At 35.7% G+C, this 144179-nt stretch overlaps 1 pseudogene; it reads left to right on the forward strand.

Annotated features, from left to right (window-relative positions):
* The first annotated feature begins 8921 nt into the window (after nucleotides 1-8921).
* LOC134387440 (calmodulin-like) lies at nucleotides 8922-96166 on the forward strand (annotated as a pseudogene).
* Nucleotides 96167-144179: the final 48013 nt, after the last annotated feature.

Below are 144179 nucleotides of genomic sequence, written 5' to 3' on the forward strand. Positions count from 1 at the left end.
TGTGAGAATGTCATCACTGAAGCCAATGATAAATCTTTTTAAACTCTATTAGCATGATTAGGATTCAAAATGAGATATAATTAAATTAATAATTGCATCTTTTGCCTAATTTTAAGAATAAACCTTTAATAAAATCAGGATGCATCCTAATTGTTTATTTACACAATATTAATATTCAGACAGAAGGATCACTAAAGCATAGTTAATTAAATATAAATTAATGTGGTGGAATATTTAATTATCTTTTCTACACCTCACGACTAATGATTATGTAAATGCCTTGCATTTAATCTTGTTGCCAGGAAATTAACTTAATGGCCTTCAGCAAATGAACATTTTGTAGGCATTACAGGACACTTTATCTAAATTTTAACAGCATGGTATTAGTTTCAGATAATAACATGATTACACAATTTAAAATGTAAATGTATACAATACTTTTGCCCCTCCCCCATCTTTTTCATAAAAAGATTAAAATAGTTTGGATATCATTCAGTATCTCAGGTTCTGAAGTGTGAAAGGATTCCTTGCCTATCTATTGAGAGAACCAAGTCCTTCTAAATAAAACACTTTAACAGAGAAAAGGCAAGTCCCTTTGCAGTGGACAGTTAAATCGATGATTTCAGACAATGCCACCTTTAAAAGTAAATCTCTTTGGATGTCAGAGCATGACAGGGACATCAGCACTCTAAGTAATTTCTCCAGGCTTTGAGACCTCAGTACTCTAAGTAATTTCTCCAAGCTTTGGGGATTTTTCTGAAGTGCTAGCACTTATGGGTGTGTTAAGTGAGCCTGATGACTTGTCGTTCTCTCCAGAAGTCCAAGCCAAGGATTAATTACAAGTATCATTAGATATCATTAAAAATATGGGAGGCAGAGATTTAATTTTCCAGGGTAGGATCCTTGCCTTGAACAGTTTCAATGAGTATCCATTCCAGTATGTAAATGAAGTTACGTGATGTGTCCTACACTGGATGGACGATCTCAATGTGGTGATGCTAGGCAGATGAATAATCAACTATTTCTCATTTTGTTGACTATAGCGGATGTCTGTGCCCCCTGCTCTTATCACTTCAGAATTCACCCCCACAACTGCCAACTGACAGCACCATCATTTCATTTCTCAAGGGTGTTTGCTTTTATCCATTTATTTTTTGCCTCTAGAGCCCACTTTGCTGCTTAACTGGCAGGTCAAGTTACAAGTGCCTGGGATTTAACATCCCCCATCAGGGCAACCCTCAATCAATGACTGGAACTGGTATAGTAATGACAGCTACCTCACCTCTGGGGTGAGATCATTCAGAGGCACATGTTTTACATTGACTCCCAGAGTTTTCGATTAGAATTAAGCTCTAGTTATCCATGGAAAGTGTCTTGATAATCCATTCTCTTTTGCATTCTTCCCTTCTCTACCTGACTTCCCAATTCCCATACCAGTGTTTATTTAACCTCTCAAATAAACTGCTTGCATTTACATCTTTACTCAACCTCTGATTCTGGGGCAATCCAACCAAGACATTAAGTCTGCTTGCTAATGGGGAGTCAAAGCAGTTAGACACAGGATTGAGATCAGGACATTATAAAGTTGCATTAATATTAGTGCCAGATCTAGGAATTTCTAGGTTTACCAACACAAGTATCCTTCTCTTAGTAAAATCTTAAATGTAATGTATAGAAACAGAGTATTTATTAAGATAGCTAATATTTGAGGGCTTATTACATATCAGACACTTTTAAGTGCTTTACATACATAATTTCACTCAAGTCTCAGAAAACTCCACAATGTAGAAACTATTATAATTGCTCCAAATATAGTGAGTTATAGCAACAGCTATTTTATTAAATCTCCTGATTTTTGTGAAGCAGGAATTCAGGCAAGTCTGGATTGAGTGATTCTGTTCCTTATGACATTGATGCAAGTCGCTTGGTTGTGTTTAGCTGAAGGATGGGCTGGTCTAGAGGGTCCAAAGTGGCTTCACTCACTCATCTGTACACTGGTAAGAATGGTTGGAAGCCTGGGCTCATTGGGGATTGCCAACTGGAGCACCTATACATGGCTTCTCCAGCATGGTGGTCTCATAATAGTTTGATTTCTTACGTGGTAGCTCAGAGCTCCCAGAAACAGTGTTCCAAGAGAAAGAAGTGTAAGCTGCCAGTCTTTACAGTATGGACATAAACTCTGTCACTACTGCAAGGAACATGGGAGTGCAGGTAAATGTTTTTGCCACTAAATTGATAACTATGTGAGGTGATGGGAATGTTAATTAGCTTGACTTAATCATTCCACATGACACATATATATCAAAACATTACATTGTGCCCCATAAAGACACACAATTATTATTTGTCAATCAAAAATAAAATTTAAAAAAGAATGGAAGTGACACTGTGTCACTTCTGCTGTGTTCTACTGGTCAATCTTCCACAGTAGGTTAAGTACCTTGCCTGAGTAACTGGGAGAACCAGGATTTCAACCCAGAGAGGTTAACTCCGATGTCTACACTCTTAACTACCACACTTTGCTTCCTCCTTTTCAATAAAGAATAAAAAATTAAAAATCAAATTAATACTTGTATTTATATCTGGAGTTTTATATTCATACTCCAACTAAGAGAATTCTTATAATTAGAACCATTGGTAGCATCATGTTCCTTATACTAGGTAATAATAATAACTAACATTCAGAGGAATGCCTGACACATAGTACATGATAAATTGCAGTATCACTGTTTTTTAAAAGTATTCACTCTAAAAATAAAATGAAATAAGTGTGAAATGCAATATATAACTCTAATTTTTGGATAACATTCATCCTTACTGTCACGCCAAAACTTTGTTTCAGATACAAGAAATGTCTGCCCTTCACCATGCAACTATAGATTTCAAATTTAGAATACCCTGATGGACATTCACTTGCCTTTTCCATGTCTTTTACACAATGACTAATCAATATGATATTCTTATTTAAGTATATTCAGTAGGTAGTTATTAAGGTTGTGCATGATTTTTAGTGGATCTTGTGTACTCCATTTGTTGTTGTACATTAACATCTAGAAAACATTTTATTACCAGCTGAGGTATCCTTTAGGAGCAGCCATGTTTCCCTACAGCCTGCGTGCTTCATCATTAGATGTCTTCAGTAGCCAGAAATAGACTTCTCACCTCTGCCTACTCTAAGGTCCTTGCTATATTACGGTCATACTCCTTAGATTTCCATTTCCACTTGGAGGGATGTTTCCCTTGATTGTTAAAAAAGAGATAAATGCCAGATACTGAGATCAACAAATCTTTTCTTGAAGTTCTTTGGGTTCTTTGTGATTACTTATTATTTAGAAAGTTTCAGGAGTGTGGACTTCCAGATAGTTTTACAATTTTAAACTTGCAGCATAAATGGCCAACAGTTTTCACTACTGGGAAGAAGTTATTTATTCATTATTTAAATATGCTGGTTTCAACTTTATATTTTGTTATTGTTGCTATTTAATTGTTTTTCATATTAGAATTAATACATATATACTTGTGTATGTACTATAATTAATATATTAAAATAGCAGAAATATTCTGCTATTTTTCTGTAATTTACATGAGTTTTAGTCTGTATAAAGTCTGTATAAAGTCTAACTCAAGGCATCAAAAAGACACAATGTTCTCTAATTTATATTTTATGGATTCATTTTCATAATATTCTAAAACTTTTAGAATCACCTGTTATTTCCTGATGCATGCAACAAGAATTTATATCTTACAAGTAGTAATGGTTCTAAATGCATAACTACTTTGGGTATCACTCAAGAAAGAAGTTGCAGCTCCCTCTAGTTACATTTTCCCTATTATACAAGTATCATTTTGTCCTTGAATCTTTGTGCTAAAGGAATCTGAAGCTTTCAGCTCTATGTAAAAATCATCCATTTAACTATCATCTGCATGAAATTAAGCTCATGCATAAGAAAGTTCTACATGTTCCCTTTCTGAGCAAAGCTGGAAATATTGAGAAGGTAAGCTTCTCCTCTACAGTTGCTCCAGGAAGAAAAAGATAGGCAAGAAATTAGATTTTATCATTTCTAAGAATTCCAGTTTCTAACTACAAAGATATGGTTTTCTTCATGATAATCTCCCACCAGATTTGAGGTTTCTTCTATTTCCTTCTATGACTCACTATTGGCTGCTTACGTGTCATTTGATGACTAGGAATAAGTAATGTTCTAGTATGAAAATAGCCTCAGTTAAGTTCAGGAGGAAACAGAAGAATAAGAAGGAAAAGAAGAGGCAGACAATATCAACACAGAGACATACAAATATTTACACACACACACACACACACACACAACTATAGTACAACCTCAAGTCGGAATATTATGTAGCTATTAAAATGACATGCACACTGAATATATTTTTAACAACATAGGTAATGCTGATGCTGTCTACTCAGAAAAATGCAGGAAAATCCATGAATATATTATATTCTCCACTTCATAAAAATATTTTTATATATGCTTATATAATTGTACTGAGAAGTATATTTTGTGGGTGATGTAATTATTATTGGTTTATCTTTTCTATGACTTCCCACATTAGAAAAATCCTCCAAATGTATAGAAGTTGAAAACGTGATTTGTGCTTTTAAAAATAAACTCTGCTAACCAAAAGAAATGAAGAAAAGATATGCAGACACATTCAACAGTGATTGCATGATATTTCCATTTGATCCCTAATATCTTCTCTTTACCCTTTTCCATCCTATGGGCTACATTGACTATTTCCCTAGCTCTCTGGCTTCCAGTTGGGTCAGCCAATGGGAAAACTGGCAAGAGATTGGGGGAGTAAAAAGAAAGTAGGGTCTGAACATTTACCTGGCTAGGGATGGGCAGTGGCTGTGTTACTCTACTGAAGACCATAGCTCCTGTCAAGGCCCCTCTCCTATTCTTCTCTTAGGGATCTATGAATGGTTCCTTCCCTTGCCTCTTCAGGCTTCATTTGCAGTAATGGCTCCCCACATGGGATGCTTTGCCATGTATTATTATTTTCCTTTTACCTAGCTATTGCCTTTACAAATAGTCCCTACATTAACTTTCTTCATGAGTTGTTTGGCAATGACAATCCCTTTCCTGTTCTGACCCTGACAAATAGAGTGAGCTTTATATTTGTACTTATTTATTTCTTATGGGACTAAACATGCCCACACAGGAACTTTGAGCCTAACAAACGTACACAGCAATGCCCTCCACTGGCACGTTGTCTGAATGGGTCAATGCCCAAATCCCAACACATAAAGTTAGATACAAAATGGAGAAAAGTGAACTTGTTTTTGGTTTTTGTTAATGAGCCTTAGAACTTACCCATGCATTTATTTTAATATTAATCTTCATATTTCTTTAGAAGAAACAATTTAATTTAGAGCTCTTTGCTGCAACTTCAAAATAAAGTTCTTCTTTGGTGGCAGCCTGAATGCTGTACTAGTGAAAAATAAATACCTCTTTCCAGATGTATAAACGACTGCTCAACGTTTCTTTCAACTTATATTTGATTAATCTCTCCTATGTGCTAGACACCATTTTAGGCACAGATAACATTGTGAATAAAATAGATAACATTGCAAATAAAAACAGTCATGGGCCACTTTCACGAAATTTATCGTGTAGAAGGAGAAGGAAACATTGCCAACACAGTGAAGCACAAAACCAAACCAAACAAACAAAACCCAGAATATGTGTTTTAAGACAAGGAACATGCATATATGAGATCTTATAGCAATGAGACTTTAGGGCAGTGGCCAGGAAAGACATTGTTTTTAAAAAAAAGATAAGTTACACTTAATGCTTGCTCGCTATGTAAAGGTGGGTAGGGGCCAAAGGAGGGTTTTGAAGAGCTTTCTAAATACACAGCCTAGAAAAAAGTATGTACAGTTGCCTTTGGTGGAGGGAAGCATGGTAAGTTTGAGAAAATAAAAGAAGGATAGAAAGGCACAGAGACTTAAAGGAACACAAATAGTAATAGAAGTGATAGAGGCTAGGGAGAAAGGGGGTGCCGAGCAACAAAGAATCATGTTAGTGTTTCATCATTTCCTAAGGGCAAGGGCAGCCTTTGAAATCTTTCAGAAGACATTAAACAACAAAGATCAATCTGATTTAAATGCCCATCCTGAAAATGCTGGATGGGTTTGCTAAGCACCCATTTACAGGATTTTTAAAAAGCCTTTAAAAAGGGATCTCTCTCAGACTATAAATAAATGAGGTGAAATTCCGACATTTTATTGAAGAGAACAAGTACTAAGAAGAAAAGAAAAATTTCAAAGGGCTGAAGGTAACAAATACTTGAATTTTCTCTTTGGAATGGGTGCTATCCAATCATCAGTTCTGTTAAAAGCAGTCTGGTTTGTATATGTGTGTGTGTGCATGTGGGCATGTATTGTATAAACAACTCAATAAATGTTTTATAGAACAAAAGTTTATATTTATTTTATCTCTATTTAACTCCACAAAGCTTATTACCCAACAATCACAATAAGACATTGAACTTTCTAAGGGGGAAAAGAGAACTGTGGTTACTAGCGGTGGGAAGAGGGGGTGGGGATAGCGAGAAATTTGTAAAAGGTCACAAAGAATTATTATGTTTTGTAATGATGAACACATTAATTATCCTGATTTGATCATCACATATTATACACAGGAACTGATATTCAACTCTGTACCCCACAAATATGCATAATCAATTATGTTTCAATAAAAATAACAAGTTTGTTACCCAGAGAAGCTAATTTTAGGGCAAAGAAAAGCAAGTCATACTTCATCGATAAGTTTACAGTTCTCATTAGCATAAGAATTTGGTATTGGCAAGGAATTGTAACAACAAAAAGATACTTTCCTGTATTTGTGAATAAGAGGGCTAATAAAAGTCATCTAAAATAGCTGTAAATGACTTCTCATCTGGGGTCCAAATCAGTAAGATAAACAATGCACTCTCCTGGTCCAGACAGTAGTTATCCACACACGTGTTTGAATGCATGTGCGAAAACACACATTCACATTCTCATTATGTCAGGGCAGGTGTCAATGATTAAGAAAAAATATATATTTAATGATTAGTGATTAAATAAAATCATTCCATTGATCAATTACATAAAGATTGCCAAATCACTCAGAGAACTGAACAGACAAAAAATAATTAACATAAGGTGCATATACTAAAAAGTAGTAGCTGTTAGTATCCTGAGATATATTGGAAATATATATTTTCTCCTCATGTTATGTAATTATATTAAACTTTACATATAAAGCAGAATCTTTCTTAAACACTGAAAGAGTATTGGGGAGACAAAATGAACTTTAGCATTATAGGTAATTATTTTTTGAAGATGATACATATATGTACATATATGTATATGTACACACACATATTTATGGAGAGAGAGAGAGACTGAGAGATGTAGACACAATAAAGAATGCAATTTACCTGTGTACAATTCAAAGATTTTTTTCTGTATTTCCTACCAGGAGATTATAAAAACTCCATTTTAAGAAACCTTATGAAAACACATGCCCTGACACTTAATGCACATACACTTTTTAAAAATTTTACCATTACACAATGTAAACATTTTTCGTGGCCCTTTACCAATTTTTCCCTAACGCCCCCTCCCTATCCCCTTTGCCTCATCTGGTGTCCTCAGTTCCGTTCTCTCTTTTTGAAAGTTCAAGAAATTATTTTGATTCTTTCTTTCTTTCTTTTTTCAGCATGTCAGAGTGGGGACATGCAGTATTTCTCTTTCTGTACCTGGCTCATTTCACTTAACATAATTTTCTCTAAGTTCATCCATGTTTCTGCAAGTGACAGAATTTCATTCTTTTTATGACAGAGTAGTATTCCATTGTATATATACGCCACAGTTTCCTTATCCCGTCATCCATCACTGGGCATTTAGGCTGGTTCCAACTTTTAGCTCTTGTAAAGAAAGCTGCTATAAATATTGGAGTGCTGGCATGTGTCTTCGACATGATGATTTCCATTCCTTTGGGTGTACATCCAGCAACAGGAATGCTGGATCTTATGGCAGTTCTATCTGTAGTTGTTTGAAGAACCTTCATACTGTTTTCCATAACAGCTGCACTAATTTATAGTCCCTCCAATAGCCTAGGAGGCTTCCCCTTTCTCCACATCCTCATCAGCATTTTTTTATTTTCTGTCTTTTTGAGACTGGCCAGTCTGATGTGAGACGATATCTCAATTCGGTTTTGATTTGCATTTCCCTGATGCTTAGTGATGTTGAGCAGTTTTTCATGTGTCTGTTGGCCATTTGTATATCTTCCTTTGAGAAGTACCTATTCAGCTCCTTTGCCCATTTTTTAACTGGGTTACTTGATTTTTACTGTTAAGTTGTTTGAATTCCTTGTACATTCAGGATATTAATTAACCCCCTGTTGGATGCATAGCTTGCAAATATTTTTCCCCATTCTGTATGTTGTCTTTTCACTCTTAACTGTTTCTTTTGCTGTGCAGAAGCTATATGACAGACCCACTGCCAATATCATCCTGAATGGGGAAAAGCTGAAAGCTTTTGCCTTAAGAATGGCAACAAGACAACGATGCCCACTCTCACCACTCCTGTTCAACATAGTGTTGGAAGTACTAGCCAGAGCAATCAGGTAAGAGAAGGAAATAAAGGACATCCGGAAAAGACGAAGTCAAACTGTCCCTGTCTTCAGGTGACATGATCCTATATATAGAAAAATCTAAAGACTTTATTTACCAAGGGCAGTGGTGCCGGGAGCCTCCTGGACGCGGCGCTGTGACTCGCAGTCGGGCCGCGCCTTAGCAGCAGCCGCAGGGCAGCGGTGGCAGGGGACACACCCCCAGCCCCCAACTGTCACAGCCCCCACGCTGGGGCAGCCATTCTCGCTCTCTCAGCTCTTCCTCCCTTCGCTCGCACCATGGCTGATCAGCTGACTGAAGAACAGACCGTTGAATTAAAGGAAACTTTCTCCCTATTTGATAAGAATGGTGACACGGCACCCATCACAACAAAGGGACTTGGAACTGTCATGAGGTCACTGGGTCAGAACCCCACAGAGCTGAATTGCAGGATATGATCAGCGAAGTGCACGCTGATGGTAATGGCACCACTGACTTCCCAGGATTTTTGACTACGATGACTAGAAAAATGAAAGATACGGGTAGTGAAGAAGAAATTCGAGAGGCGTTCCGAGTCATTGACGAGGATGGCAATGGTTACAGCAGTGCGGCAGATCTACGTCACCTCATGGCACATTTAGGAGAAAAACTAACAGATGAAGAAGAAGATGAAATGATCAGAGAAGCAGATATTGATGGAGACAGACAAGTCAACTATGAAGAATTTCGTGCAGATGATGACTGTAAAAGGAAGACCTGCTTTCAACTCCTCCCCCCCCCCCCCCCCCGCCCCCAGAAGAATCAAATTGAATCTTTTACTTACCTCTTGCAAAAAGAAAAAAGGCAGGAGGCAGGCAGGCAGGCAGTCAGGAAAGGAAGGAAGGAAGGAAGGAGGGAAGGCAGGAGGGAGGGAGGGAGGGAGGGAAGGAAGGAAGGGAGAGAGAGAGAGAGAGAAAAAGAAAGAAAAAAGTTAATTTACTCATTCTGTTTCTATATAGCAAAACTGAATGTTGACAGTACCTTCTGTCCACACACACACAAAATCTGCATGAATTGGTTGGTGGTCCTGTTCCCTAAAGATCAAGCCACACATCAGTTTTACAATATAAATACTTGTACCACCCTATTGATAAAGAAGCAGTTAGTGGGCTCCTTAAACGATTTTCTAACGATTCATACACTGGGCTGGCCAGTTTTTCATGCATGCAGCTTGACCATTGAGCACAGTCAGGCATTCGTATTAAAAGTGAAAAATGAAAAAACAAATTCAGAACTTATTCAAATGGGTTCTATCTAGTTCAATTTGTTAGTATAAATTGTCATAGCTGGTTTACTGAAAACACATTGAAAATTAGTTTCCCTCAGGATGATGTGCAGAAAAATGGGTAAAGGATAAACTTTTGATATCTAGCCCCATTAGTAGGTTGGTTCTCTTGTACTCCGGTGTGCTCCGACCCACGGCAATGATGACACCCTGGTGGCGTGTCCGCATATGTTCAGCATCTGCATTGTACTAGAGTGAAACAGGTGTCAGGCTGTCACCATTCATACAAATTTTTAATATGAAACTTTTACCAAGGGATCATCTTTGGACTCTCTATTTTTAAAACCTTCTGAACCATGACTTGGAGGCCCCAGAGTAGACTGTGGCTGTGGACTTCCACACAACCAACAACATTGCTGTTCAAGAAATTATCATTTATGTCCATTCCAAGTTGTAAATGCTAGGGGTTTTTTTCCAATATAATGACCGTTGACTTAAAATAAATAAATAAATAAAGACTACCAAAAAACTGTTAGAGCCAATAAATGATTTCAGTAAAGTTACAAAGTCAACATGCAAATATCAGTAGTTTTTTTATACTCCAACTAACTAGCAGAAAAAGAGATCAAAAATCAAGAGTTTCCATTTACAAGAGTCACCAAAAAATAGTAACAATTATAAAACACCTAGGAATCAATTTAAACAAGAAGGTGAAAGATCTGTACAATGAGAACTACAAATCACTGCTGAAAGAAGTTAGAGTACAGAAAAAGATGGAAAGACATTCTATGCTCTTGGATTGGAAGAATTAATGTTGTGAAAATGTCCATGCTATCCAAAGCAAATCTACAGATTCAATGTAATGGCATTGTTCACAGAAATAGAAAAAACAATCCTAACATCCATATATAACAACAAAAGACACTGAATAACCAAAGTAATTGTGAGCAAAAATAAATAAAGCTGGAGGCATTATACTACATGACTTCAAATTATACTACAAAGCTATAGTAACCAAAACAGCATGGCACTGGCATAAAAACAGACACTCAGACAAATGGAACAGAATAGAGAGCCCAGAAATCAACCCCCATACTTACAGCCAACTAATATTTGACAAGGGCAACAGGAACATACACTGGGGAAAGGACCTCCTCTTCAATAAATGGTGCTGGGAAAACTGGACATCCATATATAGAAGAATGAAACCAGACCTGTACTTCTCACCATATACCAAAATCAACTCAAAATGGATTAGAGACTTATGTAAAAGACCCAAAACTATAAAACTACTAAAAGAAAATATAGGGAAACACTCCAGGAAATAAGACTGGGCAAAGACTTTATGAATAATACCCCAAAAGCACAGGCAACAAAAGAAAAAATAAACAAGTAGGATTATATCAAACATATACACTTGAATATGTAGAAAGTAGCAAGATTTTAAGAAAGGTGATCATTTTAATTGCTGGTAATATATCGTTATGTTTTCTCTCTGGAAATAAAGCTATGTTTACAGTTTTAAAACATTGTATGAACATAAATTTAACTCATAAAAATTTATTTAGTTTTGCTTTTTAAAATTTTTAATTTTCCATATTTGTGGGGTACAGTGTGTTGTTTTGATACATTCATATATTGTACAATGATTCACTTAGGGTAGATAGCATATCCATCACCTGAACATTTACTTTTTCTTTCTGATCATTATGATCAAGATTGTCTTTTCTAGTTATTTAGAAATATACAATGTAATATTATTAGCTCTACTCAGCCTATAGAATGCCAGAACTTATTTTTCTTATCTATCTGTAACTTTGTACTCATTAACCCACCTCTTCCCCTCCCTGCTTCCCTTCTCAGCCTCTAGTAACCATTACTCTACTCTCTACTTCTATAAGATTTACTCTTTTTAAAAATAGATTCCAGGCTTTTCAAGATGGCGGCGGCTGCGGCGGCTGGCGCGGAGTAGCTGAGGTGGAAAAGGCGGCCACTGGGACTCAGGCAGCCGGAAAACTTGTGGTCCTTCCTCTCGCCATCTCTTAAGGGAGGACTGCTGCTGCTGACCGGTCGTGGGGGGTGACCGCCACTTTGCCCCCGGCAGGAGAGGCTGCCTCATTTACAGACAACAGCTTTAAAGTGTGGAGCAGGAAAAGAACTGTTTCTTAGCTGCAAAAGTGAGTCTCGAAAAAGGGAACACGGCGCCAGGGCTGCTGTGGATGCAGCCAGGATCCCGGAGGCTGGGGCCGCACTGAAGGCGGCCAGCTGCCCTATTCAGGATTCGAGGTTTCAGGCCGGCATTAAAGAAGATTCCTGGGAGCGCCCGAGCCGCGCCGCGACTGAACAGCCCAAGGCGGCAGCGGCCGAGAACTGGGAAAGGCGGCAAACCAGAGACAGAGAGCGAGCACCCGACCTGGCACAGCACTGTGAGTGATCCCTGGCACAGCTCTGTTCGGGGGGTGGATGCCCACGCGGCTCCCCTGCACCACCAGCCCACTCACCGCCGGTGCTGCCTCCATTTTCCCAGGTGCGGGCAGCTCCGCCCTGCTCGGCCATCACTGAGCCCTCCCACTTGCTGGCCTGGCGCCAGGCTTTCCGGAGCCTGCGGACCGGCCTTGGCTCCCACTCCCTCTGCGGTTCTCTGGCGGGGCTGGTGGCGGAGGGCGTCCCAGGCCAGTTTCGGGAGGGCAAGGAAGTACGGGCGGGCCGACTGTCACTCCATCATACCCTGGACTCAGGCCCCAGGTAAACTCCCTGTTACTGGGAGGCAGATACCATCTGTGCGGCCACCAGTTTGGAAAAAAGCCTAACGAATTTCTGGTTGGGAATAGTGTGGTAGGAGAGTTCCCAGGTCCGCTTGAACCTGCCGGAGACCAGGCTGCAGGTGGGCGCTAGACTCGGTTTATACTGGGGGGATACAAAGGTGAACAAGACCCGAGAAAGATCTACATAGTGCCACAAAGGCACCCAGAGAGACCGGTCGTCTGTGCCCAGCAGAAACCTGGTAGACTTCCTGGGTGAGGCGGTACCGAGCAGGGTCTTGAAGGCCCAGCTGATAGACGAGGGGTGCAGAAGACACGCCCCAGCCCAGCACAGTGCGCACAGAGTGGGGAGACATGCGGCCAGGGAGGCGGAGACTCGACAAAAACCACACACCCGGTGGGGTCGCTACTGCACGATCTAACAGCCTGGGCCAGAGCACACGGAACGGGGAGAAGTCCTGTACAGAAAGTGAAAGCTCAACAGAGATCACACACCCTGTGGTACGTGATCCACCAGCCCAGCAGAGTACAAGCTGACCAGAAAGGTGGCTCCCCGGAGAAGCCCAAGACCCGAGGCAACCACACACACAAGGCACTAGAGGCCAACTGAGCAGTCACGGAGGGAGCCATACGAAATTGGCAACCACAGCAACATCCTAGTTAGTCATTAGTCTCAAACCGGTGAACTGTGAAACCCCCAGCCACAATGAATAAACACCAAAAAAAAGATACCAGAAATACAAAAAATCAAGAAAGTACACCACCAAAAGTTAATAAATCTCAAACTCTAGATCCTATAGAACAAGAAGCCCTTGAAATGACTGACAAGGAATTTCGAGTGATAATTCTAAAGAAACTGAATGAGATACAAGAAAACTCAGCTAGACATCATGATGAAATGAGGAAAAGTATACAGGATCTGAAAGAGGAAATGTACAAGGAAATCAATGTCCTGAAAAAAAATGTAGCAGAACTTGCTGAACTGAAGAAGTTATTCAACGAAATAAAAAACACAACGGAGAGTTTAACCAGCAGGCCTGTCGAAGTTGAAGAGAGAACCTCTGAACTTGAAGATGGGCTGTTTGAAATAACACAAGCAGACAAAAAGAAAGAAAAAAGAATCAAGGACATGGAAGAAAATCTGAGAGAGATATCAGACAACCATAAGCGATCAAATATCCGAGTCATGGGTATTCCAGAAGGGGAGGAAAATGGAGATTCCATTGAAAACATATTCAACAAAATAGTGGCAGAAAACTTCCCAGGTATAGGAAAAATCACAGATCTTCAGATCCAGGAAGCTCAACGATCTCCAAACGTATTCAACCCAAAAAGGCCTTCTCCAAGACATGTCATAGTCAAATTGGCAAAACTCAGAGACAAAGAGAGAATCTTAAAAGCTGCAAGAGAGAAGCGTCAAATCACCTATAAGGGAGCCCCAATCAGGTTAACATCAGACTTTTCATCACAAACCCTAAAAGCTAGAAAGGAATGGGATGATATTTTCAAAATACTAAAAGACAAAGATTGCCAGCCAAGAATACTCTACCCTGCAAGGCTATCCTTCCGAAATGAGGGGCAAATAGTATATTTCTCAGACAAACAAAAACTGCGGGAGTTCACTACCACAAGACCACCCTTACAAGAAATCCTCAAGGGAGTACTGGGTTTGGTTCCTGAAAAATAACTACCACTGCCATAAAAACCCAAGAAAAATCTAAACCCGCTAGTATAATAAAAATGGCATTCATGAAGAGAAAACAAGCTAACAAAAACACTATCTACAACCTAAGGAACCAACAAACACAGAAAACAAACAGTAAATCAGAAAGCAAGGAACAAAAGACACTTAAGACAACCAAACAACCAATAAAATGCTAGGAATAAATCAACACCTTTCAATAACAACTCTTAATGTAAAAGGCTTAAATTCCCCAATTAAAAGACACAGACTGGCTGACTGGATCAAAAAGCAGGACCCAACTATATGCTGTCTACAAGAGACCCACCTCACGCATAAAGATTCACACAGACTAAGAGTGAAAGGATGGAAAAAGATTTACCATGCAAACAGAAAAGAAAAACGAGCTGGAGTAGCTATTCTTATATCTGACAAAATAGACTTTAAACTAAAAACCATAAAAAGAGACAATGAGGGACACTACTTAATGATAAAAGGACTGATCCATCAAGAAGCCATAACAATCATAAATATGTATGCACCCAATGTTGGAGCAGCCAGATTTATAAAACAAACTCTATTAGACCTAAAGAAGGAAATAGACACTAATACCATAATAGCAGGGGACCTGAACACCCCACTGTCAATATTAGACAGATCATCTAGGCAAAGAATCAGTAGAGAAACACAAGATCTAAACAAGACTCTAGACCAATTGGAATTGGCAGATATCTACAGAACATTCCACCCAACAACCTCAGAATATTCCTTCTTCTCATCAGCACATGGATCATTCTCCAGGATAGATCACATATTAGGTCACAAATCAAGTCTCAATAAATTCAAAAAAATTGGAATTATCCCATGTATCTTCTCAGACCACAATGGATTAAAACTAGAAATTAATAACAAACGAACCTCTGGAAACTATACAAACACATGGAAGTTAAACAGCATTCTACTTAATGACATATGGGTCCAAGAAGAAATCAAGCAGGAAATCAAAAAATTTATTGAAACTAATGAAAACAATGATACATCATACCAAAACCTGTGGGATACTGCAAAAGCAGTATTGAGGGGAAAATTTATCGCATTAAACGCTCACTTCAGAAGAATAGAAAGATGGCAAGTGAACAACCTAACACTTCACCTTAAAGAACTAGAAAAACAAGAACAATCCAAACCTAAAGTTAGCAGACGGAAAGAAATCATTAAGATCAGAGCAGAACTGAATGAAATTGAAAACCAAAAAACAATTCAAAAGATCAACGAATCAAAAAGTTGGTTTTTTGAAAAGATAAATAAAATTGACAAACCATTAGCATGGCTAACAAAAAAAAGAAGAGAGAAGACTCAAATAACAAAAATTAGAAATGAAAAAGGCGATATTACAACTGATTCATCTGAAATACAAGGAATCATTCGAGACTACTATAAACAACTATACGCCAACAAATTTGAAAATCTGGAGGAAATGGATAAATTTCTGGACACACACAAGCTCCCAAAACTGAACCGTGAAGACGTAGAAAATTTGAACAGACCAATAAGAATAAAGGAGATTGAAGCTGTAATCAGAAGGCTCCCAACAAAGAAAAGCCCAGGACCAGATGGATTCACAGCAGAATTTTACCAAACATTCAAAGAGGAATTGACACCGATTCTTTACAAACTATTCCAAAAGATTGAAACGGACGCAAATCTCCCAAACTCATTCTATGAAGCAAACATCATCCTGATACCAAAACCAGGTAAAGATATAACCAAAAAAGAAAACTACAGGCCAATATCCCTGATGAATATAGATGCAAAAATCCTCACTAAATTACTAGCAAACAGAATACAGCAACACATACGAAAAATTATTCATCACGATCAAGTGGGATTCATCCCAGGGATGCAAGGTTGGTTCAACATACGCAAATCAATAAATGTGATACACCATATTAATAAACTCAAACACAAGGACCATATGATCATCTCTTTAGATGCTGAAAAAGCATTTGATAAAGTTCAGCACTCATTCATGACAAAGACCCTCTATAAGTTAGGTATAGAGGGAAAGTATCTCAACATAATTAAAGCCATATATGCCAAACCCACAGCCAATATCATCCTGAATGGGGAAAAGCTGAAAGCTTTTCCTTTAAGAACAGGAACTAGACAAGGATGCCCACTCTCACCACTCCTATTCAACATAGTGTTGGAAGTACTAGCCAGAGCAATCAGAGAAGAGAAGGAAATAAAGGGCATCCAGATTGGAAAAGATGAAGTCAAACTGTCCCTGTTTGCAGATGACATGATCCTATATATCGAACAGCCTAAAACCTCTACAAAAAAACTCTTGGAATTGATAAATGATTTCAGCACAGTAGCAGGATACAAAATCAACACACAAAAATCAATAGCATTTCTTTTCTCCAATAGTGAACATGCAGAAAGAGAAATCAAGAAAGCCTGCCCATTTACAATAGCCACCAAAAAAATAAAATACTTAGGAATTGAGTTAACCAAGGAGGTGAAAAATCTCTATAATGAGAACTACAAAACACTGCTGAGAGAAATTAGAGAGGATACAAGAAGATGGAAAGATATCCCATGCTCTTGGATTGGAAGAATCAACATAGTGAAAATGTCCATACTACCCAAAGTTATATACAAATTCAATGCAATCCCCATCAAAATTCCAAAGACATTTTTCTCAGAAATGGAAAAAACTATCCAGACATTTATATGGAACAATAAAAGACCACGCATAGCCAAAGCAATGCTGAGCAAAAAAAATAAAGCTGGAGGCATAACACTACCTGACTTTAAGCTATACTACAAAGCTATAATAACCAAAACAGTATGGTACTGGCATAAAAACAGACACACTGACCAATGGAATAGAATAGAGAATCCAGAAATCAACCCACACACTTACTGTCAGCTGATCTTTGACAAAGGCATCAAGCCTATTCAGTGGCGAAGGGACTGCCTCTTCAGCAAATGGTGCTGGGACAACTGGATATCCATATGCAGGAGAATGAAACTTGATCCATACCTCTCGCCGTATACTAAAATCAACTCAAAATGGATTAAGGATTTAAATATACACCCTGAAACAATAAAACTTCTTAAAGAAAACATAGGAGAAACACTTCAGGAAATAGGACTGGGTACAGACTTCATGAATACGACCCCAAAAGCATGGGCAACCAAAGGAAAAATAAACAAATGGGATTATATCAAATTAAAAAGCTTCTGCACAGCAAAAGAAACAATTAAAAGAGTTAAAAGACAACCAACAGAGTGGGAGAAAATATTTGCAAAATATACATCTGACAAAGGATTAATATCCAGAATATATAAGGAACTCAAACAACTGTACAAGAAGAAAACAAGCAACCCAATTAAAAAATGGGCAAAAGAGCGAAGTAGGCATTTCTCTAAGGAAGATATACAAATGGCCAACAGACATATGAAAAAATGCTCAACATCACTCAGCATCCGGGAAATGCAAATCAAAACCACATTGAGATACCATCTAACCCCAGTTAGGATGGCTAAAATCCAAAAGACTATGAACGATAAATGCTGGCGAGGCTGCGGAGAAAAAGGAACTCTCATACATTGTTGGTGGGACTGCAAAATGGTGCAGCCTCTATGGAAAATGGTATGGAGGTTCCTCAAACAATTGCAGACAGATCTACCATACGACCCAGCTATCCCACTGTTGGGAATATACCCAGAAGAATGGAAATCATCAAGTCGAAGGTATACCTGTTTCCCAATGTTCATCGCAGCCCTCTTTACAATAGCCAAGAGTTGGAACCAGTCCAAATGCCCATCATCGGATGAGTGGATACGGAAAATGTGGTACATCTACACAATGGAATACTACTCAGCTATAAAAACGAATGAAATACTGCCATTTGCAACAACATGGATGGACCTTGAGAGAATTATATTAAGTGAAACAAGTCAGGCACAGAAAGAGAAATACCACATGTTCTCACTTATTGGTGGGAGCTAAAAATTAATATATAAATTCACACACACACACACACACACACACACGCACACAAACCGGGGTGGGGGGGGAAGAAGATATAACAACCACAATTATTTGAAGTTGATATGACAAGCAAACAGAAAGGACATTGTTGGGGGGGAGGGGGGGAGGGAGAAGGGAGGGAGGTTTTGGTGACGGGGAGCAATAATCAGCCACAATGTATATCGACAAAATAAAATTTAAAAAAAGAAAAATAAAAAAATAAATAAATAAATAAATAAATAAAAAATAAATAAAAATAGATTCCACATGTGAGTGAGATCATGCAGCATTTGTCCTTCTGTGGGTGACTTACTTCACTTAACATATTAGTCTCCAGATCCATCCATGTTGCTGCACATCACAGGATTTCATTTTTGTAATAGTTTCAGAATATTCCATTGTTTATATGTACCACATTTTTTTTTTGGTTTTGTTTTTTAATCCATTTATCTGTTGATGGGCATTTAAGTTGATTCCATCTCTTCACAATTGTGTATAATGCTGCTATGAACATGGGAGTGCAGGCATCTCATTGATATGTTGATTTCATTTCCTTTGGATGTGTACCAAGTAGTGGAATTGCTGGGTCAGAATTTCCATACAGTATTACAATGTAGTAGAGCTCTCTTTTCTCTGCATTCTCACCAGCATTTGTTATTTTCTGTCTTTTTGATAATAGCCATTTTAATTTAAGTAAGATGGTATCTCACTCTGGTTTCATTTGTATTTCTCTGATGATAAGAGATGTTGAGCATTTTTCAATGTGCCTCTTGGCCATTTAAATGTGTTCTTCTGAGAAATGTCTGTTTAGATTCTTTGCCTATTTTTTAATTGGGTTATTTGTCTTTTACTGTTGAGTTGTTTGAGTTCCTCATATATTCTGAAATTAGTTAATTGTTAGATGCATAGTTTGCAAACACACTCTCCCATTCTGTATGCTGTCTCTTTACTGATTGTGTCCCTTACTGTGCAGAAGGTTTTTAGTTTGATGTCATCCTGTTTTTTTCATTCTATGCTAGTTTTTTTAATTGGTTATGAATATTCATGAGATACAAAGCTGATTGTCACCCCTCGTGCCTAAGATGTGAAGGCCAGATCCATACTAGCAGCATGCCCATTACCACAAATTGCATTTGTACCCTGTGTCCCCCACCCAATTATCCCCAACTTCCCTCCTCTTCTTTCCCATCCCTGCTCCACTTTGTATCCCAAGGTATGTTCTCTCCCTCTGCAAGTCCAATGCATCACTGTGGTCTTTCTTTCCTTCTTTCTTTCTCTCTTAGCTCCCACTTGTGAGTGAGTACATGTGGTATTTATCCCTCTGTGCTTTGCTTATTTCACTCCACGTAAGTTGCTCCAGGCTCATCCATGTTGTTGCAAATGGGAGAATTTCATTCTTTTTATGGCAGAGTAGTATTCCATCCTGTATATATAACACAGTTTCCTTATCTGTTTTTATTTTAGTTGCCTGTGCCTTAGTAGTGCCGTTAAAACAAACAAACAAAAAACATTGCTCAGTCAAATATCATGTAGCATTTCCCCTATGTTTTCTTCTACTAGTTTCATAGTTTCAGGTCTTAAATTTAGGTCTTTAATCCATTTTTGGTTGATTTTGGTGTACAGTGAGAGACAGAGGTCTTGCTTCAATCTTCTACTTGTGGATATCTAGTTTTCCCTGCACCATTTATTGAAAAGGCTGTCCTTTCCGCACTATATATTCTTGGCATCTTTGCCAAAAATCAGATATCTTTAAATAGGTGCATTTATTTCTGGGCTCTCTATTCTTTTCCATTGGTCTATTTGTATGTTTTTATGACAGTACCATTGTGTTTTAATTACTATAGCTTTATAGTATATTTTGAAATAAGATAGTGTGATGCTTTCAGCTTTATTTTTTTTTTTTTTGTTCAAGATAGCTTTGGCTATATGAGATCTTCTGTGTTTTCATACAAATTTTAAGATTTTATTTATTTTTGTGAAGAATGTCATTGGTATTTTGACAGGGATTGTGTTGAATCTGTAGATAGATCTATTTTTATTTTAGTGGCCTGTGCCTCAGTAGTGCCATTAAAAAAAAAGTAATATGGGACTTATTTTATTATTATTAATTTTGATAGTATCAACTCCTACAATCCATGAACATGTGACATCTTTCTTTCTATTTGTGTCTTCTTCAAATTCTATCACCAATGTTTTATAGTTTTCATTGTAGAAATCTTCCACTTTCTTGATTAAATTTACTGCTAAGTATTTAATTTGGGGGAGCTATTGTACATGGGACTACTTTCTCATTTTCTGTTTCACATATTTTCATTATTGGCATACAGAAATGCTATAGAGTTTTGTATGGTGAATTTGTATCCTATATCCTGCCATTTTGCTAAATTAATTTATTAGACCTAGCAAATTCTTGTGAAATTTTTAGGGTTTTCTATGTCTGTGATCATGTCATCTGCAAGTAAGGATAGTTTGACTTCCTCCTTTCCAATTTGGATGCCCTTTTTTGCTTTTGCTTGCCATATTGCTCTTCCAGTACTATGTTGAATAAGAGTGGGGAGAGTGGCATCCTTGTCTGGTTCCATGTCTTAGAGAAAAAGCCTCCAATTTTTGTCCATTCAGTATGACATTAGTTGTGAGTTTGTCATAAATGGCCTTTATTGTATTGGGGTACATTCCTTCTATACCTAATTTCTTGAATGTTTTTATTACGAAGGAGTTTTATAAAATGTTTTTTCTGCATCTATTGAAACAATCATATGAGATTTTTCATTTATTGTGTTGATACAATGTATTGTACTTATTGATTTGTGTTGTTGAATTCTGTTTGCTAGTATTTTGTTGAGGATTTTCATATATATGTTCATTAGGGATATTGGTCTGTAGTTTTCTTTTTGTCTTGTGTCTCTTTTTGATTTTGAAATGAGGTTAATGCTGGCCTTGAAGAATGAGTTTGGTAATATTCTCTCTTCTTCAATTTTTTGGAAGAGCTTTAGAAGAACTTGTATTAGTTCATCTTTAAATGTTTGATGGAATTTGGCAGTCAGGGCATCTGGTACTGGGATTTTCTTTGTTGGGAGACTTTTTATTACTTTTTCAATCTTATTACTAATTATTGGTTTATTTAGGTTGTCTAATTCTTCATGATTCAACCTTGGTAAGTTGTATGTGTCCAGGAATTTATTTATTTCTTCTAGGTTATTCAGTTTATTAGCATAGAGTTGTTCTAATAGTCTTTTAAGATCCTTTATATTTCTTTATATTATATTATATTATATTATAATATAATATTTTATATTATATCACTTATAATGTCTCCTTTTCCATTTTTGATTTTATTTATTTAAGTCTTCTCTCTTTTTTCTTTGTCTATATACAGGTTTATTAATTTTGTTTATCTTTTCTGAAGACCAACTCTTTGTTTCATTGATCTTTTATATGTTTCATTGATATTTTATATTGGTTTTATACTCTCTAATTCACTTATTTTTGTTCTGATCTTTGTCATTTCTCTCCTTATGCTGATTTTGAGTTTGGTCTGTTCTTGCTTTTCTAGTTCCTTGAGGTGTAACATTAGGTTGTTTATTTGAGGTCTTTTCATTTCTACCTTTTTGATGTAGGCATTTATTGCTGTAAGTTTCCCTTTTTGAACTGCTTCCACCGTTTCCCAATAGGTTCTGGTATGTTTTGTTTTCATTTTCATTTGTCTCCAGGAATTTTTTTATCTCCTTTTTGATTTATTCTTTGATCAATCCATTGTTGAAGTACATGTTATTTAATTTCCAAGTATTGGAACAGTTTCTGATGTCCCTTCTGTTACTGATTTCTAATTTTATTCCATTGCAATCAGAAAAGATAGTTGATATGATTTCAATTATTTTTAAATTTGTTAAGACATGTTTTGTGACTTTACATATGATCTATTCCAGAGAATGTTGTATGTGTTACTGAGAAGAATGTGTATTCTGCAGTTGTTGGATGAAATGTTTTATAAATATCTGCTAGGTCTAATCAGTCTAGAGCAGAGATTAACTTTGATATTTCTTGGTTAATTTTCTGCCTGGACCATCTGTCCATTGCTGAAAGTGGGGTGTTAATGTCTCCAACTTTTATTGTGTTAAAGTCCATCTCTTCCATTTGGTCCACAGACACAATTCAGCTGTACGGATATTCCAGCCTGGGACCAAGTCTTTCCCACAAACTGTGCCCCCTTCAGTTCTATTGCCCTGACCAGCCTCCACTGTGTGGTGCCTGTGCCAATCAGAAGTCAGATCAACTCCAGTGCTGTGCAACAGTGCTCCTCTGGTGGGTCAGCCACCTCCTGGCATGCCAAATGTTTCCCTTTGAGCAGGCTATGCATGAGTCCCCCACTACAGCTCACTGACCTCTGGGTGGTTCCTTCCTCCAGTCAGCTACTCCCTTCACTTCTGTGTGGGTCCAGGGGAAGCTTGCTAGTAGCTTTGCTGGCCTGGGAGATTGAATGGTGCATCCAAAGCACCCTCTCTTCTGAAGACTCTAAGGAGGTCACTGGTACAGCTTTGCCATCTTCTGGGAGCTGCTCAGTGTGTTGGAAGCTGCTCCTTGCCTTGTATCATGCCAGCCCCAGAAGAAGCTGGGGCTTGGAATGGTTGGAGTGGTTCATCCTCCTTCTTGCCACAGCCTTTCAAGCCTTCCTGAACACCTCTGGTATCTTGTCCTCTTCTCCCAAGTTTCAACAATGTCAGGATGGCAGGTTTGCATTTTAATAGCAGTAAGTTGATCAGTTGTAGGGGGAAGTGACAGCAGGGAACATATATTCCACCATCTTGGTGATGTCACTCTCAGGATGGAACAATGATCTTCTTCCCAGCAGTAAAGGCCCTTTTCTCCACTGTTGGCTCCAAGTAGCTTCATGCAAAAAGCACTGTGGTGATTTTGCAGTCTCCGATGAGCTATTCTGTGCACTGTGCCATCCAGGAAGCTGCAGAGGCTGGGACTGATCAGATTGATCTTTCTTCCTACTTACTGTGGCTTTTCATGCCTTCATGGACTCAGTGGGTTTCTCCTCTTCCTCTGAGTTCTACGGTTTCAGAATGGCAGTTTTTTACTTCAATTGTTGCAGATTGATTTCTTGTGGAGGGAGTGATGCTAGGTATTTAGTCTTCCATCTTTGTGACATCACTCCTCAAAACTGACACACCTGCGTAATAACCACATAAATTGAGTTATAGAACATTATCATAAACATAGAAGCCTCTTTCTTGGACCCATCCAGTCAGTAACTCCCATAAGGGTAATAACTATTTTGACTTCTGTCACTATAAATTGGTTTTGACCATGCTTCTACTTTATATGAATAAAATCATATATATGTACCAGTCTGTGTCTAGCTTCTTTTATCTAACATTATGTCCTTGAGATTTATCCATGTTGTCTTCTCTATGTAATCTCAGAGTGTTCCATTTTGAGAATATAATACAATATTTTTATCTGTTTCTCTGTAAGGGCATTTACATTGTTTTCAGTTTTGTGTTATTTTGTTTAATGTTTCTAAAATTATTGTGTTACGTTTTAATGTGGTATAAATGGGGACAGATTCACTCCTTTCCAAAAGATGGTCACATCATAATTTCCAGAAATTTGAATATGTTACATTACATGTCAAGGGCAACTAAAATTGTGTACAGAATTGATTGTTAATTAGCTGACCTTAAAATGAGGAGATTATTCTGGGTTAACTGAGTGAGCCCAATGTAACCACAATGGTTCTTCAAAGTGAAAGAAGGAAGCAGAAGAGAGCCAGAAATATTGCAGCACAAGAAGAATTCAACCAGATGTTGCTGACTTTCAAGCTGTAGAAATCAGTTCATGAGCCAAGGAATGCAGGTAACCTCTAGAAGCTGGAAAAGGCAAGGAAACAGATTCTCCCCTACAACCACCAGAAGGAATGAAGGCCTGCCAACACCTTCATTTTAGACAAGATTCATTTCAGGCTTTGGTCATCCAAACTGTAAGATAATAAATTTATGTTTCTTTAAGCCACTAATTTTGTGGTAATTTGGAAACTAACAGTGAGGGGTTATAATGTATTTTATTATATGGCTATCTAATTAATCAATAACCATTGACAGATAATCTTACAATCCTGCACTGCAGTGGCACCTTTATTGTAAATAAAATGACCACATGTGGGTCTGTTTCCAGATCTTTTATTATACTTCACTGGTCTATTCACTTATTTTTGCACCAGTATTGCACTGTCTTAATAGCTATGGCTTCATAGTAAGTGTTGATATGTGGTAGAGTAAGTTTTTAAGTTTCTTCAATGATATTATTTTAGTTAATTTAGTCTTTCGACAATCTGATTCAAAAATTTGTATAAAAATACACTTTCAACACACACAAAAGGTGGCCGACTACCAGATAAAAATCTCTGCTATCTACCTTAAGTGAATCATTGTGTGGTATATGCACATATTGAAGCAATACACTGTACCCCACAAACAGATACAAGCAAATGTTAAAATTTTTAATTTTTTAATTTATATAAAAATGCAGTTTCAACACACAAAAAATCTTACTGGAACTTTGACTGAGATTGCACTAATTTTATAGATCAACTTAGAGAAAATTGATGTCTTAAAATATTGAGTCTTCAGATCCATGCATATTGTATAGCCTTCCATTTATTTAGGTTCTCTTTATTTTTGCATTGTACTGTTTTTTTGTTTTTTGTTTTTGTGTTTTTCTTTTCTCTTTCTGTGTGGATATACTGCCATCTGGACCTATAGGTTTCTTGTTGGAAAGAAATGCCTAAAGCAAAGCATTATTGATTTTCTAATAGATATTTAAGACTTTCCCCATTTCCTTATCCACATCACATGCTTATTTTGCCAACATTTCAGCAAAAAACACAAATTGCTCAATTGCCCTTTAAAAAAGGAAAAAGGGGGTAGAAGCAGAACCAAAAGATATTGTTCACTTCATATCCTATAATTCTTATCATTCGAGTCTTGCATTAATATACAATTTTGTAAAATAGTCTTACAATGTATTTGTCACACTTATATAATTAGGAGTTCAATTAATCATTTTACCTTACTAATAATAAATATAATGTTATGCTAAGTGAATGATATCATCAAAGTATTTTAGAGAAACTTCCTAAACTCATTAGTACATTGTCAATAGGAAATCATTTATTTTACTAATTGGATTGGTGAGATTTACACATGTTACACCATGAATCTCAACCTATAGATAGTTAACAATCACTACAATTAAGGGATAAAAATTTTAGTACTTATAGTTACAAACTCAATCTTGTTGCTTTCATCTGTGAAAACAAATGACTTTTCAACATGTCTCAAGAAAATCAACATATATTGTGTATGATCTAAGAACTTAAATTGAGATTTGTAGAAAATTGGGTAATAATATAATTTTCTGTAGGAAGATATAACTAAGATATAGCTATTTTTTTTTCTTATATCCAGCTGAAATTCTGGTGGAAAAATTGGGAAGAATATTGGATATCCTTGGCATATTCTAATGCTTCACTCTCTATCATTGATGAGAATGCAGTATAAATATAAGAACTGTAGAATCTGCTCTCTCAGTAGTCTGTGTGGTGATTGACTTTGGGACCTGGGCAGAGGGGATACAGGAGAAAGGGGGTGCTTTTGGTTTCCCATCTCCCTTTCAGGTAGTAAAGAAGTAGTTTTATATGTTCACATTTTTAAAAGTTCTTTATATATTCATACTTTCTAAGTTCATGTAAAAGTATTACGGAAAAAACGATTCCACTTTTAATATGGTTCAAAACCTGGTCAAATTAGCATCTAGAGTTGAACAGGGTGCAGGGCAGAAGGAAAGGAAAGAGCTGACAAAAGTTAATCCTTGTGAATCACTAGTCATTTTTTATAAGATTCATGGCCAACACTGAATATTCATTTCTGCCATCATATTCAAGATATGATCACAGGTTATGACAGAGGGGAAAAGAGACAAATGAATATAAACACCTATTTCATTACAACCTAGTAATAAAGTGAAATAACATAGGATTCTTGGTTTCAAGTGATAACTACCACAGTATTACCAACTTGACTATGGAGAGAAAAAAAGTGTTTCCTTCACATTTGAGTCTCAGCACATACAATAGGGTGCTGCAAATAGAAAATGTTTATGTAAGGCTATTGAGGAAACGAATCCAGACCCAACTCTATAGGTAATAATTTTTTCATATTAAAAGGTTGAAACAGAAACTTCTCATAAACTCTAATTTCATTCAGTCATTAATTCCCCATAGACATGCTAAGACTCATTATTTTATTACAGACCAAAAGAAACATTAAACTCCTCAGATATTGTTACATGAACTGGAGATCCTGAGCTCCTCTGGTCTGAGTTGGAAAGTGAATGTAAAACTCCTATATTTTGCATTCCTGAAGCTGGGCAAACCAGTGGGGGTTTCAATTAAAAACCACAGGAATGGAAAGAAATACGTCAATAAAACCACAGACTTGTAAGTACTGCAGACTAGTTTGCAAACAAACACAGCAAGCCTTCTCGGAGTACGAGTCTATTACTGTATATTTAAACTGAATGTGTGATGGTGGAGGTGACTGTCTCAGTGTGGTTTTCCCTCATTTTATGTACAGGGGAATACAAACCTGCATCCCTGGTTCCTTGTAGCAAATGCAGTGAGGAAATTGCCTAACTGAAGAATGCATCACTGGATTGGGAAAAGCTGAAACGATAATAAATTTGTCTTTTAAGTAGGAAGATCACCAAACTAAGAGTTATAAGGCTGAACTGATATGCAATTAGCAATGCTGGAAAATTTGTTTTTTCAAGTACAGACATCAGGTTAATATCCATTTAAATTACACACTTTTCATTATATGACTTCTGCAGTGTCTGACATTAGAATATATTTGTTTGGTAATCAATTGGTTATAGAAAATATAATCAGTACTAAAATATTATGTATTTTGCCAGGCTAAAATCAGAATAAAGGACATCAAATTGAACAGAGCATAAGCAAAGTATTTAATTTATAATTCACTATATATAGCTGTGTATTTTTTAAAGATGCAATGTGTTGCAGGCATATAAGACAAGACAGCTATGTGGGAAAAATTGAATAGTTTTCCTGATTAATTAGGCTAAATGTGGTTTAATTTTATTACCAGTTAATAACTGGTTATAAATATATTGGCTTTTCATTACATTTGAACTCTTCATGAAACTAACCTTATAGATTATCTAGCGTATTAAGAGATTGTTTTGAAGCTCAAAAAAATTAATGATATTTTTAGTTAAGGACTATCTCATACTTTGAGTTGACTTTGAGAAAAAATGCTTTCTTTTTCTTCCATAGAAAACATGTTTACTTTATCCATATTGAAGGATGATAGAAGTAAAATTCAGCTTTCTTTGGTTCTCAACATTTTGATGCTTACCATATTTCAGAGTCTAATGAAACACAGTGGCAGACACAGCACTTAATGTGGGGTTTATTTTATCAAGGGCTTTATTCCTGAGTGAAAACTAAAAGGCTGGGAATGAAAGGGACGAAAGTGAATGTTTAACTTTCTGAGGTTCCTATTTGTGGTAAAAGACATACAAGGTGGTATTTCAGATAATTTAAAGGTTGTGAGATGTCTTGCATTTCCTAAACAGTAAATGTTCCGTTTCAAAGGAGTTTGTTAGAAGGTTAATCCTAAATATCTTGGTTACCTCATCAACAGTTGTGGGCTCTTTTCATTCCTACAATGATTGAGTCTGACATTTATGGACTATGTTATTTTGAGGTCAAAAGATAAGCATAATTTATTTTTTAAATGGAGTATACCATCCTTGTATTTGAAAGTAGAATCTTAGTGATTAAACACAGAACATGGGACAGGTTCTAATCATAATCTATGCACTGCTATGTCCCGTGTTTATTCAGCCCACACCCTGACAGAGTAGGTGCTTTACAAGCAGTTAGGTGGACAAAGAAAATAATTAATTAATAAGAATGTGATATTAGATGTAAGCAAATCTGAAAGCTAGTTTTTCTAAAATGCGCCCCTCTCTGCTTCTTCCTTATTAAATTAGAACTTGTTCCATCATGAAAATAATGTGAAATGTCTTCCTCCCTTAGGCACACCAATTTTGAGATAGAATTGCTACAACATGAATAAGATTTAGCAAAGCATATTATTTTAGAAATGGACACCAGGAAAGCAAAGTCAAAATTCATATTTTTATTAGACAGATTGTAATAAATAAAAACTCATAAATTAGTATTTTATCAGGATAGTCAAATATTTTTGTGAGGACTTGTGGTTGTTGCAAATTATAAGAAAAAAAATTATGATTAGCCTTTATTCTTAACCTACTAAAATATACTATTAATAAAATATCTACACTTTAATACTGAAGTCTCTAAATGATGCTTAATTATATGCCAGTACATATTAACTTATTAGAAAGCAGTTAGCACAAAGCATATTGGAGTAGCGTAAGTAGTTATTTACCTGATGTAATGTGCATGCAAATTAAAAGGTTAAAGTTAATAATAAGCTGAGAAAGCTAAACAAATTAAAGAAATGGTGCATTTATCATTTGCTAAATGGTTTGGCATTTCTTTAAAATGAGGAATATTGCTAAATCACCTCTCAACATAAAACAGTCAGTTTTATGTATTAAAATGTACACTAATTAAAATTTAAAATGTTTTGAAACTCCTAATATAAACACTGATTGACACATTGGTGGATACAAAAATTAAATGCTAGTATATTAATATTATAATAATAATATGGCCAAAGCTGAACTGCTGCTATATTCCAGTAGTCTTGAAACCATTTTTGATACCTACTTGCTTCATCCACTAACCGCAAAATTCTTTTTTAGTCTCAATACAGAGTAATATCCTGAGCCCAAGGTTATGTGCTTATGAGCAAGATCTACTTGAGCACAAAGCTTATACTTTTTCTCCCATATGAAATTGAGTACAATATATGTACAATGCAGTGTATAGTCATGTGTGCTGGGAGCGGTATGAAGAGACTGAGTCAGCATGAAAAATTATGTTTTGCTTGTGAGAGATTAGAGAAGACTTGATGGAGAAGATAACTTTTGAAATAAGCTTTGATGCATCAGTAGGATTTCACTAGTCCAGTATGTAGAAGACCTGGGAGGTGAAGATAAAAAACTGATACGTAGAAAAAAAGGCAAAGTAAATTTCCCAAAAGCACGGGCAACCAAAGGAAAAATAAACAAATGGGATTATATCAAACTAAAAATCTTCTGCACAGCAAAAGAAACAATTAACAGAGTTAAAAGACAACCAACAGAGTGGGAGAAAATATTTGCAAAATATACATCTGACAAAGGATTAATATCCAGAATATATAAGGAACTCAAAACAACTTTACAAGAAAAAACAAGCAACCCAATTAAAAAATGGGCAAAAGAGCTAAGTAGGCATTTCTCTAAGGAAGATATACAAATGGCCAACAGACATATGAAAAAATGCTCAACATCACTCAGCATCCGGGAAATAAAATTATCTAGACTTTTCAAGTTGCTGTTGGCATACTCCTCTCTCTTTAATAACATCCCAAAACATTACGGTTAGGACCTTTATGAAAAGGGACGTTTCTTTGAAACATTTGCTATATAGGCACGTAAAATAATAAGCACAAATCAAAGCACGTTTTTGGTTTAATATCCTAAGAAGCTAACTTTGCATGCCCTCTAAATTAAAGAAAACAGATAACCTAAAATATTCCATTTGAAACTATTAAAAACATGAACAGCATCAACTGGGACATGTAGTATTTTACATGTTTATTTCCTCAGTTTGTGCTATATTATTTTATATATGTATATAAATATGCACAAATTTATAATATATAAAGAATATTTTATACTATATTTTGACCTTCAAAGATCTCAAACTCATAGTCAAAGAACAAGTTTAAATTTTGTATCTTCTATAAATGGTATGTAAATGTGTCTGTGCTAATTTGGGAGTTTATACAGAGCTCAGGAATACAGGGAATATATAAAAACGATGAGCTACTAACAGGCAATATTATTGATCTAGAGATATTTTTTCTAGAGATATAGAAATATCTTACTCTGTCTCCTGGCCAGTTAGCTAAGACATTTTTATAAATAATAGAAAGAGATATGAAGAAATCTCTTTACTGTCAACACATAATATAGATTTTCTCAAACCCATAGTATTAGATAAATTAGTGGTTACTACTGTGGACATAAGATGGACATTATGATGGAGCGTGAGCCTCCCTTAACATGACAAACTCTTCACCAAGTGACAGGATTTAGAAATAAGGTCAACTTGATTGAAGGTAAGCTTTGGGTTTAGTGGGTATACATATATACACACATATATGTATACACATACACTGTATATGTTACATATACAATTTATACAGAATTTATTTAAAATAAATTGATGACAACGTAATGAATGATCACTTCAGAAAACTCATAAAATAAAGAAAATTTATAAAAATAATTACTATTTATCAACCTCAAACTCAGGTAATAATATTTTACAGCACTTTCTTCCAATATTGTTCTATACATATATATTTATGATATTGAATATAGCTAGATAAAAATGAGGCATCCAAAATTAAAATGATACAAATATTTTTAATTCATTAAATAGTCTTAAATAAATATGGCTTAAAGATTGCCTAATATTTCAAGCACAGGTCTGTCAAAATGTTGTACCACTTCACAATTATTACACATTAAAATTATTGTTAACCACATTTATAAATAAAGCTGTGACATATATTTGACTGTTTTTTCTCAGCATTTCCCAGGATCAAGTTCCTCAAAGTTGGATTCCTTCATCAAAGTTTTTTGACATTTTTAAAGCTCTTAATGAAGTAGGAATATAATTTTTATAGTAGATAATACAGATTTAAATTATTTGAAAAATGAATGTTTATTGACAGAAAATATGTTGCTTAAAATCTATTGTAACTTTGAGTCAAAAATTAATTTTGATTGATTAAAAGTTTTACTAAGACATAGTATGTCCAACAAGGCACTCAAAAAGCACATTGCACATTTAAGTAGCACTTTTCATTATTATGTTGTTACTTAGGTTGGCTTGGAGCTGTGATTAATGTTTGGCAAAAAAAAAAAAAAAAAAAGACAGAAAATAATTTTAATAAATAAAATTCAGTTTGAAAATGTGAAATAGTTTGTTATCCCAAAAATAAATGAGTTGAGTTTTATAGTTTATATAAATATATCTACCGTGTTCACATTGTTATCAAAACTAAATCATCATGTTTGAGCAAACTGCGTGCCCACCACATGAAGCATTCATCCGAGGCTCCTGAGGCATGGTGTTCTCCGCCAGCAACCCACTCACAGCCCAGTGATCACACTCCTGCCAGCTGGCTGGGCACAATGGATGAGGAAGGGAGAGGTTTTCCATGACAGTCATGGGAGCAGTGAGTTGGCAGAGGGCCATGTGATCTTCAATAGCCAACTGGCACCTGGGAGCTCCTTAACTCTCAAAGGGTTAGCCATGCACACTGTGCCCAAGCCATGCAGCAGTCACTGCCAGGGAGCCTGTGTTTGGAAAGGCATTCTCCCAAAGAAGCAGGCAGAACCCTCCCTTCATGAATAACTGCTGCATTCACAGGTTCAAGTGTGTCAGTAAATGCAGAAACAGGAAAAACTGGCATTGCTTCTGAGGTTTATTTGCTCATTATATCTACTCAATTATTTGTTGACTTTCAGAAAATGCATTTTAAAGAATAGAATTCCTACCAAGTGGTAGACCATTCATCTCAGTTTGTCTGGAACAGCACTGTTTCCTGGTCGTGATCCTGACCCATTAAGAACACCTCCACTCATTTTCAGCAGAGTCCTGGAGTAAGTGATACAGGATAGGGCCACTCCACTACTCAGAAAATATCTAAAGTGAATTTCTGGCAAAAAACGAAACCCTAAAATAGCCAAAACTACTGATTCTCAAGCCTAGCAGCAAAAAGCAAGTGAAATGCGAACTCTGTACATTTTTTAATTCTTTATCTATTGTCATTGTACATTTTTATGGGGTACAATTTGTTGTTTCAACACATGTGTGTATTATATAATGATCCAATCAGAATAGTTACAACTATTGTGGGTTAATTTTAAAAACTAAATTAAAAAGAAAAAGAAAAGAAATAAAGAGTAGAATAGTGGTTTCCAGAGACAGGGGAGGGGAGGGGGGTGTGAGGATGGGGGGGAAGTTGGTAAACGGGTATAAAGTTACAATGTCACAGTTAGATAAGTTCTGATGCCCCAGGGTGACTCTAGCTAATAATATTGTATTGTATATTTCAAGATAGCCAGAAAAGAGGATCTTGAATGTTATAACCACAGAGAAATGATAAATGTTCAAGTGACAGATATGCTAACTACTCTGTACATTTTTTTAAACTTAGTTTTTTATTATAAAAACAATTCAGACTTATAAAAGTATAAATAGTATATTATGTACCTCCACATGTCCATCACCCAACTTCAACTACCAATATATACTTTTTTTCATTCTAATATTTATTTTTAAGTAAACAAAACACGTGAGGAAAGGAGTTAGTGGGGTCAGGCCCTCTGGCCTCATATCCAGCTGGGTATGACACAGCACATCCCTTGTAAACAAGTCACGGAAGGAGTAGAGTCAGTGCACACGCGAGCCCGTGTACCCTTTGGCTCGTTGACAATGTTGTGTACTTTAGGTGTGGAAGGCGGCGGCTCTGAGCTGCTGGTTGGGGGAGCTCACGTCTAAGAATGAAGCACGTCCTCTTTGCTGTGGCTACTCCATACTTCTTTTGCTTACCTGACTCAGGACCTGCACAGGACCGGGTAGAGGGGTCTGTGATCCAGCCTGACAACAAGACTCCCTGGAATATTATTATTACTCTTTCACAATCTTAAGAGAGTATTTACCGAAGTTTTTTTTTTTTTTGTCTTTTTCGTGACCGGCACTCAGCCAGTGAGTGCACCGGCCAGTCCTATATAGGATCCGAACCCGCAGCGGGAGCGTCGCCGCACTCCCAGCGCCACACTCCCCCGAGTGCGCCACGGGCTCGGCCCCCAAAGTTTTTTTTTTTATGCAAAATGAGTCCTGGGAATTATTTCATGATGTCAGGGAGAAAGAGGACAACTGTGTATTACTCCCCTACTTTGAGATTCACAGAGAACATTAGTGCTGCTACAGGAATCTTTAATATACTAAAGACACTTTGTGTGTGTGTTGTTTTGAAAATAATGGAATAGATGATAGGTCAATTGATCGATTGATAGGTAGATAATTTTCAGAAATCAATTCACACACATGAAAAGTCTGCAGAATTAGTGTTAACTCAAAAATATCTTAAACTTGTCAACATAACCAGACTTTAAAAAAAAAAATGGTGGATGGAATAATATAGTTTTATAAAATTAAGTTTTATCCAGCTACGTAGGCCCGTAGGCAATCATATCAATGCATGATTGATCTGGGAGCAGGGAAAATAGCATCTTGGGAGAAGTATCCATGTGATGTTCTTTATGGAGGCAAACTTATTAATCTTGTAGAATCTTCCTCATTGTAGCTGCAATGTTTCCAAGTATGCTCCAAGTAGATACTGTAACATCTTCACACTCAGGATAGTTTACTTCTTTCTTAGTAGTTATTTAGATAATTGATGTCATTATCCAAAGGCATGTTAACAAGAATGTTTTGCCCACACCTTTATCAACATAACGGGGACAACAATAATAGTCATCATTCACTGACAGACTCTTATATATACCAAATGTTTTTTTATATGGCATTTTTTTTTATCTTTGTAACAACTCTGTAAGGTTGGGTGTTTTTGCCTTTTTCCTCTTTTTCCTTTGACAGTCACTGCAGAAGCTGCTGCATGTGGCCATCCCAATCACAACCACCTTTCTCCCAAAGCTACTGCTTGGATTGAATGTCTCCCCCAAACTCATTGAAAACTTGGCCCCTGTTGTAACAGTGTTAAGAGGGTGGGAAATCCAATTATGATATTTGAAGGTGGGGTCTTTAAGAGGTGATTGGATTGTGAGGACTGTGCCCTGGTGAATGAATTGATCCATTCATAGAGTAATGGGTGTGGTTCTGATACCTTTATGAGGAGGGCAGGAGAGGAGGTTAACTCAGTCTTGCTCAGCCCATTCTCACCATGTGATACCCTGAGTTGCTGCAGAGCATCACCCCACAGGGAAAAAGACCCTCACCACATGTGTTCCCCAGACTTTTTACTTCCCAGCCTCCAAAAATGTAAGAAATAAATTTCACTTCTTTGTAAATTACCTATTTCAGATATTCTGGTATAAGCAACAAAAATGGACTAATAGAGTTTCCTATTTCAACTTTTACGGTAATCACTTACTTACGTTTTGTTATAGTTTTATCACCCAAGTATGCATCTATAGTAATGATGGCTTAGTCTTGCCCATTTAAAAACATTTGTTGTCTTTTAAGTGTCTTATTGTCTAAAGGCCCCTCCACAATCCCTTTCTTTTTCTTACAGTATATTTGTTGAAAAACCTAAGGTATTTGACAGATAGAATGTGTCACAGTCTGTGTTTCATAGATTGCATACTCATGGTACAGATTAGCATGTTTCTCAGTCTTTTGTATTTCTTGACAATTGACAGACCCGGAACCTTGATCAGACACATGTTCAGTACCCTTGGCAACACTATAGGCTGTGTTGGGTTCTTTCATCAGGAGACATATAATATTTGGATGTCTAGGTTTTTGTGATGTTAGTGGCTATTGAAACTCAATGCCAGATTCATTATTTCATTGCGAAATAGTGGTAATCATTTTTCTTTCACTTATTACTTGGAATACTTTTATAAGATGCTTTCCCTCATCTCATATGTAATTATCCAATTGTGCATTTCACAGAGGAAAGGAAGGATAAATGCCTGCTTTTGCATTGATCAAATTTGGCTCTCCATTAGTCTATGAAGATAACCAACTAATTTTAAGTATTACTATAAATTCATGCATTTAAAAATAGTTGATGGCTTTCAATTATTTGCAATTATTTTTTGTCGTTTTTCTTTTGTGCTAATTGTCCCATTTTTAGCCATAGAAGCCTGAGCAAGTTGATTCCTGAGTCATTTTGACATGAACTTAGCAGTCTTTGATAGCTGCTTTGTTGTCTGGTATATTAAGATTTTTCAGGCACATTTTGCACACTACTTGCTCTGGTTTCTTGTAGTGGAAATGGCATTTCAAGACCACTATATGACTGAGAAAGATACTCATTATGACAGAGTTGGTGATTATTTTCAGGCCACATTACTGAACCGAGCTAAGTCTATAATACACACACACGCGCGCGCGCGCGCGCATTAAAATGCCTTATGCATTCCTACTGACTCCAATTCAAATTCAGGATAAAGAGGATTTTGTTTGTTAGTTTGTTTTAACTTAATCTCTGTGTATTATATTTGTGTTTCCTTTCTCCCACACTGAAAAACCTCATTCTCAATGACCCAGGGAAAAATAAAATATCTCAAAATTACTCTTACTTTATCTCAGGTTACTCATAAAACCATTTTGGAATAACGGTATTATTACTACTACCAGTAATATAATTACTAAGAACAATTTTTTGTGTGATTTTTCTTGTATTCCTTATAGTTTATTCATCATTTTTTAAGTAACTTTTCTTTTTCTAATTCTTTTCTGATTTGTATCAACTCACTTCTGAGTTTTTCTTATTCTGATTTATGTTGTTCTTTCATTTTAAATGTAATCTAACCATTTTGATATGTTTTGTAATCTTGTATTTCTGGCATGATTTTATTGTCTTCAGGGCTGATACTATGCTGTTTATTCTGTTATTTCTTATAATAATTTTGCATGATATTTGACCTTGGGTTTTTGTTTGTTTGTTTGTTGTTGTTTTTAATGAAGCTCATTTTTAAGTGGAGTTGGTTCTTCAGGACTGTCTCTTCTAAAGCCATGGAGCTCCCCCCTCTTTTTTTAATGTAGTGTTCACATATGGCAGCTTGGTTCCTGAGGTTTATTAGCACTGTTTCTTTTATCTTGACCATTTATTCCCTTCATCTCTATTATCCTTTTTCTACTCAGCTTTGCTTCAACTTCCACAAGTTTTCCCTCAGAGGAGAATCCTCTCTGGGAGGGAAATTTGGTTGGTCAATTTTAAGAGTTCGTAAAAGATTGCTCCAACATCTTCAGCTTTTACCATGAAGCTGTTATCGGACTGGACAGAAACCATCCCACTTTCAGCTTCTGTCCTCAAATTAGACTACAGACTATTCCAGTGAACACTAATTAGCTATTTGAGGGGTTCTCTCTTCTGTAAAGAGTCCTAGTAGCCCCTTACTTTTCTCTACTTTCTTCTATACCGATGTTGCTACCTCACAGTTCTTGTGGCTTAGTGGTTTATCCTCTTCTACTTAGTATAATGTCTTCAGTGTTCATCTGTGTTGCAGCATATATAGGATTTCCTTTTTAAAAATAACTGAGTAATATTCCATTGTGTATATATACCACTTTTGTTGGCCCACTTATTTGTTTACATACATTTAACATATTTTTACCTCTTGGCTATTGTGAATAATGCTGCAGTGAACATGGGAATGCAGGTATCTACTCAAGATCTTGGTTTCAGTTCTTTTGGATAAATACCCAGAAGTGAGATTCCTAGATCACGTGAAGTTTTATTTTTAATTTTTTGAGGAACCTCCACACTGTTGTCCATAGTGGCTGCACAATTTTACGCTCCCACCAACAGTGTACAGGAGTTCCAATTTCTACACATACTTACCAACATTTTCTCATTTGGGTTTTTTTCTTTCTTTTTTTTTTTTAATATATCAATATACAATATAGTTGATTTTCATGTCCCTTTACCAGTTTTTTCAATGATAGCCATCTAGTCAGGGACTGCTTCTTCAAAATAAGCGTGTATTGGGAATATGGGTCAGCAGGGGATTTCTCAGAACTCTCTTGGATTCTTTATCTTTCTTCCTCCCCTAGTAATGCTCCCTTTTAAGACTTTAGAGTCAGCCTATTTCAGTGGCCCACACTCACCTTATAGTCTTTAGCCATGATGATACCACAGAAATAGACTATATTCTGGCCTGTGCCATTTAATGGCCATTTTGTTTGGTTGCTGTTTACTTCTACCCATGGTCATGAGCACCCTAACCCTCGTTTTGCCTGGCCTACTTGCATGTCTCACACATTTCAAAAGTACTCACAACTCAAAGCTCTTTATCTTGTAGTTTCTTTTGTCTGGAACTCTCTTCCACCGAATGTTCACATGGTTTGTTCTCTCATGCCGTACATACAGGTAGCTGTTAAAATGTCACTTTGTCAGTGAACGTTTTCTGACAACACAGGATAGATCAGCAACCACTATTAACCTCATCACCCTTCCCTGACTTTAGCTTTTGCCTTTTAATTCTTAGCACAATATAATACGTTTGTTTGTTTGTTTGTTTTTTCAAAATACTGTCTTTCTACACTAGGATCTATACTACATAAGGAAAAGGGACTTTATCTGTTTTGTTCACTGCAGAATCTTTAGTACATAAGACAATTCCTGGCACTAAGTAGATGCTCACTGAACAAACAGACACATGAATGAGTGAAGCTATTCTGACCCTAGGCTGTTTCATGCTTTTTCTTAAAGAATCACAACATCAAAGAGTCAGTATTAGGGAGAACATTGGCAATGACCTGATATAGAGTAAAGAGTTCATAGTGTTTTAAAATAACATGGATTTATTGTTGCATCCTTTTCTTTTGAGCTGTGATCTATTGAGTACCCAACATGGAATGGGAAAACCTTGCTTTTGACTGTCAGCTCTGGTAAGTATTAGTTATGTCATCTGGAACATTTAGACATGTTGAGTCTCAGTTTCCATATCTGTGCAATAAGGTAGTCTTAAAAACTACTATAAAATTAGAAAAGCTGTAACAAACTTTGTGGTTGTTAAATCGATGTCCTGATGAATCTATTGCTGTATGTAGAGTAGACTAACACACCTTCAAGTTGTACTGTCAAAGTATTAGATCTGCAGAATGCTCCTATCAATGTAGAGTATAGCTCTTCTCCTTACGTTAATTTGAAGAAGTGACAATTATATCTTCTATGCATTTCAGATTTGACAAGACAGTTTCATTGCAATATCACTTGCAAAACTGTGTGGAGTGAGGTGTTAAACATCACGAATTTTTAATTTAAAATCCATTAGCACTCCATATAATTAATTAGAATTTTATACTCTGATGGCTTTTGGTTCCCTACAGAAAATTGAGCACACAATATAATTTGATTTAATTTTTGGTCTAGGTTTAATCTACCTTAAACATTTTTTTTTAATATCTCAGGAGAAATTTTAACTACTTAAAATTTTTTCTTTTTTCCTCAGTAAACCCAGCATTCTATTCTGAAATTCCTTGAAAGGAGAAAAAAGCTTAGAAAAGTACATGTAAGGCAAAATATTTAATCACGGTTTTTAGAATCAAATATAGAGCCAATATTCTTGTGGTAACATACTTGGGGCAAACGCAGAGAAGTTGCAAAATTTTGCCTGTCGATTTTATACCCCTTATCTTCTTATTAGAGTTATAGAACTCTACTTCCACATAGGTCTTTTTAAGTTTTAGCCTGTGCCATTAAAACACCCTCTTACAAAAAGTATCATGGGGATTTGACATCCTTATAGCAATTTATTGTGGCTCAGGAGGCTGAGCACTGGATCATAATTCCATTCCATTACAACTTCAAAAAGCCACTGCTATGGGTGAGTTTCCTGTTGGATTATTTGTAATCATGCAATTAAATCACAAGGTTTGGAGGACATTGGCCTAAATTCAAATTGCTTTGCAATGATTATTATACATATTAGATCTTTGGAATTCCTTGACTATTAGGTTTAGAGGAGTCATCTGTCAATCTGTCAATACAGGACTGTAGTAATAATAAACTATTAAGTAAAACATGCACACACAACACACAAGTGCACATACACATATATCCATGCATAAACCATGTGGGCTTAAATAAGCCTGTTAAATAACAGTCTTCGAAAATTTTAATATACTACTGTTGCCCCAAGGATCTGTTCTTTCTTCTGTCATAAAGCCAGTAGTTTGAACACTATATTTCATTAAAAAATATTTTAAATGCAGTTCTCAGCAGGAGGTACAGTGATCTTTTAGGTTTCCAAATCTTGAGGACATGTAGGATTTAATTTAGTTTTCAGATGCAAATTTATTTTTTTAAATTTTTTTAACTTTGTTTTTAGTTTAACTTCTCGATATACATTGTAGTGGATTTTCATGTCCCTCTACCTGTTCCTCTTTCTGCCCTCCCTCTCTCCCCTTCCCCTGCCAACTATATCATATCAGTTCACTTGTCTCAACAAGTTCAAGGAATTGTTGTGATTGTTGTCTTCTTCCCTCCCTTCCTTCTTATTTGTTTGTATATTTACTTATTTATTTATTTCTACCTCCCCCAAATAAGTGAGAACATGTGGTATTTCTCTTTCTGTGCCTGACCTATTTCACTTAATATAATTTTCCCTAAGTCCATCCATGTTATTGTGAATGGTAGTATTTCATTATTTTTTATAGCAGAGTAGTATTCCATTGTGTAGATACACCACAGTTTCCTTATCCATTCATCTGATGATGGACATTTGGGTTGGTTCCAACTCTTGGCTATTGTAAATAGAGATGCAATAAACATGGGAGTACAGGTATCCCTTCAACATGATTATTTCCATTCTTCTGGGTCTATTCCCAGCAGTAGACTAGCTGGGTCATTTGGTAGATCTATCTGTAATAGTTTGAGGAAACTCCATACAATTTTCCATAAAGGCTGCACCATTTTGCAGTCCCACCAACAGTGTAAGAGAGTTCATTTTCATCTGCAACCTCACCAGCATTTATCATTCTCAGTCTTTCTTATATTAGCCATCCTTATGAGGGTGACATGGTATCTCAAAGTGGTTTTGATTTGCATTTCCCAAATGCTGAGTGATGTTGAGCATTTTTTCATGCATCTGTTGGCCATTCAAATATCTTCCTTTAATTTTTTAATTGAGTTATTTGTTTTTTTGCTGTAAAGTTGTTTGAGTTCCTTGTATATTCTGGATATTAATCCTTTGTCAGATGTATATTTTGCATACATTTGTTCTCACTCTGTTGGTTGTCTTTTCACTCTGTTGATTGTTTCTTTTGCTGTGCAGAAGCTTTTTAGTTTGATATAATCCCATTTATTTATTTTTCCTTTGGTTGCCTATGCTTTTTAGGTCATATTCATGAAGTCTGTACCCACTCCTACTTCCTGGAGTGTTTCTCCTCTGTTTTCTTCAAGGAGTTTTAATGTTTTAGGATGTATATTTAATTCTTTAATCCATTTAGAATTCATTTTGGTACATGGTGAGAGGTATGGGTCTAGTTTCATTCTCCTACATATGAATATCCAATTTTCCCAGCACCATTTGTTGAAGAGACAGTCTCTTCTCCACTGTGTAGACTAGGTGCCTTTGTCAAAGATCAGATGGCTGTAGGTGTATGGGTTGATTTCTGCATTCTCTATTCTATTCCACTGATCCATGCATCTGTTTTTATGCCAGTACCATGCTGTTTTGGTTATTATAGACTTGTGGTATAGTCTAAAGTCAGTAGTGTTATGCCTCCAGTTTTATTTTATTTTATTTATTTATTTATTTATTTATTTTTGGTCAGAAGGCTTCAGCTATTCATGGTCTTTTGTTATTCCATATAAACGTATGCATAGTTTTTTCCAATTCTGCGAAAAATGTGATTGGAATTTTGATGGGGATTGCATTGACTCTCTAGATCACTTTGGGTAATACGGACATGTTCACAATGTTAATTCTTCTGATCCAAGAGCATCAGATAACTTTACATCTACTTGTGTCCTCATTGATTTCTCTCAACAGTGGTTTGTAGTTCTCATCATAGAGATTTGTCACATCCTTGGTTAACTTTATTACTAAGTATTTTATTTTATTTTTGGGAGGTGGCTATTGTAAATGGGCTAGCTTTCTTAATTTCTTTTTCTACATGTTCAGTGTTGGAGTATAGAAATGCTACGGAGTTTTATGTGTTGATTTTGTATCCTGCAACTTTTCTGAAATCATGTATCAAACTCTTTTTTGTGTAGAGGCTTTAGGCTATTCAATATATAGGATCATATCATCTGCAAACAGGGATAGTTTGACTTCATCTTTTCCAATCTGGATGCCCTTTATTTCATTCTCTTCTCTGATTGCTCTGGCTAGTACTTTCAACACGATGTTCAATAGGAGTGGTGAGAGTGGGCATCCTTGTCTAGTTCCAGTTTTAAGGGAAAAGCTTTCAGCTTTTCTCCATTCAAGATGATATTGGCAGTGGGCTTATCATATATTGCTTTAATTGTGTGGAGATACTTTCCATCTATACCTAACTTATAGAGAGTCATTATCATGAATGAATGTTGAATTTTGTCAAATGCTTTTTCAGCATCTATAGAGATGATCATATGGTTTTTGTGTTTGCATTTATTGATGTGTGTATCACATTTATTGATTTGCATATGTTGAACCAACCTCGCATTCCTGGGGTGAATCCCACTTGATCATGGTGGATAATTTTACATATGTGTTGCTGTTTTCTGTTAGCTAGTATATTATTGAAGATTTTCACATCTATATTAATCAAGGATATTGGACTGTAGTTTTCCTTTTTAGTTGTATCTTTGTCTGGTTTTAGTATCAGGGTGATGTTTGCCTCATAGAATGAGTTTGGGAGAATGGCCTCTGTTTCACTCTTTTGGAATAGAGAATTGGTATCACTTCCTCTTTGAAGGTTTGGTAAAACTCTGCAGTGAACTCATACAGTCCTGGGATTTTCTTTGTTGGGAGCCGTCTGATAACAGCTTCAATCTCTTTTATTGTTATAGGTCTGTTCAGATTTTCTACATTATCTTGGCTCAGTTTTGGTACTTTGTGTGTGTCCAGAAATTTATCCATTTCCTCCAGATTTTCAAATTTTTGGCATATAGTTGTTTATAGTAGTCTCTAATTATTCCTTGTATTTCTGAGGTATCGGTTGTAATATCACCTTTTTCATTTCTAATTTTTGTTATTTGGGACTTCTCTCTTCTTTTCTTTGTTAGCCTTGCTAAAGCTTTGTCAATTTTGTTATCTTTTCCAAAGACCAACTTTTTGTTCCATTTTTTGTTTGTCATTTTTCACATTTCTATTTCATTTAGTTCTGCTCTGATCTTAATTATTTCTTTACATCTACTAACTGTGGGTTTGGATTGTTCTTGTTTCTCTAGTTCTTTAAGGTATAGTGTTATGTTGTTTACTTGCCATCCATCCATTCTTCTGAAGTAAGCATTTAATGTGATAAATTTCCCTCTTAGTACTGCTTTTGCAGTATCCCACAGGTCTTGGTATAATGTGTCATTATTTTCATTAGTTTCAAGAAATTTTTTGATTTCCCATTTAATTTCTTCTTGTAACCATATGTTGTTAAGTAGACTATTGCTTAATTTCCATGGGTTTGTATAGTTTCCCGAGTTTCATTTGTTATTGATTTCTAATTTTAGTCCAGTGTGATCTGAAAAGATACATGGAATAATTCCAATTTCTTTGAATTTGTTTAGACTTGCTTTGTGACCTAACATGTGGTCTATCTGGGAGAATGTTCCATGTGCTGATGAGAAGAATGAATATTCTGAGGTTGTTGGATGGAATGTTCTGTAGACATCTGCCAAGTCTAATTGGTCTAGAGTGTTGTTTAGGTCTTGTGTTTCTCTATTGATTTTTTGCCTAGATGATCTGTCCAATGTTGAGAGTGTAGTGTTCAGGTCCCCCGCTTTTACAATATTAGTGTCTATCTCATTCTTTAGGTGAAATAGTGTTTGCTTTATAAATCTGGCTGCTATGATGTTGGGTGCACATATATTTATGATTGTTATGTCTTCTTGATGTATAGATCGTTTTATCATTATGTAGTAGCCTTCTTTATCTCTTTTTATGGTTTTTCTTTAAAGTCTATTTTATCTGATACAAAAATAGCTACTCCAGCTTGTTTTTCATTTCTATTTGGATGGTATATCTTTTTCCATCCTTTCACACTTAGTCTATTTGTGTCTTTACAGATGAGGTAAGTCTCTTGAAGGCAGCATACTGTTGGGCCCATCTTCTTAATCTAGCTAGTCAGTCTGTGTCTTTTGAGTGGGGAATTTAATCCTTTTACATTTAGAGTTATTATTGAAAGGTGTTGATTTACTCCTAGCATTTTACTGATTTTTGTTTAGATGTCTTAAGTATGTTCTGTTCCCTTCTTTCTGATTTTCTATTTGTCTTCTGGGTTTCTTGGTTTATTGGGGTGTTAGATAAACTATTTTTTCTCTTTATTGTTAGCATGTTTGTTTTAATGGTGGGTTTTGTTCTTTCTTGAGTATTCATGGCAGTGATGGTTGTTTTTTGGGTATCAAACCTAGAGCTCCCTTGAGAATTTCTTGTAAGGCTGGCCGTGTGGTAGTGAACTGCTGTAGTTTTTGTTTGTCTAAGGAATATACTATTTGTCCTTCGTTTTGGAAGGGTGGCCTTTCTGGGTAAAGTGTTCTTGGATGGCAATTTTTGTCTTTTAGTATTTTGAATATATCACCCCCTTTTTTTCTGGCTTTTAGGGTTTCTGATGAAAAGTCTGATGTTAGTCTGATTGGGGCTCTCTTATAGGTGGTTTGCCACTTCTCTCTTTCAGCTTTTAAGATTCTCTCTTTGCCTTTGAGTTTTGCCAGTTTGACTATAACATGTCTTAGAGAAGACCTTTTTGGGTTGAATATGTTTGGGGATCTTTGGGCCTCCTGAATCTGAAGATCTGTGTCTTTCCCTATACCTGGGAAGTTTTCTGCTATTATTTTGTTGAATATGTTTTCAATGCCATTTCCTTTTTCCTCTCCTTCTGGAATACCTGTGATTCAGATATTTGAGTGCTCAAGGTTGTCTGTTATCTCTCTTAGATTTTCTTCAATTTTTTAAATTCTTTTTTCTTTTTTCTGGTCTGCCTGTGTTAATTCAAACAGCCTGTCTTCAAGGTCAGAAATTCTCTCTTCTGCTTGTTGTAGCCTGCTGGCTAGACTCTCTGTGGGTTTTGTTGTTGTTGTTGTTGTTGTTGTTGTTGTTGAATGAATCCTTCAGCTCCACAATCTCTGCTACATTCTTTTTTGGGGAATTAATTTCTTCTTTCAGATCCTGTATATTTTTTCTCATTTCATTGTGTTGTTTAACTGAGTTTTCTTGTATCTCATTTAGTTTCCTTAGAATTGTTGCTTGAATTTCTTTGTCAGTCATTTCAAGGACTTCCTGTTCTATAGGATCTAGAGCTTGAGAGTTATTATTTTCCTTTGGTGGTGTTGTACTTTCTTGATTTTTCACATTTCTGGTATCTTTCCTTTGGTGCTTAGTCATTGTAGCAGGGGGTATCACAGTCCAATTGTTCCACCCTGATTTCTGGCCTGGATCCCTAATGGACTGCAAATTCCAGGCAGCAGGGACTGGCCTGGGCTCAAGATCCCATGGCACCTGCCTGTTCTGGCATGCGTGGCTTGGGGCATGTGGACCCAGAGGCTCTTAGGCCTCTCTGGGCAGCAGAGACTGGCCTGTGCTGGATGTCCTGCAGTGCCTGACTGTTCCAGCACAGCTGACTTTGGGCGTGTGGGCCCGGTGGCTCTCAGGCCTTTCTGGGTAGTATGGACTGGCCTTTGCTGGGGATCCCATGGTGACTGCCTTTTCTGGCATGGCTGACTCGGGGCATGTTGGCCCAGTGGCTCTGGGGCCTCTATGGGCAGTGAGGACTGACCTGGGCTGGGGGTCCCAAGGCTTGTGGTTCCTGCCTCTCTGACCTTGTTTTCTATCACTCTCCTCCTTCTTCTTTGTGATCTAGCCCCAGATGCAAATTTAAATTAAAAAAAACTCACCAGATATGGCCATTTTACAAAATTTAAGTTAATTTTGTCTGAAAGTAGAATTCAGAATTTTAAACCATTTATACATTTATCATTTTAATATAAATGGTGGCTTCAGGTTTATTTTGACCATAGAGATGTTTAATTAAGATGCAGTATAATTCTCTGGTTCATTCTCAATCAAAAACTTTTTAAATTAAAATTTGGATTTAAAACAAAGTATCATGGAACAGAAGCAGAGTAAGGGAGACATAGAGAAAATCAAGTTACTGTGTTAAAAAATGTTATTCATTGGTTTTATGTCATAATGTGAATATGCTAATAACTGTGAGGATAATTGACATTGTAGGAACAAATATAAACACATTTAATGAAGTTATTGATTTTTCCTCATAAATGTTCTTATGTACTTTATTTTGTAAGCATATCACTAATGATGTATATCTTTTCATTAAGAGTCGGCATAATAAAGATGCCAATTAATTTTTAATGCATCTGTTAGTGAAATTTAATATTGAAAAATTAATAAAGTAAGCTTAATTTCATTGCTGAGTCTATTATTAGCATTACGTGTACTAGCAAGCAAATTTACCAATACAAATATTTATATCAGGCAACTTGGTTATGAAAGCTATACTAATCCTAGGTCTCTATTGGCCTGGTCAGTAAAAAATAAAATACAATTCCTAAGAAAATAAACCAAAGCCCATAGCTTGAGAGTGTAGTAATCCTATAAGACCTGTTTCTTCTTTGATACACAGCATTCATAACAGTCATACAAAGGTCAGCTTCTTAGGTAAAAGTTTTCTGATTGGCTTTCGATGAATTAGGCTGCTCCAGGGAAGCCTTTGGATCAACTGAGAAGTCTTCACCAGGCTCTTCTGATAATGATTTATAGAAAGGGAAATTGGGGTTTTTGTTTGTTTGTTTGTTTTGTTTTTGTCTACTTGTACCAGCTACTTTAATGTACTGTCTTATTTAAACCCTCTCCTTTCTGGAAGATATGTATTATCCCCATTCTGTAGATGAGAAGACTGAGAACCAGGCAGGTAAAGAAACATCAGTTGATGTAGCCCCAATTCCAAAACAACTGGGGATCATTCCAGCATGTTTGCTCTTTCTAGCTTGAGAAACCTAGGGCCTTTTTTTCCTGTAAATTGCATTTGAGCAAAATGACAAATGTGTTAAGATTCTGAATGGGGTGAATCGGTCATTTTATGAAAGAAAATGTTAAGCTCAGAACACTTTCCTCATGTGATTAAATCAAGCACGAATTTTATTTCATACCAATTCATTCAAAGACATTTTTTAAAGTGGCTGTCAGGTAGGCTATGCATCTTTTTTCTTTCACTACACAATACATGATACGAGTATCCCTTTGGTCTATCATTTGTAACTATTATATCTCTAGAAAAGCATTCATTTTAGATGGATGATTTGTTGCTAATTTACAACTTTCAACAGATACAGGAAGAGGATCTGAGAGAAGGCAAGTGGATGGAATAAAACAACAGCCCAGTTCTCTCCATCCAGGGTGGAATAAAGACCTTCAAAACCCAGCAAAGCCACCGGAGGCACAATAATATTGAACATATTTTTGACATAAAATGTTTTTGAAGAGAAGAAAGTGGGAAAAATACAAAACAGCAAATGAAATTTTGCATCAAAAATATCACAGATTTTCTTATCTTATAATGTTAAGCCAATTACCTAAAAATTCTCCAGCTTTATCAATCATTTATTCAAGCCATTTATGTATTCATTTAGTTTGTTCATTCATTTAATCTCATACATACAAGATGAGGGTTGGAGATTAGAAAAGACTTACAGGATTGTTAAAATACATATTAAACCTGACTGTCTTTAGAGCCTGTACTGCCTCAAAACAAACAAAAAAATTCACAGAATAAATGTTATGTGATTCAAATTATTGCTCTATTACTCATTAACTATTGATGCTGGGAAGGTACTTTATATCACAACTTCACGTGAAGAAGTCATAGATGTTATTTAAACAAATAGAAGGCTAAATATATTTTTTAAATAATCATAAAGGTAATCTAATAGACAAAAAGGTCAAAGAAATCCTAAAGAAAGTAGAGAAAATAATACATACAAAAAAAAACAAAAAAAACCAACAAATTTTAAAACAACAAAAAAAGGACATAAATAAAACCACATATATCCATCATGACACTTATAAATAGGCTGAGAATATGAAAATTTCAGTTTGCACACATGGAAAATCAAAATTAAAAACATTTAAGGGGGGAAAAAACAGAAATAAAGTAGGACTCTTGACAAGGTAGAATTTGGGCCAAAAGACAAGTGAATAAACTAGACCAAGAAAGATAATTTAAAATTCATATGGAAACACAAAAGACCTCAAATAGCCAAAGCAATCTTGAGTGAAAAGAACAAAGCTAGAGACAACTTACTACCTGATTTTAAGATCTACTACAAAGCTATAGTAATCAAAACAGCCTGGTACTGGCATAAAAACAGACACATAGACCAATGGAGCAGAATAGAGAGCCTAGTAATAAATCCATGCATTTACAGTCAACTGATTTTTGTCAAAGATACCAAGAGCACACAGCAGGGAAAGGATAGTCTCCTCAATAAATTGTTCTGAGAAAACTAAATATCTGCATGCAGAAAAATTAAATTAAACTCTTATCCCACACGTTACACAAAAGTCAGCTCAAAATGGTTTAAAGATTTAAATGTAAAACCCAAAACTGTAAAACTACTAGAAGAAAACATGGGGGAAAGCTCCATAACAGTCTTGGAAATGATTTCTCGGAAATGACCCCAAAAGCACAGCCAACAAAAGCAAAAATAGACAAATAGGATTACATCAAACTAAAAATCTAATGCACAGCAAACAATCAACAGACTGAATAGACAACAGAATGGGAGAACATATTTACAAACTATACATATGATTTAGGGGCTAATATACAAAATATATAAAGAACTCAAACAACTCAATACCAAAAAAATAAATAACCAGATTTCAAAATGGGCGAAGAACCTGAATAGACATTTCTTAAAAGAAGACATACAAATGGCCAAAAGATACATGAAAAAATACTCAGCATCAGTAATCATCAGGGGAATGCAAACTAAAACCACAATTAGATTCCACTTCACACTTGTTAGAGTGGCAATTATCGAAAAGATGAAAGATAGTGTTGGTGATGATGTGGAGAAAAGGGAACCCTTGTATGCCATTGGTAGTAACATAGATTAGTACAGCCATTATGCAGTACAGCATGGAGGCTCCCCCAAATTAAAAAAACTCCCATATGATCCAGCAATCCCACTACTGGGTACATACCCAACGGAGTTAAAAATCAGTATGTTGAAGAGATATCTGCACTCTCATGTTTATTGCAGCATTATTTACAATTTCCAAGATATAAAATCAATCTAACTGTCCATCAATGGATGAATAGATAAAGAAAATGAGATACAGATGCACAGTGGAATATTATTCAGCCTTTAAAAAGGAGGAAATCCTATAATCTATGAGAACACAGATGAACCTGCAAGACATTATGTTAAGTGAGATAAGCTAGGTGCATAAAGACAAATATCACCTGAAATCTCTTATATGGGGAGTATAAAAAAGTTGAACGCATAGAATCAGAGAGTAAAATGATGCTTACAAAGAGCTGGGTGGGAGTTGGGGAGATGTTGTTCAAAGGACACAAAATTTCAGTTAGACATGAAGAATAAGTTCGAAAGATCTATTGTACCTTATGGTGACTATAGTTAGTTTTTACCTGTCAATTTAAAAAAAAAACTGTAAAAAGGAAAGACAATAATGCTAAAGATGAAATGTTAATAAGTATATAGCAGTTATGAATATGAATGAGCCAAATAATGGTGCACTCCTGGTGATAAAACAGAAACTATAAAAGATAACAGAGAGAAATAGAAAGATCCAACAAGCAGGAAGCTTTGATTTACAAATCACAGCCCATGGGATATCAAGTGCATAATTCTAATTTAATAAAAGAGCACTTAAATAACATTAAAAAAATAAAACTAATATGTACTAAATGGTTTTCTTTGAAAGTAAGCAATACACTTTCTTTTTATATGCTCATGGAATAGTCACAAAATTTATCATATATATTATGCAACAAAGAAGTCATTAAAAAATTCAGAAATATAAAAATAAAACAGCATTCTTTAATTAGATGCATTAAAACTAAAATAATAAAAAAAATTCAGAAAATAAATTATTCTTACCATTTAAAATAAGAAAGTTTATTAAGAAACTCTGAAGTTAGTAAGAATACAAACCAAAAGCAGTATAACAATATATGAGTGTATTTTTATATACATACATATACATGTTTGTATGTGTATATATCACAGACTTAGTAACTTTACATAAGTTTATTCTTACAGTTCTGGAGGTCAGAAGTCCTGAATGTGTCTCACTGGGCTAAAATCAGTGTGTCCACAGGGACATGCTCCTTCTGGAGGCTCTAGGGAGAATCCGTTTCCTGGCAGCTTCTAAAATCTTCAGAACTAACAGTATAGAATCTTCAGATCTCTCTCTGACTCTAATATGTTTTGCCTCCATTTTCCATTTGAAAGGATACCATGATTATATTGAGCCTACCTAAATAAACCAGGATTAAGCTTCTTGTTTTAATTGACTAGCAACCTTAATTCTATCTGCAACCCTAATTCTCCCTTGCCACCACACAACCTAATAGATTCACAGGTTCTAGGCCATAGCACATGGACATTGTTGGGGGGCCACTGTTCTGCCTACCAAAATTTCCAAACTCTTTTGCAAGAGAATTTCACCAAAATTTTAAAGAGCCAATAATTGCAATGCTTTTGAACTGCTTCACAGCACGAAATGAAGTAAAATTTAATTATTTCTTTTAATCAAGCATAATAACATTGATACTGAACTTTGCACTGTTAGTCCCCAAAAGATAATTACCAACAAATCTTATTTCTGATCATCAAAGCCAACACTGTAAATAAAATATTAGCAATTAGAACTCAGCAGCACATCAAAAGAATAATACATGCTGAGAAAGTGTTGTTTATCTTAAAAACTACCTTAAAAAGGTGTTTTCTACAGTTAACCATACAATTTTTACTTTTAAAAACCTGTCAAAATTTAATATTATTGAGTTAAAAAATATATATTAACCCCAAAAGATACCATTATAGTTAATGGAGAAAAAGAATAAGACATATGAAGTATAAAATTGGAAAGGAGAAAGTAAAGTTCTCACATGAAACTCAAAAGAATCAACTAAAAATGACTATAAAAAACAGAACTCAATAACTTAACAGGATAAAACCTTAATATTTCAAATAATAGCTTTTCTACAAGTAAACACAAGCTAAAAGATTTAATTGAAACAATATCTGAATTTACAAAATAATTATAAAACCTACGCAAATAAATTTTAAAAGGTATGTCTGTAAGAACTATATGGAAAGAAAGTTAGCACACTTGATAATTATATTTTTTATTTAAAATATCTAACAATGTCAACTATCTCTAATTGCATGACTGCAATAAAATATAAATAATCATTTTTATTTTGAAGCTGGCAAAATGAATTAAAATTCTTATGGACCAAAACCACAATGAGATACCACTTCACACCCTCTAAGCCTGTTAGAATTAAAAAGCCAGATAATAATAAGTGTTGGCTGGAATATGGAGAAATAAAAACCCTCATACAATGCTTTTAGGAAAATGAAATGTGCAGCCACCTTGGAAAATTGTATGGCAGTTTCTCAAATGATTAAGCATAGAATTATCATATGACCCAGCAATTCTGCTTCTAGCTAAATCCTTAAGAGAAATGAAAATATACATCCACACAAAAACATATATTTAACCAAAAAAATTGTAAATGGGTTTGTTTTCTCAATTTCTTTTTCTGCTAGTTCATAATTGGAGTATAAAAACACTACCAGTTTTTGTGTGTTGATTTTGTATCCTGTAACTTTACTGAAATTGTTTATTAGCTCTAAGAGTCTTTTTTTTGGTAGTGTCTTTAGGTTTTTCTGTATATAGGACCATATCATCTGCAAACAAACCTGGCTGCCCTTTCTTTCTTTCTCTTCCCTGATTGTACTGGCTAGTACTTCTAACACTATGTTAAATAGGAGTCATGAGAGTAGGCATGCTTGCCTTGTTGCTGTTCTTAAGGGTTCAGCTTTCCCGCATTCAGGATGATATTGGTGGTGGGTTTGTCATTTATAGCTTTTATTGTGTTGAGATACTTTCCTTTTATACCTAATTTGCTGAGAGTCTTTACCATGAAGAGATGTCGAATATTGTCACATTCTTTTTCTGCCTCTTCTGAAATAATCATATAGTTTTTGTTCTTGAATTTGTTGGTGTGGTGTATCACATTTACTCACTTGAGTATGTTTACCCATCCGTGCATTTGTGGGATAAATCCCACTTGATCATGGTGTATAATTTTTTTGATGTGTTGCTATATTGTATTTGCTAATATTTTGCTGAGAATTTTTGCATCTATGTTCATCAGAGATATTGGACTGCAGTTTTTTATTGTATCTTGTCTGGTTTTGATATCAGGGTGATGCTGGCCTCATCGAATGAGTTTGGGAGAATGCCTTCTGTTTCAATCTTTTGGAGTAGTTTGAAGAGAATTGGTATTAATTCCTCTTTAAAGATAAGGTAGAATTCAGCAGTAAAGCCATCCAGTCCTGGACTTTTCTTTGTTGGGAGACTGCTGATTACTGCTTCAATGTTGTTGCTTGTTATTGGTCTGTCCAGGTTTTTATTTCTTCTTGGTTCAGTCTTGGTATTTGTATGTGTACAGAAACTTATCCATTTCCTCCAGGTTTTCAAATTCATTGACACATAATCATTGATGATAGTCTGTAATGATTCTTTGTATTTCTGTGGTATCAGTTGTAATGTCTTTTATTTCATTTATGACTTTTGTTATTTAGATATTCTCTCTTCTTTTTTTATTTATCCTAGCTAATGATGTGTCTATTTTGTTTATCTTCTCAAAAAACCAAGTTATTGTTTCATTGATCTTTTGTATCATTTTGTGGGGCTCTATTTCATTTAGTTCTGCTCTGATCTTAATTACTTCCTTACATCTATGAACTTTTAGATTAGACTATTCTTGTTCTTCTAGTTCTTTGAGATGTGGCATGAAGTCGTTTATTTGAAATCTTTCTATTCTTTTGATGTAAGTTTTTATTTCAATAAACTTCCCTCTTAGTACTGCTTTTGCAGTATCCTACAGGTTTTGGTACGTTGTGCCTTTATTTTCATTCATTTCAAGAACATTTTTGATTTCCTGTTTAATTTCTTCTTGGACCCATAGCATTCAGGAGTATGTTGTTTAATTTTCATGTATTTGTATAGTTCCCAAAGTTTCACTTGTTATTGACTTCCAGTTTTAATCTGATGTGTTCTGAAAAGATAATTGAAATGACTTCAATTTTCTTAAATATGTTGAGACTTCATTTGTGACCTAACAAGTGGTCTGTCCTGGAGAATGTCCATGTGCTGTTGAGAAGAATGTGCATTCTGCAGTTGTTGGATGAAATGTTCTGTAGATATCTGCCAGGTCCAATTGGTCTAAAGTGTAGTTTAAATTCTATGTTTCTCTGTTGATTTCTTGCCTAGATGATCTGTCCAATTCTGAGAAAGGTGTTCAGGTCCCCCACTATTATCATATTGGAGTCTATCTCTTTTTTTAGGTCTAGTAGTGTTTGCTTCATATATCTGAGTGCTCCAGTGTTGGGTGCATATATATTTGTGATTGTTATGTCTTCTTGCTGGATAGATCCATTTATCATTATATAGTGGCCTTGTCTGTTTTTATGGTTTTAAGTTTAAAGTCTATTCTATCTGATATAAATATAGCTACTCCTGCTTGTTCTTAGTTTCCATTTGTGTGGTATATCTTTTCTACCCCTTCACTATAAGTTTTGTGTCCTTACAAGTGAGATTGGTCTCTTGAAGACAGCATACATTTGGGCCTAGCTTTTTAATCCCATCAGTAAGTCTGTCTTTTGAGGGGGAATTTAGTCTATTTACATTTAGGGTTGTTACTGAAAGTTGTTGTCTTACTGCTGGCATTCTATGGGTTTTTGTTGGGATGTTTTAAATATCTTTTTTTTCTTTTCTTCCTTTTCATTGTTTGTCTTCAGTGTTTGTTGTCTATTTGAGGTGTTAAGATATAGTTTCTTTCTCTTCCTTGTTTGTATTTTTGTTCTTCTAGTGGATTTTGTTCTTTCTTGCATATTCATGATGGTGATTATTGTTTTTCAGATTCCAGATATAGGACTCCCTTGAGGATTTCTTGTAGGGCTGGTTGTATGTTGCTGAACTGGTAAACTCCTGCACTTTTTGTTTTTTGGGGAAATATACTATGTCTCCCTCATTTCTGAACATTTATCCTTCCTATAATTCTCATTTTAAAGTATACACAAATAATATCATAAACCTTATGTAAAAATATCAAAGCTATGAGGATACTTCAAAAAATTCCTGGATGAATAAAATTAAAAGATAATGTGAATTTTTCATGAACTTTTTGAAGTACCCTCATATGTAAATATAGTCATATATTCTTTAAATTAATAATAAGTTTAGTTTATAGAACAAATTGTGAGCCCCTTTTCTAGAGAGAGCTCTTTTGGTGGTTTTTGTTTGTTTGTTTTGTATTTTTATTTTTATGCAATAGAGCAACAGAACTTAAGACTTGAAATCATTGTTTGCTATTTCTAAGGGACACATATTAAAATAGCATTTGCTTTGAAACAATATTACAAATGCTTGCCGAAGGGAGACTCAGCCTTTGCATAAAGTTCCTCCATCTATTAGCCAATGCTATTTAAAAGTTTCTTCACCTGAAAAGTACCATGAAATGCTAGACAAAATGAAGGAGAGGAAGGCCACTTGTAAGTTAATAAGACACTTCTTAATAGGGATTGTTTTCCATCACGTAATTACCCTGCTGGGGTTTTGCGGATTCAGTTTTAAATGGCTTAGAGCTGTCAGGGCTGGCCATCAATCCCAGGAGGTGTTCCCATGGCATGCATCCTTCTGTTGCGTAGTTTCCCTTGAAACTCTGCATTAGTCCTTAATGAGGCAATAGTGTTCAGTGCCATTTGTTATTCCTTTTCTGTGTATACATTTTGCATGTCTATTCAGGAGACATTAATGAAAACAAAATATCCTCATCCACATCCCATAAATAACTCAAATTTGCCATGTGCCTTCTCTACATAAGGCATGAAGCGTGGGTCTCTTTTCTTTTTTTTTCCATACATTCTCACTTATTCACACACACACACACACACACACACACACACACACACACACACACAGGAAAGGCCCATCAGTTGTTGTTGACATATGTATCTGATCCTGTACCTCATGTTTAAAAGTGCCTCTCCCTGTATGTAACTTCCTTTCATGAAGCAAGATTTGGTAGAAATAATGTTACAAGAAAGTTACATATTCAAATATTCATAAGCACCAATGTTTTATCTACAGTGTGATTATTTGTTTAAATATAAATTGAAGACCTTTTTAGAAATAAGCTAGCACTAAAACTAATGAACATTTATAGAATTAATATGTTTTTGGAGAATCTTCCACAGTATAGCTTCAGTGACTTGAGAGTATTGTGGTAAGAAGTTAGATCGTGGTATAATATAAGTAGTAAAAAATATAGGTAAGCTACTATTTATAGTAGAAAAATACTTTAGAACTGACCTCTTTGAAAACTTAATTTGGTCTCAAATTTCTACTAGTTAAATTCCAAACTCCTTAACCGAACAAACAAGACATTTACTGATTTGTCTACAGTGTTCTTTATGATCATTTTCTGTTATATTATGTTTCACTCATAAATTGTTCCCAGTCCTGACCCCATCTTTAGAGGGGATGTTCTGACTGCATGAAATTCCTACCCTTTAACTCCTGGAAAACTCTTCTTTGTCCCTTTGGGACTAGTTTTAATGTCCTTTCTAGTGCAAGTCCTAATCTTTGTGAACACTGTCAGGCAGAAAGAATTGCCTCCTCTCTGCTGTCTCAGGGCTGGGCTTAAACTTTCATGAAACTCACGATGTTGTGTTATAATTATATATTTACAGTATGTATTTATTTGTCATCATGCTGTGCTCCTGAAGTCCAGTAGGATGTCTTTGTGCTAGACCTGAAGCAAATAAAGACTGTCTGTGACACAGGGCATATGAAAGCAAATGTTGTGAAGTGGTTGAGAGGTCATTGTTATTCCATCTTACAGATAAAGAAACTGGGGCTTCAGACAGAGTAACTAGTTGCATGAAAAGTCACACAGCTAGTAAAAAGCCAGCCAGGATTGAGAGCCAAGATTATATGTGTTTTTTGTGGTTGATGTGACCATTTAGAAAGAATGTGTTTTACATGCATTGGGGTCACTTTCTCATATTTCTCCTCTTCCCCTTCTTCTTCATTATCATATTAGGCAAAAGATAGTGAGGGTAACTTGTTAAGACAAGTGAACACATATGATGTTGATTGGAGGGAGGGGGAAGATGAGGGGGAAAGAGGAATTGGTAAAAGGACACAAAAATCAACTACATTGTATACTGATAAATTAAAATTAAAAAATAAAAAATAAATAAATAAATAGTGCGGGAAAGAAGGCATCAGTAAATAAAAAGTAAATGATTGAGAGGCTTGCCCAAACTGACATAACCTCTCTGAACCCATTTTCTCACCCATCAAGTGGAGCCAACTACCCCTTCATTGTCAAGCTCCTGGGACTAAGTTCACATTGAGTTAGATAATAATATCTGATGTGCACATATGTGTAATATATATTAATATGCTGCTTACTAAAATCAATCTTATATGTTATTTGATAGAAAAAATATAATACCTCGCAAATTTAGTTTTAATGGCTAAATTCATGTTAGTATATCTTTGAATATTGATTCACATTCAAACCGTTTTGACATCTTTATTTATTTCTTTGATAAGTGTTTTGCTTTAATAAGTCTTTAATCTTTTAATTTAAAATAAACCTGAGGCTATAAAAGCCTGAATTCTCAGATATCCTTCAACTCCATTTGAAAAAATTCTTTGGAACATGGTGCTATTCCCTTACATTCATCATTTTTTATTTTAAGATTGAGAAAAGGGAATAGAGTAAGTTCCGATGTGCTCTTAGTCATAAAAAATAGTTGGTAGTAAGGTTAAAAAATGTATTCAACAGTATTTCTTGTCACATGTTAGAAATATGACTAGAATAAGAGTTTCATAGCATCAAATCTTGGCCCAATTTTTAGCAATGAGTCCTTAAAAACTGCGTTCATTTCAATCTCTACTTTATGAATTAGGAACCAGGGGTTGAAAATTACTCATTTTTCACAGGATTATTTTGGGAATTATATGATAAAGTATATAATTAAAAAATAATAAGGGCAGAATTGCCTGACATATATAGACAATCAACAAATGTTTGTTTTTATGATTTTCCCATGGTGAGAAATAAATGAGCTACAGAATTGTGGACTCAATGATAGAATACCTACACACAGGATCTGATGTCTTGATGTGTTCCCTATATATTCCTGATCAAAGGAGGAGAATCAGCCCTGGCTGGCTGGATTAGCCATTGGGAATTAAATCCACTGCTTGTTTATTAGCTCTGGAAAATATGAGTCCAACAACCAAACCAACAAAACAAAATAATAGAAAGAATAAAAGCAGCTTCAACAAAACCCTTAAGAATCACACACTCCCCTCCACCACTTTCTCTCCTTGCTTTGACAATTTTGCATACTCAGAAAACGCTGAAAGTTTTTTTCCTTTTCACAAAAATAAAAATAATTTTGGCTGGGTTTCTATGTTCCATATTTTCCTATAGATAACTGGTACATGGGTAAGAATGAATGGATGGGATATCAATATGGGAAGGAATGAGTGGGTAGGATATTTATGTAATAATATAGAGGTTATTCGATTTTTTTGATTGTTAACATTAGCTATCAAACCTACCAATTTCAGATGTCATAAAAGGGTTTTTTCCTTTTTCCTATTTGTATCATGTCCTTCAAAACTGTGCATCCTCAGATTCCATCTGATCACCAGCCAATAGTTCCTTTGCAGCCCATTACACAAGTGTTTGTGCTTGTTGATTTATATCACACTTACAATAAACTAAAGCCTTCCTTGTAAATGTCCTATTGTGTTATCACCTTCATCCTGCATTTTGCAGGTAATGTTTGAATACAATCTAAATGTTTTACATCACTCTTTGCTGCTTATCTGAGAGTTCATAACAGCGTTTTTGTACCTTGGCTTCACCATTTAATATACCAATCACTCTTCTATTCCTCTACACACGTAGAGAAGAGGAAGAGATTTTTATTAAGCCTGCTGACCTTAATCAACGGATAATGGCTCCTAGGACTGTGAAGTAAAATTATTCTGAGGCCAGTGAAATTAATGTTATAATCAGCTAGGGATGCTGCCTGCAGGCCATTTCTACCTAAAGGTCTGAGATATCAAATACATAATGTGGGACGGTTTCTCTGTATGCCATCTATACGTGGTCAGTTTATATCTTTTTTTTTTTTTTTTTTTTTTTTTTTTTTTTAATTTTATTTTGTCGATATACATTGTAGCTGATTAATGCTCCCCATCACCAAAACCTCCCTCCCTTCTCCCTCCCCCCCTCCCCCCCAACAATGTCCTTTCTGTTTGCTTGTTGTATCAACTTCAAATAATTGTGGTTGTTATATCTTCTTCCCTCCCCCCCCCGATTTGTGTGTGTGTGTGTGTATGTGTGTGTGTGAATTTATATATTAATGTTTAGCTCCCTCCAATAAGTGAGAACATGTGGTATTTCTCTTTCTGTGCCTGACTTGTTTCACTTAATATAATTCTCTCAAGGTCCATCCATGTTGTTGCAAATGGCAGTATTTCATTCGTTTTTATAGCTGAGTAGTATTCCATTGTGTAGATGTAACACATTTTCCGTATCCACTCATCTGATGATGGGCATTTGGGCTGGTTCCAACTCTTGGCTATTGTAAAGAGTGCTGCGATGAACATTGGGGAACAGGTATACCTTCGACTTGATGATTTCCATTCCTCTGGGTATATTCCCAACAGTGGGATGGCTGGGTCGTATGGTAGATCTATTTGCAATTGTTTAAGGAACCTCCATACCATTTTCCATAGAGGCTGCACCATTTTGCAGTCCCACCAACAATGTATGAGAGTTCCTTTTTCTCCGCAGCCTCGCCAGCATTTATCGTTCATAGTCTTTTGGATTTTAGCCATCCTAACTGGGGTTAGATGGTATCTCAATGTGGTTTTGATTTGCATTTCCCGGATGCTGAGTGATGTTGAGCATTTTTTCATATGTCTGTTGGCCATTTGGATAAACAATTAAAAGAGTTAAAAGACAACCAACAGAGTGGGAGAAAATATTTGCAAAATATACATCTGACAAAGGATTAATATCCAGAATATATAAGGAACTCAAACAACTTTACAAGAAGAAAACAAGCAACCCAATTAAAAAATGGGCAAAAGAGCTAAGTAGGCATTTCTCTAAGGAAGATATCAGTTTATATCTTTTGTGGGCTGCTTTCTGCTATCATCTATTCTATCTACTACTTTTTGAAAAATCAGACACAACCAGAAACTCCTCTCACCACATGTGTCCAAGTTTAAAGTATTTCAGAAATCCCTCCAAAGCCAAATGCAATCAATGTTATTGTTTGACTAATTGATCATATAAATTGAGGAAAGAAAATTGAATAATGGCATATAGAAAAGTGAAAATCAGACTATTTATTGTGAAGAATCTTCATAGATATTAATTATCAGATTCAAGAATTATCAAAGGGAAAATCTCGTGAACAGACAGACAGATCCTCTGTTCTTTCCATGCAGCGAGAAAATTCATATAATCAGAAGCTCATATAAAAATAGATATATATTATTTAAGGGACTTAATTATATTTAAAGTTGAAAACAAAATAAGATGCACTTTAAGAGTTCTTTCTTTAAAAAAAGCTAAGAAGTTAAACAATAGGAAGCTTTTAAGAAATGACAGTAGTAAAAAATAAAAATAACACCTTTCAAAAAACAAACAAACAAAAAAGAAATGACAGTAAAAACAATGATGATGATGATGATGATGATGATGATGACGATGATGATTGTCCCGGGCACTGTACAAAGTGCTTGTCATGATTATCCAATTTAATCAATACAATACCAATATCCCCATTGTACAGAAAAGTATTTATCAGAGAGGCTGAACTCACTGAGGGTCACACGGCCGCAACACAGCAGAGAAGAAAAACTGTAGCTGACTTCATGCTCCTGACTCCTAACAACTACATGCTACTGTCCCAGTAACAGTGTTGTAGTCACCCCCAATAATTCTTGCCATCATCCAAACTCAAGTCAATTCCCTGTACCACATATAAAAGGGACCATGATGCTAAACATAGCAGCAATGTAGCAGTATAAATCTTGAAAAAGACACATTTGTAAAGACCCAGGCACAGGGCCTTTTATATTTTCAGTGCCCTATACCTCTGCTTTACTCTCTCAGTAGTTTTATGATCTGTCACTGTGTTAGCAGACAGCACATCAGCAAGTTTGCAAGGTAATCTCTTTGGACTGATCTCATTTATGCTTGTCCATTTCTTGCCAGTAACAAATCTTGTAAAAACACTTAGCGTTCCAGGGCTTTTCACATATAACTCATCTATTTGAAGGTTTAAAAAAGTAATTCACAACATGGCTCTCCATCAAAAGAGGTAATCATTTCCATTTCTGTCTTCATGTAAGATATAATAATTCTGTAATTTATGGGGCCACAGAAGCTCTCTGACTTATATCACTTTGAGCATAATGTGATCTTCTCTGATTAATAGTTGCCATTTATTCAGAGACTGTGTAGGACACTTTATATTTATTGAACATTCTCACTTAGTCTCACAACAATTGTAAGGGAAGCTATCATTATCTTCACTCTATAGTTGCAATGTCAATTGTAGATCATGAAGGGAGGATCAAACCTGGGGAACATTGATTATTCTGTCAATGAATAAAAAGTGTAGGAAAGTTAATTGAAGTTGGATACCATCTGTCTCGTGTTAAAATTTGATACTTTATGATTTATTCAACCAACATTCATAAAGCTTTATTTAGGTATAAAGCACTATAAGATTATTGAATTATACATATAACGGTGGAATATTAAAAAGGCATCGCCACCCACTTAAATGGCAGTACCGGTGATTCTCAAACCTCCATCCTCTGCCTATTCCATCACATTATCCTAGACCAAGGTTTCTCAGCAGTGGCACTAGTGACTTTTCAGAGAAGATAAAGTCTGTTGTGATGGCTGTCTTATGCACTATGAGATGTTTAGCAGCATCCTTGGATTCTACTCATTAGATTCCACTAGTATCCCCTTCCCTAGTCATGACCATCAAAAATGTCTTCACACACACACTGTCGAATGTCCACTGGGGGGCAAAACTGGCCACAGCTGGGAAACCCTGTTCTAGACTGAAATCTCACTTAATATGTATTCATACTATTTATCATGGTTTTACATTTAACAAGTAATTACATTTTCTTTGGTTAAATAAAAGCTCCTTTAGTGTATGGCTATAACTGTAATGACTACACAGCAGATGGGACCCTTAAGGAAAACTTGGTTGGGTCAACATGTGGATTAAACTCAACTAATGTATTTAAAACACTACTTTAAAAAAAAAATGCTTTAATGACTTTCTACGCAGCCAACAGGATGTTGGTTTTATTTTTTTGTTTGTTTGTTTTTATTTTTGTTTTCTTTTGTTTTGTCAGACCTGACTTTACCAGAAGGGAAATGTAAAACTAATAAAAGTCAGAGAGACTTGCTAAGTTTTGCATTCATCTAAAAATATTGCATAGCAAATGACTTTGATGTTTCTGACAGTCATGTATCTGAAATTGATTCTCTGCAATGGAAACATGAATAGCTTAAGGTCGTCTTGTAGGTCTCTTGCAGTGAATCAGAAAGCATTTTTCTCAACATAAGAAGCATAAAATTTTAACATTAAATTTTATATTAAACAAATTATTCATTCTTCAATCATTCCCCACACTATAATTGAGTCAAGGTCATAAAGAATCTCTAGTTTTATTTCTTGATCATATTAGGCAATAAATGGTATCAACTGAAAGAATGCATAAATGAATGAAGAATAAAAAAGATATATGTTAATTCAAAAGAAAACATCCTTCTCATTACAACTATAGATCTTAAGGAAGTCATTGCTGTAAACATGCTTTGCAAATTTAAACTACAACAAGATCTTTTTTTCCAGAAAATTTGTGATTCGTCATTGATAAGCCTATGAGTATCAGAATTATTAGGTACCTAAAGCACAAAATTGACCTGAAATTCCAAAATTTAAGGCTTTGATAAGATACAAAATATTTGTCATACCTTGGCTATAGAAAATATCTATCTTTGAAAGGTTAGAAGTATTTATCAATTTAGAGTAAAGTGATCTCTATAATTTTTCCTAGTTATTCAAAATTCATATGGTTTTTTTATTAGGAAATTATATAGTTCCATTTTTCTCCAGGAATATAAAATTCTTTTGTCATAGCCTTTGAACAAGAATCAATGTATTCAGTATTAGGTAAAAAAAAAAAAAAAAAGTACTTTTTAAATAGATTACTAAAATATTGCCTGATTCTATTTTTAAACTGGAAATGAATGCTATCTTTGGCGGTTTACAATATAGAATTAAACACAGTAATATTTTCTATTCTAATGGTATATTTCAAAAAATAAATGTTATTTTTGTTTTCTAGGAAAATATTTTCCACGTGACATTTGCTCACACCAACTATAAAAAGTTGAGGACACCTGATTTTAGAATTTCTTCAAGGTTTTGGTAATTTGGTCAGCCTCTTAGAATTATATTTAATATATAAGTAATAACCTTAGCTGTTTCTAGATGTTACTTTAAGAGACAGCAAAAAAAGGCCTAGAAACCTAACCAAAACTTAACTAGAAAAAAAAAATGAGATTGGAAAGTGTTCATCCATACTTTACATTTTTATTCAAATTAGCACTAATGAAAATTATTGGAGGCACAGAGATAGTGTCTTCTCCATGCTATTGTCTCAACACTAAGCTTTCTTTTAATTAGCAATTTAAAACATGCAATATACTTGTGTATATTGTATATTTCAGAAAAAGAAGATTTCTTACACAGTGTTTCTCTCAGATCATTCATTATCACTGACAGAAACTGATATGCCTCTGAACACAATCTCAGAAGTGAGGGTCTAACCTCACTGGTGACATGCATATATATGTTGAAAGAATGTAACAGTTTGCAATATCATCCACACCCAGGTGGATGGAGCTAAAAGTCCTTTGCTGTAGCCTTTGCCATTGTTGCTCACTGCTGCATAACTGTGAGGTTGGGACTGTCCTTGGCTCTTTATCAGAAGCCGCAGTTGGACCTTTTTCTTCTGTTGCTGGGCTTGATGTGCAGATATCTTCCTCAAGGGCCACAGATTCAAGAGGCTGTTCTTAAGCTCAGCTCTTACCATCTCTTACCACTGGGGAAGCTGGACACAGCTCTCCTTCCAGTCACAGGCTTATCCTCATTCCCAACCCACATTCTTTTTCTAAACAATTGGGCAAGACCCTCTCTCCTAAGCTTTGTTATGTTAACGTCTTACTTCCTTTTCTTTCTTTTAAAACTCTGGTCACTAAACTGCATTTTACTTTTCTTCTGGCATATAGATTACATTTCACAGGCTTCCTTGCCTAAGTGGTAGCAGGGTTTGGGTTCTGGACAATAAAATGGCAGCATAATGATGGATTTTGGATGTGACCTGTGCCAATGTGCACACAATAAGCACAAAATAGCCACAGGCCTTGTCTTCCACTGCAGCACCATTCCCTTACCCCCTTCCCTTTAGGAGAAGCCTCCTGACTTAAACAGAAAACCTTTTGCTTCCACAAGGGTGCAAATCTCCACACTGGTTGCATAGCTTCTGCATTAGCATAATGCCCCTCCTTGATGGTATCGGCCAGCCCTTAGTATCCTATAAAGCTCTCTCACCCCCACATCTGGGGCTGTCCTCCATTTTGAGCTCAGCACAGCAGACTTTCTTCCTTTTATAAAGCTTGATCAGTACCCTGCATTTCGGCTCACTTCCTTTCACATAATGATGTACACCACTTCTAGAGCTGTCCCTTCAAATCTGGACATCATTCCACTCATTGTCTATCTCTTCTTTAGCTGCCAGCCAGAAGCAGAGGATTCAGAGGGGGATACGAAGGCCCTAGAAGATGACAGAGCCAGTAAATATGTAGAAGGATGGTAAATGGGTCCTTGAATGGTTGTGTGGAGCAGAGTTCCCCACCCCAAACTGCACTGGACTGCGAGGGGGCAAAAAAATTTCTTAGCTTAATAAGACACAGAGCTATAAGGGATATTTGTGTTTTCAGGCTATGGTAACTGTTAAAAGGGACTCCATTCTCAAACAGACCATCATGTGACAAATGTTTATGAAATACAACAGGCACATGCATATACGTATATATATATCACTTTAGAATATTTTTTAAAAGATAGATTTTCTCATGAATTCTATGTATCACAATCTCCAAAGGTGGAATATCAAAGCTTTTATCATTATTTTCTCTTTTTTTGTTTGTTTTGGTTTTGCTTTGAACTGTTGAAGATAAGAAAGAAGGATGGAGATGATTTTAAAATATAATTACATATAAATATTTCTAATTTCTGATCATACAGAATCTCTACTTTCCCCAGATTGGAAACCATAACTAAAAGTGTTTTTTCTATTTAAAGGCTAATACATGTTCTCTAAGAAGAATTTGGAAAATTAAGAGAATAAATTAGGAAAAAAAAAAAAAAAACACCTGATTCCATCAAGTAAGGCACAATTTATAAAAGTAATCCATGAGAATATACACAAATATGTGGATATATTCTGAATACATATATACACTTATACATGGATATTGTTATAATAAATTTATATAAATGTATTAATAAATACATACATACATGCTTGTGCACATGTGAATTATGTTGCCAATACTAACACGTAACTTGTCATTTTTTAACCTAGTATCTTGTCGTCATTTTCCAATCACTGGCCATTCACCTACAACATTGTTTTTAGTAGTTTTGAATACTGGATTATAGATGAACTATCATTCATTTAACTAATTCCTTCTGATTAGGTATTTAGATGTTTACGTGCTATCATTTATCTCTTACTAATAATAACAATAAAACATCTTATCATTTTCTCTTCATAAGCAGAATTGCTGGGTCAAAGAACACAGAGTAAAATAAAATCTTCCTTTGCCTAAATTCATTTGTTTTTAAAAGTTGGATTATACATAGTCTTTTGCTCTAACGTAACAACTGAAAAATTGCTCTTATTGACAATGTGAATATATGTAATAGAAATTTAGACCTGTTTAAATAAAAAATGCTGACCAATAGGTGCATTTTATTTACCTATTCAGAGTCTTTTATGCCTGTGACACTAGTAAAGTACTTTCACTCGTATTCAGCTCTTCTGGCCCAGTTCCTAAGTAGGAATTGACAGCCATCCTGATATTATTGAAACATGCTATTGGCTCAAACATAGCTACAGGATTTTGAAATTATGTAAAATTTGGGGGTATTTTAATGCAGATAGAAACTGTTCAGAAGCCAAGCTAGAAGGAGAATTATCTCATGTACGAAAACTGGAAATCCTGGGAGAAGGATTTGATGGAAGTTCAGAAACGTCTTACTGCTTTTTTTGTATCACACAGCTTAATTGACTATTACTTATGCATTGTTTAAATGATGGGATTATGCATTTACGAAAGAGCCATAACATTCAGAAAGACAGTTAATATAGAATTAAGCGTCAGAACAAAGAAATGGTATGAAACTGAGTGAGGAAAAACACAGACATAATTAACAATAACAAAATTAAACACTTGAAAAATTTTTTTTGTTTTTTGCCAATTAAAATCACAGAAGAAAATGGAGAAGAAAAAAAGGAAAGAAAGAAGGGACCATTTTTGTGGAAAAAGTTTTTATCATTTAATTGACTATATAGGAAAGAAGATGTTTTAATTCATTATGTCATTGGCACTTTATCACACTCAAAAATGTGTCCCTTATTTTCTCCAAGTCTTGCTTGAACATTATAACGAGAGTGTAGCTTGAGAAGGAATGTTTCCCGTTCTCCTTGAAGGCAATGGAATATACTCAAATCATCTTTATTTTATTTAATGAAGACCTGAAAACTGAATGTCACCTTCTTACACATTGTATGCTCTCACTGATAATGGCTTCATTTGGCATGAATCAAATGATGGCCCAAAAGGTCCTTACTTTTCAGTAACAGGGTAGAGAATTTAAAAATTATCATATAACATGTTGAATTATTCAATAAATAACCATGAATAATTAATGCAAAGAAGTACAACAAAAGCCATCGCAGCTTGCTTTACTGAGAGTTTCCCTCAGAAGATAGGTGTTATTGATTTTCAAAAGAGAGCTTTGGAATTGGGAGCCCAAAAGCAGTAAGTGAAGCAATTTATATAAGAAGTCTACACATGAATAAATAATAGCAGAACAAATGAGTCACCTCGCAAAGAAATACTTCATAGCAGGGATAGAAATAATAGTATATTGAATATACTTCCTCAAATGTGTCCAGTGATCATAGAACCAAAATGAAGCTCCAATTAGAAAAACATCGTCTAGGAGTTTTTGTGCCAGGAACAAGGTGAATGCTGACTTAGCATCCATCAGCTAATCTGATTTAGGTTCTTATAAAGGTGATAATTGGGTCTGCCTCAGGAATGTAATTCTAACTCCTCCTTGTTCACAGTAATTACATATTTTCATAAATAATACATTTCTCATGGTGGGGTAGGGGTGGGGGAGGAGAAACATAATGGATAAACCCATGAGCTTTAGTTGGTATTTTACAACTCTGGTCTATGATGTGATAATCACAACAGTTACATCAGTTACCAAACATTTTTGCCTACAAAGCTTTAAAGGACCACTTGCTTAGACAAGATCAATTTATTCTTAATAAAATTCTAAGATATGACAAGCAGACAGACATCTGAATCAGATACTCATATATACTTATACTTCACAACCACATGAATTCATTACCTTAACCTTCTACAATGAAGATGTCTTTGGGCAAAAGTTCAGGCCAAATTATTATTCTAACTTAGAAAATGATTTAATAATCATAATGACTAACAACTTGTAGTATTTACTGTATTTCCCCCAATATTACAGGCCAGAGTTGAGCAAATTTTTTTCTGTACAGAGCTACGTAATAAATATTTCATTCTGTGCAGGCTGTATAGTCTCTATCACAACCACTCAAATTTGCCTCTGTAGAGTGAAAGCAACCATAAGCAATGCATAAGTAAATGAGCATGGTTGTTTAATTTATGGACACTGAATTTCATGTAAGTTTTTCATGTATCTCAAGATATTATACTGTTTAATTTTTTTCAATCTCTGAAAGATATAAAAGCTATCTTTAGTTTCTGAGCCATACAAAAACAGGTAGCAGGGTAAATTTGGCCCACAGACTAGTTTGCAACCTCTTTTGTAATTGTGTGCACATACACACATGACATTTAATCCTCACAACTCTATAAAATGGGTAGTATTATTATCCCCATTCAGAATATGAGAAAATTATATAAAAAGAGAATAAGTAACTTGTTCAGTCATATAGGAAATAAGTGAAAAAGACAGTATTTGAACTGGCTTCAGAGTTACATTCTTAAACACTCCTCCTCCTAGTCTACAGTTCCTCCTCCTCACAATTTGCAGACAGCACTTACAGAGTCAGCAGGTTCCACATCCAAGATTCAACCAACCATGGATCAAAAATATACAGAAAGCAGATTGAAAATATTTATTAAAAAATGATGCAAAATAGGGCCGAGCCTGTGGCGCACTCGAGAGAGTGCGGCGCTGGGAGCGCAGCGACGCTCCTGCCACGGGTTCGGATCCTATATAGGAATGGCCGGTGCACTCACTGGCTGAGTGCCGGTCACGAAAAAAACAACAACAACAAAAAAATGATGCCAAATAACAAAACAACAATAAATATAAAGCAAATAAAAATAAGCATAACAACTATTTATAAGCATTTATATTGTGTTAGGTATTATAAGTGATCTAGAGATAATTTTAAGTATTTCTTTCACCTGTAAAATGTGTTGAAAATATTTTACACTCACATGATGATTTCTGGAGCTTGGCATTTGTGAGTAACCAGAGGTAAGACTTAACTTCCCTTTCAAATTTTTCCTGTACTTTCCCTTCAATACCGGTCAACACTACCACCACCTGAAATAGCCTGAAATGTAACACACACACAAAAATGTTTATTAAATTAAAAAGTTATAGTGCATGAGAAACTATGTTGGGTAGAGTTGGAGTCAATAAGAAAGAAGTTTATGCCAGGCCCTAGTTAATTAGCTTTACCCAAAACCAAACAAAAGAAATAGCATAGCCTTTCATGAGTGAAAAGCAAACCTACCCAATGTTCTTTCATTTTAATATCTGTGAGAATGCCAGAGAAAATTAAGTTCTTCCTTATGTAATAAATTATGGATTTGGATATCTGATTCGACTAATTGTCCATTTCAGAGTTGATCATCATTTTGGAAGATTACATCTCTTTCTTAGTGATATTATCAAACATGAGAAATACAAATGCATTAAGAAAATTAAATCCTGCACAGTTATATAATCTAAACGATATTCGAGCAAGTCCCATACTTTGTAACAAACTGCAAATTGCCTTGCTTCTAGAGCCAATTATCTCTCATCTCACTGGCTAGCAGAAAAGCATATAGAAGTATACAAGTCATGCCATTCACAATGACAGCCATGGGCCTGGAAAATTTGCTCTTGGTAAATCGACTTTTGGCATTTCTAGTGAGATTAGGACTACTGGGAATCAGAAAGGACATAGTCAGGGTGTTGGGCATGAAGAGAAGTAAACAAGAATAGGTGGAAAAACTGATTCTTTATGAGATCTCAAAAACTTTTCCCAATATCTTTCAGCCTTTCTGAGACTCATCTAATTTTTGTGCTTTTCATATAATCCTTTTTCCTCCTGTTCTATACTCAGTGCACACAGGGAACAGCTGGTCACCCCCCTCATTACAATTTCCCTCAAATATATGATGGCAGTAATTAAGTTACATTTCAACTATGTTCTCCAGACTCGGTAATTCAGAATGCTAAATTGTAACATAAAATTCTTATGAAATTACCTCATTTCTAATTTTAGCAAACTAAATCACTAGGTACATTAAAACCTGGATTTCCCCTCACAAAATGGGATATCTGTTTAGCAGAAACTTTCTCTCATATGTATAGTGGCCCCAGATGTGATTTTGGAATCAAATATTCATTCATTCTTTCAGAAAATCTGTTGACATGAGAAGTGTCTTTTGTGCGGCAGACACTATGCTACATGCTGGGGACGCAACAGAGAAAACACAGAAGGAGAACCTGCTGCCATGAAGCTTGCTTGTTGGTAGAAGAAAAAGAAAGAAAAAGTAGATAATCACATATTGTGACAGATGCTATTAAGCGAATACTCAAGAGACCAAGATAAGGTAAGAAGAATGATCCAGGTGGAAAGAGGTTTCCAAATTTCAGTTCTGCTATTCACTTGCTTGGGGAAGTCACCTAATTTTCTTAAGGTTTTGTTTCCTCATCTGTAAAATTGATAGAATAGTATCATCTACTGCATAGGATTGGTTTGTTGAATAATTTGAAAAAATAATCTTAAAAGCACTTGGAGCAGTGTCAAGGACTTTGTAAGAACTCATTAATAATAATAATGATTACATTAGGGACCGTCTATTATCAGTATTTTCAACAGGGAGACAAAAGTCACGGTGATGTTTTTGCTCATCAAGAATATAATCTGGATGCATGTACTGCAAAGGAAATGTAAAACTTTCATACATAATTAAAGCACGTGTACATAAGTCAACTCATTGATTGCTGTTATGCACCAGTTAAGTTGGTCACTTAATGAATAAGTATGTATGAGGTGGGTCAAAATGTTATGAAGGTCGTTTCCAGTCACTCACTATTACAGAAAGACATCATTAAGACTCTGCTCTGTGCCCTGCCAAGATAGGCACAATGTTTATCCTTAAGCAATTTACCTTCTGTTGTGGATAAAATGACCAATAAAAAAATGAAGAAATAAAAATGAAGAAAACAAGCCTGCTTTTGGAATAAATTATTTGTCTTCTCTAAACTATAACTTAACTATTGGTAAGATGTACAACTTAATCTACATGGACACTAAGAGGACCTTCTAAATTTAGTATTTTTAATTCTGTGATTCTAAGGTAGTAATCTATAAAATGAAATTAATAATAGAAAAACAAACCTTTTCTGGATATTTGCTTAAGGTTACATTCGTTGCCAATATTAAAAACTCAAGTAGATCCCTAGTTTCTAGATGACAAGTCCGTATTGTGCTTGTACTTTTTCTCTTAAACCATCATCTCAAAGCCCGTACTCATTGTATGTGAGAAAGATCGGAATTGCAACATAAGTTCCAACATTCACTGAATGTATGGCTTTGGGAAGAGATATCTAAGACTCAGTTTCCTCGTGTTTAAAGAATAGTAATAAAATATCTACATCAAAGCACTGTTATATTAAAGGAGATAGGTGATAATAAAGGATATGGCTTTTCACTGATAATTTCTCAGTAAATACTACCAGTTATTATTCAAAGTTGTGTACTTCTATTTTTCAAACATAAAATGTGAATAGTGGCTCCCATGGCATAGATTTTTCACAACTGAAAGGTGATATTCCTGGTGAGAAGACACACGGAACATCATTAATAACAAGAATAGACATGCAATATCCACAGTAATAATTACAGTCTCCCAAGTTATTTTCCATAAAATACTAGCCTTCAATTCTTTGTTGGAGGAAAATCCAAATTTATCTCCATCTTTTGGATTCACTATATACGACAGCACATTAAACTCACTGACCAATGGAATCTCAGTACCAAACAAAACTTGCAGAGACAGAAATATTTGAACAAATTGTAGTAGTGGAGCCCCAGCTAGAACATATTCATAGCTCTGTAGGGAATGTTGCAGTGATAGTGTAAGCATTCCTATGCAGAATTATTTAAGGCTCTACATTTTAACAGTGAGACCATAAAGGCATTAAAGTTCATTAAATATGTATCTTCACATGTTTAGATCCATTACAGTTTATCATAGCAAAATAAAATCTGAAAATTGCCTACTCCCTAAGAATAAATTAATAAGATGGGTGAAAGTTTTCCAGAATATCAGCAGTATATATACACTGACTCAATTTGAAAGCTGTTATAGATGTTTTTTTCTCTATAGTAGCTCTGAAAACTAATGCAAAAACAAACCAACAGGCCTAATCAATACAGAAAAATACACTGTCAGCCTCTCCGATATCTTCAAGTTAGAAGTTTATTATGTGGCAATTATTAAGGCTATAGTGGAGGATGTTGCATAAGAGAGGACTGGTGGGAATGTAAGTAGGATTATTAATTTAGGGATAAAAGCAACACGTTATCAAATTTTGTTTGAGTGGTAAGGGTAGCCTGAGGGCAAAATCCTGGGTCACTTTCCTTCTCAGGAGAGAAATTTCTAAAAGAGGGATGATCTATATACAAGAGTAAGAAAAGAAAATATCAAAGCTAGTATTGTAAAATAAGAAAACAGAAAATAGAGGATCCATGTGGGCAATCATGGAAACAAAACATAATACAAATTTGCACTATTAGCTCGAATTTCTTTAGGATGATACAGACTGGACTTCAACAGAGAAGTGGTCAGCACTCAGAGGGTCGGAGAGTCAAGTATTTTATTGCACGGATGGGCCCAGATGAGCTAGCACTTCAAAATCTGAGCCTTGAATTTAGGTCTTATGGGGCTTATATAGATGAACTCTTTCTTCCAGGATCTTTTAAGTTTTGTTTTCTCAGCATTCATGTAGCCAGCACAGCAGTCACTGCGATAAGCAAGCACGTTTACAAAAGTGGGAGTAGAGCAGTTGATTATCAGTAAAGCTGATACAATAAGCAGGTTCTAAAGACAAAACAAGCTACTGAAAGAATTAATTTTGTATATTTCCAACAATGACACATTTCTGGTTGCACACCTTGGTTATGCTATCAGTTATCTTAAAAGAACTTCATAGCACTAAGCAGGAAAGATACTGGGACAAAGAGCACAGGAAGCGTCATACATGGTTTAAGGTCTTCAGTGCATAGGAAAACTTTCTGAATTACATGCATTCACCCTCCTCACCACTGTCTTACCCCCTGGGAGATTTAGAGTTGATGAGTATTTATTCATCAGTGTTCATTTATAAATTCAGATCAGGAGAGAAGTTATAAATAAAAGACACAAGTAGAAAAGGAAGCGAATATTCAACAAAAGTAAGAAAGTGGTTCTTTTTGACCTCTCAGCCACTTCAGTAATTGACAAAAGATAATAATTAAGCTAGTCCATTTTGCAAACAACTTAGATGTAGAAAATAACCTTAAAAACTAATTTGGGACTTTCATTTCAGACACTATAGCATATTAGGCATGCTGAGAAACTACACAACTACACTATAGGTAAAGGTACTGAATAATATATTTCTAAAACTCTTTTGGCTGAAATAAAGGAAAGTCCCCAGAGTCCAAAAATAAAACAGGAGCAGAAATCCAGAGGGGTAAACAAAGGTTTTGATAATCACATCAAGGGCACAAGAGGCATTTTCCAAAACTACATAACACAGAGATTAAATCATAAATCTCCCATATAGTGCTGAGTCCTCCATGGTACCAAACATTCTACACAGCTGTAAACTAGGAAATATACACATATATTGTTCCACAAGGGAACCTGGGGGAAAAAATCCTCTTACCTCTACCTGTAAGTACAGGAGAAAAACAAAGTCTCCCATGAGAACGCATAATCATTCACTGCCTATCATTTTCCTTCAGACCCAAATTCAAGCCAAGAATTTAGTTCAAAGGATTTAGGCTGATGATGCTCCAGGATATTCAGAAGAGAGAAACTCAAACAATCTCTGGAAGCACACCCGAATAATCTAGAACTCAAGAAGCCTCTACAAATAAAGTATCAAGGAACAGAATTAAAATAATAAAATGAGGTACATGCAATGGTCCAAGAGCTACAGGACAGAAATAACTTTTTTTAAATTTTAACTTCTCAATATACATTGTAGTTGATTTTCATGACCCTTTACCTGTTCCTCTTTCCCCCCTCCCCCCCCCATATCATATCTGTTCACTTGTCTTAAAAAGTTCAAGGAATTGTTGATTGTTGTGTCTTCTTCCCCCCACTTCTTTATTTGTTTGTGTTTATTTATTTATTTATTTTTAGCTCCCACGAATAAGTGAGAACATGTGGCATTTCTCTTCCTGTGCCTGACTTGTTTCACTTAATATAATTTTCTCTAAGTCCATCCATGTTGTTGCAGATCATAGTATTTCATTCTTTTTTATAGCAGAGTAGTATTCCACTGTGTAGATGTATAACAGTTTCCTTACCCACTCATCTGATGACGGACATTTGGGCTGATTCCAACTCTTGGCTATTGTAAATAGTGCTGTAATAAACACTGGAGTACAGATATCCCTGTGGCAATTTTGGGCAGAAAATATATATATATATTTTTTTTCTGGTGAGTTAACAACTATTTATTCCTTAAATGATGCAGAAGGCAAGCTTGGATTCCTGCTGGGGGAGTGCATCTTATAATATGACAATGATTTTTTTTTTTTTTTTTAAATTTTTTTTTGTCAATATACATTGTGGCTGATTATTACTCCCCATCACCAAAACCTCCCTCCCTTCTCCCTACCCCTCTTCCCCCCAACAATGTCCTTTCTGTTTGCATGTCGTATCAACTTCAAGTAATTATGGTTGTTATATCTTCATCCCCTCCCCCCCCGGTTGTGTGTGTGTGTGTGTGTGTGTGTGTGAATTTATATATTAATTTTTAGCTCCCACCAATAAGTGAGAACATGTGGTATTTCTCTTTCTGTGCCTGACTTGTTTCACTTAATATAATTCTCTCGAGGTCCATCCATGTTGTTGCAAATGGCAGTATTTCATTCGTTTTTATAGCTGAGTAGTATTCCATTGTGTAGATGTACCACATTTTCCATATCCACTAATCCGATGATGGGCATTTGGGCTGGTTCCAACTCTTGGCTATTGTAAAGAGTGCTGCGATAAACATTGGGAAACAGGTATACCTTCGACTTGATGATTTCCATTCCTCTGGGTATATTCCCAACAGTGGGATAGCTGGGTCGGATGGTAGATCTATCTGCAATTGTTTGAGGAACCTCCATACCATTTTCCATAGAGGCTGCACCATTTTGCAGTCCCACCAACAATGTATGAGAGTTCCTTTTTCTCCGCAGCCTCGCCAGCATTTATCGTTCAGAGACTTTTGGATTTTAGCCATCCTAACTGGGGTTAGATGGTATCTCAATAAGGTTTTGATTTGCATTTCCCGGATGCTGAGTGATGTTGAGCATTTTTTCATATGTCTGTTAGCCATTTGTATATCTTCCTTGGAGAAATGCCTACTTAGCTCTTTTGCCCATTTTTTAATTGGGTTGCTTGTTTTCTTCTTGTAAAGTTGTTTGAGTTCCTTATATATTCTGGATATTAATCCTTTGTCAGATATATATTTTGCAAATATTTTCTCCCACTCTGTTGGTTGTCTTTTAACTCTTTTAATTGTTTCTTTTGTTGTGCAGAAGCTTTTTAGTTTGATATAATCCCATTTGTTTATTTTTCCTTTGGTTGCCCGTGCTTTTGGGGTCGTATTCATGAAGTCTGTGCCCAGTCTTATTTCCTGAAGTGTTTCTCCTATGTTTTCTTTAAGAAGTTTTATTGTTTCAGGGTGTATATTTAAATCCTTAATCCATTTTGAGTTGATTTTAGTATACGGCGAGAGGTATGGATCTAGTTTCATTCTCCTGCATATGGATATCCAGTTATCCCAGCACCATTTGCTGAAGAGGCAGTCCCTTCGCCACTGAATAGGCTTGGTGCCTTTGTCAAAGATCAGTTGACAGTAAGTGTGTGGGTTGATTTCTGGATTCTCTATTCTATTCCATTGGTCAGTGTGTCTGTTTTTATGCCAGTACCATACTGTTTTGGTTATTATAGCTTTGTAGTATAGCTTAAAGTCAGGTAGTGTTATGCCTCCCGCTTTATTTTTTTTGCTCAGCATTGCTTTGGCTATGCGTGGTCTTTTATTGTTCCATATAAATGTCTGGATAGTTTTTTCCATTTCTGAGAAAAATGTCTTTGGAATTTTGATGGGGATTGCATTGAATTTGTATATCACTTTGGGTAGTATGGACATTTTCACTATGTTGATTCTTCCAATCCAGGAGCATGGGATATCTTTCCATCTTCTTGTATCCTCTCTAATTTCTCTCAGCAGTGGTTTGTAGTTCTCATGATAGAGATTTTTCACCTCCTTGGTTAACTCAATTCCTAAGTATTTTATTTTTTTGGTGGCTATTGTAAATGGGCAGGCTTTCTTGATTCCTTTTCTGCATGTTCACTATTGGAGAAAAGAAATGCTACTGATTTTTGTGTGTTGATTTTGTATCCTGCTACTGTGCTGAAATCATTTATCAATTCCAGCACTTTTTTTGTAGAGGTTTTAGGCTGTTCGATATATAGGATCATGTCATCTGCAAACAGGGACAGTTTGACTTCATCTTTTCCAATCTGAATGCCCTTTATTTCCTTCTCTTCTCTGATTGCTCTGGCTAGTACTTCCAACACTATGTTGAATAGGAGTGGTGAGAGTGGGCATCCTTGTCTAGTGCCTGTTCTTAAAGGAAAAGCTTTCAGCTTTTCCCCATTCAGGATGATATTGGCTGTGGGTTTGGCATATGTGGCTTTAATTATGTTGAGATACTTTCCCTCTATACCTAACTTATAGAGGGTCTTTGTCATGAATGAGTGCTGAACTTTATCAAATGCTTTTTCAGCATCTATAGAGATGATCATATGGTCCTTGTGTTTGAGTTTATTAATATGGTGTATCACATTTATTGATTTGCGTATGTTGAACCAACCTTGCATCCCTGGGATGAATCCCACTTGATCGTGATGAATAATTTTTCGTATGTGTTGCTGTATTCTGTTTGCTAGTAATTTAGTGAGGATTTTTGCATCTATATTCATCAAGGATATCGGCCTGTAGTTTTCTTTTTTGGTTATATCTTTACCTGGTTTTGGTATCAGGATGATGTTTGCTTCATAGAATGAGTTTGGGAGATTAGCGTCTGTTTCAATCTTTTGGAATAGTTTGTAAAGAATCGGTGTCAATTCCTCTTTGAATGTTTGGTAAAATTCTGCTGTGAATCCATCTGGTCCTGGGCTTTTCTTTGTTGGGAGCCTTCTGATAACAGCTTCAATCTCCTTTATTGTTATTGGTCTGTTCAAATTTTCTACGTCTTCACGGTTCAGTTTTGGGAGCTTGTGTGTGTCCAGAAATTTATCCATTTCCTCCAGATTTTCAAATTTGTTGGCGTATAGTTGTTTATAGGAGTCTCGAATGATTCCTTGTATTTCAGATGAATCAGTTGTAATATCGCCTTTTTCATTTCTAATTTTTGTTATTTGAGTCTTCTCTCTTCTTTTTTTTGTTAGCCATGCTAATGATTTGTCAATTTTATTTATCTTTTCAAAAAACCAACTTTTTGATTCGTTGATCATTTGAATTGTTTTTTGGTTTTCAATTTCATTCAGTTCTGCTCTGATCTTAATGATTTCTTTCCGTCTGCTAACTTTAGGTTTGGATTGTTCTTGTTTTTCTAGTTCTTTAAGGTGAAGTGTTAGGTTGTTCACTTGCCATCTTTCTATTCTTCTGAAGTGAGCGTTTAATGCAATAAATTTTCCCCTCAATACTGCTTTTGCAGTATCCCACAGGTTTTGGTATGATGTATCATTGTTTTCATTAGTTTCAATAAATTTTTTGATTTCCTGCTTGATTTCTTCTTGGACCCATATGTCATTAAGTAGAATGCTGTTTAATTTCCATGTGTTTGTATAGTTTCCAGAGTTTCGTTTGTTATTAATTTCTAGTTTTAATCCATTGTGGTCTGAGAAGATACATGGGATAATTGCAATTTTTTTGAATTTATTGAGACTTGCTTTGTGACCTAATATGTGATCTATCCTGGAGAACGATCCATGTGCTGCTGAGAAGAATGAATATTCTGAGGTTGTTGGATGGAATGTTCTGTAGATATCTGCCAATTCCAATTGGTCTAGAGTATTGTTTAGATCTTGTGTTTCTCTACTGATTCTTTGCCTAGATGATCTGTCTAATATTGACAGTGGGGTGTTCAGGTCCCCTGCTATTATGGTATTAGTGTCTATTTCCTCCTTTAGGTCTAATAGAGTTTCTTTTATAAATCTGGCTGCTCCAACATTGGGTGCATACATATTTATGATTGTTATGTCTTCTTGATGGATCAGTCCTTTTATCATTAAGTAGTGTCCCTCATTGTCTCTTTTTATGGTTTTTAGTTTAAAGTCTATTTTGTCAGATATAAGAATAGCTACTCCAGCTCGTTTTTCTTTTCTGTTTGCTTGGTAAATCTTTTTCCATCCTTTCACTCTTAGTCTATGTGAATCTTTATGGGTGAGTTGGGTCTCTTGTAGGCAGCATATAGTTGGGTCCTGCTTTTTGATCCAGTCAGCCAGTCTGTGTCTTTTAATTGGGGAATTTAAGCCTTTAACGTTAAGAGTTGTTATTGAAAGGTGTTGATTTATTCCTGGCATTTTATTGGTTGTTTGGTTGTCTTAGGTGTCTTTTGTTCCTTGCTTTCTGATTTACTGTTTATTTTCTGTGTTTGTTGGTTCCTTAGGTTGTAGATAGTGTTTTTGTTAGCTTGTTTTCTCTTCATGACTGCCATTTTTATTATACTAGCAGGTTTAGATTTTTCTTGGGTTTTTATGGCAGTGGTAGTTATTTTTCAGGAACCAAACCCAGTACTCCCTTGAGGATTTCTTGTAAGGGTGGTCATGTCGTAGTGAACTCCCGCAGTTTTTGTTTGTCTGAGAAATATACTATTTGCCCTTCATTTCGGAAGGATAGCCTTGCAGGGTAGAGTATTCTTGGCTGGCAATCTTTGTCTTTTAGTATTTTGAAAATATCATCCCATTCCTTTCTAGCTTTTAGGGTTTGTGATGAAATGTCTGATGTTAACCTGATTGGGGCTCCCTTATAGGTGATTTGACGCTTCTCTCTTGCAGCTTTTAAGATTCTCTCTTTATCTCTGAGTTTTGCCAATTTGACTATGACATGTCTTGGAGAAGGCCTTTTTGGGTTGAATACGTTTGGAGATTGTTGAGCTTCCTGGATCTGAAGATCTGTGATTTTTCCTATACCTGGGAAGTTTTCTGCCACTATTTTGTTGAATATGTTTTCAATGGAATCTCCATTTTCCTCCCCTTCTGGAATACCCATGACTCGGATATTTGATCGCTTATGGTTGTCTGATATCTCTCTCAGATTTTCTTCAATGTCCTTGATTCTTTTTTCTTTCTTTTTGTCTGCTTGTGTTATTTCAAACAGCCCATCTTCAAGTTCAGAGGTTCTCTCTTCAACTTCGACAAGCCTGCTGGTTAAACTCTCCGTTGTGTTTTTTATTTCGTTGAATAACTTCTTCAGTTCAGCAAGTTCTGCTACATCTTTTTTCAGGACATTGATTTCCTTGTACATTTCCTCTTTCAGATCCTGTATACTTTTCCTCATTTCATCATGATGTCTAGCTGAGTTTTCTTGTATCTCATTCAGTTTCCTTAGAATTATCACTCGAAATTCCTTGTCAGTTATTTCAAGGGCTTCTTGTTCTATAGGATCTAGAGTTTGAGATTTATTAACTTTTGGTGGTGTACTTTCTTGATTTTTTGTATTTCTGGTATCTTTTTTTTGGTGTTTATTCATTGTGGCCGGGGGTTTCACAGTTCACCGGTTTGAGACTAATGACTAACTAGGATGTTGCTGTGGTTGCCAATTTCGTATGGCTCCCTCCGTGACTGCTCAGTTGGCCTCTAGTGCCTTGTGTGTGTGGTTGTCTCGGGTCTTGGGCTTCTCCGGGGAGCCACCTTTCTGGTCAGCTTGGACTCTGCTGGGCTGGTGGATCACGTACCACAGGGTGTGTGATCTCTGTTGAGCTTTCACTTCCTGTGCAGGACTTCTCCCCGTTCCGTGTGCTCTGGCCCAGGCTGTTAGATCGTGCAGTGGCGACCCCACCATGTGTGTGGTCTCTGTCGGGTCTCCCCCTCCCTGGCCGCACGTCTCCCCACTCTGTGCGCACTGTGCTGGGCTGGGGCGTGTCTTCTGCACCCCTGTCTATCAGCTGGGCCTTCAAGAGCCTGCTCGGCACCGCCTCGCCCAGGAAGTCTACCAGGTTTCTGCTGGGCACAGACGACTGGTCTCTCTGGGTGCCTTTGTAGCACTATGTAGATCTTTCTCGGGTCTTGTTCACCTTTTTATCCCCCTAGTATAAACCGAGTCTAGCGCCCACCTGCAGCCTGGTCTCCGGCAGGTTCAAGCGGACCTGGGAACTCTCCTACCACACTATTCCCAACCAGACATTCGTTAGGCTTTTTTCCAAACTGGTGGCCGCAGAGATGGTATCTGCCTCCCAGTAACAGGGAGTTTACCTGGGGCCGGAGTCCAGGGTATGGTGGAGTGACAGTCGGCCCGCCCGTACTTCCTTGCCGTCCCGACACTGGCCCGGGACACCCCCTCCACCAGCCCCGCCAGAGAACAGCGGAGGGGGTGGGAGCGGAGGCCCCCGCGCCAGGCCAAGCAAGTGGGAGGGCTCAGTGATGGCCGAGCAGGGCGGAGCTGCCCGCACCTGGGAAAATGGAGGCAGCACCAGGCGGTGAGTGGCCTGGTGGTGCAGGCGGGAGCCGCGTGGTCGTCCACCCGCCGAACAGAGCTGTGCCAGGGATCACTCACAGTGCTGTGCCAGGTCAGGTGCTCGCTCTCTGTCTCTGGTTTGCCGCCTTTCCCAGTTCTCGGCCGCTGCCGCCTCGGGCTGTTCAGTCGCGGCGCCGCTCGGGCGCTCCCAGGAATCTTCTTTAATGCCGGCCTGAAACCTCGAATCCTGAATAGGGCAGCTGGCCGCCTTCAGCGCGGCCCCGGCCTCCGGGATCCTGGCTGCATCCACAGCAGCCCTGGCGCCGTGTTCCCTGTTTCGAGACTCGCTTTTGCAGCTAAGAAACAGTTCTTTTCCTGCTCCACACTTCAAAGCTGTTGTCTGTAAATGAGGCAGCCTTTCCTGCCGGGGGCAAAGTGGCGGTCACCCCCCACGACTGGTCAGCAGCAGCAGTCCTCCCTTAAGAGATGGCGAGAGGAAGGTCCGTCCACAAGTTTCCCGGCTGCCTGAGGCCCAGTGGCCACCTTTTCCACCTCAGCTACTCCGCGCCAGCCGCCGCAGCCGCCGCCATCTCAACTGATTTGCCTTTGTCAGACTTCTTCCCTTTCCGTTCCACACTACACCATCCCAGAAAATATTTAAGGAACTAAAAATGTAAATTAAAAATATGAGGTAGGAAAAAGCCAATTGAAAATGATCATTCAAATTTTTAAAGGATAAAAAGTATTTTATCTGTGATATATATACATATACATACATATATAAGATATATAGTAGAAAGAGAGGCACACTGAATGGAAATTCCAAATGGCAGAAAAGACACATACTATAGGAAAAACCCATTAATTGGAAGACAGAATTATAGAAAATATCCAGAATAAAGCACAGAGAGACATAGAGATGAAATATATGAAAGAGAATATGAGACAGGTAAAACATAATGAAATGTTCTAAAATAAATCCCATTTTAAGTACTGGAAATTGAAAATAAAGATAATGTGAGAAGCAATAGTCAAAAAGACCATGGTTGAAGATTTCCTCAAACTGATAAAAGACAAAGAGCCTCAAATTTTAAAAGAATATTTAATCTTAGGTAAGATAAATAAAAGAAAATCCACGGGAGAAGAAAAAGACAGCTGATTAAAAAAAAAGACATTTAACTAAAAGTTGCGTAAGCAGTATCACACAGAAAGCTAGAAACCATCATTCAAGAATCAGAGTGGTCTAGATATGTACAAACACACACACACACAACACATACAGAGAGAGACAGAGAGAGAGAGAAACTCAGAGAGTTTACCTCCAACAGATCCTTACCAAGAAATATTTTTTCTACATGTACTCCAGGATAAAGAAACATTATCCCAAAAGGAAAACCTGAGATTCAGGAAAAAATGAGCAAATAAACTGGCAAATACAAGAGTAATTTTTTTTTAATGGAGAATAAACTTTTTTTAAATTTTAGCTTCTCAATATACACTGCAGTTGATTTTTGTGACCCTTTACCCATTCTGCTTTCCCACCTCCCTTACTCTCCTCCCCTCCCCCACTACATCATATCTGTTCACTTGTCTTAACAAGTTCAAGGACTTGTGATTGTTGTGTCTTCTTCCCTACCCACCCTTTCTTTGTTTGTGTGTTTATTTAGCTCCCACCAATAAGTGAGAGCATGTGGTATTTCTCTTTGTGTGCCTGACTTGTTTCACTTAATATAATTTTCTCTAAGTCCATCCATGTTGTTGTGGATGGTAGTATTTCATTCTTTTTTATAGCAGAGTAGAATTCCATTGTGTAGATGTACCACAGTTTCCTTATCCACTCATCTGATGATGGACATTTGGGCTGGTTCCAACTCTTTGCTATTTTAAATAGTGCTGCAATAGACATTGGAGTCTAGGTATTCCTTCAGCATATGGGACTGCAAAATGGTGCAACCTTTATGGAAAATGGTATGGACGTTCCTCAAACAATTACAGATAGATCTACCATATGACCCAGCTATTCCACTGCTGGGAATATACCCAGAGGAATGGAAATCACAACAGTAAATTTAAATAAGCAATGACAGTATAAAATTATAAATACAAACTTGTTTATGGTGCTAAAAAGATAAAGCAAAAATAATGGATAACAACATTAAGTCATCAGATAAATGATGAGAGTTTAAAAATCTAAGTTCTTTGATTTAGGAAAGAATAAAGAAATTAATTAAACTTGAATCAATGGCTAATAATACGTGTATTAAATTTTCTTAAAATGTGAGAGAAATAGAATGTGTGACTTCCAAACCATTGTAAGGGCTTAGAGAAGGCAGAAAAATAAAACATGGCAAAAGGAAATCAAACAATTAATCCAAAAGAAGACTATGTAAAAGAAGAAATTTTTAAAACTTATAAATAGCTGGATAGATAGAAATCAAAAAATAAAATTGAACTTATGTATACGCATACGCACATACATATCAGATATCACAATAAATATAATTGACAAAAATCTCTGATATTAAAACAAAGACTGACAGACAACATATAAATAAAACAAAACAAAGCTTGTATTTTTTAATGGTAATTTTTCCCAAATCATAGGAAAATATAAAGAGAAAAATTAAAAAAAAAAGGGCAGGGGAGAGGAAAACACTTAAATAACAGCAAAATAACAATACAGGAATATATTAATTAAGAATACTTGGCTTGCTATATCAACAAAATAAAGTAAAAACAAAGATCATTGCTAGAAATAAAGAACAGTAGGGCTGGCCAATTAGCTCAATTGGTTAGAGATTGGTGGTGTAACACCAAGGTCAAGGGTTCACATCCCCAGACTGGCCAGCTACCAAAAAGAGAAATAAAGAACAATATATGATAATTTATATTTTTATTTATTGTGCACACCTAATTAAATAGTTCTGTGAAATATTTTTAAATAAGAAAAACAGGAAAATTTTCTAAACAAAACATTATGATGAAAACAATATCTACATTTCTTTTTTTTTTTTTTTTTTTTGTGACTGGCCACACTGCACTCAGCCAGTGAGCGCACCAGCCATCCCTATGTAGGATCCAAATCCGTGGCGGGAGCGCTGCTGCACTCCCAGTGCCGCACTCTCCCGAGTGCGCCACGGGGTCGGCCCAATATCTACATTTCTTAATAACTGATAGCTTACCTAGACAAGAAAATCCATAACCTTCCTAAAGATGTAAATGATAAAAAGCTAATGAAGTGGATCTAGTGTATGTATTTGGAATACTATAGGCAATAATTTCAGAATATATACTTAATTAAAGCAGACATATAATATTTGATTTAAAATATTTACTGTCAAACAAGAACAATCCAAACCTAAAGTTAGCAGATGGAAAGAAATCATTAAGATCAGAGCAGAACTGAATGAAATTGAAAACCAAAAAACAATTCAAAAGATCAACGAATCAAAAAGTTGGTTTTTTGAAAAGATAAATAAAATTGACAAACCATTAGCATGGCTAACAAAAAAAAGAAGAGAGAAGACTCAAATAACAAAAATTAGAAATGAAAAAGGCGATATTACAACTGATTCATCTGAAATACAAGGAATCATTCGAGACTACTATAAACAACTATACGCCAACAAATTTGAAAATCTGGAGGAAATGGATAAATTTCTGGACACACACAAGCTCCCAAAACTGAACCGTGAAGACGTAGAAAATTTGAACAGACCAATAACAATAAAGGAGATTGAAGCTGTTATCAGAAGGCTCCCAACAAAGAAAAGCCCAGGACCAGATGGATTCACAGCAGAATTTTACCAAACATTCAAAGAGGAATTGACACCGATTCTTTACAAACTATTCCAAAAGATTGAAACGGACGCAAATCTCCCAAACTCATTCTATGAAGCAAACATCATCCTGATACCAAAACCAGGTAAAGATATAACCAAAAAAGAAAACTACAGGCCGATATCCTTGATGAATATAGATGCAAAAATCCTCACTAAATTACTAGCAAACAGAATACAGCAACACATACGAAAAATTATTCATCACGATCAAGTGGGATTCATCCCAAGGATGCAAGGTTGGTTCAACATACGCAAATCAATAAATGTGATACACCATATTAATAAACTCAAACACAAGGACCATATGATCATCTCTATAGATGCTGAAAAAGCATTTGATAAAGTTCAGCACTCATTCATGACAAAGACCCTCTATAAGTTAGGTATAGAGGGAAAGTATCTCAACATAATTAAAGCTATATATGCCAAACCCACTGCCAATATCATCCTGAATGGGGAAAAGCTGAAAGCTTTTCCTTTAAGAACAGGCACTAGACAAGGATGCCCACTCTCACCACTCCTATTCAACATAGTGTTGGAAGTACTAGCCAGAGCAATCAGAGAAGAGAAGGAAATAAAGGGCATCCAGATTGGAAAAGATGAAGTCAAACTGTCCCTGTTTGCAGATGACATGATCCTATATATCGAACAGCCTAAAACCTCTACAAAAAAACTGCTGGAATTGATAAATGATTTCAGCACAGTAGCAGGATACAAAATCAACACACAAAAATCAGTAGCATTTCTTTTCTCCAATAGTGAACATGCAGAAAAGGAATCAAGAAAGCCTGCCCATTTACAATAGCCACCAAAAAAATAAAATACTTAGGAATTGAGTTAACCAAGGAGGTGAAAAATCTCTATCATGAGAACTACAAACCACTGCTGAGAGAAATTAGAGAGGATACAAGAAGATGGAAAGATATCCCATGCTCTTGGATTGGAAGAATCAACATAGTGAAAATGTCCATACTACCCAAAGTGATTTACAAATTCAATGCAATCCCCATCAAAATTCCAAAGACATTTTTCTCAGAAATGGAAAAAACTATCCAGACATTTATATGGAACAATAAAAGACCACGCATAGCCAAAGCAATGCTGAGCAAAAAAAATAAAGCGGGAGGCATAACACTACCTGACTTTAAGCTATACTACAAAGCTATAATAACCAAAACAGTATGGTACTGGCATAAAAACAGACACACTGACCAATGGAATAGAATAGAGAATCCAGAAATCAACCCACACACTTACTGCCAGCTGATCTTTGACAAAGGCACCAAGCCTATTCAGTGGCGAAGGGACTGCCTCTTCAGCAAATGGTGCTGGGATAACTGGATATCCATATGCAGGAGAATGAAACTAGATCCATACCTCTCGCCGTATACTAAAATCAACTCAAAATGGATTAAGGATTTAAATATACACCCTGAAACAATAAAACTTCTTAAAGAAAACATAGGAGAAACACTTCAGGAAATAGGACTGGGCACAGACTTCATGAATACGACCCCAAAAGCAAGGGCAACCAAAGGAAAAATAAACAAATGGGATTATATCAAACTAAAAAGCTCCTGCACAGCAAAAGAAACAATTAAAAGAGTTAAAAGACAACCAACAGAGTGGGAGAAAATATTTGCAAAATATATATCTGACAAAGGATTAATATCCAGAATATATAAGGAACTCAAACAACTTTACAAGAAGAAAACAAGCAACCCAATTAAAAAATGGGCTAAAGAGCTAAGTAGGCATTTCTCTAAGGAAGATATACAAATGGCCAACAGACATATGAAAAAATGCTCAACATCACTCAGCATCCGGGAAATGCAAATCAAAACCACATTGAGATATCATCTAACCCCAGTTAGGATGGCTAAAATCCAAAAGACTATGAACAATAAATGCTGGCGAGGCTGCGGAGAAAAAGGAACTCTCATACATTGTTGGTGGAACTGCAAAATGGTGCAGCCTCTATGGAAAATGGTATGGAGATTCCTCAAACAATTGCAGATAGATCTACCATACGACCCAGCTATCCCACTGTTGGGAATATACCCAGAGGAATGGAAATCATCAAGTCGAAGGTATACCTGTTCCCCAATGTTTATCGCAGCACTCTTTACAATAGCCAAGAGTCGGAACCAGCCCAAATGCCCATCATCGGATGAGTGGATACGGAAAATGTGGTACATCTACACAATGGAATACTACTCAGCTATAAAAACGAATGAAATACTGCCATTTGCAACAACATGGATGGACCTTGAGAGAATTATATTAAGTGAAACAAGTCAGGCACAGAAAGAGAAATACCACATGTTCTCACTTATTGGTGGGAGCTAAAAATTAATATATAAATTCACACACACACACACACACACACACAAACCGGGGGGGGGGGGGAAGAAGATATAACAACCACAATTATTTGAAGTTGATACGACAAGCAAACAGAAAGGACATTGTTGGGGGGGAGGGGGGGAGGGAGAAGGGAGGGAGGTTTTGGTGATGGGGAGCAATAATCAGCCACAATGTATATTGACAAAATAAAATTTAAAAAAAAATAAAAAAAATAAAATAAATAAAATAAAATAAAATAAAATATTTACTGTCAAATTAAGTGCCTCGACAATTTTCAAGAGAGCAGTATCACATAGACCTTCTCTTTAGACAACAAAAGAATTCAATTAGAAGCCAATATCAAGAAGATAATACTTGTCCATATAAAAATATATATATACATTAATTTTTTCTATGTGTATGCATGGGAAAATTTTAAACTTTTGAGAATTTATAAACAAATATCTAAATTACTAATAGTTCTAATAAAAATAAAATGGTTACATTGTATAATGACAAATATAGAAATTATCCTGATTTGAGGATCTCATATTGCACACAGGTATTTATAGTCAATCCTGTACCCCATAGATATGTACAATCCATTAAGTTTCAATGATAAATAAATAAATAATAACAATAAGTGATGAAAAATAAATATATCTAAAAGTTATGGGATGAAATTAAAATGCAATTTAAAAAATAACATTATTAGGTTAAAAAGCACCTGTTAGACAATAAGGGAGGCTGCAAGGTTCCAACTTAAGAATTTAGAAAAAAGAAAAATACGAAGAAAAAAATAATTTAAAAGTTATATGAGTAGAAATTAATGGACTACATGTTTTAAAAGCTATAATAAAGAAACAATAAAAGTTAATCTATTTGAAAAACAAATACCTTATCTGATAAAGAAAAATGTGAGAAGGCACACATAAGGGTTATTAAGAATATCTAAATTAATAATGAGCAAGGCATTCTATGGCAGCAGAACGTAACAGAATGTTATGAACAACTATATGCCAACAAATTTGAAAACTTAGATTTAAATATATAAAAATATGTATTTTTCTAAATAAATGGAAAAACAGAAAATTGTCCAATAAAAATTGTAGCAATTGAGTCAGTAGTATAACTACGTCCATAAGGAATACAACAGACTCAGACATTTGTACAAGTAAGTTCTACTAACATGAAAGAAATGGATCGTTCATGTATACTCTGAAAAAGTAGAAAAAATAAAAGCAGACTTCTCTAATTACTTATTTATTGATGCTTTTTTAACCAAGACACCAAAACCTGGCAAAGAAAGTATGAGAAATGAAAATTACAAGCCAATCTCACTTATTAATATTTTAAAAAGTAAATAAATATCAGCAAATTGAACACAATGTAAAATTTATAATAATTATGCATCAAGGCCACATTAGATATGTCCTAGAGACATAAGTTTGGTTTACCATTAGAAGGTAGATTTATAATTATATAATTCACCAATTCAAAGGAGATTTTTAAAATAAGATTACCTTGGTAGATGAAAAACCCGAATTGGTCCTTTATAAAGTCAATCCAGCTTAAATTTCCACCTTCCATTTACACTGAAATAATCTACACTGTTCTGACCAAATGGAGTCTAAACTGCTGTTTCTTTCACTAGAAAAGACAAGAATCTAGGTCTTCTGGAACTCACTCTAACTTTTTTGTATTCAAAATTAAATAGTAATTTAAGATCATAAAGCACCCTCACCCAAACATCAGTACACACTGGGCAATAACTGATAGAAGTTGCGGGACAAATAGTCCAAGTCCTTGGAACTTCAGTCAGGATAATTCTGAGATGTGTATACTGTCTTCAAAAATTCCCCTGTGGAATTGGGCCCTGATTGTGCAGAGCAGCAACTGGCTTAATAATACATTTTTTATTAGCCCCTTTCCTCTCATACCTCATTACTCTTCTGCTTGAACTTGCTTCTCTGGGTCACCTTCAAGACAAATTACTTGCACTCACCCCCTTATCTCAGAATCTAATACTGGGGAAATCCAACCTAAGACACTTTTTTTTTTTTTCATGTTTCTATATAAAAAACAACTTTGTGAAGGGTGGAGTTCCTACACTACCACAATTTACCTTCCTCTCACAAGACTACTACAATAGTCCCTGTTATCAATCTTGCTCCCTACTGAAGACTATTATTAAAAAGGCAGATCAGATTCTTTTACTGCCCTGCATAAAATCTTACTATGACTTAAAAAAAATAAAATCAAACATTTGATATACAAACAGCACACCTTACTCTGTGGCTCTACTTACCTCTCTGTCCTTATTTCATACTGATTATTCATCATACTTCTGTCACAGTGGCCTTTTTACTCCTTAAAATTACCAAGCCCAACTCTGTTCTAGAGCCTTCACACTAACTCTTTGTTCTAGGATATTCTCTCTGCCTAGATCAGCACATGACTGGTTCTTTCTGATCCTGTAGAGCATTTATCCTGTGTCTACTACTTGCCAGACAATGTTTGGGCAATGTGGGATACATTATGAAGTAAAACAGAGAAAACCCCTGCCTTCCTGGAAAGTAAATTATAGTGACAATACTTACAACTATCTGAAATAAACTTTATTTGGTTCATCGTCCTCCTCCCCCAAATTAAGGACACCTTGGGAGAAAAACTTTATGTGCTGTGTTCACCATTTTTAGTTCTATGTAAGCTCTATGGATAAAAGTAGATGGCCTAAAAATAGGACTTGATTAATGAATAAATTTGTGTCACATTTTTGACATTCTAACTTAGCTCTATTCGTTCTGTAGAGTGAGTATACGTCAGAAAATTCTAAAGAAAATAAAACTAATACAGAACAAAAATTAACAAGCATCTTAAATTATTTGCATTTCTCTATTATTAATATAATCACTTATAAAAGCATTAAAAAAGAGATTCAATGTAGCTTCTAAAGAAAATTTATTCTATCAATTAAAGGCACTTGAAAGAAAAAGTTAATGAGATGTTATGAAGTCTGGAGCTGTAAAGGCCACTTAAAGAAAACATTGTTTTATAGACTTATAACTCTTCAGAGCCAGCTCTGGCTGAAACAGCTCTCAGAAGCACTTATTCCTTCCCATAAGTCAGAGAGTGATGCTTCTTTGTCAAGGAGAGTACCAAAAGGGCATTTTTGTTCCCCCGTGAATTTTATGGGAAGTTAACACAGATTGACAATAGGTCATCTGAAAATGCCTGTCTGTTTTATTTTCAATTTTGCTGGGTAGAAACTGCCCGTATTTTGTTGGTTTGGTTCACGTTCCATGGCATTTTGAGTATCTGACAAAATCTTCAAAACAGTAAGTGCTCGAAAACAGTAGAGCAATTTCACCATTATTCAAGATTTTATCATGAATATATTTTAGTAGTATCAGTTCTAAAGCGATTGTTACAACTCAGTGTAGTGTACCTAGCAAAAATCAATTACATCAGGGAATAATTATATAGTTATAGTTTATGGCGGTAGTTGGAATTTTTGTTTTTATAAATAAGATCACATTTCAAATATATATTTATACCAAAGAAATAAATCTCTTATAATAATCACAATGGTAATTGGTCTATACCTCAGAAAAGAACTATGAAATTTATAAGTAACTATTCTTTTATTTTTTTATTGTCATTGTTTAGAGTATTATTAGCTTTGAAAAAATTATGGCTAGTATGCTCATTTTTTCTTAAAGAAAGATTTGAAATTAAGTAAAGCAATATAAAAAAAAAATTTCAGTCACTGCTGTTTCTTCCCCTGTTTTAAGTTTTGGAAAGCTGTGATTTGGAAGAAATGCTGGAATCTTATTTTACATAAGTCTTTACCTGAAATTCTAGAATTTTATTATCAGTACTTTGAAGAAAAAAAAAACAGGACATCAACAAGATAATGGAAAATTAAGTCCTGGCCCCTGTTCCCCTGTAGAAACACTAATTTAGCAATAACTTGTAAACCAAAACACCTACAGGAATTCAAAAATCCAGTTAAGAAGTTACAGTGACCCAGGCAAGCAAAAAGCCAAGAACTGCTACATTGAAATTGGTAAGAAGAACAATTTTATTTTACCCATGGTAGCCCCTCCCTCAAGCCAGCAAAACTCATTGCCAGGATCGAATGCCCTACCTAGCAACTTTCTCTTGGAGAAAAGTGAAGAATGGAGCTTTTTGTAAAGCTTCCAATGTACTATTTTCTGTATCCCCTCACTTGGAGTGTTGATGAAACCAACATAGCCTGGATGCCTGAGGATGGCTAAAGACAAAACAGAGTGGGGAGCAGGGGAGGGCAACTTGCTGCAGATAGCACAATGCAGTATGATTGGGGGAAGACGCACAACCCAAGGTTTCTCTTTCACAAGGGAGAGAGAGAAGTGGAGCAGTGTAGCATTCGAGCTTCTCCGAGAGTTTCCTGAGGAACTGGTATCTCTCTCATCTGACTAAAGGTGCTTACAGAGAGCTGTCATATTTTGGATGTCTGGTAGTCACTGGAATAAGAAAGAGCAGGGAGCCATGCTGCAATAGAACCAAAGAAGTTGCAGTGCTGCAGACAGACACTAGAGAGCAAGAAATTATGAGCTGCTCAAAAACAAGCAAGCAGATTTCTCTGAGAAATTGAACAAACAGGCTCAGAGAAGTCACATGATTCCTTTCTCAAAGAAAAAGTTTTGGAAACCCCTGGAATCTTTAGCCAGGCTAATTGGTAAGGGTCTTCCCCAGGTCAAAACCAGTTCATTAACATGAGAGAGGTGGCTGTTTTTTTCAGACATCTAAATCCCAACACAAAATTACAAGATATATGAAGAAACAGTAAAATATGGCCCAAACAAAGGAAGAAAATAAATCATCAGAAAATGATCATAAAGTAATGGAGGTAAGCAAGTGTCCTGATAAATAATTCAAAATAGACACTTAAAAAATGTTCTGTGAGCTCAAGAAAATCAGGCATGAACACAGTGAGAATATCAATAGAAATATAGAAAGTATTACGAAAGAACCAAACAGAGATTCTGAAACTGAAAAGTACAATGACTAAAATGAAAAATTCACTAGAGGAATTCAACAGCAGACATGATCAAGCAGGAAAACAGAAACGTAAAACTCAATGGCAAGTCATCTGAAATTATTCAGTTAGATGAACAAATAGAAAAAAAGAATAAAGAAGAGTGAAGAAAGGCTAAGGGAATTGTGGGGCACCATCAAGCTGACTAATTATGAATTATAGGAGTCCAAGAAGAAGAAGAAAGAAAGAAGGGAGAAGAAAGTTTATTTAAAGAAATAATGGCTGAAAACTTCCCATATCTGAAGAAAAAGAAAAGACATCCAGATTCAAGAAACCCAATAGACCTCAACTAGAATGAGTCCAAAGAAATTCACAACCAGATATATTATAATCAAATTGCAAAAAGTAAAAGACAAGGAGAGAATTTTTAAAATAAGAGAAACATAACTCATTACATACAAGGGAACCCATATAAGATTACAGTGGATTTCTCAGCAGAAACCTTGCAAGCCAGAAGGGAGCAGAATGACATATTTAAAATGCTGAAAGTAAAAAGCAACCAACCAAGAATACTATATTCAGCAAAACTACCTTTCAAAAATGAAGGAGTAATAAAAACTTTGCCAGGTAAACAAAAGATGAACTTTATCACCACTAAATGTGCCTTCCAAGAAATGTTAAAAGAGTCCTTCAAGTTGAAACAAAAGTACACTGAACAGCAACCCAAAAGAATATAAAAATATAACACTCCCTTGTAAAGGTCAATGTATCAACAAATGCAGAACATTGTAATACTGGCACAGCAGTGTACAGATCACTTTTAATTCTTGTGCAGAAAATAAAAGATAGAAATATAAAAAACTGATAAATGTAAAATTTTAATAAATACACAGTAAAAAATATGTAATTTGTGACATCAATAACATAAAAGGGGAAGTTAAAGTGTACAGTATTTATATGCAATTGAAGTTAAATTGTAACCAGCTTAAAACAGATTGTTATAACTATAAGATGTTTTATAAGTATCATGGTAACCACAAAGAAAATGACTATGGGAGACACACAAAAGAAAGAAAGGAATCACAGCAAGTCATTATAAAAAAAAATCATTGAAACACAAAGTAACACAGGAAAAGAAGAAAAGAGGAACAAAAGAACTACAAAACTATTAAAAAGCGATGAACAAAATTTCAACCATAACTCCTTTACTATCAATCATTACTTTATTTATTATTTATTTGGTGGCTGGCTAGTGGAGGGATCCAAAGCTTTGATTTGCTGTTACAACACTATGCTCTAACCAACTGAAATAACCAGCCAGCTATTATTTTAAATGCAAATGCATTAATCTTTCCAATCAAAAGACATAGATTGATTGATGGAATAAAAATCAAGCTCCAACTATATGCTGACTATAGTAAACTCACTTTATATTTAAGGATATACAGAAGAAGAAAGTGAAAGGATGAAAGAAGCTATTCCATGAAAATAGTAACCAAAAAAAAGAGCAGAGGTGACCATGCTTATATCAGACAAAATAGACTAAGTCAAAAGCTATCTATGGAAACAAAGAAAGCAATCATATAATGATAAAAATGTAAATTCATAAGGAAAATATAGCAATTATAAATATATATGTGCACCCAACATCAAAGCACACTTATATATAAATCAAACATTGAGAACACTAAAGGGAAAAATAAAGAGCAATGTAATAATAATAGTTGGGATTTCAATACCTTACTTTCAATAATGGATTGTACACCCAGATAGGTAAATAAGAAAATGGAGGATCTAAACAATACTGTATACCAAATGGACCAAACAGACCTATACACATTACACCCAATAGCAGCAGAATACACATTCTCCTCAAGGATTCAAAGAATATTCTCCAGGATAGATCACATGTTAGGTCACCAACATGTCTTAACAAATTTAAGAAGACTGAAATCACACCAAGTACATATTCTGACCACAATAAAATGAAACTAGAAATTAGCAGAGGAAAAATAAAAATTTCACATATATGTGCAAACTAAAAACACACTCTTAAACAACCAGTGGGTCAAAAAAGAAATTGAAAGGGAAATTAGAAAATATCTTGTGACAAACTAACAAAAAAAATAACAAACCAAAACTTATGTGATGCAGAAAAAGCAGTACTAACAGGGAATTTTATAGTAATAAAGGTCTACATTAAAAAAGAAAAAGATCTCAAATAAACAAACTTTACATCTCAAAGAACTAGAAAAAGAACAAATTAAGCCCAAAGTTATCAAAGGAAAGGAAATAATTACCAAGTGGGACAACCTAGAAGAAATGGATAAATTCCTAGAAATATATAACCTACCAAAACTGAATAAAAAAGAAATAGAAAGGCTGAACAGACCAAAAGCTAACAAGGAGATCAAATCAGTAATCAAAAGCCTTCCAACAAAGAATACTCCAGGACCAGGTGGCTTCATGGGTAAATTCTTCCAAACATTTAAAAATGAATTATATCAATTCTTCTTATGCTCTTTGAAAAAAAAAGCGGGGGGGGGGGGAGGGAATAATTCTAGACTCATTTTATGAAGCCAGAATCACCCTTATATCAAAGTTAGACAAAAGTACCACAAGAAAAGAAAACTATAGGCCAGTATCCCTGATGAAAATTTATGCAAAAATCTCAACAAAATATTAGCAACCCAAATTCAACAGCACACCAAAAAAAATCATATACCGTGGTCAAGTGTTATTTAGCCCTGGGATGCAAATAAATCAATGTGATACATCACATTAACAGAATGAAAAATGAAAGTCACATTATCATCTAAATAGGTACAGAAAAAACATTTGACAAAATTTAACGTTGTTTCATCATAAAAACTCCTAACAAATTAAGTATAGAGGGAACTTAACACAATAAAGATCATATATAAAATGCACATAAGTAACATTATACCCAATGGTGAAAAGCTGAAAATTTTCCTTCTAGATATTGGAACAAGGCAAGAATGACCCCTCTCACCACTTCTATTCCACATAGTAGTAGAAGTGCTATCCAGACCAATTAGGCAAGAAAAAGGAATAAAAGGCATCCAAATCAGAAAGGAAGAAGTAAAATTATCTCTGTTTCCAAATGACATGATTTCGTATGTAGAAAACTCTAAATACACCCCTAATGAATGGGATCGGTACCCTTCTAAAGAAAGCTCCAGAAAACTTCCTAGCCCCTGCCACCATGTGTGGATACAGAAAGAAAGTGCCATCTATGAGGAATGAGCCTTCACCAGACACTGAATCTGGAGGTGCCTTGATCTTGGACTTCTCAGGCCCAGAACTATTAGAAATAAATTTCTGTTGTTCAGAAGCTACCCAGTTTATGGTATTTTGTTTACAGCAGCCCAAATAAACTAAGACAGTGGGTATAGAGTTACAGTCTCACAAGATGAAAATGTTCTAGAGATCTTCTGTACTACAACGTGTTTATACACTTAAAAAATTTGTTGAGAGTGAAAAAACTTCTTTTGTTGTTACTTTGTGGATTATACATGGCATTCTACTTGACTTATGAAGGACAAATTGAATTCTAATTACGGAAAAAACTGAGTGGAAAACGTGCATGTGGTCATGCACACACACACTCATAGACACACACACACTGGCTTATACGTAAAGAACTCTGGCCACTGGTCCCTTCTTTAACGTGAACTTTTGTGTGATTCTAACCCAGTTTTAACCATTTTTGGATCTTGGTTTTTCCATCAGTATCATAAAGAAAACCAACTTAAGATACCACCTACAAATCGTACTGGTAAGACTCATCACCGTCATACTTCACAGATGTTTTGGTGGAAAAATTTCCCCTAATGCTTAGACATACTATATCCAGGTATTCAGTTCTGGACAGAGGGCAAGGAAAAACAGGTCATCTACCCGCTATGATCTTTCAGGAAAGCAAATTTATATATGTAGAGACACACAAATCTTCATACCCCTTGACACAGTCTGTAATCTTATTCCTATAGCTCTATTCTGAGGAAACAATTAGTGATATTGCTGAAGCTTATTACCACCTTGTTCATGGTAACAAATAACTGGAAGCACATTTTTTAAAACTACCAGTGGGAAACTCATCCTAATACAAACTATCAATTCTAGATCCTACTCAAAAATATCGAAAAAAAATGACAAGGGAATTTAATCAGTTAAATCTACAGTAGATGTGAAAAATTAGGAATCCTATAATAGCCAGGAAGAGTCTGAGAAAGAAAAGTAATGGAAAACTTGCCTTACCAGATGTCAAAGTGTATTAGAAAGATACAGATATTAAAGCATGTTGACTTTGGCACAAAAAATTAATTGAACAAGAGAAGATAAAAGATTCTGGAAAAAGAATCTACCCACGGAGATGGGTCATATAATAAAGTGGCACTTAAGGCAAAAGGGTTCTTTCAATAATTGATGTGGATACAACAGGATAACAAGTAGGGTTAATGTTCTATACTTTTATCTCTTTGGTCCCAAAATAAATTTTAGAAAAATTTAAATAGAATATTATTACTACAAGAAAACATGCCATTGAAAATAGTTTCTGAGAAGGAAAGTCTTTCAAAACAAAACACGATGTCTAGAGGCCACAAAGAAAAATATTAATAATTTTACTATCATTAAAAATGGAAAATGAGTAAATAAATAAATACTATTGGCAAACTGGAAATGAAAAGTTCTTTCTAAATCATAGTAGTTCTAACTTCCATAAAATATGGATGAGTAACAAAAGCTGAGATAAAATGTAAAATAATACATCAGAAAATTCTAAACAGAAGTGAAGAGTTCATTGAAAAGAATAAAACACAAATAAAGGAAATCTAATTTTTTCAGAAAGTAGTTTGTAGATTCAACTTTAAAAATCACATAAATGGCTAAAAATTATTTTAAAAAATAGAAATGAAAATAAAAGCAAGCTTTAAAAATAGAAGTAAAATTACGGGGATGGCTAGTTACCTCACTTGGTTAGAGTACGCTGTTACAATACCAAGGTCAGGGATTCGATTCCCCACACCAGCCAGCCGACAAGACAAAACAAAACCAAAATAAAAGTTAAATGAATCAAATGTCCCTAACTGTGTGCTGATTTGGCATTTAGACCATCCAGAAAAAAATTATTATGGCTTTTTAAAAAGGCTATTTTCCCACAAAAGCAGAGCTAGGATTCAAACTTGGGACAGAGGGCTAAGTCAATGCTTTTTGTTTTTAGCATCAAGTTGTCACAGGCTGCCCATACAGATCAAAGACTCACAGGTCATCTTCTGCAAACAGCAGCCTGGTGCATCCAGCTCACAGAAAGCCTCTGACCTACTCACCCTCTGCTTCTATGGGGCCATGCTGATTCACAGGATCAAGCTTCTTCCAGCAGCCCAAGCTGCAGCTGGAATTTCTGTGTCTTCAGAAGTATCTGAGGAGCTGTATAACATATAATCATTCAGTCCATATACGGATGTTGAATTAGACAATACATGTTTTGCACAAATGACTTCCAAATCACCTAGCCAAGCCTCTGGAGGGTATATCAATAATGGTATAAATAATTTAACCCCTCTTGGTCTCAGTTTCCATCTATGTATATAATGGTGATAAAGGTAGTTTGGACTTGTGTCCAAATCCTGATATTCTCACATACCAGCCATGTGCCTTCGGGTAAATCACTTCCCTCACTAAGTCTTATCCCTTCCTCTCAGGATTCTGAGCAACATGTGAGAGGATACAGGCTACAAGAGCACTTGCAAAGTGACATGCCAAGAGTTAAATGGAGGTTAGTGATAATTCTTCATCTAAACTATTTTTTATTTTATTTGGACCATTTTTCTAGCCTGTTGTAATATTATGACAGTACAACTTCATTGTTAAAGAATGTTGCTCTGGAGTCAGATGCCTGAGTCCAAATAGCAGTTCTGTTATCTGTAAGTTGAACAGGTTACTTAACTTTTATATACCTGCTTCCTTATCTGTAAAATTGGGATAATAATAATATTTGTTTAATAGAATAATTGTAAGGATTAAATGAGTCAATGCACATTTTTAAAGTTTAAAAAACAGTGCCTAGTACATACTAGGCACTCAATAAATATAAGATATTTAAAACTTACATATCTTACTTGAGATCAGGGATATACAGTCAATTTACTAAGGACAAAAATGATCTAGTTATTTTAATCTATAATATAGATAGGATGTAAGATCTGAGAAAGGGCACAAAAGAAATTATGCTAGTGTTAGAAACAAGAATATAAGATAAGAGATGCAAATATAAAATCAAAGAAGTTAACTAAAATCTCTGTAATCTTAAATTTTAATTAGAAATATCAGTATGAATTTATAATGCATTTCTCTCCCTCTTTTAAAAATTTTTTAGCAGAATAAAAAAAGACAAGGCCTGAAAACAGTGACCAATGGTAGAAGTAGTTGCCTCAGCACAAAAACTGATCTCTGCACATTATTTTCTCCCTTAAAAAAAAAAAAAAAAAACAAGTAGGGATCTTTAAAAAATGGCTGATTATAGTTCTTGGCCAGGAAACATACAAGATTGGTGTGAAATACCTTGTAGTACCAGAAAATGAAGGGTTACTGTGGTAACGTCAAAAGTATCCAGGAGTTAAACAGGACAGACTTTGTCTTAGATCAGGTTCGCAAAAAAAACTTTGAGACGGACGTGTGTGCAGGAGGCTGGCCCAAGTGGTAGGGCTGCCTGTGCTGCCACCTAGTATATCAGTTTGCTATGGCTGCTGTAACAAGTACCACAAACTGGGTGGTTTAAAACAACAGAAATTTATTCTCTTGTATTTTTTGAATCTAGAAGTCCAAAATCCAGATGTTGGTAGGGTTGGTTCCTTCTGTATTTCTGAGGGATAATCTGTCCCATGCCTAGCTTCTGGTGGATGCTGGCAATCCTTGACATTCCACATGATGTTCTCCCTTGAGTCTTTGTTCAAATTTTCCTCTTCTTATAAGGATACGAGTCATTGGATTAGGGCCCATGCTAATTCAGTGTAACCTCATATTTTATTTTTATTTTTATTTTTATTTATTTATTTATTTATTATGAATATTCATAAGATACAAAGCTAATTGGCACCCCTCATACCCATGATTTGAGGGCCAGATTCATATTGGTAGCATACCCATTACCAGAAATTACTTTTGTACCCCGTGTCCCCCACCCAATTATCTTCCAACCACCCTCCCCCTCCCCCTTTCCCCCCACTCCACTTTGTAGCCCTAGGAATGTTCCCTCCTCTGTAAGACCAACGCACTACTGTGGTCTGTCTTTCCTCCCTTCTTTCTCTCTAAGCTCCCACGTGTGAGTGAGCTCATGCTGTATTTATCCCTCTGTGCTTTGCTAATTTCACTCAACATAAGTTTCTTCAGGTTCATCCATGTTGTTGACTATATCTGCAAAGATCTTATTCCCAAATAAGGTCACATTCACAGTTTCCAGGTGGACATGAATTGTGTGGGAACACTATTCAAAGGCATACTCAACCACTAATTCAGATATAAACATCTAACTGTACTTGCTTATCACATATCTATCCATGTAGCCATCTCTCTATTCATACATTAATCCACCTAATTTTCAGTGCTCTTTAAAATACATTACAGATGTCAATACACTTCTTCCTATATACTTCAGCATGCTGAAGTATATACTGGAGCTTAATATTTGTTTACAATTATAATTTCTTCTAATGGAAAATATACAACTAAATTCACAAATGTAATAGTCAGACTGATGCGTACATAGGTATAACCCAAACCCCTATCATGATACAAGGCACTACTGTCACCCCAGAAAGTTTACTCATGTACTTTTCAAGTCAATCACCATCCTTATCATCCAGAGGCAACTATTGTACAGGTTTTTTCCTTCCATTTATTTGCTCTTCTTATTCTAGTATCTCATATAAATATGTCTTTATACTTAGACTGTTTATCTTGTAGACAGTATAGAGTTGGATATCATAATTCTGTCAATTTTTGTTTCCTGTATTATGAAGGTCTGTAATTGCATACATACCCATTTATGATAGTTATGTCTTTCTGACAAATCGATTTTTTTGACTTTATGAAATGCCCTTTTGTTTTTTTACTGGTGATGCTCTTTGTCTTGATTCAATTTTGTCTGATAGTCACCCTAGCCTTCCTAAGCTGCTTGCATAACATATATTTTTTCCATCCATTACTTTCACTGTATTTGTGTCTTTATACCCGAACTATTTATTTTGTAGACAGTGTAAAGTTGGGTCTTGCTTTTTTATCCATTCTGAAAATATATACTTTCATTTAAAATGTTTTCTCCATACTGTTGCCTCAATGTATATCTGCTCCCAGACCAACAGTGGAGCAGGTAGAGGTTCAGATGCCCTAAGGCGAGCCTGTGCTGAGCTGCTGGCCATTGCTGCACCCTTACAGGCTTGCATCAGCCTCAACAGCTGATCAGGAAGCCACATTCAGAGCTGCCAGGCCCTGCAACTGCTGTGTACACTACTCCAAAACCAACAGCTGATCACTTAGCAGCTTTTCTTCCTTATAGCATGCCTCTAGAAAATGACCGGCTCCTGTAGCATCCACACAGGCTTGCTCCAGGTTCAACAACTGAGCCAGTGACCCTCTACGGACCTACCAGGAACTGCTGAAATAGCATACATCTACTCACTGACTGACAGCAAATCACCCACCCCAACAAGAAACTGCTAAGGGCCCCTCTGCCTAGGCCACAAAGGCACCCACAGACAACTCTAAGATTGTATACATTTGAAGAAGTCGCATGAAGACTACATTACCTCACTCATCCAGATCCAAACTTAAGATGTCCAACCTGACTTTCTATACAGAATATTTCTACAGGAAAAATGTTCCCCTCTTCAAAAACCACTCCTAGAATTAAAAGACGTGACTACACCACAGATGCCCAGACATCAATGTAGAGATATGAGAAGCATAAATAAACAAGGAAGCTTGACTCTCCCAAAAGAAGACAATAACAACTCTCTAATACCAGATCCCAAACAATAGGAAATTGGCAAAATGCCTGAGGAGTAATCCCAAAGGTCAATACTAAGGAAATTCAAAATGATGGATTAAGAAATTGATACAAATCACAATGAAATCAAAAAGAAATTTGAGGACATGTATAAGAAGTTCAAGAAAGAGATATAATCAATAAAAAAAAAAATCAGCAGAAATCCTGGAACTGAAGAATTCATTCAAAGAAATAAAAAGATATAACCGAGACCATAAAGAGCAGGCTAGAACAAGCAGAAGAAAGAATCTCTGGGCTAGAAGACAGGCTTTTTGAATCAACACATTTGGACCAAAAAAAAAAAAAAATTTTTTTAAAATAAGGAAAACCTATTAGAAATCTTTCTGATAACCTTAAGCATACAAACTTCCATATTATAGGTATACAGGAAGGGGAATAGAAAGGAAAAGACATTGAAAGCCTATTTAATGAAATAGTTACTGAAAACTTCCCGAATATTGGTAGAGATATGGTCTTACAGATCCAGGATGCTCAAAAATCCCCAGATTCAACCCAAAAAGGACCTCCCCAGGCACAATTTAGTCAAATTATCAAAAGTCAAAGACAAAGAAAGAATTCTAAAAACAGCAAGTGAAGAGCAACAAATTACCTAAAAGGGAATCCCCATCAGGCTAACATCAGACTTCTCAACAGAAACCCTATAGGCCAGTAGAGAGTGGAATGACATATTCAAAGTCCTAAAAGAAAAAAACTACCAATCAAGAATACTATATCTAGCAAAGCTTTCCTTAAGAAATGAAGGAGAAATAGTATCTTTCCCAGATAAACAAAAACTGTGGAAATTTACCACCACAAGACTCCTCATGAGGGTCCTACATCTGGAATCAAAAGAGAGATATATGTCACCATAAATACACAAGAAAAAAGAAAAACCACTGGTAGAATAGATACACAAATGAGAAAGAGAAAGAAAATGTATCAGTACAAAAAAAAAAAAAAACCCAAAACAAAGATAAACAATAAAAGGGAAAGCAATATAAAATAAATAAAGAGAAATTAATGAAATGGCAGGAATAAGGCAATACTTTTCCATAACAACCCTGAAAGTAAATGAACTAAATTCCCTACTTAAAAGATATAAACTGGCTGAATAAATAAAGAAACTAGATCCTACTATATGCTGCCTGCAAGAAAGTCACTTCACCAATAAAGACACACATAGACTAATAGTGAAGGGATGGGAAAAGACATTTCATGCAAATGGAAACCAAAATGGGCAAGAGTTGCCATACTTATGTCAGATAAAACAGACTTCAAACCAAGAATTATAAAAAGAGATAAAGGACACTATATAATGATAAAAGGACCAATGCAGTAAGAAGATTTAACAATCATAAATATATATGCATCCAACATTGGAGCACCCAGATATATAAAGCAACTGTCATTGGATTCATGGGGAGAGATAGACCCCAATACAGTAATAGTTGGAGACTTTAACACACCATTCTCAGCACTGGACAGATAATCAAGACAAAGAATTAGCAGAGAAATATTGGATTTAAATAGCACCTTAGACCAAATGGACTAGACAGACATATATAGAACATTTCATCCAACAATAACAGAATATACCTTCTTCTGATCAACACACAGACTGATGTCCAGGATAGACCATATGTTAGGCCACAAATTAAGTCTCAACAAATTTTAAAAGACTGAAATTATTCAAGTGTATTTTCAGATCACAATGGAATAGAATTAGAAATTAACAACAAACAAGACTTTGGAAACTATTTGCGTATGTTAAAAATAAACAACATGCTTCTGAATGACCATGGGGTCAAAGAAGAAGTAAAGCAAGAAATCAAAAAATACCTTGAAACAAATGAAAATACAAGCACAACTTACTAAAACCTATGGGATGCTGCAAAAGCAGTACTAAGAGGAAAGTTTACTGCAATAAGTGCTTGCATCAAATGAATAGAAAGACTTCAAATAAACAACCTAACATCAAATCTCAAAGAACTAGAAAAACAGGAATGATACAACTCCAAAATTAGTAGACAGAAAGAAATAATTAAGATCAGAGCAGAACTAAATGAAATAGAGACTATAAGAATGATACAAAAAATCAACAAAACAAAAGTTGGTTTCTTGAGAGGATAAACAACACAAGCAAGCCATTAGCCAAAATAACTAAAAAAAAAGAAGACCCAAATAACAAAAATCAGAAAAGAAAAAGGGGCCAACAAACTGATACCACAGAAATACAAAGAATCATTAGAGACTATTATGAACAACTATACTCCAACAAATTTGAAAACCTGGAGGAAATAAATTTATGGACACATTCAAACTACCAAGACTGAACCAAGAAGAAATACAAAACTTGACCAGACCAGTAATAAGCAATGAGACTGACACAATAATCAGCAGTCTCTCAACAAAGAAAGGCTCAGGACCAGATGGCTTCACTGATGAATTCTACCAAAACTTTAAAGAAGAATTAAAAGCAATCCTTTTCAAACTATTCCAAAAAATTGATACAGAGGCTATTCTCCTAAATTCACTCTATGAGGTCAGCATCACCCTGATAACAAAATCAGACAAAAACACAACAAAAAAAGAAAGCTACAGGCCAATATCCTTGATGAACACATGCAAAAATCCTCAACAAGATATTAACAATTTACACAATTTTGATATTAATATATCAAAAAGATCACACACCATGATCAAAAGGGATTCATTCCAGGGATGCAAGGATGTTTCAACATATGCAAATCAATGAATGTAATACACAACATCAACAAAAGCAAGGACAAAAACCTAATTATCTCAATAGATGCAGAAAAAGCATGTGACAAAATTCAGCACCCCTTAATGATAAAGACCCTCAAAAATTAGATATAAAAGAAAAGTATCTCAACACAATAAAAACCATATATGACAAACCTACCACCAACATCATCCTGAATGGGGAATAACTGAAAACTTTCCTTTCAGAATGGGAACAAGACAAGGATGCTTATTCTCACCACTCCTATTTAACACAATACTGGAAGTATCAGCCAGAGCAATCAGGCAAGAGAAAGAAATAAAGGGCATCCAAATTGGAAAAGATGAAGTCGAATCATCACTATTTGCATATGACATAATCCTACAGATAGAAAAACCCATAACCCCTACAAAAAAACTCCTAGAGCTCATAAACAAATTCAATAAAGTTGCAAGACACAAAATCAGTACACAAAAATCAGTAGCATTCTTATACACCAACAACAAACAAGCAGGAAAAGAAATCAAGAAAGCAAGCCCACTTACAATAGCTACTAAAACAAAAAAATACTTAGGAATAAATTTAATGAAAGAGGTGAAAGATCTCTACAATGAGAACTACAAAACACTGCTGAAAGAAATTAAAGAGGACACCAAAAGATGTAAAGACATTCCATGTTCATGGATTGGAAGAATTAATGTGAAAATGTCTGTGGGGAAAATATGATAATTTAGTCAAGTTCCCTTGGCTCAGGTCTGGTTGGGGATCGGGGAGCACATTTCTTGTAAACAAGTTATATGTGAGTGGAGTTAGTGCTATGTGCACCAATGTATCTTTTTACTTTTGTTGCTGTTTTGTGTTCTTCAGTTTGAGAAGAAGGCTGGCTCGCAGAGAGCTCAAGTCTAAAAATAGAGCATGTTTACTCTCCCAGTAGCTGCTCAGTTTTTCTTTGGACTTTGCCAGTAGCAGTGGAGTTTCTGAGTTTCTCTTTGTACTGCTTAGCTCTCAGATGTGTGTGTTGAATAAAGACTATTCCTTCTTCAACCTACAGCTCCAAGGACCTTTTTGCTGGTCACCTAGCTCATAGACCTGTGTGTGAAGGGCTTGTGAATGGACTTGAGGGGTCTGTGAGCTCCAGACCTTAGCTCTAGCTCTACAATGTCCACACTACCAAAAGTGATCTACAGATTTAATGTAATCTCCATCAAAATACCAATGACATTCTTCACAAAAATAGGGAAAAAAAATCCTAAAATTAATACAGAACAGCAAAAGACTCTTAATAGCCAAAGCAATCCTCCTGAGAAAAAATAATAAAACCAGAGACATTACACTACCTGACATCAAACTATACTACAAAGCCATCATATCCAAAACAGCAAGTTACTGGTATAAAAAACAGACACATGAACCAATGGAACAGAACAAAGAAACAAGAAATCAACCCATGTGTTTATGGCCAGCTGATCTTCTAGACTGGCTATTATCAAAAAGACTGAGAATAACAAATGCTGGCGAGGGTGTGGGGAAAAAAAAGAATTCTTCTACACTGTTGGTGAGGGCTGTAAATTAGTACAGTCATTAGGGAAAACAGGATGGAGGTTTCTCAAACAGCTATAAATAGAACTACCATATGATCCAGCAATCCCACTTCTGGGTCTAAACTCAAAGGAATTGAAACCATCATGTCCATGAGATACCTGCACTCCCATGTTTATCACAGCTCTATTTACAGTAGCTAAGATATGGAACCAACCTAAATGTCCATCAATGAATGACTGGATAAGGAAGACATGGTATATATCGACAGTGAAATACTACTCAGCCATAAAATATTAATGAAATTCTGCTATTCACAGAATCATAGATGAGATTGGAGAAAATTTTGTTGTGAAATAAGCCAGGCACAGAAAGAAAAAATTCTATTTATTTACTCAAATGTTTACCACTTACAGAGCTCTTCATTACTTCCTGAAGATCTGAATTTCATCCAAAATTATTTCCTTCTAGCATTTTTTTGAGTGCACTGGTAACAAATTCTCTCAGTTTTGTTTTATCTAAAAATGTCTTTATTTTATATTTATTCTTGAAGGAGACTTACACTGGATTAAAAAATGATGTTTTTTAAAAATTTGAACACTTTAAAATATAACTATCGAGTCTACTGGCCTTCATAGTTTCTGATGAATTATTGGAATTATTTTTTCCCTTTTGAAATATTTCATTTTTGCCTGGCTGCTTTCAAGGGTTTTCATTTTGTCTTTGATTTCTGTCAGTTTGACTACAATTTTCTTAGGAGTGGTTTTCTTCATAATTTTCTCACTTGAAGTGCACTGAGCTTCCTGAATCTGTGTTTATATATCTCTCTAACTTCACAAAATTCTGTGCATACTTTCTTTTTGCCAAGATAATTTGACTATCATTGTACTTTTTTTTCCTCAAATTAATAATAAATCTTAGAATTTGGTTGCCTGTATTCTATTTTTTAGTTTCTGAGATATGGGTCAAATGGTTTGGGTACCACCTCTAAATCTTTTATTTCTACTCTTCGTGTTCGTATTTCAAAGAATATGAAATTACATTTTACTCTAATTTTTTGTGCACAGTAGTATCAATTTTAGAAATCCCTTTCTGTTGGGAAAATTACCTGTCTTAGATATGTATAATTTTCACATTTTCTTTCAAATGTGGAATAGAGCTAGTAAGTTATTTACATTTTTTCAACTCTATACTTCATTCATACTTGAAGGGAATGTAGCAGAGGACTGGTGGCTTTTATATCATCGGTCTCCATTTGGAGAGGCCAGAGTTTTGTTGATCATTAATGAGAAGTCTAGTATCCTGTGCTTCAGCAATTCTCACTGATGCCATGATGCTCTGTTTTTAGTTTACTCACCAAATGTCTAATAGCTTTGGGAACCACACATCTTGGACAGGCCAAATTGCAGTATTTTGTTCTACTGTCCATATGAGTAGACTCCTACTTGCCAAGTTATAAAACATAAAAATAAGGACATTGACCAAAAGTATAATATCACAGAGAAAGAAAATTATAATTTATTGAATACTAAATGAAACATTGAGTATAATTCATTGTGCCAGTACATTTTACATGTGTCATCTCATCTAATCTTCATGAGAATACTTTAAGGCACAAATTATAGCCCATATTGTAAAAGAGAGGCAACCGATGTTGAGAATGTTTATGTTCATTGCCACACAGATGGTTAGTGTCAGAACTAGGATCCAAACCCAATTTTATATGGTGGCCATATTTTTCAATCTTTCTGCATGTGTGCATAGCAAGATATATCTGGTTTTGGAAATGTTCCTGATAATACCCAGAGTAACTTGTGAAATAAGAAAATGCACAAAATATTCAGTTTACTTCCTTGGATTTGCCAAACACTGGAGTCATCAGAGTCTTGGCTGATTCATGTCACTTTCTCTGGACATTTGTGTCAATCAATAAGATATCTTTGCATACTGCAAAATTGGAGGTTTTTAGTGATTAGGACTTGGTATTACTAATGCTCAAAATATAATAATAGCAAAAAACACATTAATTAGACCATTTGCAAAAAAACAAATAATGTGATTAGGCAGATCTTCTAGAAATGTAATTGTGGTAGCAGATGCCACACAGTTAATGATTAACAGTGCCTTTGCTTACCAGCAATTATTCTTTTCTCCCTGGAATCATATTGATTAGCCAAAGACACTCAGAGGATGGCTCCAACTTAGAGTGCTGGGTCCCCAGCCAAGTTCCCTAGCAACTCTGTAAATAACAATATGTCCCACAGACCAGATTCCTAGCCTGCAGGCACCATTATATCACATCTCCCAGCCCTGTGCATTGGCAACTGCCCATGGACTCAGAGCTTGGAAGAAACTCAGTTGGAATCAGAAAGAAATTCTGGCTTTGCAGAACTACAACTTCAAATAAGTGAGCAGACCTGTATGAGAACAATATTTCTAGGTAGCCGAGGAATCTCCACTACTCTGTTGCTATTGGTAAGTACTAGAAGAGAATGAAAGTTGCCACCTTCAAAGATTCAGCATAGACAGATCGCAGTCAGAACTCACTGCTCCTACGGACAACCCTTTGCAAGTTACTTAGCCTTTCTCACACTTCGATATCATCTTTAGAAAAAGAGGTAATAATAATCAATGAATCCAGTTGCTCTGAAAGTTTACTGTTAATCTGTGGGAAAGTATTGAGCTACCTATCCAGACATGTCCGGGGTGAGTTAGTCTGGGACACATTTGAGTAAAATTATTTTTTTAATGGGGTGATGGATTTCCCCTGTAAGCCTCAACTGTCCAGTTTCCAGAATATGCAGACACTTAGGAAACCCTATTAGACTTCCAAGGCTTCAGCTGATTTTGAAAGTCCCACATTTACACCACCACGCCTTGATTATTATGGAATATACTATAAAGCGTATGTACTTCACAGGGCCTGGTTTTCCAAAGCCTTGCAGTTTCAAATATTGACCTTGCAGGGACAAGAAATTTCCCTCAGGCTGTAACTCTCTGTTGCAAGGTAAGGATTGTGGCACAGCACGTTGCTGGCTCAAAGACGGACTAGTTACTGATTGTAATGTAAAGATACTGAGAAATTGCTGTTAAGAAAGAATGTTTGCTAAGATCAAACTGTTGTTGATAGCACCACTTAATTGTCTACTGGAATGTCATCTGGCTTGTTTCACCGAAACTTACCAGCCCATATTGTTAAACTATAACCCCACCTATGTCTCTTCCTGTAACTTCCTGGTCTGGAAAATAAATGCAGGAAGAGAACCCCAATTCGGTGTTAATTTCCCAAGGAAGGGATGGCTCTCGCTTGAGCATCCCAAAGGGAGATTAACCACTTCGGGGCCTCTCACTGCTCAGTAGAGATGCGCTTTGAGTAATCCTTTGCATCTCTGTCACCCAGGGGAAGTGGAGTGACAAATCTGGGGGGGGGGGTGCAAAGCAACGCAAAGCAACAGACTATTTCCTCTTCCTGCATTTCCCATACATGTTGAATTTCATATACCCATATGGCACATATTTATAAAGGGCTCCACATGTAGCAGTTACTCTGCTAGGCATTACTTTCACACTTCCTCCTAAGGTCGCCTAGCTCAAATGCACACATCCTTCTTACATCCTGGAACTTATTGAATGTCTTCAAAAACATGTCCTATTTATTACTATATAAGGTGTAGTCCACACTGATAAGGTCAGTTAAATACAAATATTCCCCCATTGTGCCATGGTTTACATTATAAAGAAAACAAGGACAAAGATTTTAAATGGTTTGCTTAAGCTTCTCTTGTCAACAGGGCTAGAATTAGGACAATATCTCAGCTTTCTTGACTCCATTTTTTGAATGTTTTTAATTTTATTTTTAATTGACACATAATAGTTGCAAATATTTATGGGGTACAGTGTGACGTTTTGATACATATATACATTGTGTGATGATCAAATCAGGATAATTAGTATACCTATCATCTCAAACATTTATCAGTTCTTTGTAGTAACAAAATTCAAATTTTTCTCTTCTAGCTTTTTTGAAATTTCAAGGTGAATGTGTACTTAAACATGGGGAAAGTTTGTGGACAATGAATTAATGTACTTCAACTCATTTACCACAGCATGATTTGAGGAGGGGACCATGTATGTTTTGCTCACCCATTGTAGCCCTCAGTACCCAGTAATTTGTGAGCCATATATTAGGTCCTACATAGATTTTGTTCAAATATTTACTTAAACATGTGGGCAGTTTAACACACACATTAATGTACACTTTGAGAAAATTAATGCTCTTAATAACAGATTCAGAAATTGCCCATCGAAAAACTATACTTAGGCTTATCTTGAAGAATGGAGAGTTTATCAAAAGAAGAAGAAAAAATGTACCCCAGTTAAAAAAAAAAATACACACAGTTATGCAAAGGCATGAATTCAAGAAAGCAATGGCGCTACCTAGGATATGTAACAGATCATGGCTTGAGTACGAGACTGGAAAGAAAGGCAAAGACTTACAAATTTGGGCTCGACTAGAAAGTCTAACTCTATTCTACAGATTAAAGGAGACTGTTAGTGTTTTAAGCTAGGGTTACCATGATTACACTTGCATTTTAGAAGGATCTCTCTTAGAACTCTAAGATTGAAAGGAAGAACTGAAAGTAGACATAGGGAGACTATTGTAAAACTTACCTAATTTATACTTTAAACTTCTTCATGATAAAAATTATTCCCTTTTACAGAAGAATTCAGTGCTCTAAGTTTTTAAGTATGTTGGTGAAGACTAGTCCAACAATTAATGTTGAATGTCAGAGTCACAATAGGATCTCAGATCTATCAGACTCCAAACGCTGACCATGTGAACAGACTGCAAGAAAGTGGCCACTGAAAACCAAAGAGAGAAGCTTTAGGAAAACCCAACCCATGATTTTGGCTTTCCAGCCTCCAGAACTATGAGAAAATAAATTTCTACTGCTTAAGCCACTCAGTCTGTGGTATTTTGCTATGACAGCCCTAGCAAATTAATGGACTATGCAAATTTAATTCCTTGTCAGCTCCCCCATCTCCACCAGATGTTTTCCCATATCTATGGTGTTCCCTCTGGGATGGAATGCTTTGCTATATCAAGTTTTTACTCATAGCCATCCTTCCAGACCCATCTTTAAGAGAATGTTTCCTAAACTAGTGATTCCACAACCTCCCCATACTTCGCACCCCAAAGTAAAAATAATCTCATCCAAATCATGACTCTCAAAGTCCCCTTTTAGGCAATCAATGGATTCATTTTTTAAATAGACTTGCTCTTTACGTATGTGCATTATCTCCTTATACTCTGTCAGGTCTTTGAGCATGGCAAGTACGAATCGTTTTCCTTAGCACCCCTTAACTCCCCGACCCACAAGACCACGAGCTCTGCTCAATGATAAATGGCTAGATGGTGATAATAACAAATGATATCAACAGCTAATATATAATGATCACCCACTGTATGTAGACACAGAACCATTTCACTGAATCATCACTGACACTTTTCGAAGCAGGTGCTGTAATTATCCCCATTTTACAGATTAGAATACTGAATGTTAGATGGTTAAGGATCTGACTGTAAGTATAAGCCTTAAGTATATGGCAACAAATATGTACTTTTTCCATTGCATTTTACTGACTTGCTATGATAGCAGAATTTAAAATGTAGCCATCAAAAAACCTTTTCAAAATGTCAGGGTAACAATTAAAAAGAAAATCCCCTAGAGAGTTGCCTTCAAGTTGTAGGATTACTTCTTCTCCAGAGGCAACAAGGACAGAGAGTGTGTTCTTTTGTCAAATGCCACTCCGTTACCTGTGGATGAGAGCAGCAGTCTTTTCTATCATGGTTTTTTCACCTTTCACAATGGACAGCTTCTCTTGAATTTGCTTAAAAGCTCAACATAGAAAGATATGTCTCCCATCCCAGGGTATAGATCATTAGAGCTGCAGACAGCTATTATGTGGCATCTTTAATCCCAGGGCTTTCTCTAAAACTATCTCAAGAAAGCCTCTCCCAGTAGGCTGGGTTTTCCTAAAAGAGGAGGGAATTTGGATATTTTAAAACAACTCTGGGTTCTTAAGAGTAATCCAAATGGCTTTTTAAAAACCTTATTCCACATGAGTTTCTTTCAAATAACATGATCTTATGATAGCACTCAGAATTTTCCAACAAGGATTTTTTTAAAAAATGGCCAACAGTACTTGACAATTACAAAGAGAATAAGTCAAATGCATATTGTATACGCATCATGGCTGTTAATGAACATTTCTTCCCATTAAGTTTATAAAACGGTTCTATAATCTATTGCATCTTTAAATCTCCAAAACACAGCTAGGTATAAAAAGAGGATTTAAAGAAACAGAGCTTTTACAATATACTTATCCCTAATTAGATAAAATTTATACATCAGTGGGTTTAATCTCATCATTCTAAATCTCATGAAAAAGTAAATAAAGGATGAATAGAGTAGGCTGTCTCCAATATAGCCTGTATCCATAGGAAAGTTCAAAAGAAAACCACTTATCCATTCATTCAAACATTTAGTGAGTATGTGCATACTTGAAGCAAAGAATAGAAAAAAGAAAGCACAGTTTCTATTTTGAAAGATGTTTACATAAATGGGGAAGACAGACATGATAATGCAGCATTGTGAGTGTGTCTCATAAGGGCTGAAAAGACTGGAACAGCAGAGTGTTTCTACCTCTCAAGTTCACTAGCTAAATTCTTTGTGAAGGTGAATTTCTTTGGAACTAACCAACTTTTAGGCAAATATTTACTGTGCTGTGGAAGTGGGGGACAATAACCACCTTTCTAAAAATGAAAATATGAACTCAGAAATGTGGCATACTCTTTTAAAATGGAAAACAGCTTTCAATCAATAAATTTCCTCTTGTTAGCTGGAATTGTTAAAAATATTTTTAAATCAGATTGAATGTTTGCTATAAGCAGTCCTTGCTCATTCCTGAGCCCTGAGGGAAAGGACATAAGGACCATCCTTTCCTAGACTTCAAATTTTGAAATACCTATTAGGCACCTCTATAGTTGAGTTGGTTTCAAGGTTTGTTTTAATAGGTGCATCAAGGGATAAAATCAATGGCTACTTTATAAATTATTTTAGTTAATGAAATCAATCAGTCATAAGCTCATTAAGTTTCTCCTTTTGAATCTATTGTTTTCCTGTTTATAAAATTCTGAGTGTATCCACTGGTATTTAAGATGGGCGATTTACTGTCTCATCTTCCAGCTGAAGCAGTTTATAAATAAGATGTTTTTGACAGTTTCTTTAAACCTGAATACAATTCTAAGATGTTTTAGTTTTGTATATTTTTGTTTTGTATTGTTTTCTATGATTTGATAGGCATTGTGACATAATATTTTATCATTTTATCTACTAAAGAATCTTTAGGAATTACTCCTGTTTTACTCAGGAAGTTAATAAATTCTAGGTTAAATTTATTTCCCAAGCTTCCGCAGCCAGTAAGGAGCAATGAGAGGTTGGGAATTTCTACCGAGGGAGTGATAATTGAACTAGAGAATGAGTAGGGATTAAAAAATAGAAAGGGAAAAAGAAAATATTCTGCACAGATAAAATACATATGAGCAAGGCTTTAAGATGTAAGATCTTAAAATAATGGTATCTTTAAGAAATTCCTAAAGTGTGTGTTGGTTTAGGAAGAAGACATCAGATGTGAGTTTATGAAATGTCACTTTGACAAAGTTGTGGGGAATGATTGGGTGTGAGAGCATTGAGTGATACTAGGGAACAAGAAGAAAAAAAAGAGAGATATCTCATATTATTAACTGAGAGCAACCATATATCCCAGTTTGTCCTACTCAGTCCCAGTGTATGCCTGCTGTCTTGGTGTTGCTTTGTGTTGTTTTGCCCCCCCACAGATTTGTCACCCCACTTCCCCTGGGTGGCAGAGCTGCAAAGGATTACTCAAAGCCCATCTCTTCTGAGCAGTGAGAAGCCCCAAAGTGGTTAACTTCCCCGGAACCCTCAAGTGAGAGGCATCCCTTCCTTGGGAAATTAACACTGAATTAGGGTTCTCTTCCTGCATTTATTTTCCAGACCAGGAAGTTACAGGAAGAGAACATAGGTGGGGTTATAGTTTAACAATATAGGCTGGTAGCTTTCAGTGAAACAAGCCAGATGACATTCCAGTACAGCAATTAAGTGGTCCTATCAACAAAAGCTTGATCTTAGCAAATGCTCCTTCTCCCTCCAGCAATTTCCCAGTATCTTTGCATTTCAATCAATAACTAGTCTGTCCTTGAGCCAGCGACCTTGCTGTGCCACAAATCTTTATCTTACACCAGAGACTTTATAGCCTGAGGGAAATTTCCAGTCCTCCACAGGGTCAATATTTGAAACTGCAAGGCTTTGGAAAACCAGGCCCTGTGAGGTACATATGCTTTATAGTATATTCCACATCCAGGTACAATTATTAATAGCATTGATCTTTTTTTCAGAAGTACCCCAGTTTGGATAATAAATTATATAGTCATCCTACTAATTAACAATCTAATAGAACTTATGGTAACATTCACTGTCCTGAAATCTCAAGCAAATCCCACCAAGCCACCTGTCTTTGTCCATCCTTTAGGGACAGATGCATTCTTGTGTCAGAGGTTTCATTGCCTCACAGGAATATTTAGAAGCTCAATGTGGAATAACAGCTGCAGAACAACAAAATGACATAAAAGACCATGAAAACTTTAAAAAGAATGAGGTATATATATCCCCACTAAACATGACTTGTGCAGCTGCCTTCATCAGCTGGAACAAAAGCAAGATGTAGAACAATGTGCAAATTTGACCTCTTTAGGCAAGTAAATCCTTAAAAGCTGCATATGTGCTGGAAGTAATTTGAGGAACTTGGAGGTGTTTTTTTATTTTATTTTATTACTTTGTAGATGAATGTATGTATATGTGTATATACTCACACATATATACACAGGAGAGAGAGAGAGAGAATACAAAGGCAAAAACATCTGGATGAAAGATTATGTCTTTTTTTGTCTTATTTTCTACATTGAAAAAAGTCTCAATATACATTACTGCTCTTTAAGAAAGAAAAAGATCATTGGGTATCTAGGGAATTTTATTTTCTCCTCTTAGATTGATGCACACAATAGAAGGTATCTCCTTCTAAAGTTTCCCTTCTAAACTTCCACTGTTATATTCTCACACTCCAAAGCTGCACCCGAGAGGCCAAAATATAATCAATTCTTGATCTACCTGGTAGCACAGTGATGTAATATCTCATTCCTACAATAAAATGAAGTGGGAAGAGTTTAATGAGAGAACACATCTGGAAACTGATATATACCACACAGCCCTATTCAAATGTAAAATACTTTTACTTTAATCAAAGTGTCATTGGCCATTTGAAATTGTCAAGTCTATTTCATTTTAATTTAATCTCTGTTGTTTTCTGGAAGAGGTAAATCTATTAGAGCTAAACATCCTGTTGGTATAATTAGGGAACAGTGGGAAAAGTCTCAGAATAAGAATTTGGAATCCGATAGATCTATTTTTACGATCTACATATACTTTCTTAAACTCTGCAATTTCAAAACAAGTTTATTCTCTTTGAATCTCAGTTACTCATCTGTAAATTGGATTCTGCCCACTTTGCTTCCTGGACTACATTCTACATTTTTTTCTCTATTCTTTCTCCTTGTTTCCCCTAATAAATTTAGTTTCTCTGGATCCTGCCCCAAAAGCAATTTATATTAAAATCTTTGATGTACAGAAAAGCTCCTGATATTGACCACTTAGCTCTGAGATCTGATGTATTAGAATGCAAATGGCAAATATGGTATATGGGAAATCATGTCTTTAATACATGTCATTACCATTGGCTTTGAAATAAGTTTCAATGTTCAAGTGATCTGCCCTTTTTTCAAAGTTTCTTATTTTGGCATAGATGGATGGGCTTCAAAACATCTGTGAACCTCTCAAAAGTGTCCTAAAATTCTGTTGTCTGTGTTGTAAACATGCTTTTTAGTACTTAAGAACTACTCTTTCAAATGAACAAGAACCATAGTAATCACTTACACAATTGGAGATTTAGACAGTAGTCTGAATATTATCCAACATGAATAGATATTGGATATAATTTTTTTTGCAAAGATGAAAAAGGAAAAATACTATCCAAATAAAGGCAGCATGAATTAAAGGGAGAAGGACAGGCTTCCAGATTTAACAGCATGTACTATCCTGTGTACCTCAGACCTCATGAAACCACTTCAATGAGAAGAAAAATTGCCCATTTCTAGTCATTCATTTTCACAAATATTTTCTCCTTTGCCAGGGATGCATAAATGAGACAGTTAATGAAAATGGAAAATTTAGCCTTCCTGCTTTCTAGAATAATTCATTAAATCAGCAAGTTTACTTAACAAATGAAATATTTGTGACAATGATTAAAGGTGCTATGTCAAACAGACTAAAAAGACTTTTATATCTGTGGAAAAAAAAAAAACAACTTTTCCTTTCTTGGAGTCAGGGGGCCTGGAGGAGGGGAAAGTACCTTTGTTTGAAAATGTATAATGATATATTACTAGCTAGCTGGAACACAGAACTTGTCGCTTATAATCTTATTTTAAACTAATTAAACTATCAGTCTTCTTTTGTTACTCTAAACAGAATACAGTCATTGTGCTTGTTTCTGGTCAGTTCTTAATGGGAAGAACTTGAAGTCATTTATGTTTTCCTTAGTCCCCTCAGCTACATCTGAACTATTTTCCTATAAATGCTTGAAGATTTTTACTTCAAATCTTCATTTAGCAGAATATATAGCAGCCTGTTTGGCAGCAACTGGGACCCACACCATGACAAGCTCTATAAGAATGTTGAGAGTCATGCCAAGACGAGCAAGTGGCGTGCTGCTGTTTCTAACCCTCGGAAATTGAGATTTAATATCATTTAACATTCGAACATTGAAACTCAACCCAGACTTGTAAAAGTTGTTCTAATTTAATTCTCGATTTGCTTAAGAGTAGAAAATGTTTGGAATAAATCTAGCCCAGCCCTGTGTAGGGCTAATGCCCTGTGTAATGAAAAATTGTATAATTATCTGAATTGCCCAACTAGATTGCTTAGAGTTCTCCTGGAAAATAATTTCCAGGTAGTCTGCTTGTATTTTTGGTGTAGAAGAAGAAATGTGAGCATGTTCATCTCATAGAGCACTATCTTATTTTGCAAATTACCAGGAAGCCAGCAGCTCTTTCCCCCCTGTATCTCTTGGAGAGCACTATGTTAGGGACCCACATGGTGGAGAGGATAAAAAGAGTAACAGTCATCAAAATTCAAGCATTTGTTATATAATGCTGGGAAATTTTAGTCTCTCTTTCTCTCTTTCTACACATACCCATACACACATATAACCTTAGACAATACATATAAATTTAAACTAATAGTGTCTATATGAAATCTTTACTCTCATTCCACAGAGTAGAAGTTCTTTGTGATATATATGAGGGTACTTGAAAAAGTTCATGGAAAAATATAATTAAAATTTAATACTATTTTTCCATTAACTTTTTGGAGTACTCTCTTATATATATTCAACACAGGACTTGTATCCAAAATATACAATACACTCTTACTAATAAATGCCAAAAAGACACACAGAAGAATTACCAAAAAACATATGAAAAGGTGTTCAGTGTCATTTTGTCATGAGAAAATGCAAATTTAAATCATAATAAAATACTACTTTAATCCTACAGTGATGGCTAAAATGAAAAAAGAAAAGAAGAAAAACAAAGTATTGGCAAAAATGTAGAGCAACTAGAACTTGCATGTACTGCTGATGGCAACATAAATCTGGAAAAAAATATTTGACAGTGACTATTACTTTCAATATACACATGTACATATCTTATGACCCAGTAATTCCATTTTTAAGTATAACCTCAACAAAAATGTGCAAATATATTCATGTACTAGAATGTTCATAGGAACACTATGCAAAAACTGGAAAAACCCAAATGTCCATTAACAGAAGGACTAATAAATAACTATAGTACACTTGCAAAATGAAATAAAACATAAACAACCACATGCAAAAAATAAGGATGATGTTACCATTTATATAAAGTTCAAAATCAGGCAATTCTAATCTATACTGATAGAAGTCAGGAAGTCAAGATAATGGTTATGCTTGGGGGAGGGGGAAGGATTAGTGATGTAAGGTACCCTGGGCAGGGGAAGCAGAGGGCAGGGAGTGCTGTTAGGGGCTAGTAATATTCTGTATTTTTACCTAGGGACTAAGTACACAGATGTGTTCAGTTTGTGCAACTTCAGTGTGTATGCTCACAATATGTGTCTTTTTGTATGTATATTATACTTATAGTTTATAAGTGAAAAAAATAATCACTCTTTCTTGGTTTGGCTTAGATAAAGCATCCAAATACTAGCTTAGATATTTGGCTGGGTATTTATTTCCACTCCTTGAAGGCAAAACCTCTTGCACCATAGAATTTTGCAACCAAGGAAAAAAGCTTAGCCAAACACTCCCTTTTTCTGACTAATTTTAGACATGCTTTCAGGGTTCTACTAATACTAATATTAATAATAATTTAGCTTATGACAAAATTTGCATTATTATACTCAATGAGGTCCACTGGGCATGGCATGCTGGCATCCGAACTATTGGAAATATCACAAACATAAAAGTTGGGCTTTTGGCATGAAAAAATAATCCACTTTAAATTCTAGCTCTGCTTATAGCTCACATTAGGATATTTTACAAAATTACTCAACCTCTCTGAGTTTCAGTATTCCCATCTCTAAAATGAGAATAATGATCTACACATTTGACTTGTGAAGATTAAATAAGATATATTATGTAAAAGTCTTTTTAGCCCAGGACATGGCTTTTATTTAAGCACTCAAAAATGGTAAATCACTTTGTCACGACAATTATTATGTATATTTTAAGTATATTCCATTAAAATTATTATGTATTATTCTAATACTTCTTGAACTTGAGTTGTGACCATGTTTTGAAGTAGGAAAAATAGTAATCACATGCACACTTGTGCACACACATACATTTATGTGTTGTATTCACTCTTATTTATTCAACAAATTTTATTGAACATCTACTATGTTTTAGCACTGTTCTGGGTTCTGTAGATACGGCTATGAATCAAACAGATGTGATCCTGTTCACATGAAGCAGCTTTCAATTTGATAATGTGTGCATAAAATTATGACCTGTTTAATATAAAGTATGCTTCATGTAACAAAAGCAACCACTGAGGAAATACTAAAATGAATCACCAACCCATTTCAACTATCAGAACTACATTTATAAGCATTCACACTCCTCAGTGGCCTTATGATTCAGTCACTGACACTGAAATGGTATTTACACATAAGAAAGTGTTTTACCATTTTACATATACATATTTATGTATGTGTATATATTTGTGTGTGTATATATATATATGAGGGTATTTTAAAAAGTTCATGGAAAAATAGAATTGAAAGATGATACAAAACCTTCCATTAACTTTTTGGAGCTCTATGATAGATAATATTTATATGCTCTATAATATATAATATATAATATATATCATATATATCATATATGATATCATATATAATATGTATTATAGAGTGTATATATATACATATACATACACACACACATATACTTCTCTATGCATCAGTATTTCATTATTTAATTTGGCTTAGTTTCAGTAAGACTACGAAGAAATGGTCCCTGAAATACATATTGCTACTATATACAAAAATACTATTTATATATATACTATATTCAGTATATGCACAGTACCTAGAACATGGTGGGAATTTGGTAAGTATTTTTAAACAAATATAACATATTTGTGTTAAAAAAAAATTGTAATGGTATCTTAGGTTAATTTCCAATATGAATCAGCATCTTCCTTTACAAGAAAATGAATTGTCTTGATAACTCCTGAGGTAGGTTCCAAAATTGATGTCTGATTTTAAGATGTTTCCCTACTGAGATGTAAGTTTAAATATATGAATTTTGGTTGGAGAGTCTGATATTTTCAGACAGCTAGGTTGTTTGCATTCTAACTCTATTTTGCCTGGATAAGTTCCACTAAGTTGAAAATAGGTGTAGGAGGAAAAGAACCCTTTCCAAAGATTTTGCTGAGACATAAAATACAGAATAAATCATGACATTAGATTGGAGAATTAATCCAACACAATTTAGCATGAACCTGTCGTTTTATTTTTCTGAAAAAAAAAAAACATACAAATATTGAATAGTTTGGGGAAAAAAATGTATTGTGATGAATTTTTTCCAAATGCTTACCATTTCATCTAAATTCTAATAATCTGTTGCAGACTTTAAAACAACATGTCCGGTATCATGTCCCTACACTGATATCATAAGCAGAGAATATTAACCACATCACAAAACTGTAATGAAAAAAGAATATGATCACTTTCAGTCAGCACAAATATTTTAAATAATGCATAGCAAAGATGTTATATGAAATCCATTATTCATGGCTTTTCTCATACATATATTTGAAAATGGAAAGGTACGGGTTGCCCTGGGAATTTTTGTCATGGTATGTTATGTAGTTCATAACTTTCTACTCTGCCACACTTTTTTGCCTAAAAAGAATTCTCTAATTGGATTGTCAGTCATTTGTACATACCTTCTTCCTACCTGGCAGATGACATGTTTCCTTTAACCATTTTTCTTCCCTCATTCAGTGATTTGCCTTTGGCTCTCATTTTCTTATGCATGCACATCTGCTGTGGTTTGAATGTCCCCTCAAAACCTCATGTTGAAATTTAATTCCCGATGTAATGGTATAGGGAGGAGGGGGCCTACAAGTGCTGATTAGGTCATGAGTGCAGAGCCCTCATGAGTGGATTAATGCCATTATCTTGGAAGTGGGGTAGTTATTGCAGGAATGGGTTCCTGATAAAAGGATAAAGTTCAACCCCTTCTCATGCTCTGGCTCAGGTGCTCACTTCTGCCTTCCTCCATTCCACCATGGGACGGCCCTCCTCAGATGCCAGCACTGTGCTCTTAAATTTTCCAGCCTCCAGAACTGGAAGAAATAAATTTATTTTCTATATAAATTACCTAGTCTGTGGTATTCTGTTAAAGCAGCAGAAAACAAACTAAGACAACATCCTTTCCCTTATAGATTGCTTCCCTATGTTAAAGATAGGTCTAAGATCTAATTGTATAACAATTGCACTTGGTCAAAGATTATTGGAAAACAAGTATATGGTGTGCTATATGCTTAACAAGATATAGCATTTTTGAAATCTTGGATGAACGATAATGATAGAATAATGTGGCAAGTGTCAAAACTTCAATTTGATGCCTCGACTGGAGATATTTTGCTTTTAATTACATATATACATATCTATATGTGTGCACATGTATGTATATGCATATGCATCTAAAGAAATTATAAAGCAAACATCAATATCAACTACAGTTATTCATTTAGGATCAAACTCATTACTTAATGTCATTAAAATGCTCTCAAATTGTACTTAAAAGAAAAAGTAAATGTAGAGTAAATTACAAATTTAATGGATACATACAAAGCAAAAATCTCACTTTAAATGGTTTTGAGTGGTCAAAATGATGTAGGAATTGATTCAATTAATTTATTGAAGCTCGAAAAATTTTTGGCAAGCAACTCTGCTAAATGCCATTGAGAATCAGAAGAAGAACAGGATATGGAATAGAATTTGCCCTCAAGGAAAACCGTAATCTTTAGAAAAAGACATATACACAGTCTGCAGAAATAAAATATGATGTGATAATGCAATGATGAACATAATTTTTTATGTCAAAAGGCAGAGATTAAGAACAATAGATTGACCTTAATGAGGGAAGCAAGCATTTATGCTAGGTTTCTAAGGATGCATGGAACATTACTGATGGAGAGGAAAGGGGATGAGGCAGAAGAAGCAGAGTGAGGAAATATGTGGTAGTGAATCCCGAAGAGGGATCTACTTGGCCTTCTTGAATAAGACTACAGAGAGCTAGAGATTAGAGTGGAAGATAAAGCTGTAAATATGGAAAGGGATGGAGAATGGAGGACCTTAAATTCTAAGCTCTGGATTTTAGCCATTATTTGGAAACCATATGGACACATTGAGTGCTTTAAAACCAGGGAGCAACATATTTTAAATGATGCTTTGATGGAAGAATTCAGAGAAAAAACAAGTTAGGGGGAAACTTCAAAGTTCTAGGTCACACGTTATTGTCTGAACTAGGCTAGGGGCAATTGGGATGAAGAGAAAGGAGATGTACAGTCATTAGGGAGTGAAATATATTGCCACACCATCCTGAGCAAAAAGTCATAGCCTGATTTGTGCACTTTTTAAAAAGTAGATTTAGCCACATTCTTTAGTCAAGTCATGAAGGCAACTGAATCTAAGGCTTGCTCGCCCTTTCTAAGTGACTAAGCAAAAAGTCCAAGAGTAAGTACTCTAAATTCTTAAGTGTTACTTTTCAGTACATAGAAAATATTCTACTCCTAGAAAAGGCTCACTATATGCAACTTAACCAGCTGTCTGCTGAGTGATTCTTATGTAGGCACTTTATGTGAATGCCTTGGTTCCAAGACTAGTCTGTAAGAATAACTAGGGCATTTGGGGAAATACAGCAACAAAAGTATGTATGTAGACATAATGGAGATCATCCAGAATCTAGAGAGGTTAATTTTCTAAATAAATAGCGGCTGGAGTGTATAAGCATGCATGAGAAATTCTAAGAGATTGGGGGCTTGATTATATGTCACAGAGAATGCTATTCTTTTCCTATTCCCACCATTATGCCCACAAATAAAGGCCCCCTGATTATAAAGCAGCAGATCTGTAAGGAACTTTTCTACTTACAGACTGCCTGACCACTTCTTCTGCAACTTGAACCCTGAAACCCAGAAATGTTAAGACAGTCACAAAAACTCCCACAGCTACTTAGTGGCAGAACTGGGAGTAGACTCCAGTGCTCTTGACCCCATTCCAAAATTACTTTCATAGAACACATTGGCATTTGTTTTTCTAAGGATTCTTTGTGTCAATATATAGGTTTATTCATGTCTTTCTGTCTTTGGTAAACCCTGGAATTTGGCCTCCAAAATGCAGAAATCCATGTTCTGCTCAGAAGATAATATACTCATTGTAATGATGTCTCCCTTAGAGAGAATGTTTTCACTTTGCTGAATTTGATGATGCCAGATCTCAATGGTTTTATGGAAACATTCTTTCCTCTGAATTAGTGTTTTAAAGTTTTGTTACAATTTGCCATTTCCAAGAGATCCTTTGATATTTGGATTGGCAAATCATAACACTCCCATTTTGGAGCTAAATGAGAAAACATTGCAAACATTTAAGCAAATACAGAAGGAGTTATTATTCTTTTGGAAAAATCATTTCTGAGTGCTTTGAACAGTAATAGGTTTCATGACCACAGATATAAAATGGAACCATGACCAATAAAAACATGATGAAAAAGGAATGCTTTCAGGAACATCTTTCTCCTAACACAAAAATCAAAAACAATTTTGATAAATGGCCTTATAGCTGCTATTTTAGATCCCTGGAAAATGACGAATGGGCCTTTGCCCTTTTTTCACAATTTACTTTAGTTTTCATAATTGCCATTCTCATATTTTCCCTCATATACTCAGTTAAATATTAGGATTTCAGTAGAGGAACAAGGCTGCCCACAAACTCTTTACTGAGGAATAGTTATTCTTTATCTGCAGAAGTCTTTAAATTTGACCCAGTTCTTTGTATGGCGGGAGTGGGGGAGGGGAGATGCTCAAGGATCTTGGTAGGGAACTACCATTCAACAAGCCACTCAACTATAGACATAGACTTTAGGATTGATTATCAGTAGTGTTTACAAAGTATCTCTTCTTTGGTTTCTTCTTCAGAAAAAAGAAAAGGAATAGGTGATAGTATTTTTAGAATTACTCTAACTTCAATTTTATCTTTCTACTGTATTCTCATACTTACTGAATTATTAGTCATCTCAATGTTTTGACTGAGAAAAAGTTTTGCAGTTAAGCCAAATAAATTTTAGCCCTATTTGAGACAGGAAGACTAAAGTTTGGCCAATAGAGAGTTAAATAATTGTGGCAGATCTCCTCTGAGATATCTTCTTTGTGAAGATTTAAGGGTTCTCTGAGATAAGAGAATGGTGTCTGACTCTTTCTCCATCTCCTTTATTGTTTTCCTTTCAAATCTTTGATGCAAGCAAAATAAAAGGAAATGACAGGCTTTCAAGCTATTGTCTTATGACTCTCACACACAAGTTCCACATTGCAAACTTTTAAAATGATTTTATGTATCTCGGTGCTGTGGAATTTCAAACCTGAGTCTCTGCCTCTGAGAAGGTAAGGTCAGTCTTTCTTTTCCTTTTTCCTACCCCTTTTTCCTCTATGACATTTTTAATCACATTGCTACCTGATTGCGGGTGAATTCTTTCAATATCTTTACTCTAGCTCCTTCCAGTGGTAAATCACAAACATGCTGCAGACAGCAGAGATCTGGGATTTTTTTTGATGTGGAAGGATTACATTGTAAGTCATAACTATTCTTGTACTTTACCCTGTTCCTCTTGCTTCTGGTTTAAAACTGAAGATGAGGTTCTAATGCAGCTTGAATCCGGAGCTGAAGTTTATTCAGAAATCATAACGCACTTGGGTCACTTGGGTGTAGCACTTCTCAGACTGTTCAAATTAAAACAATTTCTGAGGTATGTGGATGAAAGTTTCCAAACCCTGGCAAAAATCCAGCTACAATAAAACACATGCTATGCACATTTCCACAAACTGAAGCTTCCTTTGGGCTCCAGGGAAAAGAGCGCTCACTAGTAATGGCAGCAGGTGTTTTTGCTAATGACCATCTAACAGCATTTTTGATGGATTTAATTAAACCCCAAATATTTTTGTTGAAAAAATAAAGGAGAAATGGTTTCTAAGGCAAAATAAATAGTGTTTTAAGAATGTATTAAAAGAAAAACGGAAAAAAATGCAAACTTCATGTTGTCTCATTCAGGAAAGCAAGTAATACCTAAGAAAAGTCCAACTAGCAATATAATAATCAGAAAAGTAAGAAGGTAACCTTTATAATAAAGGTGATAAACGTTACTGTTGGAAAAAAAGTTTAAAATCGATTTATTAAAGAAAAAATCTTAATAAATTTGTTAAACAAAGAATATCATATCCTGTTCTTAAGCCAATAAGAAACACAGGATGCGTATTTATCACACTAAAATATTTTTTAAATAGATGAACAATGTTGAGGTGTGCTACTAATTATGAAGAGGATCAAAAATTTCTGCCAAACCTGATTCTAACCCTAAAAGATGGCACCGAGTTCAAGATAGCTTTGCATGAGCAAGGCGCTTCATGCTCGCATCTTTTGTTTGGCAACTAAAACTAACCTAGCTCAGGATTACAGACATTTTGGCTTAGAATCAGAGACACAAGAAGGTTATTTATTATATTATGTTTGACCTGTGGTGCCAAAAATTCTCACCCAACAAGGCCTATTTGGAGTGACATGCAATAGGATATCCAAAACCTCTCCAGTCCCACACAGTGATAGAAACAAATTTACCAAGATAAAGGAAAGGTTCTAGCTTAATATCTCCAGTCTCCACATAAAATGTGATCTCCACCCTGTCCTGTGCTAATTGGAAAGGAACTGAGGATAGAAGCCATGTCTCTGCATCTTTTGTGAAAGACTCTCCAGCAAAATTGAGCTTGGGCTAGGACATTGTCACGAGTCCATAACAGGTTGTACAGTTCTACCAACCTTTAGCTTCTGTCTTTCTGTATGATATTTCAGGACCAACCCCCAAAGCATTATTGTCACAGGGGAGATCCTTCTTGGCCACCAAAATTCTAAAACCTAATCAAAATTATAAACTACGTCAAGTTAGAACACTTGGTTTCCCCGTCATTTATGGGAAAAAGCACCAGTTCTATACTGTATCCAGAATCCCCCGTATTCTGTCCCCTATGAACTGTCTCGCCACCTCTACCACCCCCAACCCACTCCTCTCACACTACATCAATCTGCATCCAAGCTCCAGCAACAGTCTAGCACTTTCAGTTTCAGAAAAAAAGATCAAGAGGTTTTGTACTGATGCACATGCTATGATATGTTTGGAACTTTCTTCCTCACGAGTTGTATCTGATGAAAAACATGTATACCCCAGATGAGCTTCCTGACCTTCTTATCTAAGCTTCTCAACAAAGCTTTAACAAAGGCAGACAGGATAAAATAAGGGTAGAAAGAAAGAAGGTGCAGAAGATTCTTTTGTCATCTGTGTAGTCCTTATCTTTTTCAACTTACAGTTTGTGCTATTTAAGAAAAAGCTAGCTAGTCAATGAAACAAACCCCAATATACATCATGGCTCATAGATGATAAAAGTTTATATATTACTTATGTAGAATTTTAAATGGTATTTTTGATCAAGGACAAAGTTTTAAGAATGATTCTAGGACCAAGGCCCACATTTGGCACCTCCACCATTTCCTACATGTGACTTCCAAGGTTGCTATGTCATCTACATCAAGCCAAAAAAGGGAAGACAGAGACTGGAGAAGGCAATCCACTTTCTCATAAGCTTGACCCTACACATATTACTTCTACTCAGATTCTGCTGGTGAGAATTTCTCACGTGGCTTCACCTAAATGCCAAATGGGAAATATAATCCCTGCTTCCCAGCAGCAACCCAAAACTGTGAAAGAAGGAGCATGAACATGGGTAGATAGTTGCAATATCTGTCCCCTAGTTTTATATTTGAATTGGTTAAAAAGCCAACATGTGGCAGTTCTTTCCTCAACAAATTAAACAGAATTACTGCATGACCCTGAAATTCCACTACTAGGTGTATACCCCAGAGAATTGAAAACAGGTTTTTAAACAAAAACTTGGACACGAATGTTCATAGCATCTCTATTTACAATATCTAAAAGGTAGAAACAAGCCAAATATCTATCAAAGGATAAATAGATAAATAAAATGTGGTAAAATCATACAATGGCATATTATGGTCATAAAAAGAAAGTACTGATACGATGCTATGACATGGATAAACCTTGAAAATATGCTAACAGAAAGAAGCCAGAAACAAAAGGCCACACATTATATATAATTTCATTTATACTAAATATTCAGAATAGAAAAATTCAAAGAAGTGGACAGTAGATTTGAGCTAGGGGAAAGGGCAGCTGGGGAATGACTGCTCAATGGGTACAGGATTTCCACCTGGCTGAGGAAAAACTTCTGAAACTAGATAGTGGTGATGATTATACAACATTGTGAATGTACTTAATGCCATTGAATTGTACACTTTAAAATGGTTAAAATAATAAATGTTATGTTTATTTTATCACAGTTTATAAAGAAAGACAACATGGCTCTCTGGGGACATGTACTGAATCAAACCTTCATTTTACGATATTTTATTATATTTAATAACGTGATCATTATAACAAAACCTTAAGCAAAGAGAGTAGCTAGCTCTATTCCTTTGTTTGTTTGTTTTCTTTTAAAATTTTATAATTTTTCTCTTCTCCAGCCCAACAAATATTTTCTGTACAACTTTTTCGTTACAGATACTGGACTGTGTGTTCATCCTTACCATAACCTAAGAGCCCTGAAAGAGTCCTAATGTGTATTTAGAGAAGACGTGGGTCCCAGGTCAAGACAGGTATTGATAGAAGCTCATCCGTTGCCCAACGTGGCAATAATACCATCTTACAATGCAGCACAAAGGTCGGGACCCTTAATCCATTTTGTCATTAAAATAGTGACACCAGAAGTAGCAATACTACTGTGTTGATGCTATTTTGATGTTCTACAGCAGGTGTAGAATTGTCCCATCATACTCGGAGTTAGACAAAGGCCTTGCCACTCTGAACTTTAGTGAATATCTGAACATTTCTACTCTGATAGAGGATGCTGCTGTTCAAGACTCTGAAGAAAACAGAGCATCATGCCATAATTCTCCATGCAAATGGATGAATGTGGCATCCTGAATGATATATAACAGAATAATCCAAAATCTATTTATATTTGGATTTGCATTTGATTTTTTTCTTTGGTGCCATTGCACATTTGCTTTCATAATCACATTTTAGCTACATTTAATGGTAAATGTGGTTTATCCTCTCAAATGACAGATGACAGCAAGAGGCAGTCTTAAATAATCTGACTGGCATATTAAACCAGTTGGATTTAAATTTAACTTTAAAAAGTCATTTAATCATAGAACTGGAAGGGCCCTTAGGGATGATTTTACGTGGTCTCTCCATTTGTGTATAAGAGCAAACTAAAACTCAGAGATGTGTATTTTCATCCATCATTTATGATCATATGATTATATGTTCTGGTTTGGACCTATTGTCTCAGTGTAATTAAATGCCTCTTTCCATTCTTAAAGATCTCCTGGTTTAGAAGATAAATTAGGTGTGCATCTACTCTATATCTTTTTTGGTGTTATGAATCTCTTAGATAATAATACAAACTCAGACCACCTATCCATAAAAAAAAGCATACATGTACATACATGTAACATTTGAATACAGTTTACCAGCAACCCCAATTTGAGAACTTTTGATATAGATGTCAGATCCAATAAAACTATACTGATAAATACCCATGCATTGCTCACACGGCTTGGTAATCAATGTTGTCTATTAAAATCTCCATACCCCAATGAGGTAGGTCTTATTCCAGCCATCAGAGAGAAAACTAGGCTAACAGGCATCATGATAAAGTAAGGTAGGTAGAGTCAATACTTGGACTCATGACTCTTAAGCCAGTGACCATTTTTATCATGAGAAATGCTGAGTATAGGGTTCCAGACACAGTATCTCAATTTATATCCTGACTGACACTTACTAGCTATGTGACATTAGGCAAGTTGCTTAATTCATTTAGCCTGAATTTTCTAATTTGTAAAATGGAGATGATAGTGGAAATACCTACCTTATTCTGATTTGTAGGATTAAATAAAATATCAGCAGTGCTTAGAAGACTATGTGGAATACCTCAATTAATGTTAGATATTATTACTAAGCAACATTGCTTCTGTGTAATTACACATACATGACTGAGTGAATACTTAAGATTATTAACACTTAAGATTACTGCACAATCCAAAAACCAAGAGTTCAGAAATAATGGAGAATTTAACAAAATAAGAAACTGATTTCATATGCACATGGATCTTCAAATGTTTTATTGTGTAAAAATGGTGATATGCATCAGAGATATGTGTCAAAGTAGGCTGATAATGTGAAACTGTGAATATGTGCCTAGTTAGCTTTAGAAAACTTAATGGAAGAGTTATAGAAAAATGTATGAAATGAAATACCTTGCTGTATATATGCCATTATCATGCCACTTTTCCCACAAAAAGCATTAGTAACTTTAGTGGGCTACCAGTATTCAAATTTTTATAATGCAATTTCATGCGTTCTTCCTAAAATTATTCCTCATTGTGTGGGACATATTTGTAGCTACATCTTATTCTACAATTTATTAATTTAAAGGTGCAACCCTGGAGTTAGGTATCAGTGACGAAGAATTCATGGGTAGGAGCTTATTAGTCTATAAATAATGAACTTACACATTTTTTGGCCAGAGCAAAGTCACCATTTAAATGTAAGATCAGCTTTCTTATCACAGACAACTGACAAAAGGCAGAGTAGAAGAAATAGAACATTCACTCAGTCATGTTCTAGTTAAATGATGTCCTTACATATTTATACAGATTTTTCATTTTCTTCAAATACCAGAATGTGACTTTGAAATTTTTTCTTAGTTGGGAATCTTACTTGCAATAACTGAAGCTAAACTTTAAATTGCTTGAGCTAAAAAGGAGCTTTATTGATGAACCACAATGGCTTTGAGGAAATTAGAAAGTCTCTTTATATGTTATTTCGACTTCTGTCCTGCACTTACTATACTCTTCCCCAAAACTTCTGTCCTCAAATTATCTAGCCAAACAACACCAAAAACATCTCCCCAACTCCCATTTCACACTGTAATATTCTTCTACAAAATGAATTCCTAGTTAATAAAAATTCTACTAACATTTTAGCATCCATGGCAAGCAAGTAGTTGCAAATAACAGAGAGGAACAGTTTCCAGAAGATTTGGATTAAAGAAATTTTTAAAAATTAGTTTTCACTGCAGATTTCTTTGAAATGCTTTATTTCATGCACAATTACCCACAATAATAGTTGACTGGATGTTTAAGAATGAATTACAACTTTCTTTCCCTTGAAATCTTTTTTCACTTTCTGAAAATGAAGAATATTTACTATATTTTCTGATGGAAAATATACTTTGTTTGATTTGAACTTCATGTCTCATTTATAGGAAATAGTTTTAGTGAAGAATATTATCATATGAATTTGTCAATAGTCATCAAAAATGCAAAATCCAGGTGGTTAAATACAAAGTGAAGTAGCAATTCAAGTGAACTGAGCACTTGCACTATTTTGTAAAGGACATTAAATATCTCCTGGGGAAAGGCTAAAAAAAGAGATAAGGCAACAAATTTGTAAGATCCCTAGAATTCTGCAAACTTACCATTTGTTCTAACATGCTGTTTCCCAATCCTGAAAGAAATCAAAGACAGATTAAAAATTAAAATTGAAATAATAAGATGTATCTTTGGGTATAGTATTTCAATAAAGGTTAGTATTTTCTAGAACCCACATTAAACAGAATACTATATAATGCCAGTTCTGTATTCAGGACCAAGCATGGTTTTTGCCATCAAAGAGTTTCCATTTCCTCATGAGGAAGCAGAAGAACAAGCTAATAACTCCCACTCCCACTAAAAGGAGCTCCTGCTAGGACAGAGAAAGGAACAAAGTGTTAGAGAAGGACGTGAGGGAGTGATCCTTTCAGTTTTTGGATGTTGAACATGTCTTCACAGAAAAGGTCATGATGTGCAAGCAAGTTGCCTGGAACAGAAAGTTCCTAGGAAAACAAGACAGTAAGATTCAATCGTGTAGGAGGAATACTAAGAAGGTTTGAAAAGACTTGAACTGCTTGGGAAATGTCTATTCAGTTGGGGCTGACAGAGTTCAGTGTATAAATAGAACAGTGCCAGGAGATAAATATTGAAAGAAAATCTTTTTTTCACTCACTTATTTCTATTATTAATTTTATTATTGTCTCCTTTTCCAGGCACTGAGTTCGGTCTTAAAGACACAATGGTGAAGAAGGCTGAGCTCACAGTATGGTGGGAGAGCAAAAGACAAAACTAAATAGCTATTGTCCAGTTGTCCCATGTGTTTGTGCTTGTAGTAGAGGAAGATATTGAAATCTCTAAGGTGCAGAGGAAAGGACAAAAAGACCAGTAGTAGGTCAGGCTACGCTTTAAGGGAACATTTCACCTGGGCTTTAAAGAAGGATTTGGCTTTCACGGGTCCAATGGAGCCAGGAAGGTGAGGATGAGGAGTAGTGTAGGAATCCTCTAAATGTCCTCAAACATTAAAATGTAAATAATCCCCGCAAGCTGGAAAATTATAAACTCTCTTTTATTTTTTTTTATTTTTATTTATTTATTTATTTATTTATTTATTTTTTAATTTTATTTTGTCGATATACATTGTGGCTGATTATTGCTCCCCATCACCAAAACCTCCCTCCCTTCTCCCTCCCCCCCTCCCCCCCAACAATGTCCTTTCTGTTTGCTTGTCGTATCAACTTCAAATAATTGTGGTTGTTATATCTTCTTCCCCCACCCCCCCGGTTTGTGTGTGTGTCTGTGTGTGTGTGTGTGTGTGTGTGTGTGTGTGTGTGTGTGTGTGTGTGTGTGAATTTATATATTAATTTTTAGCTCCCACCAATAACTGAGAACATGTGGTATTTCTCTTTCTGTGCCTGACTTGTTTCACTTAATATAATTCTCTCAAGGTCCATCCATGTTGTTGCAAATGGCAGTATTTCATTCGTTTTTATAGCTGAGTAGTATTCCATTGTGTAGATGTACCACATTTTCCGTATCCACTCATCCGATGATGGGCATTTGGGCTGGTTCCAACTCTTGGCTATTGTAAAGAGTGCTGCGATGAACATTGGGGAACAGGTATACCTTCGACTTGATGATTTCCATTCCTCTGGGTATATTCCCAACAGTGGGATAGCTGGGTCGTATGGTAGATCTATCTGCAATTGTTTGAGGAACCTCCATACCATTTTCCATAGAGGCTGCACCATTTTGCAGTCCCACCAACAATGTATGAGAGTTCCTTTTTCTCCGCAGCCTCGCCAGCATTTATCGTTCATAGTCTTTTGGATTTTAGCCATCCTAACTGGGGTTAGATGGTATCTCAATGTGGTTTTGATTTGCATTTCCCGGATGCTGAGTGATGTTGAGCATTTTTTCATATGTCTGTTGGCCATTTGTATATCTTCCTTAGAGAAATGCCTACTTAGCTCTTTTGCCCATTTTTTAATTGGGTTGCTTGTTTTCTTCTTGTACAGTTGTTTGAGTTCCTTATATATTCTGGATATTAATCCTTTGTCAGATATATATTTTGCAAATATTTTCTCCCACTCTGTTGGTTGTCTTTTAACTCTTTTAATTGTTTCTTTTGCTGTGCAGAAGCTTTTTAGTTTGATATAATCCCATTTGTTTATTTTTCCTTTGGTTGCCCGTGCTTTTGGGGTCGTATTCATGAAATCTGTGCCCAGTCCTATTTCCTGAAGTGTTTCTCCTATGTTTTCTTTAAGAAGTTTTATTGTTTCAGGGTGTATATTTAAATCCTTAATCCATTTTGAGTTGATTTTAGTATATGGCGAGAGGTATGGATCTAGTTTCATTCTCCTGCATATGGATATCCAGTTGTCCCAGCACCATTTGCTGAAGAGGCAGTCCCTTCGCCACTGAATAGGCTTGGTGCCTTTGTCAAAGATCAGCTGACAGTAAGTGTGTGGGTTGATTTCTGGATTCTCTATTCTATTCCATTGGTCAGTGTGTCTGTTTTTATGCCAGTACCATACTGTTTTGGTTATTATAGCTTTGTAGTATAGCTTAAAGTCAGGTAGTGTTATGCCTCCAGCTTTATTTTTTTTGCTCAGCATTGCTTTGGCTATGCGTGGTCTTTTATTGTTCCATATAAATGTCTGGATAGTTTTTTCCATTTCTGAGAAAAATGTCTTTGGAATTTTGATGGGGATTGCATTGAATTTGTATATCACTTTCTGTAGTATGGACATTTTCAAGAAGATGGAAAGATATCCCATGCTCTTGGATTGGAAGAATAAACTCTCTTTTAGAGGTAGTAAAATGAAACATGTAAAGGCAGAATTGATGAAGCTCTGTGTAGCAAAATCGGAGCAGGAATATATAATTATGAAGTCTACTTCATATTAATGTACTTCTTAACATCAAACAATGGTAGAAAAGACCAGTGACGTTAGGACACCAGTCCTTTTATACTTCTGTGCTGTGCATGCCAGACTACTCATCTAATTCATTTAGGGGACCTCTCCATGCCCACCGCTGGCTTGCCAAGAGCCTCTAAAATGTACTTTCTATTCCCACTCTAAATACTCACCCTTACATGCACACTGACAGTGAAATAAAACATAGATTATGGAAAATCTTTTCAAAGCTTTTAATATGGAGACATTATCAGACATGATAGGGGTTAAAAAGTTATTTTCAAATAAAGTGAGTCATTGGTGATATTAAAATGTTTTAAGTTTTGAGAAGCTTTTCAGGATGAGGGAGGGAATTGATTACTGCTCAAGAAGATTCAAGTTCAATTACTAACCCAATCCTTGATTCATCACTTCTTAAGCAAATAAAGAAATAAATAAAGAATAGCACACGCCATCTCTTTCCTTAATTATGAAACAGCAGTTAATTTCCATTTGTCTTGATAGATGACTAACAGAATGCAGGAAACAATCTGAAAATGCTATTAGGGAAAGCTCGAAGAATTGAGATTTGCTGAGTTTATCAACAGGCATCTATTCTAACTTCATCTGTGTGGGTTTACAAAACACCTGCTATGTGTTCCACTCAGAACTTTGAGGACTACATAGTAAATTTACATATGTTTGTGTTAGTTTGTTGACTTTTATGAAGCAGCTAGTAGCTAAATATCTTTGGATCCAAGTGGACCAGTTGAAGGAGATGCTACAGCATTCAACGTTAAATGTGATCACAGAGTGAACGTTCTTAGCACATGATCTGGGAATATGAAAGGTACCAAAGAAATGCAGGTCTCAACAGCAAACAGCTCCAGTTCAGTGACAAGAAAATACAGTTCAAATGCGCTTATACTTGTAGAGGAGGCTGGTGAGGAAGTTCTTGGAGCACTTGTTCTTACAGACCTTGATGAAGAAACTAAATAAGCATGGTGAGAGATGGCTTAGGTGTGTCTCTCAGTGTGTGTGGATTTTTTCATTTCTGATTTCCAGTCTCTGGCGTCTGAATTCTAAGTACTGTCTCCTCATCATCTGTAAAGATCACTAAGCAAATTAGAAATGTTTGTATCAGGCAGAGCCCTTATTTAAAAGTTGATCAAGGGAGTGATTTAGGTAGCCTTAATAGTGGCATTCACTTTCTAAAAACAGTCATTAAAAAGAAATCAAGGAAACAGATGTTTTTTTAAAAAGCTCAGAGAATACAGTAAGTGCTCAGTAAACATTATTTCTATTATCATTAGTGTTAATTATTATTGTTATTGTTATTGTTGTCATTGATGTTTTTATTACTCAGCAGGCGGAGAATTAAAGGCAGATTTTAAAGACCTTAGCAATAGAGCAGTATACATTCCCCAAATTATATAGTCAAGGACACTTTATAATAATAGGCTATTATTACAGGGTTTCCAGCAGAACTTACAACAGGCACACTGTGCTATAAGTCCATGTGCTAGATTAGAGGTTGGCAAATTCCTGCTGTCAAAGACCAGAAAGTAAATATTGCAGGCAAAGAGATAATTGTCCTCTATTTGTTTATAAAAACAACTGTTCTTTATTTATTTGGGAGCTGGCCAGTACAGGGATAGAACCCCGGACCTTGGAGTTGTCAGCAACATGCTCTAACCAACTGAGCTAACTAGCCAGCCCCTGAGCAACTGTTCTTGCTGAAAAGCTAATAGTCTCTTTCATATTTTACTTTTTACATTTTAAACTATAAATGCCAGTCTTAACTTGTGGGCTATACAAAAACAGGCAGTGGGTTAGATTCGACACACAGGAAATAGTTTGCCAAACTTTGCACTAGAGAATCACTTAAGTGCCTTTTCTTTATCTTATGGAAGGCATGCCGCTCATACACACTTACACATACACCCATGTGTGTGTGTTCTAAATCTTGATTAAAAATAATTCTACACTTCACATTAATAAGAAAAAATATGATTTGCATCATTTTTATTTACCTACAATCACCCTTGATAGTATGACAACTCTAGTGCCTTAAAAAAGAACTCAGTTTGAGAACTGCCAGTTCAAATAAAACAAAGATAGATTAGCTTTTCTTCTTTTTTTCTCTTAGTGTTTCTTTTATGCTACAAAAGTAAATAAAAGCTTTATTTTAAGAAAAACATGAATTTAGAATTAACCAAATGACTAAATATCTGAAAGATAGTAAGCTGATTTATTTTTTCAGCAAGAGTCATCTAACCCACATGCCTCTTCACAGCCTCAAAGCCTTAAAAAGTTCTGGAAGAATTGAGTAAGGAAAATATTTTACATGGAGAGACCAGGACCGGGGCTCCAAAGCAAAGCTTTCATAACTCTATATACCATATTCTACATGGTTTATTTCCCATGCCTAAAGAAATCAGGAAGAAATGCTGGACTGAGTTTCCTTTCTTTTAGTCTAAGTAGGTTTATTGTTTATTCAACAAATATATTATTCAGCATTCTGTAACTAGGGCCTAGCTGAGTCCCTGGCAGATGGAAAAATTTAAATATCATTTTTTTGATACCTTCCCCCATGGAAGTTCCATTTTGGGAGAAGAGAGGGGTGATAGACAAGTAACAAGCTTGTGAATCATCCAAAAAATATCAGGATAACTTTTGATCTAAAGCAAACAAAGAAGGTGCAGTGCTGGATGATTGCTACAGGGGGCAGGCCTCCTTTGGGTAGAGTGGTTGGCAGAGGCTTTTTCAGGTAGTTTGGAAAGGGCCCTGATAATTGAGAAGAATCAGGTAGGAAAACAACATGTGAAACTGGTTCTAAAGTAAGAAATAGCAAGAGAGATTCCCGAGGCAGAATTTTCTGTTCTCAAGAAATTGTCAGAAAGCCATGTGCGCTGAGCAGAGTGAGCAAGGGAGAGCCTGGCATAAGATGGGATAAACAGAGCCTATAGAAGATGCAAAGTAAGTCAAATACAATTCTGAGAAGTGTGAGTATCATTCTAAGAGCAGCGGGAACCCACTGAAGAAGATTTAAGCACCCTGGAGAGGTATGGTTGTGAAACAATGAATTGACCAAAACAATGAAGATTCACTTAAACCTAGTAGTTTGCTTTTTTTTAACATTAGTTTTTCTAGTAAGCTGAATGGATAAAATAGAACTTAAAATACCCCTCAGTTTTACTGTGGACTGGGTATGCATGTGAACACTCATGACTGACAATTTTGAATTCTCTGCTCACATGCCTCATGAGGCTGTGTCATAATTTTAGTAATCACCATGGCGATTTAACCACCCTTACCAAAGTGAAAAAGACATTGTCATCCCCCAGTGATTTCTCATGCTCTCAACTCTGACAGTGTTAAGCAAAGGAAAACAACCCCCAATTTAGAATCATCATGCAGATCTTAGCCCCTTTGGGAAGCTATGGTGTTGGTTGTTGTCACGCCTCCAGACATTAACACTAACTCTTTTGAGCAGCCTTGCTCACTGTAAATTATAATGACCACAAACTGCTAGCATATAAGGTCAAGGTCACATAAGAAACTAGTTTCTCCACGACTTCCAGTGTTCCCAATATGAGATCATTCATTCATTAATTTAACCACTATTTTGGAGTGCTGCTCTAAGTGGAAAATTTGATACTGAACAACAACAACAACAACAAAAAATCCTATCCTCATGGAGCTTACATACTAGTTTGGTAGGAATTATCCTTCCACACAAATATACCACACTGGATTAAATAACCACCTGCTAAAAATTATATCTGTGCCTCCAAACTGAAAAAGAGACTGTGATGATTAATTTTAGGTGTCAACTTGGCTGGATTAAGGGATACCTAGAGAGCTGGTAAAGCATTACTTTTGGGTGTGTTTGTGAAGATGTTTCCAGAGGAGACCGGCATGTGAGTTGGTAGACTGAATGGAGAAGATCTGCCCTCAGTGTAGCAGACATTGTCTTAATCAGCTAGGGGCCCAAATAGAACAAAAAGGCAGAGGAAAGGTGGATTTGCTCCCTCTCTCTCTCCTAAAGCTGGGACAATCTTCTTCTGCTGCCCCCAGACATCAGAACTCCAGGTTATTCATACCTTGAACTCCATGACTTGCATCAGTGTCTCCTCACTCCCAGGTTCTCAGGCCTTTGTCCTTGGATTGAGAATTATACCATCAGCTTCCCTGGTTCTGAGGTTTGGGGACTTGGACTGAGCCAAGCTAACAGCATCCCAGAGTCTCCAGCTTGTAGACAGCCTATCATGGGACTTCTCAGCCTCCATAACTGCATGAGTCAATTCCCCTGATAAGTCCCCTCTCACCTATCTATCTATACTCTGTTAATTCTGTCTGTTTGGAGAACCCTAACTAATACAGGGACAAAATTCTAAGGTTGTATGGTCTGAAGACTGAGGATTCTGGGTCTCACACACCTGCAAAGACAATAAAATTGACCAATTTCAATGCAAACTTTTTCCGAATGGCTTAACTGACATTCAGAGAAGGAAAAGAGCCTGATTTAATTTACACACCAACATGAGAAGTACTGAATCAAGGAGTTGGCTCTACAGTGGTGCTCCTGCCACTTCTCAAAGGACACTCTCAACATTTTTTCATTTTATAGAAAAGGGGGTGGGGGGAAGGACTCAGAGAGGTATGACTTGTCCAAAACCATACATGTTTAAAGGAACAGAACTAGAATTAGAACCCAATTTCTCTTATCCCCGTTCCAGTCATCTTTCCACTAAACAAAAAGATCACCATTTATGTAGGTCTTCTTTTGCAATATGATCCCTTCAACACAATCTTCCTTAACTTATATTGAAGGAATTTCATGAAATCTATTCCTAAGAATATCGGCTTTTCTTGTAGTTATAAAAGGATGGTCACAAAAATTGATGCAAAAAGAAAAAAAATGTTAATTAAGGTTGGAAAAAAGACTAAAGGGAGAACTGAATGGCTAATACTGAGAAACATCCTACTAGCTGCTCAGATTGCTAATGTGCTTTAAATAATAAGAAATATTTTTTTTAAATGAGTGCTGCCCTCTACCTAGGAATAATAATACTAACAATACTAGTAAAATGAATATTTCCAATATGTTAGACACAGTACTAATACCCGTATATGTATCATTTAATTTCATGGAATTTTAAAAGAAAGCAGTTATTCATCATTCATCAAGAAAACAGATGCTTTTTTTCCCCAGCAATAAAGGTTAGATATATGTTGATTGCTATACATTCAAAAACAGAAAACCAGGCATATTCTCAGAGACAGGCCCAATGCAAATTGAGACGCCTAATTCATGTCCACAGATTGTACTCTTAATCCTGCTCAGCTTATATTTGGCTTTCTTAGCACCAAAGCAGAGCGCTTATAAAATTGATCACATGGGAAGAGACAGGAAGCAAGAGCAGAAGGCTCTGCCTGGAAACACGCGTGGGGGTGGTCAGTACTGACGCTTAGTGCCAATTGGCAGGGGAAAGGTGGCATGGCTCTAACATATTTCCTCCGTATAATCCAAACTGTAGATTCATGGGGTCCCTAACACTTAGCCAGATTATTGAAGAAAGCAATCTGTGCAATGGGTTTGTTACTGCAGAGTTTCTCAGAGAATTTTACACGCACTATGCTATGAATCTCCAGAATGAGATATGCTATGCAGTTTCCAAAACTTATGTGAAACAGACTCCTTTTGTTTTATGACACATCATAAGAAGTGGGGGGTTCTATGGACCATCAAGGGGCATGTGAATATAATGAACTCAACAAGCCTTCAGTCACTGAATGCTCATGATGTCCCAGGCAATGTGCTGCATGACAGAGCATTGATTTATCAATTATTAGAATAATCAATGAGAAGGATAGAAACAGAAAATGTTCAGTAACACTCTTTGGCATCCAATGGACCAGAGCTGAATTCTTCCACCCCAAGCTGAATTCTTCCACCCCAAGTACTCAGGGAAAAGCCAACTGCCCTTTCCTTCACGTTTTACCTGTGTGTAAGGAGATTTTCTCTTTTCACAAGAAAGTATCTCTGAAGGGGAAATCTAACTTCTTGGGCAAGCATAGGTCTCCTGCATTGTAATGCAAAGATTGGCAGTTTTCTGAGAACAGAAGGTTTTGTTTTTCTCATTGCAAGTTTCAAAGAACTTGATTAGATATAGCAGCATTGCCATTTGTCAATGTATGTACAAAGAGAAGCATTCTAATTTCTTTGACCACCTCCAATACTGACTTGTGAGCTATGAGGCTTTAGGTGTTTATATTCCCACCCTTGCTGGTCTGAGTATCATCTGAAGAACTGCAGCATCAACATCACTTGGGAACTTGTTAGAAATGCAGTATTTCAGGCCCCATGCCAGACCTATTAAATCAGAATATGAATTTTCACAAGATCCCATGTGATTTTGATGTACATTGAAGCTTCTTGTGCCATTTCTAAGAGAGTCTGAGTGGAATCTTCCTTACAGAAAAGCATTGCATCCTGAACAGCTGCAAGATCTTTGGCAAGGGAGAGTAGCCAGGATTTGGACCTGAGTTTGCCCTACTTCCAAATCTCCATGCCTGGAGATTTCTCATGGTGAAATCTCTTTCTCATGGTGAAATGCTATTGCCTGCTAGTGTTGAGTACCTAAATTCTCAAGCCTTTGCTCTTCTGTGTGTAAAATGAGGATAATCATACCTAACTCATAAAGTTCATGGTGAAATTCATGGAATAATATATAAAGTGCTTAGTCCAGTACTTGCATAGAAATGGTGGCTGTTGATGATGATGAAAAGAAAGGTGATGATAAAGAAAAGTGATAATACTAATGCTAATAATAGTAAGTAGCAGTAGTAGTGGTAAAATAGCTATATGTCTTAGAAGTGACAGGAAGACACAGCTGTCAGAGAAAGTGAATCTGGGACAAGTATTGAAGGTAAAGGTAAGGAAAAATTGAAAGAATAGCATGTCCCTACCACTACCATTCTAATCAGAGACTCTTCCTACAAATCTGTTCCTCCATTTGTATGCTTCGGAAGGAAAGCTCTCAACAACTTCAGCCAGGCAAGTGCCTCCTGGGAAGACAGAGAGTAAAGCAAGCACATCCCACTGAGACCAAATAGAGTGCCAGTCTGGACTGAAGTAGGGTTTCTAAGAAGCTGTTGCATATAGAGAGTTTATAGACCCTACTACAACCTAGTGTAGGCAGAAGTGTCCCAGGCATTGTCAAGGGGATACATGTGGCAACAAAGTGTATTCATCACAATTCTTCTTGTATGGGGTAGCAGAAATCTAGTGTGAAACAGACCAAGCAAAAGTGGGCTTTTATGAAAGGGACATTAACCAGTGACATGGTATTACTCTGACTTAAAATCTCCCATAAGTGAATCAACCACCCCAGTTTGCCTGAGACTGTCCCAGTTTTAGCACTGATAGTCTCACATCCTGAAAAATCTCCCAGTCCTGGACAAACTGGAATAGTTGGTCATCCTACCTTAGCTATTTATTCTGCACTATTCTGATTCCATGTGTAAAAAACATTGCTCTTGATTCCTTTAATTCTATTTCTATATAAAATTACTTCAAATTGCTTACCTATCATAGATAGATGATGATGATGATAGACAGACAGATGGATTCTTTCCTTAATTAAAGCAAATAAGTCAAAGACAAAACCAAAGAGCTCACTGCAGGGAAAGAGCATTGTGAGACAGGCACATTTATGCCATGTTTTTATTAGTTTCCTGTTAACTACAACCCTTAAGTTTTCAGGGACAAACACCAGGACAAACCTGAAAGCATGTGTAGAACAAAAATACCAGACTAGAACAAATAAGCAATTCTGGTCTGGGAATACAGTCTGGGATTTGCCCTTTCAAAGGGCAGCATTCTAACAGCTTGTTAGTTAGCCTTTTTAAAGGCCAACATCCAGGAAAACAGACCACTGGGTGTGGGTCACTCCAGAAGACAAGCCACGTCCCTGTGGCTATTTGCAATGCAATATGAAGCTCCAGTCCGGGAGTAAGCCCAGTCACTCTTGGTCAGGGCCACCAGAATGGAATTTCAAAATGTTGTAACTCCAGAAATGTTCAACCTGGAAGCATGTTTTTTAGGATTATATTCTAAGGAAATAAGACAACTTACCAAGAAAAAGATTCATACTCAAAAATGTTCATTTCAGGGTTTTTCAGCTTAATAGAAACTAAATTTTTAGCCACACCAGAAGGATTGCATAAACAACAGTGTGCCTACATGACGTTTCCACAAAAATAAAAGTTATAATAGTTGTTCAAGATAGTATACTCCATGCTTTAAATAGCCTATCTCACTTAATCCTTACAGTAACTCCTTTAAGTAGGCACTGTTTTCCATCTTCATTTTATTCATTAGAGAATAGAGGCTTAAAGAGATTAAAGTGATTGCCCAAAGTCACACAGCTCATAAATTGCAGAAGGGAGATACATATCAAGGTCTGATGAATTCCAGAATCAAAATTTACCTGCTCTGTAATACTTGGGGGAAAATAACCTTTAAAACAAAAAGTAAACTGAATTATGTTTCATCTTTTCCCAGTAAGAATAGCATCTGTTGCAGCCCAGGCTCTGCCTACATTTTAGTAGGATATATTTGGGCCCTGGAGACAATTATTTCTTTCATTAAATATAGTATTTGAGTAACAGGAATGACTAAAAGCTATATTCTAATATTAAATATTTTAGCTGAATTAATCTAAAATAGTTGTCTATAATGATTAATTTCTAAACCTAATTTTTACACTTGCTAATTCCTCTGGCCTGCATAGAATGTCCCACTAGATTTTATTTTATTCTCCTTTTATCCTCTGTTTAGAGGATATATTATCTTTAAATAAGAAGGCAAATGTTATTTGAGCAAAGGCTAGGGACACATTCTGTGCCCTTAATACAAATAATTTTAAGCAATTTGACAGATAGAGTGCCATTACATCATTTCAGATACTAATGGGCATAATAATTCTTTGACTTCTTCATGAAAGAGAGCTTTAAAATGAGACAACTGTGTGAAAAGAAAATGTCAAGTTATTTATGGTTTCCATTGCTATTTTATGAGTCATAGATGGAAGGTGATCTCTTTGTGGAGCCACGTGTCTAGCCTGACCTTGTCTGCAAGGGGTATTTGTTGCTTTTTACCAACCAATATCTTCTTCCTCTTCTTCAAGTAACCCAACCCAGATATACTTGGGAACCACCCTTCCCTGGTCTTAGTGCACAGGGTTATGAAGGCTGATTCATCCCCAGCCCCAGGGGTAGTTTTATGATAAAAGCCAACCTAATCAGAGCCTCACATCTTCTTTCTGCAGATAATTTGGAATAGACTGACACATGACAGGACGCTCAGAGCCAACAAGACTCAATTCTGGGACCTTTGCTAGAACATTTAGAAAAGAGAAGATATTCCAGTTCAGAGCTCGCTAGGTTTATAGGAAAGTAAGTTTGGAGCTGCTGCCATGCCATGCCTCAAGGAGTGTTCTGTCTATACGTTTCTTTCTGTGGCATGTGTCCAATGAGAAATCTTGGTCACAGGAGAAGGAATACCTTATTAATTTAATAATCCAATTCAGTAACCATGAGAATTAAAATAAAGTTATCCTCTAGAGGGGAAAAATCTACTCTCTAACCAATACAGATTATTGTTATCAATTTATTAGCACATAATCAAACCAAGCAGAGATTTTCTTCTTTATCATTGCCTGTCATGTAAAAACCCTAGTGAATTAACAAAGTAAGCATCAAAATCCACTTTTATCTGTCTCCCAAGCATCCACACTAGATTGTATTTATAGATCTGAAAACTCATTTTGCATAGAAGTTGTCGAGTGTTTGCATTGAACTGCAAACTTAAAAGTGTTAAAAAAAAAAAAAAAAGAGGCAGAACTTGGGAGGTAAGAGGACAGTAGAGGTCATCAAGCCCTTTGGGAAATTTTCTCAAGTCTCACAGTTAGTTGATGCAAAGAAAATCTGGTCTTCGCATTATCAACCCACTGTTCTTTTCCACAGCATTACAAAATACTTTATTCTGTCACTAAAGCACTCATCTTTAAATATAAAGATACCACCTACACACAAAATACACATTGTGAATGTGTTTTAATTTTCCATAAAACACACAGTTCTGTCATGTATTCAGATGTCTCCTGGAATTAGAACATGTTCCCTGTGCTTGTAGCAACTTCCTTCATCTCTCCTTGGAGAACTAGGAGTTGTATTTTGGATCTCAGCTCAAATTTTGCTCCTTTCTCTGATTCCTGCCACATACGTAATGTTCATTTTTTGTATGATTTATGTTCTTATATAATAGCTATTATGGGTGGGTGTGTCTCCCTATCAGAATGTGAGATATTTATTTGCTTTAGAGACTTCCCTCCCCAGTTAGTAATGTAAGCCAGTGTGTGGCACACAGTAAGCACTGTACATTTGTTATCTATTAATAATTATATGATGTCAATTACTTTATGCTAGGAACTATTCTAAATAATATAAATACAGATAGTCATTGCATTTAATTGTTTTGTTGTTGCTGTTTTTAATGAAACATAGTTGATTGTACATATCTATGGCGTACAGAATTGAATATCAATATCTGTGTGCAATATGTGGTGCTCAAATCAGGATAATTAGTACAATTATACGATGTAATCATTTTCATGGCCCTTAACCAGTTCCTCCCTTACCCTTGCTCCCTCCCCCATCCCACAACTAGTAACCTCAGCTTTGTTTTCTCCTTTTCAAAGAACCACAAATTATTGTGATTATTGTATCTTTCTTTCTTTTTTTTAACTTATGTATTTTTTAAATTCCCACTTATGAGTGAGGACATGCAATATTTCTCTTTCTCTACCCAGTTTAATTCATTTAACCTAATTTTCTCTAAGGTCATCCATGTTGCTGCAAATGGCAGTATTTCATTCTATTTTTCAGCAGAGTTGTATTCCATTGTGTAAATATACCACATTTTCACTATCCAGCCTTCCTACAATAGACATTTAGTTGATTCCAACTCTTGGCTACTGCAAATAGAGCTGTGATATATATGGGAGTGCTGGTATCCCTTCGACATGATGATTTCCATTCCTTTGGATACATACCCAGCAGTGGAATTGCTGAATCATATGTCAGTTCTATCTGCAGTTCTTTGAAGAACCTCAATACCATTTTCCGTAATGACTGCACCAATTTACAGTCCCATCAACAGTGTAGCAGGATTCCCCTTTCTCCTCATCCTTGTCAGCATTTGTTATTCTCTGTCATTTTGATAACTGACATTCTAAGTAGGATGAGATGGTATCTCAGTGTGGTTTTGACTTGCATTTCCATTATGCTGAGTGATGTTGAACATTTTTTCATGGGTCCATTGGCCATTCATGTATCTTCCTTTGAAAAATACCTATTCAGCTCCTTTGCCCATTTTTTAATCAGGTTATTTGTTTTTTCTTTTACTGTTAAATTGTTTGAGTTACTTGCATATTTTGGATATTAATTCTTTGTTGGATGCATAGTTTGCAAATATTTTCTCCCACTCTGTAGGTTGTATTTTTGCTGTTAGTTGTTTCTTTCACTGTGCAGAAGCTCTTTAGTTTGATATAATCCCATTTGTTTATTTTTCCCTTTGGCTGCCTATGCTTATGTGGTCATATTCATAAAGTCTTTTCCCAGTACTTCTTCCTGAAGTGTTTCCCTTATGGTTTCATTTAGGAGTTTTACAGCATCAGTACTTATATTTAAGGCTTTAATCCATTTTGGTTGATTTTGGTATATGGCAAAAGATATGAGTCTAGTTTCATTCTTCTACATATGGATGTCCAGTTTTCCCAACACCACTTATTAAAGAGGCAGTTTTTTCCCCAATGTATGTTCTTGGTGCTTTGCTGAAGATCAGTTGGCTGTAAGTATGTGGATTGATATCTGGGTTCTATATTCTGTTCCATTGGTCTGTGTGTCTGTTTTCATGCCAGTACCATGCTGTTTTGATTACTACAGTTTTGGAGTATGATTTGAAATCAGGTAGTGCTATGCCTCTAGCTTTATTTTTTTTATTCAGGATAGTTTTGGCTATTTGGGGTCTTTTGTTGTTCCATGTGAATGTTAGGGTTTTTTTTTCTATTTCTCTGAAGAAAGTCATTGGTATTTTGATGGGGATTATGCTGAATCTGTAGATCATTTTGGATAGTATGAACATTTTCACAGAGCATGAATGTCTTCCAAATGTCCTTCCAATCCAAGAGCATGGAATGTCTTTCCATCTTTTTGTGTCCTCTTTAATGTCTTTCAGCAGTGATTTGTAGTTCTCACGTAGAGATCTTTAACCTCCTAGGTTAACTTTATTCCTAGGTTTTTGTTTTTGGTTTTGGTTTTGTCTTTGTTTTGGTGACTATTGTAAATGGGCTAGCTTTCCTGAATTCTTTTTCTGTTAGTTCGTTGTTGGAGTATAGAAATGCAACTTATTTTTTCATGTTAATTTTGTATCCTGCAGCTTTACTGAAATTATTTTTCAGCTCTAAGAGGTTTCTTTTTGTATAGTATTTAATCCTTTCTATATACGGAATCATGTCATCTACAAATCGGGACAGTTTGACTTCATCTTTTCCAGACTGGATGTCCTTTACTTCTTTCTCTTGATTGCTCCAGCTAGTACTTCCAATACTATGTTCAACAGGAGTGGTGAGAGTGGGCAACC

The sequence above is a fragment of the Cynocephalus volans genome, chromosome 10, assembly GCF_027409185.1.
Source record: "Cynocephalus volans isolate mCynVol1 chromosome 10, mCynVol1.pri, whole genome shotgun sequence".
NCBI classification, from domain to species: domain Eukaryota; kingdom Metazoa; phylum Chordata; class Mammalia; order Dermoptera; family Cynocephalidae; genus Cynocephalus; species Cynocephalus volans.